This window comes from Coregonus lavaretus (genome assembly GCF_964263955.1).
Source record: "Coregonus lavaretus genome assembly, chromosome: 18".
Classification (NCBI taxonomy): domain Eukaryota; kingdom Metazoa; phylum Chordata; class Actinopteri; order Salmoniformes; family Salmonidae; genus Coregonus; species Coregonus lavaretus.
The window spans coordinates 40,557,679-40,676,268 of NC_140005.1; the positions used below are offsets into that span (position 1 = coordinate 40,557,679).

A 118,590-nucleotide genomic window follows, 5' to 3' on the forward strand; every position below is an offset into this window, starting at 1 on the left:
ATTGAAAAGTCTGACATATCATGTCACTGTTCAATATCATGCCTAACCCAACCTGTGAAAAATGAATATACTACTACAATATCCTACCAACCCCCAATTCAGGAGTGGTCTTCAGTGAGGTACACAGCTGCATGTTTCTGTCCTCCATGACTGGGAAAGGCATAAAAGACCCTACATCCATCGCATTAAATCAGAACAGTATGGATCAACAGTGATTCATATTTATAGTTTACATCCCAAATATATTGTGTTAATTGTTTTCACAGCCCTTTATGTAAAGAGAATAAGGACAGGTGTCACATGATTGATTAAACATGTTTGGAGAATTTGACAGTGGTTCCCAACATGACTTCTTTGACACATGCTATGGCTGGGAGTCTTGCATCGAACATCTCATTCCAAAATCATGGGCATTAATATGGAGTTGGTCCCCCCTTTGCTGCTATAACAGCCTCCACTCTTCTGGGAAGGCTTTCCACTAGATGTTGGAATATTGCTGCGGAAACTTGCTTTCATTCAGCCACAAGCGCTTTAGTGAGGTCGGGCACTTGGGCGATTAGGCTTGGCTCGCAGTCGGCATTCCAATTCATCCCAAAGGTTTTCGATGGGGTTGAGGTCAGGGCTCTGTGCAGGCCAGTCAAGTTCTTCCACACCGATCTCAACAAACCATTTCTGTATGGACCTCGCTTTGTGCATGGGGGCATTGTCATGCTGAAACAGGAAAGGGCCTTCCCCAAACTGTTGCCACAAAGTTGGAAGCACAGAATTGTCTAGAATGTCATTGTATGCTGTAGCGTTAAGATTTCCCTTCACTGGAACTAATGGTCCTAGCCTGAACCATGAAAAACAGCCCCAGACCATTATTCCTCCTCCACCAAACTTTACAGTTGGCACTATGCATTGGGGCAGGTAGCGTTCTCCTGGCATCCACCAAACCCAGATTCGTCCGTCGGACTGCCAGATGGTGAAGCGTGATCCATCACTCCAGAGAACGCGTTTCCACTGCTCCAGAGTCCAATTGCGGCGAGCTTTACACCACTCCAGCCTACGATTAGCTTTGCACATGGTAATCTTAGGCTTGTGTGCGGCTGCTTGGCCATGGAAACCCATTTCATGAAGCTCCCAACCAACAATTCTTGTGCTGACGTTGCTTCCAGAGGCAGTTTGGAACTCGGTAGTTCGTGTTGAAACCGAGGACAGACGATTGTTACACACTACGCGCTTCAGCGGTCCCGTTCTGTGAGTTTGTTTCCACTTACATTTACATTTTTACATTTTAGTCATTTAGCAGACGCTCTTATCCAGAGCGACTTACAGTTAGTGAGTGCATATATTATTATTATTTATTTTTTCATACTGGCCCCCCGTTGGAATCGAACCCACAACGCCATGCTCTACCAACTGAGCTACATCCCTGCCGGCCATTCCCTCCCGTACCCTGGACGACGCTGGGACAATTGTGCGCCGCTTCACAATAACAGCACTTACAGTTGACCGGGGCAGCTCTAGCAGGGCAGAAATTTGACGAACTGACTTGTTGGAAAGGTAGCATCCTATGACGGTGCCAAATTGAAAGTCACTGAGCTCTTCAGTAAGTCCATTCTACTGCCAATGTTTGTCTATGGAGAGTGCATGGCTGTGTGCTTGATTTTTATACACCTGTCAGCAACGGGTGTGGCTGAAATAGCCAAATCCACTAATTTGAAGGGGTGTCCACATGCTTTTGTATATTTAGTGTATATTTTGAAAATAATTTGTGTGGAAGTTTATTCCAGGTGGTATTGGCAGAAGCAGAAGCAGAAGCCCTATGTTGACTTCATGCAGAAGAACTATCCTCCAGACTTCAAGTATCAAGACTTTGCCCCACAGTTTACAGCTGAGTCCTTTGATGCCAAAGAATGGACTGACATCATTGCCTCATCCGGGGCAAAATATATTGTCCTCACCACAAAACACCATGAAGGTGGGCTGTGTGTGTGTGTGTGTGTGTGTGCAATGTGTGCTCCACTAATAAGGTGTAGCCTTCCATTGAATAAAATAATCATTCTAATGATTCCACGTGATTAGGCCAATAAAAATGTATTTGTGGTTCATTGTTATTGTCCTATCTGCAGGCTTCACTCTGTGGGGTTCTGAGAACTCCTGGAACTGGAAAGCAGTGGACGTGGGACCTAAACGTGACCTAGTCGGAGAAGTGGCTGGAGCACTCCGAGCCCACAGCGACCTGCATCTGGGACTGTACCACTTTCTGTTTGAGTGGATTAACCCGCTTTTCACGCAGGACGCTGCCAACCTGTTCACTACCAACCTCTTCCCCACCACTAAGATGCTGCCTGAGCTCTATGAGATCATCAACAAGTACAAGCCGGAGCTGCTGTGGTCCGATGGAGACGGGGATGCTCCTGATAAATACTGGCACAGCACCGGATTCCTGGCTTGGCTGTACAACGAGAGGTACAGTCATAGAGATAATAGGCTGAATCTACCGCACTCCCAAAAACTATTAGTGAAGGTGCTGGAGGCAAAATGCAAAACTGGAGAAAGCAGAAAAAGTCTGCACACTTCCAGTCAGATGCACATTTATTTTAATAGTAACTGAACTTTCAGTCAGTCGACCTCCGTCAGAGCATATCCACAAACAAAAGTGGGAACAGTCATAGAGATAAAATATGATGTAATATGTTTAGGGAAATAATATACAATAAGTGTTCTAAATCCACTTGCCTTTACAATGAGAGGTAGGGACATTATGGGCTAGGACACAGATTAAGTCTGGTCCTGGACTAGAACGCACTTTTAATGGAGATTCTCCATTCAACATGCTTTTTAGTCTAGGACTAGGCTTAATCAGTGTCCAGGGAAACTGGCCCTAAATGTATAGAAATCCACACAGATGTCTTTGCAGTTATACAGTGGCTTGCGAAAGTATTCACCAACCCCCCCCCCCCCCCCCCCCCCCCCTTGGCATTTTTCCTATTTTGTTGCCTTACAACCTGGAATTAAAATTGATTTTGGGGGGGTTTGTATCATTTCATTAACACAACATGCCTACCACTTTGAAGATGCAAAATAGTTTTTCTTGTGAAAAACAAGAAATAAGACAAAATAACAGAAAACTGGAGCGTGCATAACTATCCCCCCCCCCCCCAAAGTCAATACTGTCACGTCTCCTCCCGTTGCTCCCCTCCGGCGCTCTGATTCGCCGGTCTACTGAGCCACCGGTCTAAGCGCACCACCTCGGCAACACCGGAATGGAAACCCAACGCACCCTAATCACCTCCAGCGCACCTGCACCTCATCATCTCATCATCTCATCACCACCCCTATTTAGCCCTGGACTGTTCTGGATGATGTTGTGTGTGATTGTTAAGCTTTGTGTCGTTTACTCTAGCTTTGTTATTTCTCTTTCTCATTGTTAAGTAAACCTTGACCTTGTTAATTTCTGCGTCTGCGTCCTGCCTCTTCGTATACTCAGTACGCGTCACAGAATCACACACCAAACGAAAATGGATGCAGCAGGAGTTTCTCAGTGCCTCGACCAGCACCAGCAGCAGCTTGCCCAGTTGAACGCCACCATGCAGGAAGTGCTCCAAACTCTACATAATCTGCCCAGCGCTCCGGTTCCACCAGGGAGCGGCGAGTGCCCTTAATCCACCTGTTGCCGTGCCATCACCCACTCCTGCGGGAACCCTCGCCCTACTGGAGCGCTATGACGGTAAAACGACTAAATGTAGCGGCTTCCTGCTACAAGTTTCCCTTTCTCTGGCGCGTCAGCCTGGGGTATATCCATCTGACCAAGCCAGGATAGCGCTGGTGATTTCGCTTCTTAAAGGAAAGGCGCTGGATTGGGCCACGGCAGTCTGGGAAGGAGAGGAGGCAGTGGCGCTTCCCTACCCCACCTTCCTCGCTAGGTTCAGGGCGGTGTGTTTGATCATCCCACGGAGGGAAAGGACGGGGGTGAGTGTCTCCTCCATCTACAACAGAGAGAGGGGCCCACGTCCGAGTACGCTCTGAGCTTTCGCACGGTGGCTGCGTCTTCCGGCTGGAATGACCGTGCTCTGTGCACGGCCTTCAGGAGAGGCTTATGGGACATCAAGATGGAACTCGCATGTCAGGATGAAGAAATGAACCTTGATACCCTCATCACCACGCCCTCCGTCTAGACGACATGTTGAGAGAGAGACGGCGTTCCCAACACCTCCCGGAGCCTCTCGTCCTTTCATCCTGGAGGTGGATGCATCAGAGGAGGGCGTGGGTGTGGTCCTCTCCCAGCGGCACGGTAAGCCAGAGAAAATGTATCCCTGTGCCTTTTTCTCTAAAAAGCTTACCCCCACAGAGAGGAACTATGGAGTTGGAGACAGGGAGCTGTTGGCGGTGGTCCTCGCTCTGGAGGAATGGAGACACTGGCTGGAGGGCACAGTCCATCCATTCCGGATTCTTACTGACCACTGGAATTTGGAGCACATACTGGCAATGAAACGGATGAACTCTCGTCAAGCCAGGTGGGCCCAATTTCTCACTCGCTTCCAATTCATTCTATCCTACCGCCCAGGATCCGAGAATGTGAAGGCCGACGCACTCTCCAGGATGCACCATACCGGAGAAAGGAAGGATCTGGGGGGTCCTATCCTGCCCTCGTCTCTCATCGTTGCTCCTGTCGTTTGGGATGTGGACGAAGACATCCGCCTGGCGGCTCAGGAGGACCCAGCGCCAGCCAACGCCCCTCCGGGGCGCGTGAATGTACCCACCAGTGTCCGTGACCGCCTGCTGATCTGATGGCACACCACCCTTAAGGCAGGGCACTCTGGTATTATGCGCGTCCTGCATTCTCTAGCCCAAAAATACTGGTGGCCCACCTTGGCATCTGATGTCTCCCGCTACGTCAACTCCTGTTCTGTATGTGCCCAAAACAAAGACACCTCGGAACGCCGCGGCAGACAAACTAGTTCCTCTCCCAGTGCCTCAGCGACCTTGGTCACACCTGTCCATAGACATGAAGATGGCGGCCTCGCGACTAGCTCTTAGGAAACTTTGCAGTATTTTGTTCTTTATGTATTCTTTTTTACATTATTAGCTCAGAAAGTGTTTTGCATCATTACATACAGCCAGGAAAAACTATTGGATATCAGAGCGGCGGTAACTCACCAGCATTACGACCAGGAATACGACTTTCCCGAAGCAGATCCTTAGTTTGCACTCCCCAGGACAACTGAACTGATTCCAGCGGCTGACCCAAAACATCGCCGGCGGAGGAGAGGGACTCGGAGCGGCCTGCTGGTTCGACTTAGGAGGCGCGCACACCACCCACCACTTCCAAGTATCCTACTCGCTAGTGTTCAATCTTTGGTTAACAAAGTCGACGAACTACGGGCAAGGATTTCTTTCCAGAGAGACATCAAGGCCTGTAACATACTCTGTTTCACGGAAACATGGCTTTCTTGGGATATTCTGTCAAAATCGGTCCAGCCAGATGGGTTCTCAGTTCATCGCGCAGACAGGAATAAATATCTCTCCGGGAAGCAGAAGGGCGGAGGTGTGTTTCATGATTAACGACTCATTATGTAATTGTAGTAACATACAGGAACTCGAGTCGTTCTGTTCACCCGACCTAGAATATCTCACAATCAAATGCCGACCGTATTATCTCCCAAGAGAATTTTCTTTGGTTATAGTCACGGCCGTGTATATCCCACCTCAAGCCGATACCACGACGGCCCTCAAAGAACTTAACTGGACTTTATGAACACTGGAAACCACATATCCTGTGGCTGCATTTATTGTAGACGGGGATTTTAACAAAGCAAATTTGAGGACTATGCTGCCGAAGTTCTATCAACATATCGACTGTTGTACTCGCGCTGCTAAAATCCTCGACCATTGCTATTCAAACTTCCGGGATGGTTATAAGGCCCTCCCCCACCCTCCTTTCGGCAAATCTGACCACGACTTTGCTTCTCCGTTCCTATAGGCAGAAACTCAAACAGGAAGTACCCGTGCTAAGGACTATTCAACGCTGGTCTGACCAATCGGAATCCATGCTTCAAGATTGTTTTGATCACGGGGACTGGGATATGTTCCGGGTAGCTTCCGAAAATAATTTAGACAAATACACTGAAACAGTGACTGAGTTTATCAGGAAGTGTATAGGTGATGTTGTGCACACTGTGACTATTAAAACCTACCCTAACCAGAAACCGTGGATAGACAGCAGCATTCGCGCAAATCTAAAAGCGTGAACCACCGCATTCAACCATGGCAAGGTGACTGGGAATATGGCAGAATGCAAACAGTGTAGCTACTCACTCTGCAAGGCAATTAAACTGGCAAAACGTCAGTATAGAGACAAAGTGGAGTCGCAATTCAATGGCTCAGACACAAGATGTATGTGGCAGGGTCTAGAGACAATCACGGACTACAAAAAGAAAACCTGCCACGTCACCGACACCGACGTCTCACTTCCAGACAAGTTAAACACCTTCGCCCGCTTTGAGGATAACAAAGTGCCACTGATGAGGCCCACTACCAAGGACTGTGGCCTCTCCTTCTCCATGGCCGACGTGATTAATACATTTAAGCATGTTAACCCCTGCAAGGCTGCGGCCCGGACGGCATCCCTAGCCGCGTCCTCAGAGCATGCGCAGACCAGCTGGCTTGTGTGTTTTATGGACATATTCAATCTCTCCCTTTTTCCCAGTCTGCTGTTCCCACATGCTTCAAGATGGCCACCATTGTTCCTGTACCCAAGAAAGCAAAGGTAACTGAACTAAATGACTATCGCCCTGTAGCACTCACCTCTGTCATCATGAAGTGCTTTGAGAGACTAGTCAAGGATCATATCACCTCTACCTTACCTGTCACCCTAGACCCACTTCAATTTGCTTACCGCCCCAATAGATCCACAGACGATGCAATTGCCATCACACTGCACACTGCCCTATCCCATCTGGACAATAGGAATACCTATGTTAGAATGCTGTTCATTGACTATAGCTCAGCATTCAACACCATAGTACCCTCCAAGCTCATCATTAAGCTTGAGGCCCTGGGTCTGAACCCCGCCCTGTGCAACTGGGTCCTGGACTTCCTGACGGGCCGCCCCCAGGTGGTGAAGTTAGGAAACAACATCTCCACTTCGCTGATCCTCAACACTGGGGCCCCACAAGGGTGTGTGCTCAGCCCCCTCCTGTACTCCCTGTTCACCCATGACTGCGTGGCCAAGCACGCCTCCAACTCAATCATCAAGTTTGCAGACGACACAACAGTGGTAAGCTTGATTACCAACAATGACAAGACCGCCTACAGGGAGGAGGTGAGGGTTCTGGGAGTGTGGTGCCAGGAAAATAACCTCTCACTCAACATCAACAAAACAAAGGAGATGATGGTGGACTTCAGGAAACAGCAGAGGGTGCACCCCCCTATCCACATCGACAGGACAGCATGGAGAAGGTGGAAAGCTTCAAGTTCCTTGGCGTACACATCACCGACAAACTGAAATGGTCCACCCACGCAGACAGTGTGGTGAAGAAGGCGCAACAGAGCCTCTTCAACCTCAGGAGGCTGAAGGAATTCGGCTTAGCACCTAAAACCCTCACAAACTTTTACAGATGCACAATTGAGAGCATCCTGTCGGGCTGTATCAACGCCTGGTACGGCAACTGCACCGCCCACAACCACAGGGCTCTCCAGAGGGTGGTGCGGTCTGCCAAACGCATTACCAGGGGTAAACTACCCGTCCTCCAAGACACATACAAACACCCGATGTCACAGGAAGGCCAAAAAGATAATTAAGGACATCAACCACCCGAGCCACTGCCTGTTCACCCCGCTATCATCCAGAAGGCGAGGTCAGTACAGGTGCATCAAAGCTGGGACCGAGTGAATGAAAAACAGCTTCTATCTCAAGGCCATCAGACTGTTAAATAGCCATCACTAGTACATTAGAGGCTGCTGCTGCCTATTGAAATCACTGGCCACTTTAAGAAATGGAACACTAGTCACTTTAATAATGTTTACATATCTTGCACTACTCATCTCATATGTATATACTGCATTCTATTCTATAATATTCTACTGTATCTTAGTCCATGCCGCTCTGTCATTGCTTGTCCATATATGTATATATTCTTAAATTCCATTCCTTACTAGATGTGTGTGTATTGGGTATATGTTGTGAAATTGTTAGATATTACTGCACTGTCGGAGCTAGAAGCACAAGCATTTCGCTACACCTGCTATAACATCTGCTAAACACATGTATGTGACAAATAACATTTGATTAGATTCTGACGGCTTCACCACAGTCATGGTGGTCGTAGATCGGTTCTCCAAATCATGCAGTTTTTTGCCACTAGCTGGTCTTCCTTCTGCTCTCCAGGTCGCTGAGGTCCTGTTCCAACAGGTCTTCCGGCATTATGGACTTCCGGGGGACATAGTCTCTGACCGTGGCCCCCAATTCACATCCAGTGTGTGGAAGGCTATCCTGGAGAAGATCGGGGCCATGGCCTGCCTCACTTCCGGGTATAGGCTTCAGTCGAATGGGCAGGTGGAGCGCATGAACCAGGAGCTGGGGAGGTTTCTTCATTGCCACTGTCAGGACCGTCAGGGTGAGTGGGCAAGGTTTCTTCCCTGGGCAGAATATTCCCAGAACCCCCTCGTTCACTCCTCCACGGGGCTCACTCCCTTCCACTGCGTCCTGGGGTACCAGCCGGCCCTGGCCCCTTTGACACCCAGCCAGACCGATGCGCCCGCTGTCGACGAGTGGTTCCACAAGGCCGGACAGGTCTGGGAAGCCACCCATGTCCATCTCCAGAGGGTACCTGGTGGACTGGGGGGGTATGGTCCTGAGGAGAGGAGCTGGGTTCCGGCTGGGGACGTTCTGGACCCCAACCTAATTCGGGACTTCCACCGTCACCGCCCTGACCGGCCCGCTCCTCGTCCTCGGGGTCGTCCTCCTGGCCGGCGACGTCCAGCAGCTGGAGCCACGTGTCCGGGGGTACTGTCACGTCTCCTCCCATTGCTCCCCTCCGGCCGCTGGTCTACTGAGCCACCGGTCTGAACGCACCACCTCAGCAACACCGGAATGGAAACCCAACGCACCCTAATCACCTCCAGCGCACCTGCACCTCATCATCTCATCACCACCCCTATTTAGCCCTGGACTGTTCTGGATGATGTTGTGTGTGATTGTTAAGCTTCGTGTCGTTTACTCAATCTTTGTTATTTCTCTTGCTCATTGTTAAGTAAACCTTGACCTTGTTAATTCCTGCATCTGCGTCCTGCCTCTTTGTATACTCAGTATGTGTCACAAATACTTTGTAGAACCACCTTTTGCAGCAATTACAGCTGCAAGTCTCTTGGGGTATGTCTCTATAAGCTTGGCACGTCTAGCCACTGGGATTTTTGCCCATTCTTCAAGGCAAAACTGCTCCAGCTCCTTCAAGTTGGATGGGTTCCGCTGGTGTACAGCAAACTTTAAGTCATACCACAGATTCTCAATTGGATTGAGGTCTGGGCTTTGACTAGGCCATTCCAAGACATTTAAATGTTTCCCCTTAAGCCACTCACTCGCTTTAGCACTATGCTTAGGGTCATTGTCCTGCTGGAAGGTGAACCTCCGTCCCAGTCTCAAATCTCTGGAAGACTGAAACAGGTTTCCCTCAAGAATTTCCCTGTATATAGCGCCATCCATCATTCCTTAAATTCTGACCAGTTTCCCAGTCCCTGCCGATGGAAAAACATCCCCACTGCATGATGCTGCCACCACCATGCTTCACTGTGGGGATGGTGTTCTCGGGGTGATGAGAGGTGTTGGGTTTGCGCCAGACATAGCGTTTTCCTTGATGGCCAAAAAGCTCAATTTTAGTCTCTTCTGACCAGAGTACCTTCTTCCATATGTTTGGGGAGTCTCCCACATGCCTTTTGGCGAACACCAAACGTGTTTGCTTATTATTTTCTTTAAGCAATGGCTTTTTTCTGGCCACTCTTCCTTAAAGCCCAGCTCTGTGGAGTGTACGGCTTAAAGTGGTCCTATGGACAGATACTCCAATCTCCGCTGTGGAGCTTTGCAGCTCTTTCATGGTTATCTTTGGTCTCTTCGTTGCCTCTCTGATTAATGCCCTCCTTGCCTGGTCCGTGAGTTTTGGTGGGCGGCCCTCTCTTGGCAGGTTTGTTGTGGTGCCATATTCTTTCAATTTTTTAAATAGTTGATTTAATGGGGCTCCGTGGAATGTTCAAAGTTTCTGATATTTTTTTATAATCCAACCCTGATCTGTACTTCTCCACAACTTTGTCCCTGACCTGTTTGGAGAGCTCCTTGGTCTTCATGGTGCCGCTTGCTTGGTGGTGCCCCTTGCTTAGTGATGTTGCAGACTCTGGGGCCTTTCAGAACAGGTGTATATATACTGAGATCATGTGACAGATCATGTGATACTTAGATTGCACACAGGTGGACTTTATTTAACTAATTATGTGACTTCTGAAGATAATTGGTTGCACCAGATCTTATGTAGGGACTTCATAGCAAAGGGGGTGAATACATATGCTTGCACCACTTTTCTGTTATTTATTTTTTAAATGTTTTTTCTTTCATTTCACTTCACCAATTTGGACTATTTTGTGTATGTCCATTATATGAAATCCAAATAAACATCCATTTAAATTACAGGTTGTAATGCAACAAAATAGGAAAAACGCCAAGGGGGATGAATACTTTTGCAAGGCACTGTAGGTCTATTTAAAGTGTCAGTGCCGTGGAGTATGCTGTATGCACCAACAGTATAAACAGCACATGCTTCATCATTTGCAACACTGGTACAATATTGGCATAGCCTAGTGCGAGAGACTGTGGTGAGACCGTGGTGACCAATGATTGTTGGGGTTACAGCAGTATCTGTACCCATGGAGCCTTCTACACCTGCGCTGATCGCTACCAGCCCGGACACCTGCTCAAACACAAATGGGAGAATGACTTGCTTGGCTTCATTCTTCTCTTCTATACAGAATAATTGTACACTACAGTAGGACATGTATTTGGTATTGGGGAGACTGAAATTTGGTTACTTTTCCAGCCCCACACAATTAAACTATGCAACAAAATTTAGCAGCGCAAGGTCAGCTGCATGCCTACCAATGGAAGATGTTATAATATTTCATATAGCTGTCATAAAGGCTTTATGAATGCATACTTGTGTCCTGAGTGATTCAGACGTTGGTGGAGACAGTGTGGAGGGAACCTGCTGATGAACATCGGACCTACGCACAACGCACATATCGCCCCCATCTTTGAGGAGCGTCTGAGGCAGATGGGTCAGTGGCTGGTGGTCAATGGAGAGGCCATCTACAACACCATCGCATGGAGTGCCCAGAACGACAGCATCACACCTGGCGTCTGGTCAGTTCATATAAATAATAATAATAATAATAACTAGAAAGGGTAATTTTTCGTCTGTGATGAGGTGATGTCGAAGGAGTCAGGCGCAGGAGGGTAAATCACAGAATAACAGGCTTTATTCCGTTAATACAGAGTTACGCAGTAATGCGTCAAAACACTACAGTGCGCAAAACAGGCACACTGGAAAATACACGGCACACAGGGAAATATCCTGGCGATACAAAATACACTGAGCTCCACCGAGCTTCACTATCCTCCACAATAAACAATCATACACAAAGACAAGGGGGCAGAGGGAACACTTATACAGGTACTGATGAGGGGATATGAACCAGGTGTGTGTAATAAACAAGACAAAACCAATGGAATGATGAGATGAGGAGCGGCAGTGGCTAGAAGGCCGGTGACGACGAACGTCAAAGCCTGCCCGAACAAGGAGAGGAGGTAGCTTTGGAGGAAGTTGTGACAGTACCCCCCCCCCCCCCTTGACGCGCAGCTCCAGCAGCGCGCCGACAAAGGCCTCGGGGACATCCAGGAGGACGTGGAGCAGGGCGAGCCAGATGGCTATGGTGGAAATCCCGCAACAGGGAGGGATCGAGGATATCCCCCACCGGGACCCAGCACCGCTCCTCTGGACAGTACCCCTCCCAATCCACGAGGTACTGAAGGCCCCCCATCCGATGCCTCGAATCCAGGATGGAATGGACGGAGTACGCCGGGGCCCCCTCGATGTCCAAAGGGGGCGGAGGGACCTCCTGCACCTCAGACTCCTGGAGCAGACCAGCCACCACCGGCCTGAGGAGAGACACATGAAACTAGGGGTTAATACGGTAATCTGGAGGAGTAGTAACCTATAGGTAACCTTGTTTATTCTCCTCAGGACTTTGAACGGCCCCACAAACCGCAGGCTCAGCTTCCGGCAGGGCAGGCGGAGGGGCAGATTCCGGTCGAGAGCCACACCCGATCACCCGGTACAAAAACTGGGGCCTCACTGCGGTGGCGGTCAACGTTGGCCTTCTGGCGACGCACGTGCGCTGGTGGTGGACGTGAGCAGCGTTCCACATCTCCTCTGCACGCCGAAACCAGTCATACACCGCAGGAGCTTCGGTCTGGCTCTGATGCCACGGTGCCAGAACCGGCTGATAACCTTAAACACATTGAAATGGCGATAGGTTAGTGGAGGAGTGGAGGAGAGAATTATGGGCATATTCGGCCCATGGCAAGAACACCGACCATTCCTCGGCCGGTCCTGGCAGTAGGACCACAGGAACCTACCCACATCCTGATTCACCCGTTCCACCTGCCCATTAGACTCCGGGTGAAACCCAGAGGTCAGGCTGACCAAGACCCCCAGACGTTCCATGGACGCCTTCCAGACCCTAGATGTGAACTGGGGACCCCGGTCAGACACTATGTCCTCTGGCACCCCGTAGTGCCGGAAGATGTGAGTAAACAGGGCCTCTCCAGTCTGCAGGGCCGTGGGGAGACCGGGCAGAGGAAGGAGGTGGCAGGCTTTTGAAAAGCGGTCCACAACGACCAGGATGGTGGTGTTACCCTGAGAGAGGGGAAGATCAGTGAGAAAGTCAACACACAGGTGGGACCATGGCCGTTGTGGAACTGGTAAGGGCTGTAACTTACCCACTGGGAGGTGCCTAGGTGCCTTGCTCTGGGCGCACACCGAGCAGGAGGAGACATACACCCTCACGTCCTTAGCCAAGGTAGGCCACCAGTACTTTCCGGTCAGGCAGCGCACAGTACGGCCGATACCTGGGTGACCAGAGGAGGGGGACGTGTGTGCCCAATAGATTAGATGGTCACGTACAAGAGACGGCACGTACTGCAGCCCAGCTGGGCACTGAGGTGGAGATGGCTCTGTGCATAACGCCCGCTATATGTCTGCGTCCATCGCCCATACTACCGGCGCCACAATGCAGGAGTCCGGGAGTATGGGGGTGTTGTCTATTGGCCTCTCCTCTGTGTCGTACAGCCGTGACAGTGCGTCTGCCTTCACGTTCTTCGTACCCGGGATGTAAGACAGTGTAAAATCAAACCGGGTGAAGAATAGGGCCCACCTGGCCTGGCGAGGGTTCAGCCTCCTCGCTGCCCGGATGTACTCCAGGTTACGGTGGTTCGTCCAGACGAGGAAAGGCTGTTTCGCCCCCTCGAGCCAGTACTGATGAAGATTTTTTTGTAAACTATTGGATAAACAAAGTTAAATCACAGACGTGACGAACATATAGTCAGGATTCTCTGTTGCTAGGCAAGAACTTGAATGGTTCCTTTCACAGGGTTTGCGTGTGTGTGAAGTGGGGATATGACCTAGGGTCGAATTGCTCGCTCTTACCTAATCCATGGCTGTCCTACCTTATCAGAGACTGAAACCAGACTGTTGCCTAATGCATCTCTCCTCAAACAAAGTAGAGAGAGAGCGGCGCCAGAATTGAACAGAGTCTAGACTAATCATGAGTAATTACAGCATGACGGGAGGGAAGAGAGGAATGGGTTTGGGTATGTTTGAAAGATTAGTGTGGACCTGTCATGTCCAACAATCAATCTTCAGATCAAGCCAGGGAGAGCCGGGGTTGAACAGAGTTTAAACTGAACATGAGTGTTTTTGCATGATAAGGGCTGGATTGATTGTATTACTAGGGAAACGAAGAGGGAGGGGCTTTAAACTAAGATGTATGTGAATATGACTATATAAACGGAGAGCTGAGAGGTAGATGGGAGGTGCTCTGCAGACCATCTCGGCTTCCATTACTCTGTGTAATAAAGTCTATCTTGATCTTTGATTTTTAATAAGTATAGTGATGATTTTCCACAACAGTACCTCCACACAGTCAGGGCTCTGACAACAGCCAACAGCTCCCAATCACCAACGTCGTAGTTCTGCTCTGCCAGGCTGAGCTTCTTGGAGAAGAATGCACAGGGGCGGAGCTTGGGTGGCGCGCCCGAGCGTTGAGATAGGACAGCGCCTATTCCTACCTCTATGCATCCACCTCCACTACGAACGGTAGTGACGGATCGGGATGTGCCAGTACCGGGGCTGAGGTGAATAGAACCCTCTGGTTACTGAAGGCCCTGTCAGCCTCAGCAGACCAGCGGAGCCGGGACGGCCCACCCTTCAATAAAGATGTGACGGGAGCTGCGACCTTGCCAAAGCCCCGGATAAACCTCTGATAGTAGTTGGCAAAGCCAATAAAGCACTGCACCTCCTTTACCGTGGTTGGAGTCTGCCAATTACGCACGGCTGTAATGTGATCTCCCTCCATCTCCACACCTGAGGTGGTAATGTGGTAGGAGACAGACTGTTGGAAAAACAGACACTTTTCTGCCTTGGCATAAAGGTCATGTTCCAACAGTTGGCCCAGTATTTTGCGAACCAGGGACACATGCTCGGCGCGCCTAGAGGAATACACCAGAATGTCATCGATGTAGACCACTACACCGTGACCAAGCATGTCCCGAAACACCTCGTTCACAAAGGACGGGAAGACGGATGGAGCATTCATCGAACCGTACGGCATCACCAGGTATTCGTAATGCCCCGTGGTTGTGCTGAATGCTGTCTTCCACTCGTCCCCCTCTCGGGCACGCACCAGGTTGTACGCACTTCAGAGATCAAATTTTGTGAAGAAGCGCGCCCCATGCATTGACTCGAATACCGATGGAATGAGGGGTAGAGGATAACTATAACGTATTGTCCCGTTGTTCAGTGCTCGGTAATCAATGCACGGGCACAGACCACGTCTTTCTTCTTCACAAAAAATAAACTTGAGGAGGCGGGCGAAGTGGAGGGACATATGAATCCCTGGCGCAGGGACTCGGAGACGTACAGTACCGTTCAAAAGTTTGGGGTCACTTAGAAATGTCCTTGTTTTCAAAAGAAAAGCAATTATGTTGTCCATTAAAATAACATCAAATTGATCAGAAATACAGTGTAGACATTGTTAATGTTGTAAAAGGCTATTGTAGCTGAAAACAGCAGATTTTTTATGGAATATCTACATAGGCGTACACAGGCCCATTATCAGCAACCATCAGTCCTGTGTTCCAATGGCACGTTGTGTTTGCTAATCCAAGTTTATCATTTTAAAAAGGTTAATTGATCATTAGAAAACCCTTTTGCAATTATTTTAGCACAGCTGAAAACTGTTGTGCTGATTAAAGAAGCAATAAAACTGGCCTTCTTGAGACTAGTTGAGTATCTAGAGCATCAGCAAATGTGGGTTCGGTAACAGGCTCAAAATGTCCAGAAAGAAATAACTTTCTTCTGAAACTTGTCAGTCTATTCTTGTTCTGAGAAATGAAGGCTATTCCATGCGAGAAATTGCCAAGAAACTGAAGATCTCGTACAACGCTGTGTACTACTCCCTTCACAGAACAGCGCAAACTGGCTCTAACCAGAATAGAAAGAGGAGTGGGAGGCCCCGGTGCACAACTGAGCAAGAGGACAAATACATTAGAGTGTCTAGTTTGAGAAACAGACGCCTCACAGGTCCTCAACTGGCAGCTTCATTAAATAGTACCCGCAAAGCACCAGTCTTAACGTCAACAGTGAAGAGGCGACTCCGGGATGCTGACCTTCTAGGCAGAGTTGCAAAGAAATAGCCATATCTCAGACTGCCCATCTTAATATTTTGTTTTTATTGGCCAGTCTGAGATATGTATTTTTCTTTGCAACTCTGCCTAGAAGGTCAGCATCCCGGAGTCGCCTCTTCACCGTTGACGTTGAGACTGGTGTTTTGCGGGTACTATTTAATGACCTTCACAGCAACTTCACAAAATGTGTGTTTAGTTTATTAGGATTTGAATGCATTTGATAGGTTCTGTTAATTTTGTTGTATGGCTTTAGAAATTACATCAATAAAATAAATTCCAATTTCATTTAATTATCCTTTAACGGTTGTCAAATATTTTGTCCAACATAATTATTTCAATCCATAAATGCCATAGGGACATGTAAAACTGTAATTATGCATAGTCCTTGTTCTCTCCTGAAACGGGAGAGGCTGTACGAACACACCTTGTGCCCAAATTGATGACGTGTAACGCAGCTGAGAGTCGAGTGTGGAGACCAATGGATTCAGTTCATTCAGTCGTCCTGATGAGCCCTTCCCAGCTAGTTTATGCTGGCAACAACAGCAGCATGGCACTAGTTAAAACCTGTCAAATAAATGTATGTTTATTTCAATAGGCGAGGGAGAAATAACTTGTAGTATTGCTCACCATCTGGATTTGGTCACCATCTCCAATTTGTTCCATCCCACTTGATTTTATTTAGAGTAGGAGAGCAGCCTGGCCTCAGAACAGTCTCAAGTTGTCGGGGCATGGACTCTACAAGGTGTCGAAAGCGTTCCACAGGGATACTTGCCCATGTTGACTCCAATGCTTCCAACGGTTGTGTCAAGTTGGCTGGATGTTTTTTGGGTGGTGGACCATTCTTAATACACATGGGAAAAATGTTGAGTGTGAAAAACCTATCAGCGTTGCAGTTGTTGATACCAACCGGTGCGCTTGGCACCTACCACCATACCCTGTTCAAAGGCACTTAAATATTTGGTCTTGCCCATTCACCCTCTGAATGGCACACATACACAATCCATGTCTCAATTGTCTCAAGGCTTAAAAATCGATCTTTAACTTGTCTCCTCCCCTTCATCTGCACTGATTGAAGTGGATTTAACAAGTGACATCAATAAAGGATCATAGCTTTCACCTGGATTCACCTGATCAGTCTGTCATGAAAATAACAGATGTTCGTAATGTTTTGTATGTTGCCTTCTCACACTTTTCAAACCCCACAATCGAATAAACAGCTTATGAAGCTCTCTTACCCTATAGATCACATATTGCAAACAAATAATCAGAACTGAAAACTCCACACATATTTTGGAATTTCTGTGCATCCTTGACAATCGCTAATCAATACACAAAAACAGAACACGTTTTTTTCTTCCAACCTACCTGTACATTATCTACTCTCTTTTGAGGCACCAATGTGCTGGGTTATGTCAGGGGAAACGGTGTTGCAGCAATGTAGTGTGTGTTTCAGGAATAATGACAAGTGAACGGGGGAGCTTTGTGTTCACATTGCCCTAAAAAAGGGAACCGGATCACAGAATTTAAGCAAACCGAACTCAGACCACCTCTCGAGATGGGTCTCGGTTTGCTTCGGGGCTCTTTTGAAGGGTCTGAGCTCTTTTGGAGTGTTCACACTGCACACAAATTGACTGAAAGGGACAAAGTGTGAAAACTCCCTGAAACAAGATCCCCTACATACTTGACGAGAAGAAAAAATAGTGTCTCGGGGGAGGTTCTCTTCTGCACTGTTCAACCAATCCAGTAAATTTGGAGGAGGAGTTAAGATGGAGTGTCGCCTTATTAACGTCCAAAAGTGGAAGTCGAGTCACAGGTTCTCTTTCCATTTCCCCTGAAAACCTGAACATCTGGTTTTTGGGGACTCGGCAGAGGCTATCGCCATACCGTAATACAGTTTACACTGCTCAATTGGGAGAGTTTGCACTGCAAGCTGGCAACACAACAACACGGGACACAGTGTCCTTCGCTCCCGCCTGCGGCAGTAAGGAGAGGGAAGTAGCTAGATAGTTAGCCAGTAATGGTAACACCTCACTGGTCTCAGATATGTGGGCACTGGGCCGCCACTTTTTATCTGTGAAATCATTCATCTTATGACCAATGGACCATTTCACTGATGTTCAGAGGCATGCAGTGGAAGAAAAAAAAAATGTTGTGCAATATGTTCATTGTTACAGATATGTTGATTAAGCACTGTTTCATTCTTATTTGCATTGTTCATATGTATGAAACACTATTTAATATCAAAACAAAGAATTACACACCAAGGAATTCATTAGAGACTTTTTAAATGCATTGGTCAAATATTGCTACTGGAGGTAGCTATTACTTATGAGTTCATAGAGTGTGACAAAGATAACCTGACCCAGATCTGTATGCGCTCTTGCCAACAAATGTTTGGCATGATAGGCTATGAAAAATAGACACTAGATGGCACAGTTTATCAACATTGCTACCCAGCAGCCGCTCTCAGAGCAATCCATTACAAAGGGACAAATCAAATCAAATTGTATTTGTCACATGAGCTGAAAAATGATTGCTTACGAGCCCTACACAACGATGCAGAGTTTAAAAATAGTAATTCAAATAATAACACGAGGAATAAAATACGTAAGAATGAAGCTATATACAGGGAGCGCCAGTACCAGATCAATGTGCAGGGGTACGTGTGTGTTATGTGTATATGCGTATATAGTGTATGTGAATGTGTGGGGGTTTTATGTGAGAGTGTCAGTGTAGTGTGTGTGAATGAGTGTATATATAGTATTGTGAGTATGCATAGAGTCAGTGCAGGATAGGGTCAATATGGATACTCCGGGTAACCATTTCATTAACTATTTAACAGCCTTATGGCTATTTAGCGGCTTGGGGGTAGAAGCAGTCTCGGAGCCTGTTGGTCCGGGAGCCAATGCCCCGGTACCGTTTGCCGTACGGTAGCAGAGTGAACCGTCTTTGACAATTCTTCTGGCCTTCCTCTGACACCGTCTGATTTAGAGGTCCTGGATGGCAGGGAGCTCGGCCCCAGTGATGACATCACTGATGTACTAAATAGAAAATAGAAATATTATAAAATAGAAATAGAAAAACACCAAGAGGAGACATTGATGGGAATTGAAAATATCCATCAGAAATATTGAACATGGTGGTTCAATAGAGTTACAGGTGTATTATGTTAGACAAGTGTTAGAACATGTAATTTACAGTCTCTCCTCCTATCTCCCGTTCTTTCTTTCTTCTTCTTCTTCTTCTTCTTCTTCTTCTTCTTCTTCTTCTTCTTCTTCTTCTTCTTCTTCTTCTTCTTCTTCTTCTTCTTCTTCTTCTTCTTCTTCTTCTTCTTCTTCTTCTTCTTCTTCTTCTTCTTATTATTATTATTATTATTGTTATGTGTTCAATCAATAGGCAGAATAAACAGCATTGGACAAATGACAAATGCTTTGTCAGCGCACGTGCATATCACATGATAATCATTTCATGTACATGCACAGACCTACCAAGTAAAAAATAAATATTATGCTAATTGATTCCACCATTACAAGATGAATTGGAAAATAAATCCAAAATAAAACCCACCCCATCTCATCCCTCCCACTCGAGTGACCCGTTTGATTTAACTCTTCATAGCAGGAGTTCTTACACTTTCAGCTGCATTTGACCACATCGTTAAGCTTCTTTCATTCGCACCATGAGAACGTGCATTGGACAATTTCGAAAGAACAATATCTAAAATCGAGAAGACGCATTGGAGCCACTCTGTATGAGGAGGCTTCCATCTTAAGGCAAGCCATTTTTTGCCTTCTCTCTCCTCCTGAATCCCCAGCCCTCTCTTCTCATCTAACCCTCTCTCCTCATCCCATCCCTCTCTCCTCTTTCCACCCCTCTCTCCTCATCCCACCCCTCTCTCCTCTTTCCACCCCTCTCTCCTCATCCCATCCCTCTCTCCTCTTTCCACCCCTCTCCCCTCTCCCATCCTTCTCTTCTACAGATGACCAGCAGAGCGTTTTAGGTTTGAATCTTTATATAATTCAGCAACATGGACAGCGACATATGCCAGATCAGTTGAGGGTTTCAGTGTCATGCTCTGTAAGAATATAAAAACACTGAAAACCCGTACATAAATTAGTATGGGCCATCAACTTCAGTATCCAAGCTCTCTCTCGATATATATTTTTATTTAAACAGTGTTCATTTGCATGTAAAAGACAGTTTATGAATATGAAACAGCCCCCAATGTGTTGGATAGAAGAGAAGCCATTGGAGGAGTTTTGGCTAAACCCTACTGAATGGTGCACAGGATGCAGTGAGAGAGATAGAAGAGCCAGATAATAGAAAGTGTGGCCGTGTCCCAAATGGCACCCTATTCCCTAGATCAACGATAGGCAACTGGCCCTTTTGTAGGCCCGTGGATCAATTCCCAAAAACAACAAGTATTTTGGTTGTGCATCAGAAGTTTTTATCTTGTTATATCAGTCACTAGCTAGTTGTCCATCCAATTTGCGACAGATTTTCATGCAAATATTCTAAAATGTGCATAAAGAAAATATGCTCATTTTCCCACCGGTAGTGTGTTTCCACCAAACTGACTCGTTGTGGATAAAAGTCAGTGCGTGATGACATGAAAATGTACTTTTTTCACTTAAATTTTAATGTACTGAATAAACATCTTAAATTCAATGTGTTTCCATCGCATTTTCAACGCTACGGATAGTTTTGTCACAAAAACTGTAGCGTTAAATAACAAATGTGCCTACTCTGTTCTTGGCATGTGCACTATAGCGAACAGCTCGCAGATACAGTGCGGGTAGGTTGTGCGGGGGGCTAGTCTACATGATGAGATGATTATGGATAAGAGCAAAAATATGTTTATTTGTCAAACGGCAGTCAAGCATTGATCATCATGTCACCAAAATAAGACCCTATGGTAAATCCACCCTATGGTATCCACCCTATGGCAAAAAGTGTAGAATTGCAGGAAATTAGCTGTAAAACAGCAAATTTTTCTCTCTGCCCCATTGCAAAATGTGTAGAATTGCAACAAACTTGCTTTAAAACTGCAACATTTACTCTATGCCCATGGCAAAATGTGTAGAATTGCAGGAAATGGACTCTAAAATGTACAAAAATATCTCTGCTGTCAACAAATATTTTCTCTCCCTCCAAAGTTTTTTTGCTTAGGGCGCCCAAAAGGCTAGGGCTGGCTCTGACTGTATGTTTGGGTACTTTTTGTGGCCCCCACCCCATCAAAGTTGCCCATCCCTGCCCTAGATAGTGCCCTGGTCAATAGGGGCCCCTATGGGCCCTGGTCAATAGAAGTGGGCTATGTAGGGAATAGGGTGCCATTTGGGACTCAGACCGTGTATCTGCTGCTAGCCTAGCTAGAACTGTCTTTGGTGCCAACTCAATAAACAACATAAAGTAGTATCTGGTGCTAGCTACTTGAACAGCATGCTGTACTAATTCAATAAACAGTTTGGCTCATCAGAATTCTTCATAACACCGTACGTAGCAGTAGTTCCCAGAGAGAGTGAATGAAAATAGGAGAATTTAAAAAGTGTTAGGATGGGTTGAATAAAGGGTCTTTCATTCACAATGTCACATTTATTAGCACGTCTTTAATAATAGATCAGTTATTAATGCGCTATTAATGAGATATTATGTGTTGGTCCAGAATGTAAAAGTATTTGGGGCAACATCTTAGCTTGACTCCTGAATCTAGGTCTCCTGGCTATATCTAGGATGTAATCCATATTTAGAAGTTGTGTTACTTCTCCTCAGTAACTTACTCATAGGAGGTAAACTAACAACACAATGCATGACCATGATCATGACTGTCCTGCTGCACCAAACCTGATCATGGTGAATACATACACACAGTATCAATCATAAGCTATCACGGTGCTGTCAGGTTCACAGTTTTCAAGACGAAGTTACTCTGAACATATAGGGTCGGTTTCCTGGACACAGATTAAGTCTTGGACTACAAAGCATGCTCAATGGTGAATCTTCATTGAAAGTGCTTTTTAGTCCAGAGGTATATTTGTCCGGAAAACCAGCCCATATGTGACACAGACAGAAACCTGAATGTGGCCGAGTGCTATAGAGTGTATAGCACAGCAACCAGTAGAGTATATAGAACAGATCCCTAGACACACAGCGAGGAGTCTGAGGACACTGCAAAGTAAAACTACAGGACAGTAAAGTACAGATGGGATGTAAAAATAACCTGTCACTAATATGCGGCATGTCAGCAAATACAGTATAAGGGTCAAGGTTTCACTTCCAAAGAATAAAGAACTATATTAATAAGCAACAACAAAATACAATGTGTGGCAAAAAAATCATTTCAAATTTGGGAATTGATTACATGACAGGGATAACAACTGTAAAACAGCACACCCTTAAAGAGAGGAGAAGGAAAGTATTCAGACCCCTTGACTTTTTCCACATTTTGTTACGTTACAGCCTTATTCCAAAATGGATTAAATCGTTTTTTCCCCTAATCAATCTACACACAATACCCCAAAAAACAGGTTTTTAGACATTTTTGCAAATTTACATAAAACATATATACATATATATATATATCTCATTTACATAAGTATTCAGACCCTTTACTCAGTACTTTATTGAAGCACCTTTGGCAGCGATTACAGTCTTGAGTCTTCTTGGGTATGACGCTACAAGCTTGGCACACCTGTATTTGGGGAGTTTCTCCCATTCTTCTCTGCAGATCCTCTCAAGCTCTGTCAGGTTGGATGGGGAGCGTCGCTGCACAGCTATTTTCAGCTCTCTCAAGAGATGTTAGATCGGGATCAAGTCTGGGCTCTGGCTGGGCCACTCAAGGACATTCAGAGACTTGTCCCGAAGCCACTCCTGCGTTGTCTTGGCTGTGTGCTTAGGGTCGTTGTCCTGTTGGAAGGTGAACCTTCGCCCCAGTCTGAGGTCCTGAGCACTCTGGAGCAGGTTTTCATCAAGGATCTCTCTGTACTTTGCTCCGTTCATCTTTCCCTAGATCCTGACCAGTCTCCCAGTCCCTGCTGCTGAAAAACATCCACCTTCACTGTAGGGATGGTGCCAGGTTTCCTCCAGACGTGACGCTTGGCATTCAGGCCAAAGAGTTCAATCTTGGTTTCATCAGACCAGAGAATGTTGTTTCTCATGGTCTGAGTCCTTTAGGTGCCTTTTGGCAAACTCCAAAAGGAGCTGTCATGTGCCTTTTTCTGAGGAGTGGCTTCCGTCTGGCCACTCTACCATAAAGCCTGATTGGCGGAGTGCTGCAGAGATGGTTTTCCTTCTGGAAGGTCCTCCCATCTCCACAGAGGAACTCTGGAGCTCTATCAAAGTGACCATCGGGTTCTTGGTCACCTTCCTGATGAAGGCCCTTCCCCCTTGATTGCTCAGTTTGGCCGGGCGGCCAGCTCTAGGAAGAGTCTAGGTGATTCCAAACTTCTTCCATTTAAGAATCATGGCCACTGTGTTCTTGGGGAACTTCAATGCTGCAGAATTTTTTTGGTACCCTTCCCCAGATCTGTGCCTCGACACAATCCTGTCTCTGAACTCTACGGACAATTTCTTCACCTCATGGCTTGGTTTTTGCTCTGACATGCACTGTTAACTGTGGGACCTTATATAGACAGATGTGTGCCTTTCCAAATCATGTCCAATCAATTGAATTTACCACTGGTGGACTCCAATCAAGCTGTAGAAACATTTCAAGGATGATTAATGGAAACAGGATGCACCTGAGCTAAATTTCGAGTCTCATAGCAAAGGGTCTGAATACTTATGTAAATAATGTATTACTGTTTTTTATTTTTAATACATTTGCAAAAAAATTGAAAAACCTTTTTTCGCTTTGTCATTATGGGGTATTGTGTGTAGATTGATGAGGATTTTTATTTATTTAATCCATTTTATAATAAGGCTGTAACGTAACAAAATGTGGAAAAAGTCAAGGGGTCTGAATACCTTTCAAATGCACCGAGTGTTCTAAAAATTAAGGACACCTGCTCTTTCCATGACATAGACTGCCCAGGTGAATCCAGGTGATGTCACTTGTGAATCCTTTATTGATGTCACTTGTTAAATCCACTTCAATCAGTGTAGATGCAGGGGAGAAGACAGGTTAAATAAGGATTATTAAGCGTTGGGACAATTGAGACATGGATTATGTATGTATGCCATTCAGAGGGTGAATGGGCAAGACAAAATATTTAAGTGCCTTTCAACGTGGTATGGTTGTAAGTGCCAGGCACACCGGTTTGTGTCAAGAACTGCAACGCTGCTGAGGTTTTCACGCTCAACAGTTTCCCGTGTATATCAAGAATGGTCCACCACCCAAAGGACATCCAGCCAATTTGACTCAACTGTGGGAAGCATTGGAGTCAACATGGGCCAGAATCCCTGTGGAACGCTTTCAGTCCATGCCCCGACATGGTTAAAACTATAATCTCATGGATGGTCAGTCCTTGCAACCAGAGCTCTGTCTGTGAATTTGAAAGTGGTTACATTTCTAACCCCACTTCCCTTGCTTAGCTGTTTATAAAAACAGTGGTGGGGTGCCCGCCTTGTTGTGGTTTGAACTGCAGATTGCTCCTTTAAACACACGTTCTCCATCTAGAGACTGTGACTGAGACGGGTCCTCTACACTGAATATAGCACACTCCAATATAGAACACATCTCCGGAGGGTGCAGCACTAGCACTAGCATTATGTTGCATTCTCAGATTTTTCTTTAAGAAAGCATGCCAGAAAATGGGTCATGCTGAAAGTTATTTCCTCTATCTACAATAGTGTGGCTGCTATAGTTCACTGAATGAGTGTTTGACAATAATATTGTCTTAGAGATCTCCTCTATCTGGTGAGGGAGTAGGAAATAATGATATCGAAGAGTTTCACAAGGATAAAATTTAATTAAAAAAAGTTGTCAGTCAGTCTTATAAAAGCTAACATAGTTTCGCTTTGATGTTAGTCAGACAGCAAGATTATGTAACCCGTGTGAGCAGCCCCCCCCCCCCCCAAAAAAAAAATATGTATAATTGTAAAGTGGTTATCCCACTGGCTATAGGGTGAATGCACCAATTTGTAGTCGCTCTGGATAAGAGCGTCTGCTAAATGACGTAAATGTGCCCTTGAGCAAGGCACTTAACCCTAATTGCTCCTGTAAGTCGCTCTGGATAAGAGCGTCTGCTAAATGACTAAAATGTAAAATGTAAATGTAAATATAAAGGGAGTGTCACAGCCATAGAATTAATATTCTATTCATTATATTTCTGTAATCATAGCCAGTGTTCTCACAGCAAGCTGCTGTAGCTCAGGAGACTATGTAGCAGTCTGTGAATTCCTTCTAGTCGGTTTATTTGCCTGCTGATTGGATCAGTGGATTACCAGAGGATATGAGCTCAATCATCTCCATAGAGGTGTTTATTACAAACCCCACACATAGATACCCATGTACTGCTGATGGAATGTGTTGAAATCATATGTGAGGGTGTGAAATGAGAATGATATAAACTGACATGCCTGACAACCAGTGGGCAATGCTGGTTGAAATTACATATTTATGTACAAGTATGAGTTTACCCAGCTGTCCTTCCCTGTTCAAGTCCCTCTATCCCTCTGTCCCCTGAGTCCATTGTCTCCATGGTGGTACTAGCAGCATTGAAATGTTTCCTTGGACTGTCTCATGTTGATCCTGTCATTTTTGTTGTCTCTGCTGGATAGCCCTCTGTCAATCCGCAGCATGTTCTCCACTAGGAAGGCTCCTGCCTCGTCAACATTGAGATTGTCCTGAAAGTCAGACACAGGGGAACATGGTACAAGGAACACTTTTTAAATTCCTTCTGAGGTTATTTAAGAATGGTGAAATGCAACCCCTTTTGGTCACAGTCAGAGTCAATATCAGGTTTGTAGCAGTTTTTCATTCAATTACAACAGAGTCATTCCACCTCAAAAAGCACAAGAAAAGGATTTTGAAACCCACCATCTCAGATTGTTCTGAAATCTTTTCTATACTTGGAAACTGATAAGATTGAAATATAATTTGATCTCTGAGAAATTAAGATAATTGATTTCACCCAAACTGGCCATTTTAATTTATAGGATTCATATAATCTTCAATAAATATAGTGCCTAACATCCGATTTGGACCATAATTCTTACTAACAATGAGTAAAACATGAGGAATCCAATGAAATTATGAAAAGCCACCCAGTACACAATATTGGTTCTCTATGTTTGACAAGTAGTATGGAGCTACTGCTTGGAGTATTGCTTCTTCATCCTTTGTAATTTATTGCCTGTGAATCTGGTGATGTTTTTTCCCCCCTGTTCTGAGAAATTAGCCGTTGAAGTCACTTGCATTATATAGTGTGAAAGTACAACATTCTGCCCACTAGATGCCACTGTTCCTGCTACTGTCACCAAACACTTTTATCCATTTTGCTGGTCTCGTGTTTTTTTAAATGGACCACAACATTTTCTTTGCAACTTTGGGTAGAAAACCGTTAGCTTTTGCTCATGATGAAAATAGATTGTATGGTCAACCTCACAATTCAAGTCAGTCTTCCATGAAAGCAATTTAGTTTGTCCTTCTCGGCTTAATTTGTGTCCAGGAAACGGCCCCTCTGTGTGTGGTTTATTCCCTTCAAAAAAAGGTCTGGATTAGTAAAACCATTCCTGTCTACCAGGCAAACCATTAGGCTACAGCAGTTCTAATGGTTTCAATGTTATGGTCTCTAATGGTCTTCAATGGTTAAAGTCCCAAACACACACTGTACAGTGTTTTGCAATGGTAATGGTATTGGGTTGGGTTTAATGGTAAATGTCACTAATCACACTACAATATCATTTTATTGAAAAACATATGACTGCAATGGGCGGCAGGTAGCCTAGTGGTTGAGAGCGTTGGGCAAGTAACCCGAAATGGCGCTGGTTCTAGTCCGAGAGCCAGCAAGGTGGAAAAATCTGCTGTTCTGCCCTTGAGCAAGGCAGTTAACCCCCAACAACAACTGCTCCCCGGGCGCCGATGACACACCTCTTTGATTCAGAGGGGTTGGGTTAAATGCGGAAGACACATTTCGGTTGAATGCATTCAGTTGTGTAACTGACTAGGTATCCCTTTCCCAATGGTTTATAATTTTATTATTGTCACAACATTTTAGTTACTAGCCCATTTCTCCATGAACATTTTGGGCTTGTAGGAAAAGTCTTCATATGAGAATTGCATCATACAGCCCTCAGAGAGCTGCCATTTGTTGGACTATTCAAGGAGAGTTAGGTTTAAGTATTAGGTTGCTAAGAGAAGGACAAACTGAATTGCTTTCATGGAGGACTGGCTTGACCACACAATTGACCACACAATTTATTTTCATCATGAGCAAACACTATTGGCTTTTCGACCCAAAGTTGCAAAGAAACTGTTGTGACTCATTTAATAAAACAGCAAAATTGATAAAAGGGTGTGGTGGCAGTAGCAGGAACAGTGGCGTCTAGTGGGCAAAACCTGATACTTTCACATTAATTTATAGTAAATTATACAAGTGACTTCAATGGCTAATTTCTCTAAACAGAGGGAAAAAGCCATCACCAGACTCACAGGGAATACATTACAAATGGTGAAGAAGCAATACTCCAAGCCACAGCTCCATTCTACTTGTCAAACATAGAGAACTGATGCTGTATACTGGTTGTTGGGGTGGGATTGGCATGGGGTGTGGGGGGTCCGTGGGTGGCTTTTGACAATTTTATTGGATTCCTCATGTCTTACTCAATGGTAGAAAGAAGTCTGGTCCAAATCGGCTGTTAGGTACTATATTTGTTAAATATTATGTGAATCCTATAAATTAAAAGGGCCGATTTGGGTGCAATCAATTAGATTAATTTCTCATAGATCAAATTCAATTTTAACAAAATAATGTTTCAGGAATGTAAAAATCGTATCTGTTTTTGTAACTACAGAAACGATTTCACAACAATCTGAGATGGTGGGTGTAATGAAATGGAATGACCCAATATCCATTAGTCCCCAAACTCTATATGAGGGTGAACAGAGCTTTTACTAACAGATGAGTGAGGGCAAATGGTTGTTGTGCTGACAGCCAATGCACTACATAATGTTTGTCTTGCACAATGCACAGCTTCTTTAAACCACATTAAAGCACTGTAACTACTGTATAGCATGAACTTTAAAGTTAATGTTTACACACCTTAAGCCTTTATGAGTACATTGTTACTGTGTTAAAGTCCAAAAATGTACATCACATGACTTCATTCTATGACTGATATCGCTCTGACTCCCTTACCTTTGCTGATGTCTCAAACCAACCCAGGAAGCCTTTCTCTTTACAGTAGTTGTCCATGAGGGCAGACAGCTCCTTGTTTCCCTCTTTTAGGTCACACTTGTTGGCTAACAGGACAGCAGGGATAGGGCTTCCACTGGCCAGTCTCACTTTGCTATCTAGGTCATGCTTCCACTGTGAGGCAGCCTCTAACGTCTCCATCTTGGTCATGTCAAAGACCACAAACGCCCCCATGGCCTCCTTGTAGTATAGTCTGGTCATGTTCCTAATCCTCTCCTGACCTTCAGGAAATAGAGAAAAACATAGTGTGTCCCTATGGGCACTGGCCAAAAGTAGTGCACTAGAAAGGGAATAGGGTGCCATTTGGGGCACAGCCATACAGTTGTCATCTGCTTTGCTTTCTTAAATCCTCCTTAACTTTGAATGGAAAGCTGTTCACTTACATAAATGTTAATCTGGCTGTGGAAAATGTACAACTTGGAAAGCAAAATGTTGTCTACAATCCATGGAGATAACCTAGCAAGGAGAAAGCTGTAACCCCAGACCCAATAACAAAAGCAGAGAAACACAGAACTGTGACTGTCATCATATTGTCAACCCCACTCCACAATGAAATATATCACTGAAACACAGATCATCAGGATCTAATTTCAGTCCACTTTTTTGACGCCCAATTCTACACTTCTCTATATAGGAATATTGAAATTGTTATTGTTAATAGAGTAAACTTTTCTTTAGCTTTATTGAGTTAGTTGCATAATCTTATTTCTATTTCTAGGCTTTATAGTTTTATGAGTGAGAAAAACATGATTGTGCTAGCTGAAAACATCTGTCCATCCATAGTAAATTGGAAGCCCTCTCTTTATTGTTTCACGTGTTTGTGTGTCTGTGTGCTCAACATATTCGGTTTACCTGCGATGTCCCAAAGCTGAAGTCTCACCACTGTTTTATTGTCCCATTCGATCGTTTTCAACGCGAAGTCAACTCCAATCGATGCCTTGTACTCCTCCTTGAAGCGCATGTTAACGTACCTCGTGATAAAGCTGGTTTTTCCAGCACCTCTCTCTCCAATTACCAAAACTTTAAACAAACACTCTGTGCATACCGATACTGAACCCCCCGCCATGATAAAATATCAACAGCAACATCAGCTTTGTTGTAGGCTAGCGATATAGACCAGAGAGTGGTAGGCTTCACTTTCTTTTTGCTGCAGGTGACCAAGGTACAGACAGTCACCATGAATGAATGACTCAGTACACTTGCAAAAAAAAAAAGATTTTATTCATTCTAACAAAACATATATCTTTCATAATGTGAACGACAAAGACTGTTTGCACTACTGTGTTTGATACATGTTTAAAACAGAAAACATTATTAGACTCTATGAAGGCATATCAATCAAATAGCCTATTCATAATACTATCAATTGTTTATTACATTATATATAGTGAGATCATAACAATTGGTAAAAGTAAGAATTATACTGTACAACCCCAACAGTAACTATAAGCAACACACTTAGAAATTGTAAAATAAACGTAGTAATTCCTTTTAGTAAAACTAATCTGAATCATTACCAAAATAGGATGCATACTACTCACTGTACATTCACAAAAGTAACAAATTACATTTTTGGCAGTCATATTATAATAGACACTGTTGCAAGTATGGATATAGAAGGCTGTTTATAAAATATACAAACTTTCAATAGAAATTAGAGACATTTTAAAATGTTTTTCTATAAATGGAAGCATACCGGATACATTGCACTTGAATCCATCTGGTTTTGTTTGCTACATTCTTACAGTAGTTAGTTATTGTATCTGTATAATATATTCATTCTGAAGTTATCTGATGAAGAAAGTGACTGTGACAATCTCTGTGCTTTTTTCTGAATATAATACATACTTGCTTTGAGCAAAACAACAAAACACATTCATCTAGAATATTTTACATTGTAAGGTTATAATTGTATTAGAAAACATGGGACTACACAGTGCATACATTATTTCTAGACATGTCTGTGAACTACAGGTTGGATAGTCTAGTATTATAATTGATAAACTATCTACTTTCAAGTGGTGGAAGTTTGCCTTAATGAAAACAAGCGACAAACACAATCATTATTGTAATACCTGATGATGGTCAAATTTACACTGCATTGTACCCTTAATAACTGCTACTTATATGACTTCAATAAGCTACATGAAGGAAACTATCTTAGCTTTTTGCTTTCCTAATAAGACACTGAGCAAGTTCAAAGCTTTTCATCTCTTGCATAAACATGGAAATACATTTTGCAACGGGTTAAATCCTTTCTCCATTATATTTATTATACAACAATAAGACCTTTTTAAAAGTGTGTCCTGTGCTTTTTTGCTCACTTTCATCCCTGTAAACACAAACACCTTTGCTCGTAGATTTCATGAGTCAACCCATATAGTCCAGTCAATAACTCAATAACTTATTCAATACATTTTAGTCATTTCTTACTGGTCATTAAATGGAACGTGAACAATATGCTACAAGTCATCAGCTACAAAATGACTCTATATTATTCTACATTTTAGTCATTTAGCAGACGCTCTTATCCAGAGCGACTTACAGTTAGTGAGTGCATACATTTTTATTTTTTTCATACTGGTCCCCCGTGGGAATCGAACCCACAACCCTGGCGTTGCAAGCGCCATGCTCTACCAACTGAGCTACAGTACTCGTTCACAGCGTTGAGGAGCTTTGTTTGTAGTCCTTCAGAATGACGGAGGCGTAGTTTGGAGGGGTGCATAATATGGACTCAGACACGGGTGAGGCGTTATGAAAGGGACTCCCCATGCTCGCTGTATCACGGAATGGGGAGGGGGGCATCAGGGCCATAGAATCCTCCATGGCTAATTTGATCTGAACGAGGTCGTCGTCCTCTTCTTCGTGAATCAGGGCGTTGTCATACATGTATCCATGGAGGAGGCCAAACTGCTCATTCTCCACCTCTACCTCCTCCTCAATCTCCTCCTCCTCCTCCTCCTCCTCCTCCTCCTCTTCCTCCATCTCCAGGTGGGAGGTGGGTTCCTCGTCGTCGAAGGGGCCAAGGTCTAGTTGCAGGGGCAGGACTGCATGCTGCTGGATGAGATGAGCCTGGTGGTACACAGGCCTGCCATGACTGCTCCCAGACCTGCCCCCAAAACCATCACCACCACCCACAGGGCCGGGTAGACTAATCATGTCCATATCATTGAGCTCAGGGATGATGAAATCACTGTTGTACTTGCCCACCACCTCCTGTAGCTGTAGGTGGTCCATGTTGACACTCTGCTGGGGGATCACTCTGCTCTGTGGCAGGTGCAGGGGCATGTGCTCAATGGGGGGGTAATATTCAACCACCTCCTCGTCCACCTCTTTAATCGGCCCACCGGTGGAGGGCATTATCTGCCCGTGGGCCATCATGTGTGGACTAAGGGGAGGATTGTATCGGACTAGGTCGCTCTCGTCCTCCTCAGCTACATTGTACAGAGTCTTGGTGCTGAGGTCAGAGAACTCCATGGCCATGCTGCTGCCTGTGTTATGGTAGGTGTTAGTTAAGGGTCTGATGACGGCCATCTGATTGGAGCATCCTGCTTCCTGTCTCTTCACGTGCACAGACAGTCTGTGCCAATTGTGCTCCCCTTTTGGAGGATGATGTCTTGCACCTGGTTCAGACCATGACACAGACTTTCCATTAGAACTATGAACAGAATAAAGATGGCTGTTAGCTATTTCATAGGAACTCAGAAAGGTGGAGACAACAACTGTGTTTCTGGTTCATGTAATAAAAAAAAATAAAGGAAAGTTAAAATCTCTAACAGATCAATTACAATTCTATGTTGATGGTGACTTTACAAAATGCATCTTCTTGGTTTGAATTACTGAAGATTGTATATATTTATTTATATATTCAGATGAATGTACTATACATCCTAATGCTGTGGTACAGTGTATCCTGATAGTGATCCTTCAGTACTCATGGGTATGCTGGTTTTAATTATATTCAGCAACAGATCAAAGGTGCTTGTTAATTGAACATTGACCTGGATCTGGCATATTATCCTCTAACACTCTCTCTGTGTCCCAAATGGCACCATATTCTATACATAGTGCACTACTTTTGGGCCCTGGTCAAAAGTAGAGAACTAGTCTATATAGGGAATAGGGTGCCATTTGGTACACAGACTCTGCCCTCTGAGTGTGAATTACTTGTAAAGCAAAATCAGCATCCCAGTGGTACCTCAGGAGCACGGCCCATATTCACAAAACGTCTCAGAGTAGGAGTGCTGATCTTGGATCAGGTCCCCCCTTTCCATCTTATCTTATTCATTATGCTCTAAAAGGCTAAACTTATTCTATGTCAGCACTCCGACTCGGAGACTCTTTGAATACAGGCCCAGGACTGATAAGACTAATTTCCATCAACTTACTTCTCAGAGTTCTTCTTCCGTTTGAACATGTTGAGCAGGCTGTTGCTCCGGCAAGCGATCTTGCCGTCGCCGACGTGCATGCGCACTACATCTGAGGTGGTGAACGCGCTGCGTACATTCCGCTCCGGCTTGGCGAGGATGATGTAGATCTTGGGCGAGAACATACAGCCCAACGCCACAGTAACACTCAGGCTCACTGAGAAAGATGTGGTGATGATCTTATAGTTGGAGCCAAAGTAGATGGGCACAAACGCCAGCCAGATGATACATGTTGTATACATAGTGAAGGCAATGTACTTGGCCTCGTTGAAGTTAGCTGGAACGTTGCGCGTCTTGAAGGCGTAGTAGGTACAGCTCATGATCAGCAGGCCGTTGTAGCCCAGTGGCGCCACCATGCCCACCGTGCTGGTGTTGCAGATCAGGAAGACCTCCCTGATGCTGGGGTAGGACTTGACGGGCATAGGTGGCTCCAGGATGATCAGAGTAACCTCCAGGGTGAGCTGGACACTGACTAGGAGGCCGGCGATCACCAGCTGATTATACAAAATAAGAAGAACACACAGGTTTTATATGCCACTTTTCGAGGACCCAAAGACATACTAAAGACAAAACAATAGGTGCGTCTGAAATGGCATCTTATTCCTTATAGTGCACTACTTTTGACCAGAGCCCTATGCAGGCCCTGGTCAAAAGTAGTGCACTATATAGGGAATAGGGTGCCATTTGGGAGGCATCCAATGTCAAAACCAAACAGATGAAAACAAGAACAAAGAGTAAGGAATACGTCTATATAATCACCTGGGCCCAGGCGCTCATAAACCGCGGCTTCCTGGTGCAGATCTTCTTCTTGCTGCCAGCCAGGATGCGTGCAATGCGGTTGGTCTTGGTGACTAATGCTGAGTAGCACATGGCGGCTGAGAGGCCCACCAGGAGGCGCTGCAGGTAGCAGGAGGCCACGGTGGGTCGGGCGATCAGGGTGAAGGGGCAGATGTAGCCCAGAAAGATCCCGGCCAGGATGATGTAGCAGAGCTCGCGGCTGGAGGACTTGACCACGGGCGTGTCTCGGTACAGGACGAAGATGAAGGTGACAAAGGAGGTGACCAGGATGCCCAGGCAGGCAAACACCACCTGGACGATGGACTCTGGATTCCCCCACTCCAGGTACCGCAAGGTGATGGGCTCGCAACCTGGGGAGAAGACACAGATAAAGAGAATAAGTGTGAGACCTTTCTCTGAAGATATTTCATTTGAAACAAAGCACAAAGGCTCTTACTGTATGTAATAGGCTAACTGATTGATGGATTGATTGATTTAACCTAGGTCCCAGACAGTGTATGTCTGACTTCACACTTCTTCATTCCATATTGACGAAACTACCCAAAATCACAAAGGATGAAATAAACAAATAGTGGGTAAAAAATGTCATTCTGCACAGTTGAATATTATGAATTAAATATGGGTAGCCTATTGCATATTTGTTTCTTCAAATCGACCATCTGAGAGCCTGTGTGACCGCTGCCTCCAGTTGGAAAACACACCAAGTATTAAAGTAGGTTTTCAGCTCAACTATAAATAAACCCCTTCTCTACTTAAGGAGGGCCAGTGCACAACACAGCTAGCCATGGGGAGGGGAGGGAGAGGCAGGCTGGAGTACAAAGCATAGCCATTGGAGGCGAGGGAGAACGACAGGACTGCTGCAGGAGTCAGTAAATCACTGCAGCATACCACTGGTCCAAGCATCCAACTTAACCACAGTATACATCCACTGACACACCTAACTAATGCCAAATATTTCACTGACCAATTTTATATTAAAGGCATACTTCGGGATTTTGGCAATGAGGCCCTTTTTCCTTTTCCCCAGAGTCAGATGAACTTGTAGATACCAGTTGTATGTCTTTGTGTCCAGTATGAAGGAAGTTAGAGGTAGTTTCCTGAGCCAATGCTAACTAGCGTTAGCACAATGACTGGAAGTCTATGGGTATCTACTAGCATTGGCTCGCAAAACTACCTCTAACTTCCTTCATACTGGACTCGGAGACATAAAAATGGTATCCACGAGTTCATCTGACTCTGGGGAAGTAGATAAAGGGCCTCATTGCCAAAATCGTGAAGTATCCCTTTAACGTCAAACTGCAAAAACTAAATAATCACATAAGGTCATTAAGTAGTGTGTGTTATGGTTGTTAAAATAATTGCTATCTAAACAAAATGTTCACTTTCACACAGTTGATGACAATTATTTTTTGGTCAGTATTGTTGTTTCATGTCTAATGTCTCTGACGTGAAAGGTAGACATTTCAATTAATTTAAAGGAGAGCATCTTGTCTGTGAAGAGCTTGAAAGCCATAAGCAGTAGCAGTAAGAAAAGTAGGGATGTCTGATACATGTTGAATATGATTCATGGTTCTCCTAGTCATGGGAGCACCTTTGAAAATAGGACAGCAGTACAGGCCAGGTGGGTGAAATAGTGCTGTTACCAATAATCATGGATGAATAAACTCAGTTGAGCTCAAATTAAGTGTTGTGCTGTGAAGGCTTTGAGGAACTGAACTTCAAAATAAGACTGTAGTACCCCTGGGGGGATGGTGACTCCCCTGTGAATAAGATATCTGCTCTGATCTCCTATTAAAGGGATACTTAAAGGGATGGTGATTTCTTCAAAATGTGAGATGAACTCTTGGATAGCATTTTTATGTCTCTGCGTTGGAAGGAAGTTAACTAGCGCTAGCGCAATTGCTAACTAGCGTTAGCACAATGACCAGATACCCATAGACTTCCAGTCAGATACCCATAGACTTCCAGTCATTGCGCTAAAGCTAGTTAGCAATTGCGGTAGCGCTAGTTAGCAACTTCCTTCAAACTGCACGCAGAGATATAAAAATGTTCATCTGATTCTGGGAAAGTAGATAGAGGGCCTTATTGCCAAAATCCCGAAGTATCCCTTCAGCATTATGCAGCTGAACAGAAAGGCAGAGTGCATCACATGATCAAGGAAGTACATTTAAATATTCACTCCAAATTGACAATATGCTTTAGGCCTACTGTAATGTCATTTAATACTATACATGGACATAATAGTATAAGATAGCATATGGTAAAAAATCCTCTGATATACTGTAACCAGGTGTACAGTGCATTCTGAAAGTATTCAGACCCCTTTACTTTTTTCCACATTTTGTTACCTTACAGCCTTATTCTAAAAGGGATCAAATTGTTTTTTTACCCTCATCAATATACACACAATACCCCATAATGACAAAGCAAAAACAGTTTTTTTATAAATTTTTGCAAATTTATTACAAATAAAAAACTGAAATATCACATTTAAATACATATTCGGACCCTTTACTTAGTACTTTGTCGAAGCACCTTTGGCAGCGATTACAGCCTTGAGTCTTCTTAGGTATGACGCTACAAGCTTGGCACACCTGTATTTAGGGACTTTCTCCCATTCTTCTCTGCAGATCCTCTCAAGCTCTGTCTGGTTGGAATGGGAGTGTCGCTGCACAGCTATTTTCAGGTCTCTCCAGAGATGTTAGATCGGGTTCAAGTCTGAGCTCTGGCTGGGCCACTCAAGGACATTCAGAGACTTGTCCAAAGCCACTCCTGCGTTGTCTTGGCTGTGTGCTTAGGGTCGTTTGGAGCAGGTTTTCATCAAGGATCTCTCTGTACTTTGCTCCATTAATCTTTCCCTCGATCCTGACTAGTCTCCACGTCACTGCCGCTGAAAAACATCCCCACAGCATGATGCTGCCACCACCATGCTTCACTGTAGGGATGGTGCCATGTTTCCTCCAGACATGACGCTTGGCATTCAGGCCAAAGAGTTCAATCTTGGTTTCATCAGACCAGAGAATCTTGTTTCTCATGGTCTGAGAGTCCTTTAGGTGCCTTTTGGCAAACTCCAAGTGGACTATCATGTGCCTTTTATTGACCACTCCGGTCTGGCCACTTCCGTTTGGCCTGATTGGTGGAGTGCTCCAGAGATGGTTGTCCTTCTGGAAGGTTCTCCCATCACCACAGAGGAACTCTGGAGCTCTGTCAGAGTGACCATCAGGTTCTTGGTCACCTCCCTGAACAAGGCCCTTCTCCCCCGATTGCTCAGCTTGGCCGGGCGGACAACTCTAGGAAGAGTCTTGGTGGTTACAAACTTCTTCCATTTAAGAATGATGGAGGCCACTGTGTTCTTGGGGACCTTTAATGTTGCAGAAATGTTTTAGTACCCTTCCCCAGATCTGTGCCTCGACATAATCCTGTCTCGGAGCTCTACGGACAATTCCTTGGACCTCATGGCTTGGTTTTGCTCTGACATGCACTGTCAACTGTGTGACCTTATATAGACATGTGTGCCTTTCCAAATCATGTCCAATCAATTGAATTTACCACAGGTGGACTCCAAACAAGTTGTAGAAACATCTCAAAGATGATCAATGGAAACATGATGCTCCTGAGCTCAATTTCGAGTTTCATAGCAAACGGTCTGAATACTTATGTAAATAAGGTATTTCTGTTTTTTATTTTTAATGAATTAGCAACATTTTCTAAAAACCTATTTTCGCTTTGTCATTAGGGGGTATTGTGTGTAGATTGATGAGAAAAACATATTTAATCAATTTTAGAATAAGGCTGTAACATAACAAAATGTGGAAACAGTCAATGGGTCTGAATACTTTCCGAATGCACTGTATTTTGGCCTTCATTAGCTTTGTGTATATGTTGCTGTAGGCACCTCTACAAAGACAAAAAAAATCTAAAAACAAACAGCATACACTCCTACAAAACCTAACAACTTGATGGTACTGTTTTGTACCAATTTATGCACAATTCTGTAGATATGAAAGAGGGAAGGGAAGGGTACCTTCCAGTTCGGGGTCCGGCCACCAGCCCAGGTCGCAAGCCTTACAGGTGAACTCATCCTGAACAATCTCGTTGTCTTTACAGGCTGTACAGATCCAGCAGCAGCTCACCTCTCCCTTCCTGATCACCTGTATTGATCAAACACATAGACAGGATGAGATTACACTGTTGGTTGAGTCTCTCTACTCACTCATTTTACCCATACAGCCGGTCACAGTTCTCTCCCTAGTCCCTACTCCTTCCCCTTGGCCTTAACCCTTCATTTGCAGATCTGCAGCATCTGAATAAGTATAATCAGGGTAGAGGTGGAGTGTCCACCATATTGCTTACACCTTACAGATCTGCAAACTGGAAGGTTTTGCAGATTGCTGATGTGAAAATTGGGTTAACACAAGTTATAGAAAGGGAAGGAGGAGGAGCTTTTACAATGGCATGCAGATTTATTTTAATTAGAAAATCAAGCACCAGTGGGTGTCCTAGTGTTAATGAAAGTCAATGGATAAATAAATAATATTGTTCAGTAGCATCAGACCAGCTGGGACGTTGACCCCCACCTTGATCTCTCCCTTGGAGCAGGGCTCGCTGCAGACGGAGCGGACCATGTCACTGCGGTTTATCTGCATCATGTAGTCATCAATGCTGAGCTGACCCTCGTGCCACGAACCCACATTGATGTAGTCGAACGCACCAGGCTCCACATACTGTAGGTTCATTATTTCATACCTAAGAGTGAAGGGAAAGTTGCTCTGATGAAGATCGATTGTATCTGATTCAAGTGTACAGAGACTTATTTTCATAGTGAAAGAGAAAGCAACAGATTAAATTATATTCATCATGGGCAGGGGGCTTTGGTATACATAGATATATGAAGGAACTTTTCTTCATTCAAAGTTGACAAGTACATGTATTTGTTATGTTTCAGTAGGATTGGTTGTGATCTTCTGGGCACATCTTCCTAATAATTTGGAAACAGTATTGTCACTGTCAGGGGATTTTTGTTGAGTACAAAGAGTAGATGCTGTACTGGTCGGATTCATACCGCAGTCACCTCACTCAGGAAACCACCGTCTTAACCTTTAGTTTTAGAGGAAATTCCCTCTTGGGCTGAGGGTGACACTGGTTTTATGTCTCATGGCAGGGCTATCTCATCATGAGAGTGTGACTCTAAATCACCTGGGCTACACCTACCTGCCAGGTGTGTCTCCGTTCTCATCAAACCACACATCTTCTCCAGACACCCCAGTGAAGGAGGTCCTCATGAGGAACTCCAACAGCTGGCTTCCATCGATGGGGTCCATGGCCTCACATAGTCCCACATGGCCGGGGCAGAGGTGGCTGTACATGTCATGCAGACCCTGAGCCATGGCGTATATAGCATTGATGACGAATCCCATCTTACTGTCCTGGACATAGTTGTCCTCTAGACTTTCGTAACCTGCCAAATACAATTAAAACATGAAATTAAGATTAGGGATGCATTGTTTCCTCAAAGTAATAAAAAAAAGAAAGTGCTTCATGTTTCAGTTCTGCAAGCATTATACAAGGATTATACACTGCTATGCAATACAAAGTGCAATAGTTAGTCACAGCTGAATATGAAAGAAACTATTCAATTTTTCTATTATCAAACGTCTTTTGCAGTATAATATACACTGAAATATAACAAAGGAATGATAGGGTGTCCAAAAACACATGGTTATTATTATTCTTGGGTTTTGGGCATCAGAAGGACACACTGTTCTGTTCTTTTCTGTGTCTGGGAGCATCAAAGGGCAGGCATCATTATATTATGGCATCAAAGAAATGCGTGTTACCATGGAGCCACCAACTATTTTGTATTCGCAACTCACAATTCAATGAGATATAAATAATGTGGTAATATTATAATTAATTGACAGAGGAAGAAAATCTATTATTCTCATTTATTCCTTCCTCCCTCGATCCATTTGCATCCTTGTTTGCCAGAAATACAGGTCTCGTGAATACAACTGTTTGATACATTGTGCAGTATGTTAAAAGAAAGAGACAGTAGAGTAACACTTTGATGATTTACAATTTGAAGAGAACAATATAGAACTAAGTCCAGAGACACCCTATCGATTAACAAGCGTGAAGCAAGCTAGAAGCAATATAAGTAGCACATACTGTAGCAGATCTTGATCTTATACTAATATCACAATATTAAAGGGCAACTCTGCCACTTTTCAACCTCATATTCATTATCTCCAGCACTAAACCAGTGTCTACATAATATGTGAAAACAGCGAGTTTCTATGATCTGTGGTTAAAAAGATAAGAAGAAAGGTCCTGAGAAATGCTTCTCTGTGATATCACAGGGTAGGATTCAAAGTAAGAAAAAACATGATTTTCAAAACCTGCAGCGAGTTTCTAGTCAGAGGGAGGGTATGTTCTTGTTCCCCACATCACCGCGAATCTTGTAGTTTACAAAACGTAGAAATGCGCAGTTTTCACAAATGCAGACACTGGTTTGGTGCTGGAGATAATGAATATGAGGTTGAAAAGTGGCCCTTTAATAATAGTATCCGGTACAGAAAGAATCAACTATTTGATTCATATCAATTTGTGAATCAAACGGTTCGGGTACAATGATTGCTCAGGTTTCAGATGTGTTTGTTTGTAGGCAGGTAAAAAAAATATATTTGACCCCCTTTTTCTCCCAAATGTCAATCTTGTCTCATTGCTGCAACTCCCCAACAGGCGTCCTCCAAAACATAACCCACCAAACCGCGCCTCTTAACACCCACCCGCTTAACCAGCCGCACCAATGTGTCAGAGTGAACACATCAACTGACGACTGAGGTCACCCTGCAGGTGCCCAGCCTGCCACATGGAGTCGCTAGAGCGCGATGAGCCAAGTAAAGCCCACCCGGCCAAGCCCGGATGACACTGGGCCAATTGTGCGCCGCCCTATGGGACTCCCGATTACGGCCGTTTGTGATTCAGCCCGGGATTGAACCCGGGTCTGTAGTGACGCCTCTAGCACTGTGATGCAGTGCCTTAGACCGCTGCGCCACTCAGGAGGCCCTGCTTGCTTTTTATTTTTTTTTTATTTTTTTTTTTATGTATCAACTTACTGAGTAATACAAGTACAAACAAACACATCAACAATCGATTGGATAGGGTTGTGGATAGTGACATGAAGAGTGAGAGTTATACACCTTCCTAATATTGAGCCCTCAGAACAGCCTCAATTCGTCAGGGCATGGACTCTACAAGGTGTTGAAAGCGTTCCACAGGGATGCTGGACTCCAATGCTTCCCACAGCTGCGTCAAGTTGGCTGGATGTCCTTTGGGAGAGGTCCATTCTAACCCCATGGTGTCTTAACGTATTGGGCCAAGGTCCATATAGGAACATGCAGCATGTGGTTCTACAAGGCAGAGCAGCCAGTTGGCATCTCATCTAATGCTTTCAAATGTTATTGGGCTATGTTTTATACAGCAATCTCAAAACTAGGAGGATGTGAGAATACACAGTGTGTGAGGGAAACCAGCTGTTGTGCTCTCACTGCAATGCATAAAAACACCCCAATAGCTTTATATAGTAGGGGTCAACAGATATACATCGATAGCATTGAATTTCAGGGTTGATATGACTCTGGTTTGGTCTCTATGCAGCTTAGGAAAAACCATCTCAACCACAAAGGGGGATAACTTCCCATCAAACAAATCATAGAGTTTTCTATTGATGATACACTATATCAGTCGACCTCTATGTATATTGCCAGAGTGACGTGCTTGAAGAGTTCATTCAGAAAAATACACACTCACCGTTTTGGAGCTCTTTACAAAGAAACAATAGAAGTGACAGAACAGCAGACTATGACTCTATCTCTGATTATCACAAATGATCAATATCCCTGTTATACATAGTACAGAAAGTAAGAGAAACTTAGTGCTTGATTTTTTAAATGAGGAGGTGGGTATACATTAAAAAAGATAAAACTAGTCTTTGAAAAGGAGATGTAAAAGAGAAACGTAAATTCATGCTAAATATTAAAAAATGTTTTTCCATACTGTTGCATGCATTGTTTAGATTTACGTTTACCTGTAACACATTGTTTAAAAAAAAGAAAACATCACTAATTTTTATAGAATTCATCACTGGATTTGCTAAGCAATGGTAACCAACTCGTAAGTTTAGTTTGAAAACGTATATAACGCAAAAAGAATATAAAAGTGCAAGGTGGGGAAAATAACTTTTTGAAAACATGCTTTTTGAGCATTGTTTCAAGTGATCAATATACTGTAGCTATGGCTAATCAATGAATCTGATTATTCATTTTTTTGTGAGATCCAATGTGCCTTGCTAATTCAATTTACCTAGATCATCTTTGGTTGGCCAGGAGAATGTTTTAGAAATAAAATAAAACAAAAAACAAAACATTATTGTATGGCTAGATGCACAGAAACTATTTATTTGTTCCAGTTTAATGAAATGTCTAGCCATTTGAGACAAAAATACAAAAACATTTAAACATCTACAAATCTAAATGTAAATGTATAGTTGAGACAACATCAAGTATACCATATGCTAGTTTACAATGTATGTCAGCAACCCTTCTGAAGAAACCATTATCATTCTCTATCATATCCTTTTCTCCCCATATCTACCTGAGCAGTTTTTCCTGTAGTTCATGTTCTCCAGCGGGTGCCCTGGGATGCGACACTGGAACTTGTGCTGCCAGAACTCAGGGAACCATGGGTTCCTGGTGTTGGTGTTGAGGCGGAGCTTCAGGAAGTAGTCATCAAAGGACGAGACCTCCTCCGACTGCAGCTTCACAGTGATACCGCCCACAGCCTCCTGTTCATAACCCTCAACCACCTCATCTCTGTCTGCCCAGCCATCACTGTGGGGAGAGACACAGTAACATTCACGTTAGAACTACTCCTTACCACCCCCAAATGGATGGTCTTTTAGAACTTTTCAATGGTCCCCTGAAACAGATGTTGAGAAAGTTTGTAGATGACTCTGGTAGGGACTGGGACAAATGGTTACCTTTTCTTTTGTTTGTCTACATCATGTAGATGCCAGACAAGTTGGACAGTCTGAGGGAGATGGCAAAGCAGCATCTTCAAGAGTCACAACAAAAGCATAAGGTATGGTGCAACAAAAATGCAAGAGAAAGTGAAATGAAGTCTGAGCAGAAGGTGTTACTACTCTTACCTTCTGATTCAGGTAAACTCCTTGCCAATTGGCAGGGGCCATAAATAATGGTCAGGAAGACAGAGTCTATGTAACCTATGAGATTCTCTTTCCAGGAAAGCTGCTTCCCAACCAGAGAATATCAGAAATAAAGTTGATGGGGTGTTGCATGTACTCATTTCATAGCTTAGGGAAGAGTAATGAGCGTGTGCTCCATGATACAGTAACACCACAGTAACCTCATCACAGCCTCCTGCTCATATCCCTCCACCACCCCATCTCTGTTTGCCCAGCCATCACTATAGGGGACAGGACAGTTCATCAGTAACATAATACATAGAACTACACACCTTGCCACTTGCCATATTATATTTTTGTGTAGCACACAAAACATTAACAATTGACTGATGAATGCCCTCCTCCCTCCTCCAGCATGGCAACATCACCAGTATCTAGCCATCTGTTTCACAGCACTACACACACACTATGTTCCAAGAACCTGCTTCTCTGACGTCAGCACATAGCAGTCATCATTCATACCATGGTATGAACAAAACATACGCAACCAAGCCATACCACCTCCATGTGGGATACTGGGTATAATTGTTGCATTGTCTAACCTTTACATATAATGAAGCCTATAGCCTATATTAAAAAATCAAAGACAATGGCAAATGTAATGTCAGCGTTTAACAAAAAAGAGCTCTGCTATTTAGAAAAAGCCTCTTGTTTCCTACAGGAATCACATACACACGGGCGGCAGGTAGCTTAGTGGGTAAGAGCGTTGTGCCAGTAACCAAAAGGTCGCTGGTTCTAAACCCCTAGGTGAAAAATCTATCGATGTGCCCTTAAGCAAGGCACTTAACCCTAATTGCTCCCGTAAGTCGCTCTGGATAAGAGCATCTGCTAAAATGTAAATGTGTGCACTCTACTGTAAGTAACCTTGTACTTTACAAACTACTGTCCTGTATTTTGGATAAAAGCATCTGCAACAGTAAGTGGATATATACTGAATGAATAAGGTCCACCCTGCCAACAAGGCTTTCCTCTCATCCTCCACACAGCCCAGGATAGATGGATGGTCATCCCCAGCCTCCTCTATCATAGATGGACCCAATGCAATGGGCTGGCTGTCTTCACTTACTGCACTGCTCTACAAAACAGTATTTTTTTTCAGTCGCTAGTCTCCTTGACCCAGAAAGAAACAGCCGCACCAATCCCATGTCCTATTTACCATCCACGAAGACGTCACAAGCTGCATAACTCAACTGCAGAGAGTTCTATGTCCATTTTTTTATATATTTGTGTTTTATCATCAGTGTTTCAGACTGTATCCTCACTATCACCATATATCAGTGTTACATGACTTACTTAGTTTGTATATACAACATGTTTTTGTCTTTTGATGAGGAATCGTCCAAACTGTTATCCAGGGCTAGCCTGCATGGTCCAACTGTATTGTTATTGTGTGAAAGGAAACAATAAAAGCTACAATTGAAAGAATACCAGGCTAATTTAGGACAGTCTTAGCTGTAGCTCGAGCTTCACTACACCCGTCAGGTCTTAATGCTAGCTAGCTCCATCCTCACTGCATAGCTACGGCCTTACTACAGTGAGGGAATGTCTATAAGCTGATCTGTGCTTTGATGCTCAGTAGTCCTCACCACTGAGCTCTGTGCTGGAGGTGCTGTCCTATATTAGCCTAGTCTCCCACTGAGTCTGTGATCTGACAGGGGAGAAAGAGAAAGAGAGAGATCGGTAGAGATAGAGAGAGAGCGAGAGAGAGCTGTCTAACCATGCATTATTCATGAGTGTGAGTGTGATTAAAAGCTTCTTTCTGCTTTCAGAAGGAACTCCACTACTGCTAGAATAATGATTATTATCGTGTTCAAGTTTAAACTGAGTAAACCATAGGGGGCCTTGGTATGATATATCAAAGGGAGAAACAGCAGCATATTATTTTGGACAACGCTCAATGGTCATGGCAATAATTTCGTTATACTATATGATAATAATGAGGTCAATCACTCCACAAAATGGAGTAAGGCAAGAACAGCAAATTTGCCATTCTATGTTCAGATTGATCTGATCTGGGGCCTAATGTAGGAGTGCTGATCTAGGATCAGGTCCCCCTGTCCATGTAATCTTATTAATTGTGATCTAAGCTGATACTAAATCAACACTCTTACTCTGAGATACTTGATACATAAGGCCCCAGGTTGATATGACTCCCTTTAACCCATTGCTAAGACTGATTATGAACATATACAATGATCTAACTTTACCTGCCAATGAGAAGGAACTCCCCTGCCACCCCAAGTCGTCTCATAGCCATGAGCAGTCCACGGACCGTCATACCCTCGCAGAAGCAGACGACCACCCGGGCCTTGGGCAGGCGTTCTCTCAGCTTTCTCAGCAGCCTGTCAAAGTGCTTCTCCCCAGCGTTGCTGTAGATCTTGTCTGAATGGGCGATACACAGCCCCTCCTGAGAGGCCAGCTCCTTAAAAGCTTCCATGCCACTTTCTCCGTAATTACCTGGGAAAATAAACAGCATTAACAAACAAAAAACAACACTATATCATGGTCTTTAAAGGTAAATATATATTTGAACACAATATTATTTAAAAGGTCAATACAGTATTCTACATTCTGAAGAAGTTTAAGACATTTTGTATTATAACTTCCCCTGTAAGTATTGCCAACAAGCCAAACGCAACAGTACTGCAACCCATAACTAGTGATTGCATTTCAAACTTTCAGTCTGTTTGTTAGCACTCTATTTCAGAGATGAAAGTGCCATGTGATGTCACTGTAACTCATATCACTTGTTTATCTAATAAAAACACACATAATTCTACTCATCGGTCTGGTATATAACGAAGGTGCAACAGAACAGAAATGTCATTGGGTTTTAATCAGTTCATCACCAACTCTCTGCCTGAGTCCCCTGAGTCCCTCACTGCAGGTAGATCAAAGGGCGCGTCCCAAATGGCACCCTATTCCCTTTATAGTGCACTACTTTTGACCAGGGCCTATAGGGCTCTGTTCAAAAGTAGTGCACTATATAGGGAGGGAATATGACGCCATAGGACGCTATGAACCTTATATCATTCAGACATCTCATCATCGGGGAATGGTATCTTAATTATTGTATAATAATCTATCCTACATCCTAGCTCTTCTTCCTGTACTGCAGAACAGAACTGTAGCTACTAAAGACGAGAATTGTCTTGTTTTCTCAGTCTCATATGCTGTAGTTGTTCAATACTCAAAAGGTGGATTTTTTTTTAAATCGTATTACCGGTAGTTTATAACATTGTAGTGAATTCATCAAAAAATATCGAAAAATCTTGACTGAATTACATCATGCTGCAGAGAGTTTGTGGATAAGGACAGCATATCTATTTCTATCTAACCTCTTAAATGCGGTTATTTACCAACAGTCGTCTCACCAGAATACTTTCTGACAGCTGGATACCTGCTGGATTACCTGCCATCACCTCCACAGTAAGATTTAGTAGGAGAGACATTTCTGAAGGACTTGGTTCACGAAATCCTTCAAAGTTTCAATTCATATAACTCAAGAATTTTGTGGAGTTGAGGTAGTGAGTAGTCAGTTGTGGTAGTATGTGGCGCACATTAATTTCTAAACAGAGGTCAGAAGCAAGTTGTAAGTATTTGATGCTATTGGCATGATAAACCAACAAAACAAGATTATATCTTTGGGAACATCAACACAAATCATTGCAAGGGATGCCGTCATGTAAAAGCTTCTATTGTAGTACCTTTATGTTTTTTGGGAGATGAAGTACTCTTTTTGGTTTCAGGCAGAACCCTTTTGGGTTCCATGTAGAACCCTCTGTAGAAAGGGTTTTACATGGAACCCAAAAGGGTTCTACCTGGAACCAAAAGTGTTCTACCTGGAACCAAAAAGGGTTCATCAAAGGGTTATTCTACGGGGACAGCTGACGAACCCTTTTAGGTTCCAGACAGCACCTTTTTTTCTAAGAACGTAGTCATGATTGCTATTTGTGCCAACTTCAAACTATAGATAGACTATTCCCTCCTCCCTAACCTACAGCTGAATCCAAACACTGCCCTGTCTTCACTGGTCTGACACTTCTCTCCACACCCAATTAAACCCTTCAAAAGCTATAGACAGTGACTTACCCTCTGTATGGACTGCTGACACATAGGTCCAGTTATAGCGTTTGACTATGTCCAGGATGGCTCTGGCTTGGAGAGTGTCAGAGGGCACAACCCTAAGGAAATACTTGAAGAGTGTTTTGTCACTCAGATCTATGCTGGTCGCAGAATATGCTATCTGGGGGATGTTGAACAGCTGCAGGAGGTTCTGAACTTGAATAGCCACTGAGCTTGACCCAGGTCCGATGACTCCGGCTATGGGTCTCTTGGTGGCGGGTGGCTGACTCGCAGGCGTCCCTTCAATGCACCACTGTCTGGAGGTACCATCTTTGTTGTCATCATCCCGGATCGAGATGAGAGAGTCTCTAATGAACTCAATACTCTGCTCCAGAGCCACTGAGGAGTGCCAACAGGAGTCCCTGATCTCGCACCCCAGAGTGATGTTGGGTAGAAGATTCGGGTTGGAGTTTATTCGGTCCAAGGTGTGGAACATCGCTTCTACTCGTTGGATTCCATACTGTTCCCGAACCTCACCGCATTTCCTCTCCGCTACCTGCTCTGTTGACGGTTGGTGGTGGACCGAGAACAGGGCACCGATGATTACGTCCCCGTCCATTCTGGCCACCAAGCGGGACGAACCAGCTTTAGGAACCACTGACCTCTCAAATATGTTACTGGGGGAGACGAATGCATCATACAGTAAAATAGGGAAATACAAAAACCTAATGGCATTCAAGTACATCATATTCCACATAGTGTAAACGGTCTTGGTGATGGAATCATGTCCGCTTGGCCATTGGGAAGAGCTGTGGGTCCAAGTTTAATCGAAGACCCATCATCTCCTTACCATCCCTCTTTCACTGATGTCTTTTCTGCAGATGAGATACATATATTAATTCAAGTTTTCTTTAGAAACAAGTGATGATAAACAGCTGTCTGTTGCCAATATATTTTAGGCAACTCTTTATACCCCTTTGAAACGCAACATAACTTCTCAATTAACCAAAGGAAAATATCCCACTGGGTACAGACGTCAATTCAACGTCTATTTCACGTTGGTTCAATGTAATTTCATTGAAATTAAGTGGAAACAATGTTGATTCAACCAGTGTGTGCCCAGTGGGATAGCTATAATGCAGAAGCGAACTAGACATTCAATCTTGAATAATCAAAGTAATAATAGCCTAGGCTACTGTAATTTATAACCATATAACGACTTTGAATGCCTTTCATAACATGTTCAGCAAAGACAGCTTGCCAGAGGCTGATTAAAAGTTGATTGGTCTGATGGTTGGTTTGCATGGCTGGTTTCAGCACCTAGTCATTGGACAGCACTCAGTGCTAACTTGCCTGTTGGGCGTACAGTCATTTACCCACGCTGAGATTGTTTTAGGCTACATAAATTGCTACTTAAAATATTGCTAAAATGACTCATTGAAATTATGAATCAGATCTCATATAATTTCCTATGCCATTAGGCCTATGTATATAGCCTATTGAGATTTTCAACGTCAAATGGACATTCAAATTGACATTCACTTACAAACGGTTTAGGTAAAATAGGCTATTTTACAGTTTTTCATTTATTCAAATGTTTCAGACATGTGCGAATGAATTGCCATATTATTCATATAGGGTGAAGTCAGCATTAGTGGGACATTTGTGTTTGAGAGTACTGTACTATGCTAATTTTGCAAACCAATCACAACAAATGTTATTGGGGTTGTTGCTGCATGTGTTCTGTGCATGAAAAAATGGTTTTGGTTAGTGTGACATTGCATCATTGATGAGTGTGGTCAGGTTTCTTAGATGGGGTGACCCGTTGAAAATCATGAAAAACCGCTGTACTATGAAACCTTGCACTAGAATGACAAGGCTGTCATTCTGTCAATTATAATTTCATAATCTAGTATTTTGGTGTTAAAATTAATAGTTATTGATAGTGTTTTGAAATATAATAAACATTCATGTAAACAGCTTGTATATTTAATGAAAATCTGATTTATAGTATTGTCCCATATCTAATGAAGGAAATTACTGACAGGGACCTTTCAGCTATAAAAATGCACAAAATAAACCTTTAATCAATGTATCTGTAATTTCCTTCATTATATATTCTGGAGTGCATTGTAATATGTTGTTGTAGTTGTTCATAACATCTCAAAATCAAGTCTATACGCTATATAGCACATAAACAACATAGGATGACAGTGAAAGGAATTAAAGGGAAATAACAAGGGTAGGTAAGGAAAGGAAGGACAATGACATGTAAGAAACGTAGGATAGAAGAGAGCCTCAATTTATGAAAGGGGACAGCCTTTAGGGAATAATAGAGGTGATTCAGGATCAAGTAAAAGCTGAGCAGACTCCTTTAGATAGATTTCCACCAAGAGTTTGGAATGTCCCCAAATCAATTTCCCAATAGCATAGAGAGGTTCTAATAGAAGATCATTGAAAGTAAAACAGAGAGTGTGTTATCTATAAGCCTCTACAAAGTATTATTGATGATTTCATAACAAGTGCCAGGTAAAGTGGGACACTAATGTATTTCTAATGAGAAAATGGTGCCCCACATCATCTACTTAAGTGTCCCACTAAAACTTAAAGCCAGGCTCTAGCAAAAGTAGGGGTCTGATGTTCTTTTAGGGGTAGTAGCATCCACGGAATAATACATTATCAACTTGTTTCATCATAACAATTTAGATAAGACCTTAATTAATTGAAATGAACATCATTTGAGTAGGGGTGGACTTATTTTGATTGTGTACATAGCCATCTACCAAAAAGTGTCCCACTCATGCATATATCACCCTAACTAAACAAAATGCTACCATCATTGCTATTCACATGAAGGGCAGTCTCCTCCATTCATGTTACATTGCACCGTTTGAAAGCATTAGCATAAAACACCTTAGATATCATAACGTTAGAGTGTGGACATACCTGCACCTCCTGCCTCGGAACATTGCGTACCTCCTTGTCCCCTGAACCTCTCAGTTTGGAGCCCAAGTTAAGCCTTTGCCGCGCCAATACCGGGTTTCTCTTTTTTCCTGCCTCTCTCTCGCTCCCTCTCTCTATCTCTCTTTTTGAAATGCAGCATGGGTGCCCCCCTCTATTCCTCTTGATCATTGCATGCATCTTTAAAACCGGGTCACACAAATTGCATCATATGGCCCTGATAAAAGACAGTATGCAGAGAGAGATAGACATTTAGTATGCATTTGCATGGTGGAGTATTTTAAGCTAAATAAAAACGTTAATTGCGTGTACAAGCTTGCTTTATTTATTTTTCAGAATAAAGGTATAATCATAGAGGCCTACAAAAGGTCAGTATTGTCAGTATGAAATGAGGCTATAGGCTTCTGCAGCTATTGGCTAATAGTAGTAGGCTAGGCTAGCCAGTGGCATAAGCCGAAATGTAACATATCTAAATAGACAACACTAGCCTAAATTTGTTTGGCGGCGCATCAATGGCTGCACATCCAAGTTAAGCTTCCCCTAAAGTAAATTGAATTGAACTTGCCATAATTATATACTTACTGCTGTCTATACACAAATAAATGAAATCCTTCAAAACAGCACACCAGAGAGCATGATTTAGCCACAGAGGATCAATAGCTTCTTTTAAAAAATATATGTGGATTGATTGTCTTAAACCTCTACGTTATCGGTGTCCCGTATACGGGACGGTTGAGCTAACGTGCACTAATGTGATTAGCATGACTGTTGTAAGTAACAGCAAACTTTCCAGGACATAGACATGTCTTATATGGGCAGAAAGCTTATATTATTGTTAATCTAACTGCACTGTCCAATTTACAGTAGCTATTACAGTGAAAAAATACCATGCTATTGTTTGAGGAGAGTGCACAACAACAAAAAACGTATCACGACAACTGGTTTGATACATTCACCTCTGAAGGTAAATAATGTACGTACATTCAGTAATCTTGCTCTGATTTGTCATCCTAAGAGTCCCAGAGATAAAATGTAGCATACTTTTGTTTGATAAAATCCATTTTTATATTCAAATGTAGGAACTGGGTTGTACAGTTTGAACCCCTGCTGTCTCTGGCTCCACACCCACCCCGCCCGGCCATCTAGATGTGTGAAACTTAGTGTATAAGCTAATGATCCATCATGTATGACATTCCTGGGAGTGTGTTAATTTACAATTTGTATTACCATATCATTTTTGTATGTTCTCTATAGTCATGTACTTGAAAATGTATCAATTGACCAATTCGGCACATTTGGGCACAATTGATACAAAATAGTCCAGTATTGCAATGCGTCACTGGATCAATCTGAAACTTTGCACACACACTGCTGCCATCTAGTGGCCAACATTTAAATTGCGCCTAAACTGCAATATCATATTGTGACCTTTCTCTTGCATTTCAAAGATGATGGAACCAAAGAAAAAATAGAAAACGCATGTTTTTTTGTTTGTACTATCTTTTACCAGATCTAATGTGTTGTATTCTCCTACATTAATTTCACATTTCCACAAACTTCAAAGTGTTTCCTTTCAAATGGTATCAAGAATATGCATATCCTTGCTTCAGGTCCTGAGCTACAGGCAGTTAGATTTGGGTATGTCATTTTAGGCGAAAATTGGAAAAAAAAGGGTCCGATCCTTAAGAGGTTTTAAATCCCAGTGCAGAGCACAACCTAGACTCCGGAAGCGTGCAATTTGGGCAGCGTGTAGCAAATATCAAATAGCTGATTGTTGATTTGCAGCTGTCAGTGTAAAGCATCTAAAATCCTAAGCCTATCACAATGTTTCAAAATTCAATTGCGGGAAAAAGCACAAACGAGAGGAGACAAAAACAAATCTCTAACCTGTCTGTCTTTAGTTAAGCTAACAAAATTCTCAACTCCCACTATAGCAGAGAGCGCCGGTGAGTGCGCATATTCACTGTCTTTATCAGTGAGTGAGTCCGCGCCACTGGTAGGTTTTTTAGGACAATAATATCCTCCTCTTGGCTAGATGGACGTCATAGCCTACACCATGTCTCCCCTTTTCATAGACCTCGATTAGATGGTTGCATTCAAGACATGGTCGTTTTATTGATCTCATATTTTGATCTCAGTATTTTTGTGATATTAAAGATTCGGCCATGGAGAGTAAAGTGTCGTAGATTTGCATGAAATGTGTTTGTAAAAGGCCACATTTTTCTCGGATCCTACAAAAAGAAATCCTAATCTAGCTCGGGTTGAGCTCTGGATGTGTGCAAAGAAAGCAGAACGGTCTTTTTCGCAAAGTTAGTTAGCCTTATTTATGGCTATCCAATCTACTCATCACATTATAGGAATTGTAGGCTATTTTACATCAGTCTGCAAATGCGATGATAGTTGCATGCAATGCTTTATCATTAAGGTTTTTCGTGAAAAATATACCTTCCCCAAACTTGAAAGTCACGCGCCGCCTACGATTTGACTGAATTATTGTAATGATTTTTTTGGGGGTGAGAAGTGACTGGGGCAAATTGAAGGCGACCAGAAAGAGAGCAAACGCCATATTTATTTTACTCTTTACAGATAGAGAGCAATGCTGCGACCTAGTGGTTATGGCTGGACGGTTCTGGTTCAACGTTGTTGTGACGCTACCTCACTTCCGTCCTGTGTTATGAAAACATGGCGCACCGCAGCAGCGGAGGAGCAGGCTGTTCAAGAAGACTGTAAAGTCTATACTTGACTGATTTTGATAAACCAGACCAGTCTATTATTTCGTCTGCAGGGACCAGGAACAGATTCGACGCTTTGTGAGCAATAAAAAGTAAATGTTCAATGTTTGTTAGAGCCAGACAGTAGACATATTTGCTATCAAAGCCAGACAACAATCACAATGCACCTAGAAGCGGCACTGTGGTGTAGCCTACTCGTTACATTGTTGGAAGCTCGTCATGTAGCAAAATGTTGCAGTATGGGATTTGTACATTGCAGAGCCATTGTTGACACTTAGAAGTTAGATAATCATTCAGTGACCAGTTGTCATAATGTGAAGACAGGAATTTACACCAAGGATTTAGAACGACAGGATAACGAAATTGCCTGACCACGACGTTTTATGGTAATCTGGTATAGACCTCAATGGTATAAGTAGAACCGACAGGTGTTTAAAAAAAATTCCATGCGTGTCCATAACGTGGGTTTTTGCTTTGATTAACTAACCTCTCATAACTTTTATTGCATGGTTCTGCATAACTCAGTTCCCTCCAAAAATTGTGCAAACTTTAATGTGGCCATGCTTTACTTATCATAAGCGTTACAGCAGTGAGCGACTTTCCTGACATCCTATGCTCTCCTAGGCTGTCATCATGAGCAACAGAAGGAAGCGTGCCCCACCGGTGAGGGTAGATGAGGAGGCCAAGAAGAAGCTGAACTGGAACATGCACGAGGACCGCAGGAATGAGACTCTACTCCAAGAAGAGGAAGACCAGATTCCAACCAGCTCTTTTCTGTCCACCGGCCACCACATCCCAACTGCTTCCCTTCTCTTCACCAGCGACCAGATTTCAACCAGTACCCTTCTTTCAACCACCCAGCAGATCCCAACTGGTTCTCTTCTCTCAAGCGTCCAGGAGGACTGTGAGGCAAGCTGCTCCAGCTCAGGAGCTCTGTTGTCAGACCTAGGACTAGGAGAGGACCCCCAGCTCCCTGCTTCATCCTCCACAGACACTTCATCCTCCACCTTCCTCTCCCTCACTGTGCTGCCTCTTTCTGACCTGGCTCACGTCTGGAAGTCTCTGATCGGGGAGTTCAGCCTCCGTCCTCCCCCTCTGTGGGTTAATCCCCCAGGCTGTGACCAGAGGGCCTTCACCCTCCGTAGGACAGGAGATCAGTTGTGCCTCAGTTTGACCAGCATCAGCGACGAGAGTAGTACTAGTACAGGAGGACTGGAGCTGAGGCCTCTGGATAAGACCTGCCCAGTGGAGTGTTTCCTGGCTGGAGGGATACTATTGGAGGAGCTGGACTGGCTGCAGAAGAGAAGAGTTGTGCAGCTGTGTCATCAGCCAGGAAAGGAGGATATTAAGGTGTGCAGTTTCACTTCACTGTGATCATTTAGAGAGTAGTGTCAATGTTGTATTATTCTTTTTGTTCTTCACAAGTGCTTCAATTAAATGTGTAGTTTATTCAGCATGGTGGCTGATGTAGTCACCCATCAATTGTGTTTGGCTGTTAGGGTTATGAATATGGAATGAGTTATTATATTGCCTTTTATTTTGCTGTTTATATTTTTCTGAAGAAGTGCAGTCTAAAGTGGTGTTTTTTTCTCCTGTGTTTGTTGGCTTTTTTTTGGCAGGTGGGGATATATGTACTGGAATCGGGATTGGGAAAGCCTGAATTCCTCAGTGAGGGAAACGGACGGCTCAGAAAAGCAAATCAACTGATGCAGAAGTTAATGGAGTTTTACTATGACTTTATCATCCCTGGTAAGTAACTTGTATCTCTCTTCTTCCTCCTCCTCCTCCTCCTCCTCTCCTCCTGGGTCGTTCCACCAATTCAGTGCCTTTCGAGAAGTGCAACTTGGTCAGATATCTTTTTTATTTCAACTAATTTGAACATTCTGTTCTAAATAGCACATGTTCAACTTAAAAAACAAACAAGTGTTCCCATCTCAAAAAAATACTATAGTAAATGTCTATTAAGTGCCAAATAAAGTAACAGGGTTGACCGTAACGGGGTTGATAATTTCATCTAAATCCGCCAGAAATCCCCTTGTGACAGGGGGAATGGAAGCTTGTTGTGTGCAACAGGGAGTGGCAATTTAATGCAAGTTTCACAATAACAAATAAAAAACATTTCTAGCCTGTCTATCTATGGGTAACAGGGTTGATTTGTTATGCTCGACCAGCTCCGTTTTCCACCACCAAACACCAGAAAAAAAGAGTAGAACCAGCTCACCTGCTTTTAAACTATGATTTGACTATTAAAATATTTAACAAGGAATTGTTTCACCATATTAAATTGAGAGTTCAGTTCACGTGACAGGGCTGACCTTTAAATGAGGGATAGATGTAAATGAATGACTAATCACATGAAATAAATCATCTTCAGAAATGACTTTGTCAAAGCAACAAAATAACTAGGGCTTTACAATGATGGTGAAAACTTGGATGCATTTTGGGGTTAAGTGGGTTAAAATCTTCCTTGAAGTCATAGAGGGTGCATGGAGGGATCGTATAAAAATGCTGGATTTTGGCGGCAGGTAGCCTAGCGGTTAAGAGCGTTGGGCCAGTAACCAAAAGGTCGAATCCCAGAGGCGACTAGGTGAAAAATCTGTCTGTGCCCTTGAGCAAGGCACTTAACCCTAATTGCTCCTGTAAGTCGCTCTGGATAAGAGCGTCTGCTAAATGACTAAAATGTTTTTTTTTTTTTTTATTGCACTTTGGCAAGTCTTTATTCACAATAAAAATCTGATTTATTGAATTCTCCATGTGGTCTATATTAAAGGGCACTTCATTTAATATAACAGGCTTTTAAAATTCAATATTGTTGCACAATTTCTACTTAATATATCAAATGGATGCAAAACGTACTGATTTGGTGGAACAACCCTCCTTACTTCTCCTCCTCCTCCATTGACCCTGTGTACCATTTCTCTGTTCCCATGTTAGAAGTGGTGGAGACCGAGGAGGAGGAGTGTGACACTGACTTGGAGAGGCAGAATGTGGAGGAGCTGTATGATTACGTCAGACACCTCCACCAGAGAGAGAACCAGGACGTGAACATAGATGTACAGCACAAGGCTCTTATCCCGGTCCTCAGACCCTACCAGAGTCAGGCTGTTAACTGGATGCTGAGGAGAGAGAAGTACAGGAGCAGTAGCTCTTCTCAAGGTATACATTCTCCAAGCTGGCAAAATTGGTTGAAATGAATACATTTTGCCTGCCAGGTTGTATGTTATGGAACTAATTCCAAATGGGAAAGTGTGTTTTATTTTGATTATACTGGACAACAATAATAATATGTAATTTCGCTTCCCAGAACAATCTCTAAATTTCCTATGGAGGGAGCTTGTCACGTTGTGTGGGAAGAAGCTATTCTACAACCCATATACAGGCTGGTAAGACCTTATCTACAAATATCTTCATTATCAGACACTGGCAGATAACATCAATCATAAACATAAAGAAATTGAATAAATCAGCATCTGAACTGTAGTTATTACATTGTTATTACATGGATATCACATTCTATTACATTATAATAATAATAATATAATATGCCATTTAGCAGACGCTTTTATCCAAAGCGACTTACAGTCATGCGTGCATACATTTTTTGTGTATGGGTGGTCCCGGGGATCGAACCCACTACCTTGGCGTTACAAGCGCCGTGCTCTACCAGCTGAGCTACAGAGGACCACATTATTACAGTTTATCTTGGCAATGTCATGACCCTATCTCCCTGCTGCAGGCTGATAGTAGTTATTACAGTGTTATTACTGTTTATCTTGGCAATGTCATGACCCTATCTCCCTGCTGCAGCCTGATAGTAGTTATTACAGTGTTATTACTGTTTATCTTGGCAATGTCATGACCCTATCTCCCTGCTGCAGCCTGATAGTAGTTATTACAGTGTTATTACTGTTTATCTTGGCAATGTCATGACCCTATCTCCCTGCTGCAGCCTGATAGTAGTTATTACAGTGTTATTACTGTTTATCTTGGCAATGTCATGACCCTATCTCCCTGCTGCAGCCTGATAGTAGTTATTACAGTGTTATTACTGTTTATCTTGGCAATGTCATGACCCTATCTCCCTGCTGCAGCCTGATAGTAGTTATTACAGTGTTATTACTGTTTTTACATACCAACATGCATACATGGACCGTTTCATGTCTATTGCTCTAATTACCCCATCTCCCTCCTCCCTGCAGCCTGATTCTGGAGTTCCCCCTGGCTGGGTTGGAGTGGCCTGGGGGGATCCTGGCTGATGAAATGGGGCTGGGGAAGACTGTGGAGGTCCTGGCTCTTATACTGAACAATAGCAGACAGGGCCTGAAGCAGGAGGCCCTCACCCTGCCTCTGGTGAGAACCATGGGACTCAGGGGCATCAAATGGCACTTTGACTTTCTCTCCTGTCTTTATCAGAGATGGGATGATTCTTTTTCTGTATTCTGTGGCAAAGATACTCCCATTGGAAGATGAACTCATAGGGTTGTCTCTCTTGTGATTTTCAGGGAAAGTCAGTGAATTATTTTGTCCCACCTCCACCACCAGAAGAAGAGGAAAATATAATTCACTGCAAGTCAGAGGCTCAACCGAAAGTTAAAATATCCTACCCAAGTAAGTCACTGTTGTTGGCTACATCCTTTCAAATGAGCGTTTTGATGTTTTTTACAACTTGTTGTGTGTTATCTCTGTGCAGCTGTGCGTGTGATGCTGCTCACAGCAATAAAAGAGATGAGGGTTGGTAAAGGAGCGTCGGTCAACGCCATCTTTGCGTACATTCGCACCACATACCGGTACGACCTCTTGAAGAACCGTAACCACATCAAGAGGGCCCTGGGCAAGCTGCTGGATGAGGAACTAGTAGAGAGGGTCAAAGGTCGCGGTCTGGCCGGATCCTTTAAACTGGGGAAGAAATACAAGGAAACCAAGAAGAAGACCACCACGGCCAAGTCTGTACGTATTGGAGTCCTTGCAGAAATACATATAGTCTTCTCAGTTACGCTATCTTCCATAAGATATAGAGAGTTCGATAAAGTTATAATTGTGAAATACCCTCACTTTGTAAGCATCACAATTGTTTTTCTGTTCTTCTAATGGCATGCATTGTATTCAGATTACTGCTGTTAAACCCAGCTTTTCATTGATGGTCTTTGATTGTATTTGGTTTGGTTTTGCAGCAGAGTCCCTCCAGAGACAGTGGGCCCAGGAGAACTTCCCTAAGGCGAGCAGGGAAGAAGAGGAAGACCTCTTATAAAGACCCTGATACCCCAGACCTCTCTCCTTCAGAGGATATTAGCCAGAGCTGCCTGTCTCCTGACCGTCCTGCTACTGTAGAGGACAGTAAAGAGGAACAGCAGGAGGGACGTCTTGAGAAAGGAAAACGCAGCGACACGCTAAGCGCCTCACAGGATCTGTCAGCTGTTGCGAAGGCAGACCGCCCTGAGGAGGATGACAAAGAGACACTCCACAACTCCCAGGACAGGAGGGAGTCCGAGGAACAGGAGACGGTGAGAGGGGATAAAGGGGAAGATGTCCCTGAAGAGAGTAAGCAGCAACCAGGTCCACCTGCCACTCCTGAGATGCCGCCCGCCACCCGGGTGTCGTTCACCCCCTTCAACACCCCAGACTACCGCTTTGAGTGTATCTGTGGCGAGCTGGGTCTCATCGACTACAAGGCCCGGGTGCAGTGTCTCAACTGCCAGCTGTGGCAGCATGCAGAGTGTGTGAACTACAAGGAGGAAAGCCTAGACACCACACCGTTCTACTGTCCTCACTGCCTGGTGGCCATGACACCTGTCCCTACAGGAGCAACTCTCATCATATCCCCCTCCTCCATCTGTCATCAGTGGGTTGAGGAGATCAACAAACACATCAGCTCCTCATCACTACGAGTACTGGTAAGGACCTTTATAAATCTGTGCTAAACAGTTATATTACAGTTGAACTTTTATAAATAGTTTGGAATCTTAATTGTTAGTTTATACTCGTTTATAAATCTGTAATAAACTGTTATATACCTAGATGTAAAGTGCTGCCAACACTGTTTGTAGTAGCTGACATTGACATGAGTTGGTCCACCCATCCATTCATCCTTCCATCCTCCCTCTATCCCTCCCACCATCCCCAGGTGTACCAGGGGGTGAAGAAGCATGGTTTCATCCAGCCTCACATGCTGGCTGAGCAGGACGTGGTCATCACCACCTATGACGTGCTGCGCTCGGAGCTCAACTACGTAGACATCCCCCACAGCAACAGTAAGGACGGCCGGCGCTTTCGCAACCAGAAGCGCTACATGGCTGTTCCCAGTCCCCTAGTGGCCGTGGAGTGGTGGCGCATCTGTCTGGACGAGGCCCAGATGGTGGAATGCACCACTGCCAAGGTGAGATGCCTGGAAAGAGAAGAATAATTATGGGCGGGGTTAGCCTGGAGGTTAGAGAGAGGGGTCGGAAACTGGAGTGCTCTTGTAATTCGGATGCCATAAATGTAATAGCAACAAGCAAGATTGTAGCAACCCCCGAACTACCTCTGAACTCTCCTATTGCTGTTTACCGGACCTTATGATAACTCAGCTATACAGCTGATGCCTGCTGGACTGTTCCTTTATACGGTACCGCATCCTGTTTATGTTTAGCCTCAGCCCAAACTTTGTCGCCATTACCAGCTGTTGTCTTAGCTCTCTCGAATAACACCTGTGATTTCTTTATGCCTATCTCCCATGTCAATATGCCTTGTTTTATGTTTCGGTTAGTTGTTATTGTACTATTTCACTGTAGATCCCCCAGCCCAGCTCAACCTGCCTTAGATAGCTCCTTTGTCCCACCCCCCATACACGCAGAGACCGACTCAATCGGTGCCTCCAGTGATGCTATCTCTTTCATCGTTACCCAACGCTTAGGTTTACCTCCACTCTACTCATATCCTTCCATATCCTTGTCTGTACATAATGCCCTGAATCTATTCTACAACGCACGGAAATCCGCCCCTTTTTTTCTCTGTAGCCAACGCACTAGAAGACCAGTACTTAAAGCCTTTAGCCGTATCCTTATTCTAGTCCGCCTCTGTTCCTCTGGTGATGTAGAGGTTAACCCAGGCCCTGCAGCCCCCAGTATCACTCCTACTCCCCAGGAGTTATCATTTGTTGACTTATGTAACCGTAAAAGCCTTGGCTTCTTGCACGTTAACATCCGAAGCCTCCTCCCTAAGTTTGAGTTATTCACTGCGTTAGCACACTCCGCCAACCCTGATGTTCTAGCAGTGTCTGAATCCTGGCTTAGGAAGGCCACCAAAAATGCAGAAATGTCTATCCCCAACTACAACATTTTCTGTCTCGATAGAACTGCCAAAGGGGGTGGGGTTGCAATCTACTGTAGAGAGAGCCTGCAGAGCTCTATCGTACTATCCAGGTCTGTGCCCAAACAGTTTGATCTTCTACTTCTAAAAATCCACCTTTCCAGAAATAAGTCTCTCACTGTTGCCACTTGCTACAGACCCCCCTCAGCCCCGAGCTGTGCCCTGGACACCATATGTGAACTGATCGCCCCCCATCTATCCTCAGAGTTCGTACTGCTTGGTGACCTAAACTGGGATATGCTTAACACCCCGGCCAACCTACAATCTAAACTAGATGCCCTCAATCTCACACAAATTATCAACGAACCTACCAGGTACAACCCTAAATCTGTAAACATGGGCACCCTCATAGATATCATCCTGACAAATTTACCCTCTAAATACACCTCCGCTGTCTTCAACCAGGATCTCAGCGATCACTGCCTTATTGCCTGCGTCCGTAATGGGGCCCCATCCATCCTCCCCTCAATACGGTGCAGTCGTCCTGTCCCCTTTGCAGAAAAGCATCCCCAAAGAATGATGTTTCCACCTCCATGCTTCACGGTTGGGATGGTGTTCTTGGGGTTGTACTCATCCTTCTTCTTCCTCCAAACACGGCGAGTGGAGTTTAGACCAAAAAGCTCTATTTTTGTCTCATCAGACCACATGACCTTCTCCCATTCCTCCTCTGGATCATCCAGATGGTCATTGGCAAACTTCAGACGGGCCTGGACATGCGCTGGCTTGAGCAGGGGGACCTTGCGTGCGCTGCAGGATTTTAATCCATGACGGCGTAGTGTGTTACTAATGGTTTTCTTTGAGACTGTGGTCCCAGCTCTCTTCAGGTCATTGACCAGGTCCTGCCGTGTAGTTCTGGGCTGATCCCTCACCTTCCTCATGATCATTGATGCCCCACGAGGTGAGATCTTGCATGGAGCCCCCAGACCGAGAATGATTGACCGTCATCTTGAACTTCTTCCATTTTCTAATAATTGCGCCAACAGTTGTTGCCTTCTCACCAAGCTGCTTGCCTATTGTCCTGTAGCCCATCCCAGCCTTGTGCAGGTCTACAATTTTATCCCTGATGTCCTTACACAGCTCTCTGGTCTTGGCCATTGTGGAGAGGTTGGAGTCTGTTTGATTGAGTGTGTGGACAGGTGTCTTTTATACAGGTAATGAGTTCAAACAGGTGCAGTTAATACAGGTAATGAGTGGAGAACAGGAGGGCTTCTTAAAGAAAAACTAACAGGTCTGTGAGAGCCGGAATTCTTACTGGTTGGTAGGTGATAAAATACTTATGTCATGCAATAAAATGCAAATGAATTACTTAAAAATCATACAATGTGATTATCTGGATTTTTGTTTTAGATTCCGTCTCTCACAGTTGAAGTGTACCTAAGATAAAAATTACAGACCTCTACATGCTTTGTAAGTAGGAAAACCTGCAAAATCGGCAGTGTATCAAATACTTGTTCTCCCCACTGTATATCCATCCTGCCCTGCCTTTAGAAAGTATTTGAAAGCCAAGTTAACAAACAGATCACCGACCATTTCGAATCCCACCGTACCTTCTCCGCTATGCAATCCGGTTTCCGAGCTGGTCATGGGTGCACCTCAGCCACGCTCAAGGTCCTAAATGATATTATAACCGCGATCGATAAAAGACAGTACTGCGCAGCCGTCTTCATCGACCTGGCCAAGGCTTTCGACTCTGTCAACCACCGCATTCTTATTGGCAGACTAAATAGCCTTGGTTTCTCTAATGACTGCCTCGCCTGGTTCACCAACTACTTCTCAGATAGAGTTCAATGTGTCAAATCAGAGGGCCTGTTGTCTGGACCTCTAGCCGTCTCTATGGGGGTGCCACAGGGTTCAATTCTTGGGCCGACTCTATTCTCTGTGTATATCAATGATGTCGCTCTTGCTGCTGGTGACGCTCGGATCCACCTCTATGCAGACGACACCATTTTGTATACATCTGGCCCTTCATTGGACACTGTGTTAACAAACCTCCAGACAAGCTTCAACGCCATACAACACTCCTTCCGTAGCCTCCAACTGCTCTTAAACACTAGTAAAACTAAATGCATGCTCTTCAACCGAACGCTGCTTGCACCCGCCCACCCGACTAGAATGACTACTCTCGGTGGGTCTGACCTAGAGTATGTGGACAACTACAAATACCTAGGTGTCTGGTTAGACTGTAAACTCTCCTTCCAGACTCACATTAAGCATCTCCAATCAAAAGTTAGATCTAGAATCGGCTTCCTATTTCGCATCAAAGCCTCCTTCACTCATGCTGCCAAACATGCCCTCGTAAAACGGACTATCCTACCGATCCTTGACTTCGGCGATGTCATTTTCAAAATAGCCTCCAACACTCTACTCAGCAAATTGGATGTAGTCTATCACTGTGCCATCCGTTTTGTCACCAAAGCCCCATATACTACCCACCATTGTGACCTGTACGCTCTTGCTGGCTGGCCCTCACTACATTTTCGTCGCCAAACCCACTGGCTCCAGGTCATCTATAAATCACTGCTAGGCAAATCCCTGTCTTATCTTAGCTCACTGGTCACCATAGCAACACCCACCCGTAGTCTGCGCTCCAGCAGGTATATCTCACTGGTCATCCCCAAAGCCAACACCTCCTTTGGCCGCCGTTCCTTCCAGTTCTCTGCTGCCAATGACTGTAACGAACTGCAAAAATCTCTGAAGCTGGAGACTCTTATCTCCCTCACTAACTTTAAGCGTCAGTTGTCAGAGCAGCTTACCGATCACTGCACCTGTACACAGCCATTCTGAAATTAGCCCACCCAACTACCTCATCCCCATATTGTTATTTATTTTGCTAATTTGCACCCCAGTATCTCTATTTGCACATCATCTTTTGCACATCTATCATTCCAGAGTTAATACAAAATTGTAACTATTTTGCACTATGGCGTATTTATTGCCTTACCTCCATAACTTACTACATTCACACACACTGTATATATATTTTCTGTTGTATTTTTGACTTTATGTTTTGTTTACCCCATATGTAACTCTGTGTTGTCGTTTTTATCGCACTGCTTTGCTTTATCTTGGCCAGGTCGCAGTTGTAAATGAGAACTTGTTCTCAACTGGCTTACCTGGTTAAATGAAGGTGAAATAAAAAAAATAAAAAAAAGATGGTATTCCTACCATCTCCCTCATCATCACCCTTGTGCTTTTTGCATCTGTGCTATTGTTTCCATCGTTACAGACTGTTCAGTGTTGTTTTTCTTCATCAGGCTGCAGAAATGGCTCTGCGTCTCTCATCAGTCAACCGTTGGTGTGTCAGTGGAACTCCTGTGCAGAGAGGCCTGGAAGGTAAATTCTAATTTATAATTCATTGATACCTACAGTAGTTTTCAATAGTTATCATACCATGCTTCTCCGGTCTTCACTTGACTGATCTATCTCTGTTCTGTCCAGATCCGTCTTGCCTTGTCCTTTTCCGAACCCTAACCTGACAGAACTCTCTGTTCCTAACAGATCTGTATGGTCTGGTTCTGTTCTTGGGGGTCGACCCCTACTGGGTCAAGTACTGGTGGGACCAGCTGCTCTACCGACCCTATCGCCGCGGAAACACAGAGCCACTCTACAACCTGATTGGTCAGCTGCTGTGGCGATCGGCCAAGAAAGATGTCATTGATCAGGTAGGTTGGATAGTAACAAATGTTGTATGATACAAATATCATCGTAACATATCAAGTACCTAGTCTTTTCAGGTCATTATTGTAAAAGACAATGTGTTTTCAGTAACTTACCTGGTTTAATGTGGTAAAGTAAGTGTTGCCTTTTTAGATTCACTAGTATCACTTTTCACTGTTTTCCAGATTCAGATTCCCCCTCAGACAGAAGAGGTCCACTGGCTGCAGTTCTCTCCAGTGGAGGGTCACTTCTACCACCGGCAGCACGAGGTGTGTTCCCAGGACGCCCTGGTTAAGCTGAGGAAGATCCAGGACTGGAGCCTGAAGCTGGGCAGCCTGGACAGACGCACGGTCAACACCATCCTGTACCCCCTGCTCAGACTCCGTCAAGCCTGCTGCCACCCACAGGCTGTCAGGGGAGAGTTCCTGCCCTTCCAGAAGAGGTAAAGGTTTAAAGAAATACAAAATCTTCCAGAAGATGTAGGTATGATGAGCTTGACAGATGAGCCTGACACTGTTGCTGTTCTAGTAGAAAAAGAGAAGAAGTGTAAATGTTTGGGCTCTGGACTTAATAGCGTAGTTTCTTTTTTTTGGACCTTACTTTACTGTGTTACAAGGCCCCATTCACTGTGTAAAGCAGGGTGGGTTGGGGGGGCACTAGAAAGGCTCTTGTCTGGTCATGCTGTCTTTGGCGACTGAATTGTTCTTTCTTATGTATCAGTTGATTCGTAAGAGCCCAAATTACTAGCTGCTAATTGGATGGCCTCACACATAGAGATAAATGGTATCTATGGCCGCACGTTTGTTTGTTGGTTGATAGATAAAGCCCTACAGTTTGTTTGGGTCGCTGGTGCGGATTTGTTTTGTTTAGTTCTGTTTGTCAGTTGGTGAGGTCTTACCTACTATGTGTTTCAGTGGCGCTGTTTGGTTTGTTGGTTAATAAAGGAAGCCTAAAGTGGGTTTCAGTCTCTGGTGCTGCGGTTTGGTTTTGTTTAGTTTGCGATGACGTTAGTGACTAATGAATCCTATGAACTAATGCCCCTAAAACAGCACCATGACAATGGAGGAGCTGCTCAAGTCCCTGCAGAAGAAATGTCGAGTGGAGTGTGAAGAGGTTCACAGGCAATTGGTGTGCGCCCTCAACGGCCTGGCAGGCATCCACATCATCAGAGGTAGACAACAAAAATCCTCCTCTCCTCTACCTCTCCAGGGGTTCTGTCTTCTCATCTCTTTCCCATGGGAAACTGACCTGGTAGACTGTGACATCATTGATCTGTGATTGTCCCTATAGTAATGAGCATCCTTTATCCTAGTGCTATGTGTAGTAGTATATAGCATGACGCATGAAACTGCTGGAAACACATAGAGCAGTGGAGCTTTAATGGGGGGTGTTGTTGTTGTCGTCGTCATTGCCACCTGTAGACGAGTTTGGTGAGGCAGTGGAAATGTACAGAGAAGTCCTGAGGTCTTCAGAGGAACACAAAGGACGACTGAAGACTGATTCATTGCAGGTATACGCTACAATCACTCAGCCAACATCTAAAGGCCTGTTTTAGACTATCAAAACCTATTCAATAGCCGATTTGCATCCTTTCGGCTCATATTAACTCTCTTTTGTATGTGTCTTCTGGTTTATGCTGATTAGCATGGAAGGAAACCCCTCTGAAGTCCTGAATGTTTCTATTTCATCTTTCTGTTTCTGTGTCTTTATAAACAGAGGCTTCATGCCACACACAATCTAATGGAGCTGCTCAATGCAAAGCACCCTGGGATACCGCCCACTCTGAGAGACGACCGGCTGAAAGAAGAGGTGAAACACCTGCTGATGATGGTGTCATGTGTTTGGTTCCTCCCTGACCCCGATCTCTGCTTTGTGTTGTTTCTGTGATGTGGCCAAAGAAATCTAAATTAAAATTTATTTCACTTTCCTAGGATTTGGCCTACCTGTGTACTATCATGTCTTTCCATTTGTACAGTGTGGGGAAAAAAGTATTTGATCCCCTGCTGATTTTGTACCTTTGCCCACTGACAAAGAAATGATCAGTCTATAATTTTAATGGTAGGTTTATTTGAACAGTGAGAGACAGAATAACAACAAAAAAATCAAGAAAAACGCATGTCAAAAATGTTATAAATTGATTTTCATTTTAATGAGGGAAATAAGTATTTGACCCCCTCTCAATCAGAAAGATTTCTGGCTCCCAGGTGTCTTTTATACAGGTAACAAGCTGAGATTAGGAGCACTCCCTTTAAGAGTGTGCTCCAAATCTCAGCTCGTTACCTGTATAAAAGACACCTGTCCACAGAATCAATCAATCAATCAGATTCCAAACTTTCCACAATGGCCAAGACCAAAGAGCTCTCCAAGGATGTCAGGGACAAGATTGTAGACCTACACAAGGCTGGAATGGTCTACAAGACCATCGCCAAGCAGCTTGGTGAGAAGGTGACAACAGTTGGTGCGATTATTCGCAAATGGAAGAAACACAAAATAACTGTCAATCTCCCTCGGCCTGGGGCTCCATGCAAGATCTCACCTCGTGGAGTTGCAATGATCATGAGAACGGTGAGGAATCAGCCCAGAACTACACAGGAGGATCTTGTCAATGATCTCAAGGCAGCTGGGACCATAGTCACCAAGAAAACAATTGGTAACACACTACGCCGTGAAGGACTGAAATTCTGCAGCGCCCGCAAGGTCCCCCTGCTCAAGAAAACACATATACAGGCCCGTCTGAAGTTTGCCAATGAACATCTGAATGATTCAGAGGAGAACTGGGTGAAAGTGTTGTGGTCAGATGAGACCAAAATGGAGCTCTTTGGCATCAACTCAACTCGCCGTGTTTGGAGGAGGAGGAATGCTGCATATGATCCCAAGAACACCATCCCCACCGTCAAATATGGAGGTGGAAACATTATGCTTTGGGGGTGTTTTTCTGCTAAGGGGACATGACAACTTCACCGCATCAAAGGGACGATGGACGGGGCCATGTACCGTCAAATCTTGGGTGAGAACCTCCTTCCCTCAGCCAGGGCATTGAAAATGGGTCGTGGATGGGTATTCCAGCATGACAATGACCCAAAACACACGGCCAAGGCAACAAAGGAGTGGCTCAAGAAGAAGCACATTAAGGTCCTGGAGTGGCCTAGCCAGTCTCCAGACCTTAATCCCATAGAAAATCTGTGGAGGGAGCTGAAGGTTCGAGTTGCCAAACGTCAGCCTCAAAACCTTAATGACTTGGAGAAGATCTGCAAAGAGATGTGTGACAAAATCCCTCCTGAGATGTGTGTAAACCTGGTGGCCAACTACAAGAAAGGTCTGACCTCTGTGATTGCCAACAAGGGTTTTGCCACCAAGTACTAAGTCATGTTTTGCAGAGGGGTCAAATACTTACTTCCCTCATTAAAATGCAAATATATTTATAACATTTTTGACATGCGTTTTTCTGGATTTTTTTGTTGTTATTCTGTCTCTCACTGTTCAAATAAACCTACCATTAAAATTATAGACTGATCATGTCTTTGTCAGTGGGCAAACGTACAAATACTTAATTCCCTCACTGTATATCTGTCCCTCTGTTATGTGTGTTATCTATACAGGCAGAGCAGCTGAGGCAGCACTACATGACCAAACACAACGCTGAGGTGTCTGAGGCCTACCAGTCTCTACAGCCTGTACTGCAGAACATCAAGGAGCTCAAACGCAAAGTAAGAGACCTACCCGTGCACAGTGCCACTGATTGTTTTGACAAATCAAGGTAGTGCTTGAAGTGGAGGTTGGGATTTTAACCAGAAGATTCTTAGTGGTTCTGTACTGGGGAGGGGTCGAATCTGCTCTTTCCATTTCCAGCTGTGTCGGTCTCCAGATTCAAATCAAATAGCTAGCTAGTGTACGCAAGATTTGGTTCTGGGTTCCAAGATGAATAGCCCGTTAACCTACACATTACCCAACTGTTGCATTATCCTATATGCACATGTGTCTGTGTCTGTATTTGCCCCCTGTATGACTGTCTCCTCTCATCGCTGTTCTCAATGCCAGGTCAATCTGCGATCACCCTGGTGGCTGGACGTGGTACAGCGGGCCATACAGCACAACGTCGATGATGACCTGGTTTCCCGGATCCAGAACGAACTGACCTGCAGCTACAAACAGCAGGCCAACAAGCTCTCCATGGCTGACAAGTAATAGCTGGTTTTGGATTTGAATTGACTATATTTATTTAAAAAAATAATTGATATACAGTGTTAGTTTTGGCAGCTACAGTATTTTAGATGTAGTTTTAGTCTTAAAATACCTTTTAGTCTTAGTCACATTTTAGTCATTTCATCTTTCGTTAGTTTTAGTTATTATCAGTCGACTAAAACTCTGGACAATTTTTATCTAGTTTTAGTCACAGACATTATAGTCTCATAATAGTCAGTACATTTTATTGTATTAAATAATGAATATTTATGCTACGTCTTAACTTTCATCATGTGCACATTCAGATAGCCTTGTCCAGCTAGGATGACTATCCCCTCATATTCCTTAGCTGACAACATTGATATTGTGGCAGATTGTAACCAATTGAAGAAAGGAAAAACCAGCACTCACTGAAATATTCTTTAAGTTTTAATGTCTTATGTTTTAGCAGCAGAGGTCAAAACAAACAGGCGCGTTTCGGTGGCAGCCTTTGTCAGCGTTAGGAGAACAATAGACATCCACCTAGATTGTAGGACTGCTTCTTTCTTTTTTCACATTCATTATTTACATTCATTATTTTCATACATTATTTACATACATTTTCTACAGTTTTTCACAAGAGCTGTTAATCACAGGCAGCAACCTAACAGGAGTTCTTCATTAAGGCCTCTAGGTCTCTCTGTTTGTAAAGCATGGATATAATATGCCTCTCTGTAACAGCAATATTTTCTCAATCACCGCCTCTCTTAAGTATCTGTACAACTTCTAAGCCCTGGAACTTGGCACACATCATGTCCGACCGTATTAAAGTGTCTGGCTACAGGGGACTTCTCATCAACAATTCTGATGTTTCTCTTATGCTCTGTAATATGAACTTTACATTTTTCTGTTAGATTTTACAACATAATAATAGCCACTTAAGTAAACAGACCACACATTTCATTTTCCAGGAAATTCTACCCCTGACATACATTTTCTTTCCCGTATGAGGATGAAGAAAGAAATTACCCTTGATCATCGCATTACAGTTCACTCAATTATGACATGGAAAATTGCCTGAGGGGAGGGTAGAAAATACTGAAGGGGTACATATTCATCTGCTCATACCAGTCTGTCCCTTAGGTTTCTAGCACAGTTAAAAGCGAATCGAGGGATATTTTGAAAAGCCCGGTCTACAGAGGGGTCCGTAGACAGAACATGCCAATGCTTTTTAATAGAATATTTAACAGCCTGAGAGATAGAGGAGTTCGTAGACACACACAGCAGGAAATTGTTTCTATCTGTCTTCTTGCGAGACACACTGGTCTGAAGTCCATTGTCTTTGTGAACCAGTACATCCAAAAAAGAAAGAGTTTCCTCACTGGATTCGAGAGTGAATTTCATAGTAGGCAAAGTGGAATTAATGTACAGTCTGAACTCTTCCAATTGCTCATGCCACACTCCAAATGAAAAATAAACATCATCAATATAACTGAACCAATATTTCAAAAGGGGGAAAAACGAATTACCATTATAAACAAAATCTTCATCAAACTTCCCTATGAATACATTTGCGTAATTCGGTGCGAATGGGGACCCCATCGCAGTGCCCTGTGACTGGATGTAGAAATCATTCTCAAACTTAAAGTCGTTTTTGGTTAACACCACTTGAGCCAGTTCACATAAAAAGTCAGTGAGGGGCACCTGTTCTTCGTCTCTCTTGTACAAAAAATAACTAAAAGCATCAAACCCATGGGGGGGATATTAGTATATAAACTGGTCACATCCATTGATAAGATATGCTTTATTAGTCCATACAAGATGGAAAATTGTCTTCTGCTTGTTATCCAACCGCCCCAATATACACACATTTGGTTGGATAGGCTGGAGAAGAGGGCAGCCGCAGTGCAATGAGCAGATTAGGGGGTAAAGTCTCTCTCTCAAGGGGATATCGGCGGTAAGTGGCACCTGAGACATTGATGCCAGCAACCCTCTGGTTGCCGCCTCACTCCGGACAGATTTTTGCCCTCTTCAGTAGTGGGATTCAAACAGGCAACCGTCCGGATGCTGGCCCGCTTCTCTAACCTCGAAGCTACCACCGCCCATTGTCTGTCAGCAATACCAAGGCATTGTGCATATAGCGTCTGAGTCAGCGATGCCTTGTATAGAGTTCAGTTTGTTAAGGAAGTCAGTTGTATCCCTTGAATATGAAGGTAACAGCAGGCTTGATGCAGGCTTCAGTGCCAGCAACAATGTGACATCTGGGAACAGGTTCTTGGCAACTCTTGTGAATTTTTTGAATTGTTTAAAACGGAGGTCGGAGAACGTGTTCCTGTAACATAAAGTTATACTCATTTTTTGTTAAAGTGTGATTGCTGATAGCATTGTCCAAAATAACTTTGATTTCACCCATAAACTTGGCGGTAGGATCACAACTCAAGGGGGAACTCAAGTCTCTGTTGCTCAATTGATTCAGTATTTTTCTTCTATATGACTCCTTGTTTTGACGAACAATTGCGCCCCCTTTATCTGCAGGTTTGATAACCACACTGTAATCTTTGGATAGGGAGCGTAAAGCTTGCCTCTCACCAAATGACAGGTTCAAATGAAAATTCTGAAACTCATCAGGAACAAAAAGAGATGACACATCCTGGTCAACTAGACGGCAAAAAGTATAAACAGAAGCATTCAGAGCAGGGGGGATGAAAGTGCTCTTCGGTTTAAACCGAATCGTTGTCTTAGGACTAGTGACGAGAAGTCCCCTGTAGCCAGACACTTTAATGCAGTCGGACATGATGTGTGCCAACTGAGGTTCCAGGGCTTAGAAGTTCTACAGCCACTTAAGAGAGGAAGTAATAGAGACACATTGCTGTTACAGAGAGAGGCATATTATAGCCATGCCTTACGAACAGAGAGCCCTAGAGTCCTTAATGAAGAACTCCTGTTAGGCTGCTTCCTGTGAGCAAAGGGTGCGCTTTTTATTTGATTTATTTTTGGATTTTGAAGCTCTTGTGAAAAACAGTAGAAAATGTATAAAAATAATGAATGTGAAAAAAGGAGGCAGTACTACAATGTGACATCATCTATGCATATGTGTGTTTGTCTGTTGTTCTCCAAACTCTGACGAAGGCTCCCGCTGAAACACGTCCGTTTGTTTTGACCTCTGCTGCTAAAGAATAAGACATTCAAATGTAAAGAATATTTCAGTGAGTGCAGGTTTTTTCCTTTCTTTCCGGTATATGCCTTTTGATCCCAGCACCCAAAGCTGAGCACACCATTTTCTCTTTTTAATATTGTAACCAATGCCAGACATAATTAACCATATAGGCTATAAAGCAGGGGTCGGCAACAGAGTGATTTTTTTTGTGGGCCACCCAAAGTTTTTTGTAAAGAAAGGAATCCATCCCAAAAAATATTTAGGAAATCTGTTCCCAAGTATTCCCACAAATATAAAAAGAGAGATGATTGTGTCTCAATGTAATCAAGGTATGAAATGATTGTATTTTGAAAATAACAATCTCTTTTGGGGTAGTGGTCAATTTGCAGTGTACAAATTATTATTATTATTCAACAAAATAAAACCAATATTTAAAAATGCTAAATCTATTATTTAATTTAGAAACAAAACATTAAATGATTGTCTTCCTGGCTGCAGGTTAAACAATTTACAGCTGATTAACCGTCAAGGGGGTAAATAACAGTGGTTTCCTTGAAAAAGGGAGGATGTGAGCTTTACAACAATGCCAGAAGTATTACTGTACTCCTAATATTCACCAAATAGCTGGGGGGGTTTTTATTGTAAAAAAGCAACTGCAATTCACATCTGCGGACCGTGGCGCGAGAGGGGCAAGACCGATAAATGAATAAAAGTGGGCATGGGGACAATAGAGCTTCTGATGTGCTCAGAGCAAAAATAGCCTACATGAAGGTAAGAGAGAGAGTAAACATAGTTTCTAGTTGAGGTTAGTTACAAGTCAAGTGTCCTGGCTTCGCATCAGTTAAAAAGATTAACGAGTGACTGAAGTGACCGCCTGGGAGCTGTGTGGGAGAGCCGGGCAGATCAGCTCAATCAGACCGCGCAACTCAAAGATGTCAATTCTGCCATGAGAGGATTGCATGAAATGGTCTTAATGCATGTTTAGGATTGGAAAAAACAGATGAAAATGAGCTTCATGTCAAAGTCTATGTCAATTAGTCTCACGTGGAATTCTTATATACTATATATTATTATTTAATTTTAATTGAAAACAAATTTTGGTTGAGGGAATCTCGCTATTGTTATAGTTTGTTGACAAGTATGTTTACGTCATAGTTAATGTTGACAAAATGAACACCGCGACTTACAGTACAGCTTTGGTATATGTAGGTGATCCCTGCAGGAATTGAACCCCCGACCATCAGGGTGAATGTGTGCACTCAACCATTATGACTCCTGTAGGTTCCGAGATGGGCGTGGCCTGCAGTTCCTGCTCAGCACTCAGATGGAGAATCTGACGAAGTCCCAGAAGTCTGTGCAGGACGCGGTGAAGAGGCTGGAAGGCACGCCCTCGGAGGCTGTCATAGAGGAGACTGTTCTCTGTCACCTCAGACCTGTCCGCCTGCCACTCAATAAGTAAGCCTTAGACCCGCTCTCATATGCAAAAAAAAAAGTGTACATTTTTTGAATAATGCATGGTAATTTGACTCTTGTGACTCTTGTATCTTTCCAGCTGTGTGTTTTGCAAAGCGGATGAGCTCTTCACTGATTATGAGTCCAAGCTCTTTTCACACACGTAAGTAAAATAAACACAGATTTACAATAAATGTACAATAAATCAGCGAATCTGAACCAACCTCGTTGCTCTCCTATATCTCTATATCTCTGATATCTCCCCCTGTCAGGGTAAAGGGTCAGACGGCCATCTTTGAGGAGATGATTGAGGATGAGGAGGGGCTGGTTGACGACCGTCTCCCCACCACCAGTAGAGGGTTGTGGGCTGCCAGTGAGACAGAGCGGGCCCTGAAGGCCATTCTCTCCTTCTCCAAGGCCCGGCGCATGGACCACGACCTGGTGGAAGAAGGAAATACCTTCATGGAGCTTTTCGAGAACTGGAAGAAAGAGTACAAGGTATCCTGACTGACTTACTGTATGTCTGTATACAGTGCATTCGGAAAGTATTCAGACCCCTTTACTTTTTCCACATTTTGTTACGTTCCAGCCTTATTCAAAAATAACTATCCTCATCAATCTACACACAATACCCCATAATGACAAAGCGAAAACAGGTTTTTAGAAATTTTTGCAAATGTATTAAAAAGAAAAAACTGAAATTCCTTATTTACATAAGTATTGCTATGAGACTCGAAATTGAGCTGAGGTGCATCCTGTTTCCATTGATCATCCTTGAGATGTTTCTACAACTTGATTGGATTCCACCTGTGGTAAATTCAATTGATTAGACATGATTTGGAAAGGCACACACCTGTCTAGATAAGGTCCCACAGTTGACAGTGCATGTCAGAACAAAAACCAAGCCATGAGGTCGAAGGAATAGAGCTCCGAGACAGGATTGGGTCGAGGCACAAATCTGGGGAAGGGTACCAAAAAATTTCAGCAGCATTGAAGGTCCCCAAGAACACAGTGGCCTCCATCATTCTTAAATGGAAGAAGTTTGGAACCACCAAGACTCTTCCTAGAGCTGGCCACCCGGCCAAACTGAGTAATCGGGGGAGAAGGGCCTTGGTCAGGGAGGTGACCAAGAACCCGATGGTCTCTCCGACAGAGCTCCAGATTTCCTCTGTGGAGATGGTAAAACCTTCCAGAAGGACAACCATCTCTGCAGCACTCCACCTATCAGGCCTTTATGGTAGAGTGGCCAGACAGAAGCCACTCCTCAGTAAAAGGCACATGACAGCCCGCTTGGAGTTTGCCAAAAGGCACCTAAAGGACTCTCAGACCATGAGAAACAAGATTCTCTGGTCTGATGAAACCAAGATTTAACTCTTTGGCCTAAATGACAAGCGTCAAGTCTGGAGGAAACCTGGCACGGTACCTACGGTGAGGCATGATGGTGGCAGCATCATGCTGTGGGGATGTTTTTCAGTGGCAGGGACTGGGAGACTAGTCAGATCGAGGGAAAGCTGAAAATAGCAAAGTACAGAGAGATCCTTGATGAAAACCTGCTCCAGAGCGCTCAGGACTTCAGACTGGGGTGAAGGTTCACCTTCCAACAGGACAACGACCCTAAGCACACAGCCAAGACAACACAGGAGTGGCTTCGGGACAAGTCTCTGAATGTCCTTGAGTGGCCCAGCCAGAGCCCGGACTTGAACCCAATCGAACATCTCTGGAGACATCTCATACCCCAGAAGACTCGAGACTGTAATCGCTGCCAAAGGTGCTTCAACAAAGTACTGAGTAAAGGGTCTGATTACTTATGTAAATGTTATATTTAAAAAATATATATTTGATACATTTCCCCCCCCCCAAAAAAACCTGTTTTTGCTTTGTCATTATGGAGTATTGTGTTTAGATTGATGAGGGGGAGGAAACAATTTAGTCCATTTTAGAATAAGGCTGTAATGTAATCAAATGTGGAAAAAGTCACAAAATGTGGAAAAGTCAAGGGGTCGAATAGTTTCCGAATGCACTGTAGATTAAGTCTAGATAGTACTTATGCTATTAAGAACAACTCAAGACTTTACTTCCACAATTAGTTTCCTATACTTCCACAAATGCGATTCAGGTTACCACAAAAATACAAAAAAGTATTTAGTCAGCCACCAATTGTGCAAGTTCTCCCACTTAAAAAGATGAGAGAGGCCTGTAATTTTCATCATAGGTACACGTCAACTATGACAGACAAAATGCGAGAAAAAAAATCCAGAAAATCACATTGTAGGATTTTTAATGAATTTATTTGCATATTATGGTGGAAAATAAGTATTTGGTCAATAACAAAAGTTTCTCAATACTTTGTTATATACCCTTTGTTGGCAATGACACAGGTCAAACGTTTTCTGTAAGTCTTCACAAGGTTTTCACACACTGTTGCTGGTATTTTGGCCCATTCCTCCATGCAGATCTCCTCTAGAGCAGTGATGTTTTGGGGCTGTCGCTGGGCAACACAGACTTTCAACTCCCTCCAAAGATTTTCTATGGGGTTGAGATCTGGAGACTGGCTAGGCCACTCCAGGACCTTGAAATGCTTCTTACGAAGCCACTCCTTCGTTGCACGGGCGGTGTGTTTGGGATCATTGTCATGCTGAAAGACCCAGCCACGTTTCATCTTCAATGCCCTTGCTGATGGAAGGAGGTTTTCACTCAAAATCTCACGATACATGGCCCCATTCATTCTTTCCTTTACACGGATCAGTCGTCCTGGTCCCTTTGCAGAAAAACAGCCCCAAAGCATGATGTTTCCACCCCCATGCTTCACAGTAGGTATGGTGTTCTTTGGATGCAACTCAGCATTCTTTGTCCTCCAAACACGACTAGTTGAGTTTTTACCAAAAAGTTCTATTTTGGTTTCATCTGACCATATGACATTCTCCCAATCGTCTTCTGGATCATCCAAATGCACTCTAGCAAACTTCAGACGGGCCTGGACATGTACTGGCTTAAGCAGGGGAACACGTCTCGCACTGCAGGATTTGAGTCCCTGGCGGCGTAGTGTGTTACTGATGGTAGGCTTTGTTACTTTGGTCCCAGCTCTCTGCAGGTCATTCACTAGGTCCCCCCGTGTGGTTCTGGGATTTTTGCTCACCGTTCTTGTGATCATTTTGACCCCACGGGGTGAGATCTTGCGTGGAGCCCCAGATCGAGGGAGATTATCAGTGGTCTTGTATGTCTTCCATTTCCTAATAATTGCTCCCACAGTTGATTTCTTCAAACCAAGCTGCTTACCTATTGCAGATTCAGTCTTCCCAGCCTGGTGCAGGTCTACAATTTTGTTTCTGGTGTCCTTTGACAGCTCTTTGGTCTTGGCCATAGTGGAGTTTGGAGTGTGACTGTTTGAGGTTGTGGACAGGTGTCTTTTATACTGATAAGTTCAAACAGGTGCCATTAATACAGGTAAAGAGTGGAGGACAGAGGAGCCTCTTAAAGAAGAAGTTACAGGTCTGTGAGAGCCAGAAATCTTGCTTGTTTGTAGGTGACCAAATACTTATTTTCCACCATAATATGCAAATAAATTCATTAAAAATCCTACAATGAGATTTTCTGGAAATTTTTTCTCAATTTGTCTGTCATAGTTGACGTGTACCTATGATGAAAATTACAGGCCTCTCTCATCTTTTTAAGTGGGAGAACTTGCACAATTGGTGGCTGACTAAATACTTTTTTCCCCCACTGTATACTATGAGTCTTGTATTTCATAAATGCGTAATCCAAATCATATTGCATATCCCCCCTTTGTTTGTCCTCAGGTGTTGCATGAGTACTGGATGGTACTTAGGAACAATGTGTCAGCCATTGATGAGCTGGGGATGGCCACAGAGAGGCTGCGTGTGAGGCTGCCTGATGAACCCAAACCCAAAGTACCAGTACTGCACATCATAGAGCCACACGAGGTGAGATAGCTACACCAGGGGACGAGGTGGGGACTGGGGCTGCAGGTTAAAGGACTGCTGGTTCAAGTTCTATTTGACATCCTTTTTACCTTTTTTAGTTTTTATGCATGACATATGATGTAATTAAAGATTGAAAGACTGTGATTCAGTGTAATTTCATTTAATTAAAAATGTGCGATTTACTCTGTATAAGGACAAAGTTATTACTGCTGTTATCGCAGTGCCTATTTCACTAACTGCTGTTTTCTGGTCATTCTGGGTGTAGGTGGATCAGAACAGAGTGAAGCTGTTAAACGATAGAGCAGTGGCAAAGTCTCAGCTCCAGAAGAAGCTGGGCCAATTCCTTTATCTCTCAAATCTAGAGAAGGTAAGCCTGCCATTCGCCTGTGGCCATTTTAGGGTTTCTGGTCAATACCAGAGTTTCTCTTCCTATGCTTTAAAATGTAATAGCAGTGGTTTGTTTTTGTCGATTGGTTTTGTCTTGTCTTCTTTGATTTAGATGTCAAACTAATTTTGCCCCGGGGGCCGCATTCGGTCTTCAAGAGGTCTGGAGGGCCGCACTGAAAATGTGTTATATTTCCTCTCCATCAAAATGTGCAAAAGATAGTCCTCTATCCATAGTTTTTAGAATTTTCTGATACTCCCTGACTGTCTAGCTTTAATTTAGGTGATTATTAGCGAGCTGGACACAGTCAAGATACTGTATAAATGTAGGACCATTATCATTTCTACACAGATTTGGTTTTAGTAATTTTAAAGTACTGAGTTCGTTTCCACCACAATTTCTGTTGTTTTGTTTTTATATTTTACTCAAACCACCCGCGGGCCGAATTGTTGCCCCTCACAGGCCGGATCCGGACCACAGGCTTTATGTTTGTCACCCCTGATTTAGAAGAAGTGTGCTACATGCTGTAATGAAACAAAGCTAAAGGTAAATGTTTGTGTTCTTGTGTTGTTTCAGTCCCAGGACAAGGCGACAGGAGGACTAAACCCAGAACCATGTCCTATCTGTGCCCGTCCTCTAGGTCAGGAGGTGAGACGTTATAATCTGCCCGTTTACAACCCTGGTCTGTTCAATCTGATTCCCCTTTAGACACGTGTTTCTATCTGTGTCTGTCCCCCCCATTCTACCTCTTCATCTTACCACTCTTTGAAATATAAAATGTTCTGAACTGTGATGCTTGGTAAGTATGTGTAATACATACTGTACCTTATCATGGTTGATTCATGCCGTGTGTGTGTCTCTCTCTGAATCCCTCTGCTCCAGTGGGCGGTGCTGACCTGCGGTCACTGTTTCTGTAACGAGTGCATCGCCATCATCGTAGAGCAGTACAGCGTGGGGTCGGGCACGCGGCGGAGGGCCATCAAGTGTGCCATCTGCAGACAGACCACGTCCCACGCAGAGATCTCCTATGTCTTCACCACCCAGACAGACAACCAGGGGACAGACATCCCTGTCAAGGTACACAGACAGACGCACACCTTTGCCAAGCATGTATATGAACAATAAGTTAACTTCCTGTATCTGTTCTATTAGGGAAGCCACTCTACCAAGGTGGAGGCGGTAGTCAGGACTCTGAAGAAGATCCAGCTAACTGACCCAGGAGCCAAGTGTCTCGTCTTCTCCACGGTAACGCATGTGTATAGAGTAAACAAACTGCCATCATTGCACTTATTGTGACGGTCATTTATTGTGATACAAATCATGACAATGCTGTTTAAAACATCACATTAGGATGATGTTGATGATGTGTGTGTTCCTTTTCTCCAGTGGCAGTGTGTGTTGGACATCATTGCCAAGGCTCTGTTTGACAACAACATGGAGTTCTCTCAAATCAACGGCATTCACAAATTCCAGGTTTATGTTGCATGTCACTCCAATCATAGTTTCCGTACAACTTCTCAATGGCACAATCGCAATGCTTTTCTCCTAAATTAAGTATATATTTTTTACTTGCAGAGCGAGAGCTGCCACTGAGAAGCTTTTTTCCCCTAACTGTCGCAGCATCTCTCATTTCCAAATTCAAATTTGCTCCAATTATTAAGTCCACCCTGCTTGCTTGCTGTTACTGTACGCCTTCTTCTCCGCGTCTTTAACCTGTGAATTGGTCGTTGGTGTTTCAGGAGAATCTGTGTTCGTTTAAATACGAGGAGAAGATCAACATCTTGCTCCTTCCTCTCCACACGGGCTCCAATGGGCTCAACATCATTGAGGCTACGCACGTCCTATTGGTGGAGCCCATCCTCAACCCCGCCCACGAGCTGCAGGCCATTGGCCGGGTGCACCGCATTGGACAGACCAAGTGAGAACACTGGGGTTGCTTTATTACTTGTTATAAGTGTGTATAGGCCATTATGTCTCATTATAAGGTTTATAACATGTTATTTCTCTGTTCTCTAGACCCACCTATGTCCATAGATTCCTCATCAAGTCCACTATTGAGGAGAGAATGCAGGCGATGTTGAAGACTGCAGAGAAATGGTGAGGGCCTTTTCTTGTACTGAAAACAGAGGCCAGTGTTCAAAAAATGATTTTAAACATTGTTGTCCTAACACCACAGTCACAGTGTGACTAAGTTAGTTCTGAACATTGTAAATGTTGTCATACCACCACAGCAGCCACAGTGCGACTGCCATGAAGCACTCGGAGGCTGCAGTCCTGATGGTAGCTGATCTGGCTGATCTCTTCACCGAGGACAGCGAGACTCTGGAGTAAACCATGCCACTACCGCACCAGGCCCTGGAGTGAAGCTGAACCTGTCCACCAAGCCACTACAATACTAATCCTAACCCCATCGGGCTACAGCCACAGACGAGGCTGTCGTACAGATAAACAGGCTCAAAGCTAAGCGCACTGCATCCAGCACACAGTTTTGATAGTAGACCAAGCAAGTCTTTCATTGATAGTAGACGAACAATGATATTACACTTAGACCCAATGGAATCGTTGTTTTGCATATTCCACTTTTTATGTAGCTGTTCCAATGGCGTCACATAGTTATATGGATTAAAAAGAAAACGTAGAAAAAGGAAGCTGTAAGTAAAGTACCAAATATCACTTTGTGTCTTTTAAACTATTTAAAGTGACAGTTTAATGGTCTTGTTAGATCTCTCTCTCTGGTACAGTATATTTAGTTCTCTTGTTGCCACAGATTGGAAAACTGTGAGGTTTTTAATGGGTGTATATATGTCTCCCATCAACACACTCAGATTCCACCTCATTCTGATGAGTAACTGCTTTTATGATTCCATTTGAGTAGATTTCACTGAAATGTTGTGATGTCGTACCTCTCTGTATTCCCCTCTGCTCACAATGCATCTAACAGTAGGTAATATATTATGTTAATAGACATCAAACATGCTCCTTCTCCACATGTTGATATTCTGATGAGGGAAAAACATTCCAGATGATGTAATCACTGTGGTGATTGGTTGAGGTATTCCATCCCTTTTTAAAGAATAAAAGGCTGACATAGGACAGTTGTTTATTAATCTGTTTTGAACCTGCTTCTTTTGTATTGTAAGACATTCATGTCAAACTCAGACAAGGTTGTTAATGTCCATGTTGTAAAAGTTTGCAGGGAGGAAGGAAGCTGTTGTCATTTACAACATGAGTGGATTTTGTACGTTTTGGGGGAATCTCTTCCGTTGAGAGGATCAATTGAAGCTGGTTGTCTGTTGGGATAATGACAGACAATCACAGTCTAACTGTTCAGGTAGTCTTATTTGCAAGACAAAAAAGCACATGATTCCATGTCCGTAAAACTTTGACTGTAAAGTCAACTCGTAAAAATGCCAAATATATCTTTTTAGATTTTCATCAAATGTTCCTCATGTTCTAGCTACATGCTTTGCGGTGCTCCTTGTCTGTCACACACACACACACACACAACACACACACAACACACACACACACACAACATTAGACCATTGGCAGTGTCAGTGAACTGCCCTTGACTCATCGGCAGGCCTTATTTTCCTCTTATCCCAAATGGCACCCTATTCCCTATGCGGGCCCTGGTCAAAAGTGGTGCACTATAGGGAATAGGGTGCCATTTGGGACACAACCATTGACTGGGGTTCCCGCAGCAATAAATATTTCACCATGGTCTTTAAAAACGTATGGACAAAAGACAGCAGATAAAAGAAGCAGTACCACCCCTGTACTATTGTCTCTGTTTACATGTTAATGAGCCTGCTTGTTGATATGTGTAGTATGACGATGTAGTTGCGTAGTAAAATGTTTACTACGAGGGCATCGCCGGCAACGGCCCAGTTGTATGGCTACGTCCCCAATGGCACCCTATTCCCTACATAGTGCACTACTTTTGACAAGAGCCCATAGTAGCGCACTATATAGGGAATAGGGTGCCATTTGGGATGCAAACCAATGTGTGTTACCTCGGACTCCCCTCGGCTCCCCCTATTCATGTCTGGAATCTCATTGTTGGTGGGGACATCATTCAGGCTAGTGTTTTAAGGTCTGGAGAAAGGGAGGGAGGGAGGGAGGGACGCTGGTTCCCGGTCCTAGTTCATTAGAGCTGTGTTTGGAGGACTGCACTGAGAGTGGGCACTACGTCTGGACCTGACAGCTGCACTTTGGTGAATAGGTTAGAAGATTCACAGATCTGTGGGAAAGGGCCAAGAAGACAGTAGTCTGAGGTTTGGAGTGTCTGACCGTAGAGAAGCCAGAGAGAGAGAGATTCCCTTTGAAGATGACACCTGCCAATTTGGTCTTAGCCTGGTTCCTGCTCGCTGTGAGGACAGTCACCTCTGCTGTCTATCTGGAGCCTGAGGGTGAGTTCAGTTCAGTTCAACTACTTCATGAGCAGGGTTGAAAACATCCCCCAAATTCACTGTTTTATTTCTTCAGAAATCCCAGTTGCAGGATTTCTGGAATCAGCAGGGAATACACTGAAAGAATCCTCCAAGCTAGAATCCCATCAACTAGAATTTTAGAAAAAACGGAATTTTGGCAACGTTTTATGTGTTTTGCAACCCTATTTGTAAGCAAATCTCAAGTTTAAATCTAGAATCCTTAATTGAAACAATAACAAAGGGACACCCCGCTTCTGTTTTGGTAAAAAGCTGAGGGATGGGCCTGGAGAAATGTACCCACTCTCAAATTCATAGCCAGAGATATGGATACAAGAACTGATCATTCATGATTATAGTTTTAACCATGTTTTGAGGCTGTTCACTGTTTGTTTACATTTGCATTGTTTACAAACATTGGAGTAAAACAAGCTTATATGTTGGGTTCTGATGTGGTATGACAATCGAACTAAGCTCATGAGTCATAAGTTATATTCTTCAAGAATCAATGGGTATATATCATTAATTTATAAGTCCATAAATTGATGTAATATGTTTTTTTGGATCTGTTTCTTGATGTGGTCTTAATGTTGATGGGTCTTTTTCAACAATAAGCGCCTGTTAAAATCTAGAGACCACATATATTAGACCAGAATCATGTTTTCACTGGGGAAACTGTTTGGAGTCTGATGGAACATGTAGGAGAATGGAATCTATAGTTGTCCTTTTTTTTGTGACCATATTGATGTCACAACTGCCCTTCATAATAACTGGGCTAAATATATTTAGTAAATAACTCTTGAACTGTATACTTGCACAAATGGATTAACAATGGAATACATTTAAAATGTGTGATATATTTCATATGATCTGATTTCATGTCAGGGGACAGGATTTTTTCAACGTTGTCCAGCTGACCCCTTCCTCTCTCCTAGAGCTCAATGAAACTGTCCTCTGCACCAATGACCAGATGGAAGTGGTCATTCCCAGTGCCTTCTTCTTCAACAAAGTGCCACCCATTTATGTAAGTTCAGTGTCAACCAGAATTAATATTACTTTATATTACAGCTTACTTACCATGAACTCACTGTTAAGTTTGATATAATAGATTACTCCCTGTGTGTTGTGCTGTGCTATGCCATATTGTGCTGTATTGTTCTCTAGTAATCTCAACACCCAGAACCAAATCAACATTTTAATATTAAGGCTGTCAGGAAGGTCTACTGTAGCTCTCTAGTGAAGTCCCTTCCTCTCTTTCTTAGGTCTGGGATTTGCACCTAAATGACCCAGAGTGCCGTGGTGTTGAGATTGAAGATGACTATGTCTTTAGCATCAAGACCAATCTCTCTGACTGTGGGACAATCGTGGTAAGACTTTGAGCTTTTCTCCCCTAGAAATGCCCTTTCATATTAGGGGCATTTCATTGCCATTCTCTGATGATTGCTTTGGGAGATTAAGATTTACTTGTCTACGCCAACTATGAAGGATTTAACCTCGTAAAGTAAACAAAGTAGTAACCTTTGTCGTTCAGAGCAACCCTGACAAAGAAGAAAAACATTAGCACCAGTAACATAGAGACAAACTACAGTTTGGATCCCTTTTACTAGCCACATAAAATCCCCATCACAGTAAATTATCTAATTTTACGATGCACCTCTGTTATTCTGAGCTCTGGCCTAATGTCTGGTGTAGTATTGTAGAACTTCCCTGCACTGGTTTGTGCCAGAAAAGAACTTAAAGGGACACTTCAGGATTTTGGCAATGCCCTTTTTCTACTTCCCCACAGTCAGATGAACTAGTAGAGACCATTTTTATGTCTGTGTGTCCAGTATGAAGGAAGTTCGAGGTAGTTTCGCAAGCCAATGCTACCCATAGACTTCCAAGTATCCTTTAATTGGGTGAGCTAACTGGGAGTTTGGATACACACTATGCTCAAAATAGCTAGCATGAATAACACCTCTTTTCATTTATACATTACATACATGGACCTCCGCTGTCAGTTTCCTGCAATGAAATTATCTCATAATCTGTAAAAAGCGTGAGGGACCCAGAGAGACAGAAAGAGAGAGGGGAGGAATAAGTAGCCTATATTTAAAAGAAAATGGGAGTGTTGTTCCTTTGCCCTCCCAAGAGCCACTGGACTTTATTCAAAGCAGCGAGGAGTGGGTGGGAGCTCTAAATTATCAGGACTTACATGGAAATGAGCATGTTTTCAGACCTGCTGAATAGCCAGGCTATAATTCAGTGGCCCACTTTGTGGTCGCCCCTTTTTGGTGGCAGTAGCACAGCTCAGAGGACAATTTTAACTTTGGCGTGGTATAAATCTGTACTCAAGACCATGAGTGTCATTGAAACGCTTGCTTAGAATGCACAGAGGCATTTCTTGTAAAGCAAGCAAAAGGTTAACACAGCTTTGTGGGGGGAGAAAATCTCCCTCTTTCTCTACCCTCTGAGGTTTTACAAGGCTTTAGCTTCAGCATACCAGACCTAGTGAAAGTAGTAAGCCTGCTTTGCTTTTGGGATTAGACACTGTTGGGAAAAGAAGGGAATGCCATAGTTACCAAACACTCCTCCTTTTCACCTTGAGAGGTAGAAGTAGACCCTCGTAAAGCTATTGAACCCCACAGACAGGACCGGAGCGACTAGCAAGTGGGAATGTAATGACTCTCCACACTTGAAAAGTGAAATGATCTAAACAACTAGAAATAAATTGGACTTGAAGATTTTGTCGCCCATTGCTATAATCATTGTGGTCTCTCTGTTTGTCAAATTGCATGAGTTTGTTAATTAACCATTCATAAGAACCCAAGGTCAGTGAGCAGAGCATTATTCCTACAGAGTAATGAAGACGTTAGTGCACTATAGAGGGAATAGGCTGCTATTTAAGACGCGTTCTCTGTGGGACAGACCGTGAGTGGTAGGCCCAGTGGGGGGCTGTGTATTTACCCTGGGGTAATAAAGCAGTACTAGACAGTAAGGGCAAGGGGCAATTCATCCTTCTCAATGGCCATGGGACCAGTCCTCCATTTGCTCTCAACAGGGATCCGGACACAACCCGGTCACAACCTTTTCATCCAACCCCTCTTTATGGTTTCTGCCTACGTCAGTAGTCTGCTACTAAACATTTGAACTGTATTACTCACACATTTTATTTATTTTATTATTTAACCTTTATTAACGCTGGGCCAATTGTGCGCCGCCCTATGGGACTCCCAATCACGGCCGGATTGTGATACAGACTGGAATCGAACCAGGGTCTGTAGTGAAACCTCTAGCACTGAGATGCAGTGCCTTAGATCGCTGCGCCACTCGGGAGCACATTCTATAATGACAGAAAATTACAGTGCTACTGTACGTAGGCGCTCTGGTTGGGGAAAGAGTCATCTTGGAACCCAGAACCAAATCTTGCATGGGCTAGCCAGCTACTCAATTTGATATTTATGTTAACAGTATGTCACATGAAATTAAGGAAAGCGTTTTGGTGAATGTAGCAGGGTTTGTGACATGTAGTTTGCGCTAGGTCACCCTTTCATGGTTATCAATCTGCAGTTACAGCACTTCCAAAGTGACAAATTTAGTTACTTCCAAAGTTGCACCATAATGGAATAACGATTCATACTTCTCTTTCTAGGCATCGGATGATACACATATTATGTTCATTAACACCATACGCAACAACGATTCGGATGTCGTCACAAGGAACTACATAAACATCACGTTTGTCTGCCGCTACCCAATAAACTACATGGTCCAGCAACCTAATGGGGAAAACATGATCAGGGTGGATGTCAAGTAAGATATCTAGTTATGGCTATTAAAAATGGTCATAGATTTTCATTACGAGTTCATTAATACCTGGTTTAAACTTTCATTAACATTATTCACACAGTCTTAATTGGCCAAAGAAGCTGATCTAAAAGAGGACATTTTATGTTCTATGTAGTGCTTGTAGTTTGTAGAATACATCAATCCAATCACTTCTAAGCTCTCTGTGGGGCGACCAGAACTGCCACTTAAATCGAATTTTGGACTTGTAACTGTAACTCAAGCACTGCATCTATACAATCTATACTATTCTCTCCAGGACAATCACTCTGAACACAGAAGATGGGAACTTCTCTGTGTCCATGTTGCTGTATAAAGACGAGGACTTTGAGGACAAGTGGACCACTGTGCCCTCACTGACACTGGATGACAACATCTACGTTAAAGTTTTCATGGTAAAGGTCATCATGTGATTTCATTCTGTTTGATATCTGTTGTATTTTTTTCCAACCTGGACTCAGGGGTAGACGTAACATAGTAAAATATGTATGATATGTTGTGTTTTGCGTAGTATGTATTAATTTGTGGATGTCTATCATCCATTTCGTATGATATGTTACAAATTACAATTCGTACAATATGTTACAAATTGCAATTCGTACAATATGTTACTAATTTGCCAAACGTATGATATGTTATGAATTCCAATTTGTTGTGCCTAATGTTAGCTAGGTGGCTAACGTTAGCTAGTGTTAAGGTTAGGAGTTAGGGTAGGGGAAGGGTTAGCTAACATGCTAAGTAGTTGCAAAGTAGCCAAAAAATTGTAAGTAGTTGCAAAGCTGCTAAAATGTTAAAGTTGTCCGTGATGAGATTTGAACACGCAACCTTTGCGTCCAGCACTCCACCCCGACCAACCACCCTACTTTAGTTTTTGCCTTAAGTAACCTTCTGTCTTACGTAACCATACCAAACGTAACATATCATACTAATTTGAGTGCCCCAGATTTACACTTACTGTGTTACGTCTAGTCTGAGACCAGGCTGATTTATTTTTCTTATTGTCATTGCAACCACACTTGACACCATCAGTCTTCTAGGAGTTGTGTTGTTGAAATATGAAATCAGAGCTGATCATGTGATCATGACCAGCAGATATTTAGTTAGGCTAGTTAACTGAAGTACCAACCAATGTGGTGTAACTTACTGTGCAGCTTTTGAACGTTAGAATAGACCCAATTCTGTGTAAGCTTACCGTGGTTGAGCCGTTTCTCCCTCTTGCTAGATAAAGATGAGCACCTTTAGTGAGTGTTGAGCTGAAGACCAGTCTTTGGCCCTGGCCATAGACATACGGTAAATGTCAAGTATATTGGCTCTGATCCAATGTGATTGTCTGTTGCTCCATCTTTGGCTTCCAGGAAACCCTAGTTCCCACTGTTGTTTACTCTCTCTTTCATTGTACATCTGTTGACCTGCTGACTTGGTCAAAATATTTACTGAGTGCAGTGCAGGCCAGAGACACCTCTCTCTCTGTCTCGCTCTCTCTCTCTATCTGTGTGTGGGTGTGGGTCACTGACTGTAGTACCGGTTTGTCTCTCTCTCTCTTAGATACCGGCTCATCTTTTGCTGCGTGTGGAGAGGTGCTGGGCTACCCCAACCAATGACCCGTACAGCAACATCCAGTACACCTTCATCAAGGACAGGTCTTTTCAAAGAAAAGTTTAACATTATATCACTGTGTATTATAAGCCCTCTCATCACATATTGCTCTTCATTCTGTTTATTAGAATTCAAAAATGTGTTATGGAGGCCTATCTAAATGTACAGTGCATTCGGAAAGTATTCAGACCCCTTGACTTTTTCCACATTTTGTTACGTTACAGCCTTATTCTAAAATGGATTAAATAAATAAAAATCCTCATCAATCTACACACAATACCCCATAATGATTAAGTGAAAACAGGTTTTTAGAAAAAACAGAAATACCTTATTTACATAAGTATTCAGACCCTTTGCTATGAGACTCGAAATTGAGCTCAGGTGCATCCTGTTTCCATTGATCATCCTTGATGTTTCTACAACTTGATTGGAGTCCACCTGTGGTAAATTCAATTGATTGGATATGATTTGGAAAGGCACACACCTGTCTATATAAGGTCCCACAGTTGACAGTGCATGTCAGAGCAAAAACCAAGCCATGAGGTCGAAGGAATTGTCCGTAGAGCTCCGAGTCAGGATTTTATCGAGGCACAGATCTGGGGAAGGGCACCAAAACATTTCTGCAGCATTGAAGGTCCCCAAGAACACAATGACATCCATCATTCTTAAATGGAAGAAGTTTGGAGACCGATGGCCACTCTGATAGAGCTCCAGAGTTCCTCTATAGAGATGGGAGAACCTTCCAGAAGGACAAACATCTCTGCAGCACTCCACCAATCAGGCCTTTATGGTGGAAAACACTCCTCAGTAAAAGGCACATGACACCCGCTTGGAGTTTGCCAAAAGGCACCTTAAGGACTCTCAGACCATGAGAAACAAGATTCTCTGGTCTGATGAAACCAAGATTGAACTCTTTGGCTTGAATGCCAAGCATCACGTCTGGAGGAAACCTGGCACCATCCCTACGGTGAAGCATGGTGGTGGCAGCATCATGCTGTGGGGATGTTTTCCAGCGGCAGGGACTGGGAGACTATTCAGGATCGAGGGCAAGATGAACGGAGCAAAGTACAGAGAGATCCTTGATGAAAGCCTGCTCCAGAGCGCTCAGGACCTCAGAATGATGCGAAGGTTCACCATCCAACAGGACAACGACCCTAAGTACACAGCCAAGACAACGCAGGAGTGGCTTCGGGACAAGTCTCTGAATGTCCTTGAGTGGCCCAGCCAGAGCCTGGACTTGAACCCGATCTAACATCTCTGGAGAGACCTGAAAATAGTTGTGCAGCGATGCTCCCCAACCAACCTGACAGAGCTTGAGAGGATCTGCAGAGAAGAATGCGAGAAACTCCCCAAATACAGGTGTGCCAAGCTTGTAGCGTCATACCCAAGAAGACTCGATGCTGTAGTCGCTGCCAAAGGTGCTTCAACAAAGTACTGAGTGAAGGGTCTGAAAACTTTTGTAAATGTGATATTCAAGTTTTTTTTTTTTTTATAAATGTGCAAAAGTTTATAAAAAACGGTGTTTGCTTTGTCATTATGGGGTATTGTGTGTAGATTGAGGGGGGAAAAAACAATTTCATCCATTTTAGAATAAGGCTGTAACGTAACAAAATGTGGAAAATGTCAAGGGGTCTGAATACTTTCCGAATGCACTGTATATTTTTGTAGTGTCACACTTTCAACCACACTTGACACCAGCACATATTCCTCTGGGAATGGCGTTGTTGAAATATGAAATAAGAGTTGTTGAATTGCTTAGACTTAAGAGTTGGGGGTAACACAACAACTTCAGACCCCTGTCACGTGACCCAGGACCCAGATCAACAGCTGTGCATGTCCTTGACAACCAGGACATATGTTGTACTGTTAGCAACAGCACAGCAATGACTTGCACAAGTACTTCTGTTTACTATGTCTGAGAAGAAAACACTTAAAATGATCTGCCTTGTCATTCCCAGAATCCCATTATGAAAGATGGGAATATCACAATCACAAAGTGCTCTGCTCTTACATGGCATGTGTTCAGTGTAAACAAGTGAATGTAGATTATTTGTCTGGGTTTTGTATCAGGTGTTAGTATAGCATACCAGGAATGATTTCATTAACCAACACATTCTAAAATGTATGATATCTTATTCAACGGTTGCACATGCTGCCTCTGATACTGATGCGATCCACTGCCTGTTCTATCTCTCTCGCTCTCTCTCTTGCTCTTTCGCTCACTCTCTCTCTTGCTCTCTCTCTATCTCTCGCTCTCTCGTGTGTGTTTCAGCTGCCCCGTGTTGTCAAACGAACAGACGTTGACAGTGCTGAAGAATGGACAGGGGCCAGAGGCTATGTTCAGGATACAAATGTTCAAGTTTGTGGGCAGCTCTTACAAGGATGTGTTTCTCCACTGCAATGTTCAGATCTGTCACAACACACCTGGGGTCTGTCAGCCTGTGAGTGATCCCTCCCCCTTTCTTCATTCTGATGATGCTCACTGGCTCATTCAAACCCTAGTTTATAACAAGGGCCTACTGCTGTCATAAATGAAGACAATGAAAAAACTTGATTTATTTGCAACTGGTGTTAATTAAAGAAATATGTGATCATTTTGGAAATGTAAAAGGAAAAGTAAATATGGTAATAATGCTGTGATAATACTTTAATGAAGCTATATAAATGCTTGTTGTACCTTAATATTAATATTTCCATGTAACAGAACTGTTCTGGTGAGGATAGCTCCAGGCGGATGAGAAGAGATGTTGCCATGTCCCATACAGTATCTTATGGACCAATCAGGCGACGTCTGCCTGAGAGTGACCAACCCAGCCTGAGTAAGTCTCACAATAAAGGCTCTTTATTTATTATCACCAACATACTGTACTGGGTTGTGTTCAGTAGAGATACAACTTTTGTATTAGAGTGAAACAGGGAGATACTACCTGAGCTTGTCCAATAAGAACATAGCCAAATTCAGTAGCCAAATATTGTCGAACATTGTAGATAGAAATGCCATGATAGAGCCAACATGATGCCATGATAGAGCCAACATGATTCCTTATTCTACATGGCAGAGACAGACCTGGGTTCAAATACATGTGTATTTGATTATTTGTTCTTTAAAAACGTATTTTCTGTGTATTTGAGTATTTGCACAAAATCAAAAATCAACTACTTCTATTGGAAGCATTTGAAAGTATTTCAAATTCATTTCCTATAAATAGTCCACTATTTGAAAGTATTTTCTAATACCTGGGTTAAATGCATGGAAGTGTATTTGAGTCAGTGTATTTCAAATGCATGCCAATACTTTCCAAGTATATTTCCAAATACATTTCAATATTCAACTACTTGTCTTAAAAATAAAAATAAATCGGAATACTTACTTCTAAATGTATGTGAACATAATTGAGAGACTTGAAATAGTATTTGAACCCAGGTCTTGTCAGAGAGGCATGTTTGTTCTACATAACATATACTGAACAAAAATATAAATGCAACATGCAACAATTTCAAAGATTTTACTGAGTTTACAGTTCGGAAATCAGTAAATTTAAATAAATGGATAGATTTCACATGACTGGGAATACAGATATGCATCTGTTGGTCACAGATACCCCCCCAAAAAAATGTAGGAGCAGAAAACCAGTCAGTATCTGGTGTGACCACCATTTGCCTCATGCAGGGTGACACATTTCCTTTGCATAGAGTTGATCAGGCTGTTGATTGTGGCCTGTGGAATGTTGTCCCACTCCTCTTCAATGGCTGTGCGAAGTTGCTGGATTATCTTGGCAAAGGAGAAATGATCACTAACAGGGATGTAAACACATTTGTGCACAAAATTAGAGAGAAATAAGCTTTTTGTGTGTATGAAACATGGGACCAACACTTTACATGTAGCGTTTATATTTTTGTTCAGTGTATTTCTATCTGAACGTTCCAAAATGTTGAACGCACCCCAGCTTATTTGTTTTCCATTTCAAAATGTTTTCCTACTTCTGTGTTTTGCTAACGTTGTGCCCTACTGAACACGTCCCTGCATCTCTGACTTGCCAATCACTTTCCCTGCAGACTCTGGAGGTGTGCTTTCGGTGGAGACGTTTGTCCTGGGAGGCCTGCTGGTGGTCCTGCTGCTGATCATTGGAGTGTTCGGGAGGCTGTGGCTGAGAACCAGACACTCCTACCCAGCACAGGAGGCCGCACAGCTCACTCTGTCCAATATACACCACATCTCAGAGGTGGCCTCCTAAAATAGCTGAGCAGACCAGAAGTCCAAGCTATGAGAACTGATGTCAAACGGTGCATGCATACATACATCTACAAAAGCAGACACACAAATGCAAGCATGCACAGGCAATGGTGTAGTGGAGGGAATACGCAGGTATACGCCGTATACACACTTATTTTTCAGAGGGCATTGCGTATGCTCACTTCTTAATCCCCTTGATGCGTATCAAAGTAGTGTAGTGGATGTATACGGCGGATCAATTAGTAAGGCTGATGGAACAGATCAGAATGTTTAGCTTAAAATGTTGATAAACTATTATTTCTTAATATTTTAGGCGCAGCAATGTGCACAAGGCTGTAAAATACGCACAAATGTTCCAAAATGGAATTTGCGGGAAAACTCTGTTCTAAAATGCGCACCCGGATTCGTGGAAATATCAGTTAGACATTTTTAAAGGGGCAAGATCTTATGATGCAACAACTATCATGGGTTGATAATATGACTAGGATAATGCCTTTGACTGCTAGACAATTAACCGAAAACCAATAGAACAGGAGAACACATATGAGGAAGTCTTTATAAAATAATTGCCTCCACATTTCTATGATTTCAAACAATTAAGGAACAGTAAAAATATAGTGATGGTAATGATAGGCCTAACCGTCTTCTGGTAGATGGAAAGGCTTTCCCAAAAAGCTTCCCAATGAAATGTTAACAAAGTAGCCTATGCCTACCTGGTAGAATGATATCATGATTATTTGCATCAATCCTGTGCCATTTGTTTTGCAACGCCATCTCATGTGCTACAGAAACACTGCTAACAAAGCAACAGTGCTAGGTGCCTGTGCACTTGAATTAAAGGATAACTACACTCAAAAATAGAAATGTCTTAGATTTTTCCAAGATCTCAAAAAGTGGTCTCCTGGTGTGGTTTAAGCATTGTTATGGACTTGGGACATCCAATTCTATATCAAAATGTTTACTTTGAGAGCAAAAACCTTTATTTTTATTTTTTATGGAAGAATCTGAAACCTGTGTATTTCTGTGGTCCTCTGTAGCTCAGCTGGTAGAGCACGGCGCTTGTAACGCCAAGGTAGTGGGTTCGATCCCCGGGACCACCCATACACAAAAATGTATGCACGCATGACTGTAAGTCGCTTTGGATAAAAGCGTCTGCTAAATGGCATATTATTTATTATTTGACACCTACTATTAGCCTATTTGCACAGTACAGCTTGGGTTGGCCTGATTGTGAAAGACCAATATGGGATTTATCATATTAGGTCATTCAGAGTGTATGTCACTTGTTTCTCATATAATTTTTCACACAGGGCGCCTTTCCTTCACTGGGTGGGCCTTTTGGGAAATTTCTGGCAAAATTAAGAGTATACCCACTTCTCCAGGCACAACTACACTCACTGCATGCATGCACGTGCACCCACACACACACAAATTAAAATGTTGCATAAGGAAAGAGGAAACCATGAATTTACTGTACTTTTGGGTGTATATAAACTATCAGTGTAGAAATGAGGGATTTTTAAGATGTGGTATGAAAATGAAAACATCTCTTGTAACATATGGGTTTTCAGTGTTTTTTTGTAAAGAAAAAAATACATGTATTTCAAAAAGCTGTTGTGTTTAATTGAACTATTTCTGACCTTTTCAATGTCTAAAACAACATATTTCTTTGAGCTGTAGCTAGCTAAGTATTCTCGGGGTATTCCCCATCTATTTCAGGCGCACATCTCTAGCAAAACTTGGCTGTGGTCCGGGTCCGCTGCGTGATGACGCAATCAACTTGCGCCATTTGTAGATATTAGCAGCTAGCCACAGATGAGCTAGCTAGCATTTTACAGCAGAAGTCACAATAGCGACTCGAGGCGAAAGAGACGACGTGAATATTTGTAGCTGACTAGCTAGCTGCTACAACATTACCTACATTTTAGTTAATTGTGTGTGGCTAGTGTCACTGCCGAATATAAGGACAAGACTCGGAAAACAACGATTTGCTGTATCGTTATTTAATACGGGTAAGCCGACTTTGCTAATTAGCTAAATGGAATTGTGACTGTTTTTTGTTAACTTGCTAACGTTAGCTAGCTACCAAGCTAACGTTAGCTAGCTCAGTGGCTGGCTAAAATGGGACATTTGGAGAGCCACCGTATCCAACCTCCATCTCCTTTTCACCCGTTATTCAATAAGGGTTTTGTTAGCCGCTAGCTAGCACAGCTACGGCTGAAGAAGGTGGTTGGTGTTGCTAGCTAGCTAACAATGTTAGAGAGTCTTGATAATTGTTTTTCCCTTTTGAAACCGCACTAAGTAAGCCGGACATTCCACTTGCCAATGGCAAACTTAACTAGCTAACGTTAGCTGGCTATCTTTTTAAACTGTATTCATATTGTGTTAATCTAAATAGCCAGTTAGCTTGTTAATACTATGTGTTGTGTTATATTTAAATATGTGTTCGTTAGTTACAAGTCATTTGTTTTTGTTTATCTTGCGCAATCTGGCACGAGGCCTGTGAAGCCAGACAACTCAGTCATGCCCTGTCAAGACCGGCAGTACAACGTTTCCCCTTACAGCCACTATCATGGTTGGCTGACAGTTGTTTAGAAAAGTCTCAAGGTTTTGTTGTCATCACGCTATGAGCAGGCCAGTAAGTCCACTGAACTGTCCTCTGCTTCATCAAAGATTGTGGATATACTGACAAGATACACTGAGTGTACAAAACCTTAAGGACACCTGCTCTTTCCATGACAGACTGACCAGGTGAAAGCTATGATCCTTTGATGTCACTTGTTAAATCCACTTCAATCGGTGTAGATTTAGGGGAAGAGACTTTTAAGCCTTGAGACAATTTTGACATGGATTGTGTATGTGTGCCATTCAGAGTGTGAATGGACAAAATATTTAAGTGCCTTTCAACAGGGTATGGTAGTAAGTGCCAGGCGCACCAGTTTGTGTCAAGAACTGCAACGCTGCTGGGGTTTTCACATTCAACAGTTTCCCGTGTATATCAAGAATGGTCCAAAAACCTGAGGACATCTAGCCAACTTGACACAACTGTGGGAAGCATTGGCGTCAACATGGGCCAGCATCCATGTGAAACGCTTTCGACACCTTGTGGAGTCCGTGCCACAACGAATTGAGGCTGTTCTGAGGGCAAAAGGGCCGGGGGTGCAACTCAATATTAGGAAGGTGTTCTTATTATTTTGTACACAGTGTAGCTGTCCGCCCTAACAATGGGAGTCGTTGTCCACAAAGCGGCATGGCAGGCTGTCTAGCTCCCGCCTGTCCTTTCTTTGGATTGGTGGATAAATCTTATTATTGTAATCCTTTTTTGAATATTCGATGAGGGTTTGTGACATCAACTGCCTGTATTCAATGGAGAGAGATGCTATGCTACTAGCCTAATTTCATGAATATGCATAGCCATCTCGAGATGACTCCGATAGTGTTTTTTCTCAGTTGCCGGGATGTTACGTGTCCTACTTATATCCGTACACTCGTAACAACTTAAGTATTACGAAACTTCTCTTCTGTTTTTTTGTTGACCAAATTCGACACTCATTGACCGCCATACAAAAAACCCTTTGTTTGGTGGGTGAAAGAACGCCACCTGCTGGAGGGAGACATTTTCCGCTGAGTTGGGCCTCTCTCTTCCTCCCTGGCTTCATACAACCTCCGCAAGGGGTTAAAGGTCATGGTCCTTTAGGCTAGATTCTAGAACTGGCGTGTTGTGTGATCATGCACTGTAACCCAAGAAGAGTGTTGTGAAATGTCATGTGGCAGTTTAAGATTTAGTAAACAAACACTGAGATGGGAGCAGGTGCTAAGTTATAGAATGTGACGCTGGCCATTTAAAGGCACGAGACTCCATTGCCACGTTTGGTAGCTAGAGAGCCGGCCCTAGAACTATGTCAGTGGGATAATTTAACACGACAGGATGTTTTTAGAAACTGGGACATGGCCTGGTTGCTTTTTCTATTCATTAACTGACTATGGTTCCACATCTAATTAGTTAAAAATCCTAATGTTTTTAGAAATGTTTTTTTCTCTCACATTAATTCAGGGCAGACCACTTCACCCCTTCCTCCTTGTAAATCCAGAATATCAACACAACAAAGATGGAGGCGCTCCATGCTCACTGCCTGAACTGTGTGAACAGGAGGTGTATGATCCGCCCAGAGACTGGTGTGTCCTGTGATCTCATTTGCTGCCCTCTCGTCTGTGGAGCTGTCTTCCACTCCTGCAAAGTGGAGGAGCATCATTTACTATGCCCGTTTGAAAGAGTGCCTTGCCTCAACACTGGATTCGGGTGCCCATTCACTATTGCTCGGATCAAGATGGCTGAACACCTAGAGACGTGCCCAGCCAGTGTGGTGTGTTGCACCATGGAGTGGAACCGTTGGCCTGTGAGCTATTCAGACAGGAAGTCCTATGAGCACCTGAGCAATGTTGAAGTGGTGGAGCAGCTAGACATGGCCCTGGCTCTGCAAGATCAGAGGATGCTACTGGAGTCCCTCCGAGTCACCACCAACACATCAAAGAATGGGTATAATAAACCAGCTGTGGAAACGAGTGAAAAGATGGCTGATGTAGTGTCAAGTGTTCCAGACACTGCAGTAAGTAATGGGATCGTTGAAATAGATGAGGCTGCTGCTTTGACTAATGGAGTGATTGAAATGGATGATGAGGATTCCTATATTGCAGTACACAAAAAAAACTTAGCCGCAACCTTGGACGTTCTCAGAAGTGCAAAGGACATTAACTTGATCAATGGAATTATAAATGGGGAAAAGACTGAGAGAAATGGGGTTCTCCATAATGGAGAGAACAGTGATGGTGGTAATCATGATGACTTGAAGAATGTAGAGATGAAGGAGAGTGACACAGAGTTGGACTGTGACCTCGGAGCAGTGGGCGGCGTGTCCGTGGACTGTGGAGTCGGAACCGACAGACGGGGAGACGATGAGAGCTACTGGATAGAGCTCAATGAACTAATCAAGTCTTCAGAGGAAACGGAGAAGGACGGCATGATGGGTCTAGCAGAGGTGGGTCCTCCTCCCCTCAGTAACGGTTTCCACCATACAGGAGACGGCCACGATCGCTTGAGACGACGTGAGCGGATGGATCTGAGCAGATCTCCACCCAGACGCTCTGAAGTCAACAGGTCTTCAGACTTCAGGCCGGTGATGCCTTATCTCTCCATGCCTAATATAGTAACACCACGGGAGCCCTCTGGCCCCCACCCTCCACCACTTCCCATCCACCTGCCTCTTCCCATGCCTCTCCCTAATCTGGAACCCTACAATGTGCTTCAGCACCTGCCCTTAGAGATCGAAGACAGGTGGCTGGAGAGGAAACTACAGAACCTCCAGGTGCTCAGAGGGATGAGTGTGTTTACGTTTAACGGGCGCAGGGCTATGATGTCTGACCCCTATCTGTTCAGAGCTAAAATGGAGGACAAGTCAGTGGACACCTCAGACCTGGAGGTAACTGACGATCCATTGGGGCTCCATGGGATCGACCTGATCACGGCAGCGCTGCTCTTCTGTCTGGGGGACTCCCCTGGGGGCCGCAGCATCTCAGACAGCAGATTTGTAGACGGTTACCGCGTCGACTTTGGTACCCAGACCTTCTCCTTCCCCTCGGCAATACTGGCCACTAACACCATGGTGGGGGACATCGCCTCAGCGTCGGCCTGTGATCACGCCAGCCCACAGCTCTCCAACCCCAGCCCCTTCCACACCCTCAGACTGGACCTGGTTCTGGAGTGCGTGGCCCGCTACCAAACAAAGCAGCGCACCATGTTCACCTTTGTGTGTGGACAGCTGTTCCGCAGAGACGAATTCTCCTCGCATTTCAAAAATGTTCACGGTGACATCCACGCCGGGTTGAACGGCTGGCTAGAGCACCGCTGTCCTCTGGCCTACTACGGCTGCACCTACTCCCAGAGACGCTTCTGTCCCTCCGTGCATGGCTCCAGGATCATCCACGATAGACACCTGGGCTCGTTCGGGGTGCAGCCGGGTATGCCTCCCCAGTTCGGAGATAAAACTCTCCCCAGGAATGCCTGTCGGTTCGGCTCCACCTGCGACCACCTGAGCTCCTTGCCCTTCGAGGTGCAACAGTATGTGGCCAGTTTCCTGGATGGCTTCAGCCTGTGCCAGCTGTCCAGGGTCTCCCGGACCATGAGGGATGTGTGCGCCAGCTTACTGCAGTCCAGAGGCATGGTGGTGCTTCTCTGGGAGAACACAAGACGGGCAGATGGGTCCTCCTCATGGCAGATCCAAAACAAGGTTAGTCACTCACTGCATTTTAAACATGTGCATTAACATCTGTATTGAATTTAATTTTATTGCATTTTCCCATAAATCTATGATCAATAGGAAATGTCAGATTTGTATGACAGTTTGAGATGTGCATGGGGATCTCAAGTTAGAATTCATTTCCTGACCACTGAATGCATGCTGTCCTGTATTAACACAGTAATCAATTAGATTAAAGGCTTTGCATTGTAAAAGGACATACACAAGCAGGCATACCATATTACATATATAAACATCTTTATCATTAGAACTAATTCATTTATATGATTCTGTTTTGTGAACCAGGTGTGGCGATTCAGTACGGCCTTCGGTACGGTGAACGAGTGGAAGTTTGCCAACATCGCCAATATGGCCGAACATCTGAAGAAGTGCAAGTTTAACACCATCACCCGTCGGGACGAGGCTATCCCTCTGCCCTGCATGTGCTTCACCAGAGAGCTCACCAAAGAGGGACGCTCACTGCGCTCAGTCCTCAAGCCAGTATTATGAGTTACCCTATAACAGGGTTGGAGTCCATGGTTACGTCTGAATTGGCAGCCTATTCCCTATATAGTGCACTACTTTTGACCAGGGCCCATAGATATAGAGCGGCAGGTAGCCTAGCGGTTAAGAGTAACTGAAAGGTCGCTGGTTCGAATCCCTGAGCCAACTAGGTGGACAATCTGTCGATGTGCCCTTGAGCAAGGCACTTAACCCTAATTGCTCCTATAAGTCGCTCTGGATAAGATCGTCTGCTAAATTACTAAAATTGAGATGTAGGAATTAGGGTGCTATTTCGGACTATTTTCATTTAAATCAATTCAGGAAGTTCTTCTTACTGAATTGAAATGGACTCTAACCCTGCTCTATAATAAGCACATACAAAATGCTGCTTTCTTCCAGTCTTGACAGAAAGATGCTGAATTGTTTTCAATGGAACTTTGTAATTTCATATTGTTACCAATGTACTGAAGCGATTATTTAACTTTTACATACTCTGTCAATGTGTAAATAAAACAAATGTTACTTTATTTTTATATGAATAACTAGCAAAGTCAGTACTGTGCCACGTTGACAACGAAAGAAAGTGGAGCCTTAACTTATGATAAACACTTGATTTCTGGTCATAAGAGGGTTCTGACGAAGATCTTTAATAAAGCGATTTCTCATTGACACCCGGCTAGAGCGATTTACAATATCTTATTGTCGTGCACGGTTTTACATACTTAGGGTGATCATGGTTTCAGTTAGCGGATAATGTAATTTACCTTATCTGAATTTTAAGATTCAGACCAAACTTAAAATGTCCACACTACAGGCCATTATCAGAATGGAACATTTACTATGTAGCTATTTAACTTCACAACCAGTATCAGACCGGACAACAATGTTGGCTGGTTAAATGAAGGGTGATTTGGTTGTCTTTATCTACTTTCCTCATTTGAGAAAAATGGTACTTCTGTGAAAAACATTTGTGTGAATTCTAGTTATTGATCTGTTCAAGTCCAGTGAATCCTGCAGGTCAGGGAACGTGGGCATACCGTAGCTTCTGGGGATGAGGGTTGATATGTTGAAACTGATCATGTCAACTAATGATCAACCATGGTCCTGTCTATAAGTTGTCATATTAGTGTTTCTCTTTATTTTCCTCTTGGCACTACGTAGACACTGCTCATAAGTTGCCTGCTGTGTCTCAGGGTTTGTAAAACATTTCTGCCTCCAAAATAACACCCTATTCCCCTATATAGTGCACTACTTTTGACAAGGGCCCATTTAGGGCACTATAAAGGGAATAGGGTGCCATTTGGGATGCAGCGGTGAAGCTGAATCAGTAAGTGCTGGCCATTACTTGTACTGTATTTCCTGCTTTACAAACCATACTGTACAGCTCTGCTTGGTTTTTGGTTCGGCTCTATAGTGTGAATCAGGCTCATGTGTAAAAGATACACTAATCTACCAGTCGTCACTTTAAAGTCGTGGTTATAGAGTGTGGTTAGTCATAGGACTGATATACCGTTCAGTATTATTGATGTTCTATGGCAGTGTTGGTACTGACACATTAACTTCCATGTCCTCAATAGATCTTATAATTATCAATAACCTACCTATCGTTTGACTTGATTTTCTCTGATTTGAATATTAGTTGAAAATCTGTTTGGATTTGGAAGTGTGTAGAACAAGATTTAATTATTCGGTCTAAGATTGTGCTGTAGAACTTAAGGCTGGGGTTCAATCCGATCACAAGTTGTAGACAATGCGGCTTTTAAAGGCAATGTTTGGCGCTCGTATTCCTGGTAAACGCTGCATATGTCGGCTCAATTAAATGGCACATTGTGGACAAAGTGTAATCGGATTGGAGTCCAGCCTTAATTCATGGGTCTAAGATTCTGTTGTAGAAATTGAGGGCCAGACTTGGGTCTTAAGGGCACTGTTTGCATCTGTTATAAAAATAAAAAAAGTAAAAGACAAACCATTTCTTTATTTTACCTTAAGTTCTCTTCCTCTGAATCACTGTACAGTTTGTTCTACAGTTTTATTCCATTTTGGGGGGAAAGACCGGTGCAAACTTTGCATTATTGAAAACATGATTAGCACCCCGGATGAATAGTTTGAAACATTTTTGATATGGTGAAATAATCCATGTGTGTGTTAGGTTTGATGCATATTTTGGAAGTTAACTGAGTGTGTTTTATGATCTTTTATTTGTATTGTCAGAACTCTCAACTTTCATCTGTTTTTTTTGTATTCTTCCATGCAATCCTTTTTTTTATAGAATTGTTTTTCTATTATCTGGTGTAGTTTCTGATGTGATGAACATGCCACAAATATTACAGACTGCTCAGAGGATGCTATGATTTAACCTATTGATCATCCCCACATTATAGCCTGGTCCCAGATAAGTTTGTGCTTTTTAGCCAAGTCTGATGGTTGTTAAATACCGATGACTGTAGGAGTTGGCAAAACAGCATAAACAGATCTGAGACCAGACTAGCCATGTTTCTGCTCGAGTCAGATTTATTTTCAAAAATGTTTTCCTGCATGTGAGTGAAGAGATTAACGGTCATTATTAAAAACCTAATTTATCCATAAAATGTAAGGTTATGTTTCCTCTACAATAACCTTTCTAAAGGTTGTGTGTGTATTGAGCCTGGATACACTGGGCCTATGTAGTTCCGTCACAACTCTTTATATTTGGTTTGTATTACTACATTTGTATGGTAGTATCTGCAACAATGAGATCACACCAAGTTATAGCTTTAAACAAGGTGTCTTACAACTGTTTTACAATGTTTTTGTTTCTTGTTTTAGCGGCCCAAGTGTATAAAGGTCCTTCACATACTGTGTATCATCTAGATCATTTTCATTACCAATAAACGTTTGTTTTCATTACTTGCTACAACATGGTTGACATTTTTCTACAAGAACAGCATCATTTCTACTGATGGTTGAGTCTCAGCTGCTGAAGGTGTGTGAGGAGACTGGAGGAGGCTGGGCCTCCATCAGTGAGGTTTGGTAGCAGGGCCTCAGGGGTGAGGATACGCAGGCGAGATGGGTCCTGACAACACACACACACCACAAATGATACATTTCTATTAGAAAATGAAGCAACTCAAAGTTCACTAGGCTGTAATATGGCAAGAAGAGATACTCACTGTTTTGGGTCTCTCCAGCTGGGTGGTAGAATCCCTCTTGCTATCGTCCTGCTGTGGGCCAGCGTGTTCTGGATTTCTGATGCTGGATCTGTTGTGAAGGAAAGTGTAACAGGATGTCTTGCTTCGCCCTGTGAGAGAGCACAGGCAAAACAGGCTGAATCATAGTGAGTTATGAATTAAACTGTTACTTTTTGTACCCTACACCTGCAAGTTACTTGGCGCATACACTACTCCAGAACTGCATAGTGAGTTACTGCTGTATGGAAAGGGAGTGGAACAGAGTGAAGCTTAGCCATTACCTGGTGTGGAGGTACACCTGGAGAGAGCCGTCTCAACGTCCTCCACCTGGCTCTGCAGCTTGTCCACCCTCTGGAAAGCCTTCTGTTTGAGGCTGCGTTCCTGATGAAGCTGGCCCTTCACCTAAAACCACAGTGGGTGCCTGGGTTAATGTCCATTACTGTTACACCAAGGATCTAAACTTGCTCTGTCTGTAATATAGAGATACATGTGCACCCTTCATCAGAGAAGATGCACATTTAGATAAGTTATTCCCCGGGCCAGGAGTTTGTCCTGACCATATGATCTGACCAGGAAAGGCTGGGCCCTAAGTTTATACCTACTGGACACATACAATATAATTATTATCCAACTCTGTTTTATGGTCCTTCAAGCTGGATGATGTCTGTTTTAGTAATACTACATAATGTTATATTTTGTGTTGGTGTGTTTGTACTGCAGGGATGAGAATGAGTGCCACCTGTCTGATGTCTTTGGCACTGCGTTGTCTCAGTAGCTGTCTCTCTCTGCTGCTCCTGTCCAGCTGAATACTGAGATCTCGGAGCTGTCTGTCTCTGTCCCCCACACCCTCTTTCAGCTGCTCCAGTTTCTGCAGGCGGTAGCTGTCCAGCTCCTGTCTGCTCTGGGCCTCCTGAGCAGAGCGATGCCTCACCTCATGGAGCTCTGCGCTCTGTGGACATAATGTCATGGAATAAAAATCACTCTACTGTCAGACCAGACAGGCAAATATCTTTAGATGTGGTTATTAAATCAGATATGACAGAAAATATCACACTATTTACAATTACATAAAATTAGAAGAAAATGTAAAGATTAATTTACACTGATTTCTTTCTGTAACGTTGCAAAAATAATTTGTTATGAATGATTCAGGGTGAGGATATAGCTAGCTACCTGTTTGGTGAGCAGTCTCTTGGTGCGGTTGTAATCCATCTGACACTGTGTCATGGCCCTCTGAGTGACCTCCAGTTCCTGCTTCAGTACGATCACTTCATCCTCTGACATCATCTTCATTCTCAGGGCCTCCCTCTGACAGGACATCTCCCTCTAGACACAAGTCACAGTCGCACAAAACGTCAGCAAGAAACATGAAAAGCTACAGCCAATCTGGTGCAATCCATATGACTGTGTACATTTGTATTTATATTTGAGTAATTTAGATTAACATCTGTGCATTCAACTTAAGTAGGTACAATAATAAAAGAACCGCATGTCACGGTCCTTGCAAGTCAATACACTTGTGTGATTTTGGGGACACTCCTTTCCGATCATCCTAACCGTACCTGCTGGCTGTGGAGCAATCTACGGTGCAGCTTGCCCTGTCCAACCACCTGTCTCCAGTGGCCCAGTGCCTTCACCTTAGCCAGCAGGCCAGTCAGCTGACTGTTCTCCACGCTCAGGTCATGGAGCTCCTGCTTCTGATGGAGGAAGGAGGAGGAGCAGAAGAAGAAGAAGAAAGATTATGGAAGAGAATAACTGTTAGTCATGAATGCAATATGCAAACAGCTGAGTCACAATTCAGTCACTTGCTTTGAAAACAACTTTGGCCCAATCATCTCACCTCCGACTGTGTCGTAAGAAGAGCTTCATTGCCTTTAGTGGAGCCAAACTTCTTCAGCTTGATGATGTTATCCACTCCCTCTCTCCTCACTTTGCTCACCAGCTGAGTAACATCCTGGTCCATTCGCACATGGTACTCATCAATCCTGGCCTGTGATCCATACAAGTAAAAAGACGAGAGTTATGGTGCTTTTAGCATGGCAGTAATGTGGTCAAAAGTACTTCCACATTAACCAGTGTTGTTATTGTGGAACAAAGTTAGTCAGGATCATTATGAGATGATACTAAGACACTATAAGTGGCTCATACATGCTTATGACAAGTCTTATAACGCATTCTAACCACATCATAATGCATTATACCTTCAGGCTTTAGATAGTTACCGTTATGTTAAAAAGAGAGGTTTTAAAAGCGTTTCGTACCTTCAGTTGAATGCAGGTGGAGAAAAGATGTCGGACCAGGGAGTCATAGCATTGTCTGTATTTGAGGCTGATCTGCTGCTCCAGACCTCTCTGTTCCTCCTCCAGTTGGGTGATCCGGGTATGCAGGGCTGTGGTCTGCAACATCATCCCACGACAGAGCCCACTGACCTCGCTGTAAGGGTTGATGGTCTGGGACTGGGACTCCTCAAGGTTCTTCACATCCTGCAGGACAAATATTGTACACAGAAATGTCAAGAGCAAGAACTTAAAGATACGTTTGTGTGCTGTTTAGCAAATACATGGTATAAAGCCCCAGAATCAAATGGTTTGGAACCCTGCTCACGTGATAACTAACCTTGCCTGACACCGGAAGAATAGCGTTAGCTCCCAGATGTTCTAATCCCAGTCATTCACACATATACTGTATTACCAATGAAAAAAGGTATTGCATATCTTGACACACATCTTATGCGCTTTGAAGAGGTGCTGAAGTACAGTAGAGTAGGATACCTGTTCTCTGCGGTAGAGCAGCTGGCTCTCCTGCTGTAGGATCTGTTCATAGAACTGGGAGTAGAGGAGGAAGCTACTGCGTTCTCTCTCCATCACAGAACAGCCCAGAGTGGACAGACACCGCTGGAGGTGGGCCGTGGGGAAGGTCAGCTGGCAGAAGATGTATAACATATATATTGTCATTAAACTGTTCTCATGTTCTTTGTGCTTGAAACCTACACACCTGTGACTGACACTTTTTTATTACTGAGAAAAAGGACCAGACTGCTACCCACTGTTTTAGGGCTATTGTCTTGCCTGTCCATCCATTCTGTGTTGGGTTTCTCACCTGTCCCTCCTCTGTCTGCTCAGCACACTCCATTAGCTGCTGGGTGAAGTTCTCCACTATCTGAGGTCTCTCTGGGGACAGACTGTGCTTCATGGGGCCTTGCTTCCACAACTCTGGAGAACAGTCATAACAGTGATAAGTCAACAATTACAGCTAGAGTCTGTTGACTCATACTCGTAGGTGTTAAATCTGTTTATGATGTAACAGTAAAATGTTAGAAATGTAAAATGTAAACATATTCCAATTTTTAAATGAACAACAACAGAAATCCAGGTCCAACATTGGTTACTGTCTTTGTGAGAGGTGAGTAGTGTACCTGTGGGGAGGCCTGTGTCTTGGCGTGCCCGCTCTGAAGTCACCAGGGTCAGCTCTCTGGTGATCCTCCTCTGTACCGCTCGGATCATATCACACTCTGTACTCTCCAGCAGCCTGAGCAACTGAGACACCATGCACAGATCCAAAGAGATGTTCCTCATCATCTTGTCCACCATATTACAGATAGAACCTATTGCTCAGTCTGTAGAAACGGATTGAGCCACTATGCATAGAGTCAACAGAGAAACCAATGTTCATGTTAATCCTCATCTTCATTACACAATTTATAACCTATTCCTCAGTCTGTAGCACTACTCGACTAGTCTGGGCTCCAACCTTTTATTTATATATTTTTTATTTAACCTTTATTTAACAAGGGAAGTTAAATAAGAACCAATAGTTATTTACAATGACAGCCTACCAAGAGGCAAAAGGCCTCCTGTGGGGAAGGGGGCTGGGATTCCAAGTACAAATGTAGGACCTAACACACATCACGACAAGAGAGACACCACAACACGACATAAAGAGAGACCTAAGACAACAACACAACATGGTAGCAACACAACATGACAACAACACAACATGGCAGCAACACAACATGACAACACAACATGGTAGCAACGCAACATGGCAGCAGCACAACATGGTAGCAGCACAAGCATGGTACAAACATGGTTAGGCACAGACAACATCACGAACGACAAAAAGGTAGAATCAACCTGAATCAAGGCTTTATTTCTTGAAGTGAAACGAAGCGTGGATTCAGTTTGGATCCCAGGCTACTACGGTATATGGGTTGTTTCACGAATACAGTGCCTTTTATGTCCCTCAGACATTATGTGTGTACATTTATAAAACACTCAAGTTAACAGTTGGATCACATACACTGAGTGTACAAAACATTAGGAATACCTGCTCTTTCTATGACAGACTGACCAGGTGAATCCAGGTGAAAGCTATGATCCCTTATTGATGTCACCTGTTAAATCCACTTCAATCAGTGTAGATGAAGGGAGGAGACAGGTTAAAGAAGGATTTGTAAGCCTTGAGACATGGATTGTTTATGTGTGCCATTCAGAAAGTGAATGGGCAAGACAAATGATTTAAGTGCCTTCGAACGGGGTATGATAGTAGGTGCCAGGCGCACCAGTTTGTGTCAAGAACTGCAATGCCGCTGGGTTCTTCACATTCAACAGTTTTCCCATATGTGTATCAAGAATGGACCACCACCCATTTTTACATTTTAGTCATTTAGCAGACGCTCTTATCCAGAGCGACTTACAGAAGTGAGTTCATACATTTTCATACTTCTTTCATACTGGTCCCCGTGGGAATCGAACCCACAACCCTGGCTTTACAAGCGCCATGCTCTACCAACTGAGCCAGACGAGACCACCCAAAGGACATCCAGCCAACTTGACACAACTGTGGAGAGCATTGGAGTCAACATGGGCCAGCATCCCTGTGGAACGCTTTCGACACCTTGTAGAGTCCATGCCCTGACAAATTGAGGCTGTTCTGAGGCCAAAAGAGGGGGCCGCAACTCAATATTAGGAAGGTGTTCTTAATGTTTTGTACACTCAGTGTACATCTACGCTCTACCTAAACTAAACTGTGTTAAAAAATTCCAATAGAGGTCAGGTGTGTGAGTGAGCTATCATGGTGTGCTGCAGTAGTACAGTACTTGGCATGTCTTGATGTGAACTTCGGAGGCTCCTGCAGGAGGCAGTAGAGGCTGGTTGTCAGACAGCAGAGCCTCAAAGTCCTTCTGTTTACCCATCTGTTGAGCCAGGGCTCTCATACTGGGGTACTCGATGTCTGCTCTGAAATGTAGAAGCATGAGAACCACTGAGATATATATTAACGATGAGACCACATAATCTTACAGTCAGGATTAAAATGACTTGATTTTGATAAACAATCAAGGAACAATCAATTATATATGAAACCTTGTTAATGTCTCTGTTGTTTGCCCATCACTATTCACAAACCTTGATATCACCCCCCCCCCCCCTCCCCGTATTCAAATCAAATCACATTTTATTGGTCACATACACATATTTAGCAGATGTTTTTGCGGGTGTAGCGAAATGCTTGTGTTCCTAGCTCCAACAGTGCAGTAGTATCTAACAATCCGCAACAATACACACAAATCTAAAAGTAAAATAATGGAATTAAGAAATATGCAAGAAATATGTATTGCATGGTATGTCAGAATATTACATAAAGTAAAAACTTGTTCATGGGCAATAAATACTAACTAACCTGTAGAGTCTTGAGAAGTGCCTGTGGATCTTCATGGTATTGATCTGTTCCACCCCTAGCTGTCTCCTTCCCCAGCTCTCCTTAAACACCTCCAGCTGTTTGGTTAGAAGCAGGAACCCCTTCAACACAGACAGCACCTGGAGAGGGTCCTGGAGGGGACCAGAGGAGAACCCCTTCTCTTCTTCATCACCTTCGTCATCAACACTGTCATCCATACTGCTACCATCCTCCTGGTATTAAGACACAATGCTGTAAGCCAGTGCAAAAAACGTGTTTTTCTGGTGGTAAATATATGTTTACATAAATCTTTAGGCCTACATGTGTTTTGAATGCAATTATGTAAACCTAGTACCCATATATTTTAACACACCCCAATAAAATATATTATAACACGTATGTAAACATACTTCCTCAGGCTTTCCACGTGAGACCTCCACCTTGTTGTCATGGAGACGTAGCGGTGCTGCCCCCCTCCCTCCGCTGTTCAGGACATCCTCCATTAGTAGAGACATGCCCAGGATCGCTCCATTGGCCTCCATCCTGCTGTGGTCACCCAGCCCACTCAGACACAGCTGGATACAAGCAGCATAAGACCATTAACATCCTCAATATAGTAATTTAGCATCGTAGATACTCTTATCCACAGCAGCTTATAATGCATTCAACCAAAATAGATAAAACAATCACTATCATTTCTAGTAGCCTCTATCTGCAAAATCAGTTGCTGGTAAGAAAAGAAAAACAATAAATATCATAAAGGAGAGTAGAGGTCTACCTGCATGCAGTACTCAATGGGTGGGATGCCCCAAATGTCTACAGGGTGCAATCCATGACACGCCAGAAAACTTCTCCATGGGTACATCCTTTGAGCCTAGAGAGCACAAATACATGATGACCTCACAATTGTCTAAGAGTACAACCCTGCCTGAGCAGTGGAAAACTATTAAAAGTAGAATTAACTATACTGTGTTTCCCATTTACTCTGGATAGTAACACAAACACTGTCTGGGCTTTATAAATGTAAACTTTATTACCAACCCGGGGGCAGTGAGGCTCCATTGGTTCTGGTAAAGACAGTAGAGAACTGTGATTGGTTCTGACGCTGTCACTCAGCGCAGGGAGGGCGTGTCCCATGTTGTCACTCACGCTCTGATAGGCTACGATGTTACCAGAGGAGAGAAACGCCTCTCTGAGAGAAAGAGAGAGAGAGAGAGAGAGAGAGAGAGAGAGAGACAGAGACAGAGAGAGAGAGAGAGAGAGAGAGAGAGAGAGAGAGACAGAGAGAGAGAGAGAGAGAGAGAGAGAGAGAGAGAGAGAGAGAGAGAGAGAGAGATAGAGAGAGAGAGAGAGAGAGAGAGAGAGAGAGAGAGAGAGAGAGAGAGATGGGTCAAATCCATATCAAATCCTTTGTGTTTTCACTTTTGGTCTCCATTGGTCCCATTGAACTGATTAAGCTAAATCAAGCTCAAGCATTTGAAAGCTGTTGACACATAATGTATTTGACCAAGGTCTGGTTCTTATGCTAGGAACCCTCATACTCCATTACATTTATCTAAACCTACTCACTGATGGCATATATCAACCCCTTCTACCTCTCTCCACTCACCTGATGAGGTGCCTCACAGCGGTGTCATACTGCAAGAAGAGCACGTGTCTCCGTAGTTGCAGCAGCCGACCCACAGCCTCAGGGCTACCAGGGTCACACAGAGAGTCGACCTGTCTCTGGACCTCCCACAGCTCCGCACCTTAACAATAATAACATGGTCATTTAGCAGATGCTTTCATCCAACGGGACTTACAGAACTGTCAACATTGACAGTGACACAGATAGTATATGTGTTCCAATGCGGAAAACAAACTCACAATCCTGCACCATGATTTAACCCACTGAGCCATTGGAACCACAGGTCTCTTATAACTGATGCATACCGATGCCTTCAGTGCCGCCCCAGTCAGCTGTAAGCTCTCCTCCTCCTGCTCCTCCTCCTCTCCTGGAGCTGAAGACTCCTGGGTTCCCAAGTCGAGCGAAACTGACCAGGTAATAGATGATGTCATGCAGGGCAGACACTATCTCCAGACTATGGTGAAGAGCCCGGCTACATGCCTGTAATACAACAAAAGTAAACAAAATCAAAATAAAGATAGCTATCAACATGCTCTATACAGGGATCATCAACTACATTCAGCCAAAGGCCGATTTCTTTTTTTGTCGATGGTAGGGGGGCCGGAACATAAGTACAAATAATTTGTAGACCGCAAATTGACCGCAAGAAGCCGCCCAAACAGATATAATATTTAACTAAAAGATAATAATTTCAAACCGTGCTTACATTTGTATTCGATCACGTCTCTCTATTATGAGTGGGAATACTTGGGAATAGATTTCCTAAATTAAAATCACTTGGAGTTGATTTCCTGGTGTTTTTACAGCCTTTTATGTCCAACGAAAAAAAAGTCAAATAAAAAAATAAAAAATCCTCAGAAAACTTGGGGGGCCAAATAAAACTGCCAGTTAGGAAACCCTGCTCTAGAGTCCTAGAAACATTCTGTTGTTCTGGATTTAGTTTGCATTTGCATACAGGAAAGATAGACACAGACGTAGCAAGGTCATGGTTTTGTTTTTTACTGATATCACAAAATCAAATTTCGATCCACTACTCCATGCATGAGTCTGCGTCTGTGTCCATCTGTAGGGTGATATAATGTAAAACAGGTTAGAACCTCTCACCGAGTCCTCCAGGGTTCTGAACATGAGGAGAACCTCTGTGTAGTGGGGGATGAACCACAGGTTGAGGAACATTCTGCCGTCAGCTGACAGCAGGCGCCTGGGACGACGCTGGAACTTCCTGTCCAACCAAGTGGAACAAAAATAACCTTTGACCTCCAACAGCAGAGTCACTCAGCAAATACACTACCACAGGGTGTCTTTACACTCCTCAAATATTCTTTCTGTCAGCATATGCAAGGTTTTCTAAAGTAAGTATTCTTATATGATCATTGATGTAGTGGATGTTTACCCACCTATTTACCACTACATCCCCAAATGTGATGCTATTAAATGCTCTCTCACACTGGTCTTACCTGGGGTCAGGGCGAACGCCTAGTCCTGAGTCCATATCGCTTTTCAACTCATGGTCCTGGCCAATCAGGAAGTGGGACTGGCGGATGTCTGGCAGCTCGTCCAATAATGTGGTCAAGCTGTGGTACAGGCCTATAATCTGCCCTCTCACAAAACACTGGGACATACGCACACTGAATCTAGGAAAAGGTTGACAGACAGACACAGAAAACATGTTACAGGTACACCTGGAGGAAAGCTTGTTTGACTACAGGTAAATAAGTCCCCAAAATGTGATGAAACAATCGGGTCTCCTGTGAATAAACACTTCCAAATGTGTCATGCTAGGAAGCTTCACTTTAGCATGTCTGAACATGGCGATCATGATCGTCAACTTCTACTAAAGATGATGTACATACTTTCGACAGAACTCAATAATCAGCCCCCTCTTGATTTTCGCTACTTCATCCTGCGGTGAAAGAGAAGTGTCATGAAGGTAAACAATCAAACAAGCAAACAGTAATATCTGAGATCCAACATAGCCCCTGCCCCCTCTGACCTCTATGACATTTCACTTACAGGGTTCATCATCACAACACCCATGATCTGTCTCCTCTTTATGAAAGAGTTCAACATCTCATCTCGTGGACCCACTTTCTCCAGCTGGATGGAGACAAACGCCTCAGTCAGCCTGAATAAACACAACAGTCAAATCAAATAACATAATAATTATATTTAACTGTAATAATATTGATATTTATAAAACATGGCCATCATTGACCCTCCAACTCACCTCTCCTTGGTTCCTGCACCAGTTCTCTTTGGTTCACTTGTATCTTTGTGAACTTTGTGACCCTGCTTAGCTAAGGAGTTTGCGTCGCCACTAGAACTAAGATCCTCCTAAATCAAAGAGAGAGAGAGCGAGAGAGGTCATTTGATCCCAGCAAACCGGCCACTGGATTAAAGTATGTGTATTGATGTACGGTACCTCTGGAGAGCCTGTGAAAGTCTCTGACCAATAACATAGACACGCCTGCTTCACTGCACCAATCAGAGCGTTCTTCTGAGTCACCTGACAGGCTAGTGTCACCTGTAGGTTTTCTATGGCTGACCTGTTCATGAGCTGGGGAGAGGTAGAGAGAAGACAGGGACTGAGGTGACACCTATAAGATCAAGTGTGAATCATAATGGGTAATAGCTATAATATCTCTTCATAAAGGGCAGGATTCTGTCTTGACATTGATTTACACAAAAGTTGTGCCCTCTTATCTCAACTCTGAATCAGGCCCAAAGTCTCAGTTGACCTTACATCCACTACTGCCTCTTCAGAGTAGAAGCTGAATTTTCCAATCTGGTTCTCATCAAGCTCCTGGATGCTCAGTGGAAACTTAGATGGAGTGTACCTACAGGAGTAGGGAATAACAAACATATGAATATAGCTGCGAGCAGCAATGAACGGGGTTCACAGGATGACAGAAAGGACACAAGATCAGTTGGATAACACAGCAAGCACTCTATCATGTAGAAACTCATGAGTCTAAATACAATATCTGGAGTGAATTTTAATACCTCAGCCATCTTTTGACCAATCCCTTAGCTTTTCTCTAACTAAGTTAAGACATGTACCATTGCCTACATTCAGAATGTGGTGTCATTTGGTCTATGGTTCATGAGAAGAAGAATTTTGAAGTATTAAGTATTTGACCACTATGCAAATCATGACTTAGTACTTGGTGGCAAAACCCTTGTTGGCAATCACAGAGGTCAGACATTTCTTGTAGTTGGCCACCAGGTTTGCACACATCCCAGGAGGGATTTTGTCCCACTCCTCTTTGCAGATCTTCTCCAAGTCATTAAGGTTTCGAGGCTGACGTTTGGCAACTCGAACCTTCAGCTCCCTCCACAGATTTTCTATGGGATTAAGGTCTGGAGACTGGCTAGGCCACTCCAGGACCTTAATGTGCTTCTTCTTGAGCCACTCCTTTGTTACCTTGGCCGTGTGTTTTGGGTCATTGTCATGCTGGAATACCCATCCACAACCCATTTTCAATGCCCTGGCTGAGGGAAGGAGGTTCTCACCCAAGATTTGACGGTACATGGCCCTGTCCATCGTCCCTTTGATGCAGTGAAGTTGTCCTGTCCCCTTAGCAGAAAAACACCCCCAAAGCATAATGTTTCCACCTCCATGTTTGACGGTGGGGATGGTGTTCTTGGGGTCATATGCAGCATTCCTCCTCCTCCAAACACGGCGAGTTGAGTTGATGCCAAATAACTCAATTTTGGTCTCATCTGACCACAACACTTTTACCCAGTTCTCCTCTGAATCATTCAGATGTTCATTGGCAAACTTCAGACGGGCATGTATATGTGCTTTCTTGAGCAGGGGGACCTTGCGGGCGCTGCAGGATTTCAGTCCTTCACGGCGTAGTGTGTTACCAATTGTTTTCTTGGTGACTTTGGTCCCAGCTGCCTTGAGATCATTGACAAGATCCTCCCGTGTAGTTCTGGGCTGATTCCTCACCGTTCTCATGATCATTACAACTCTACGAGGTGAGATCTTGCATGGAGCCCCAGTCCGAGGGAGATTGACAGTTCTTTTCTGTTTCTTCCATTTGCGAATAATCACACCAACTGTTGTCACCGTCTCACCAAGCTGCTTGGCGATGGTCTGGTAGCCCATTCCAGCTTTGTGTAGGTCTACAATCTTGTCCCTGACATCCTTGGAGAGCTCTTTGATCTTGGCCATGGTGGAGAGTTTGGAATCTGATTGATTGATTGCTTCTGTGGACAGGTGTCTTTTATACAGGTAACAAGCTGAGCTTAGGAGCACTCCCTTTAAGAGTGTGCTCCTAATCAAATCAAATCAAATCAAATTTTATTGGTCACATGCGCCGAATACAACAGGTGCAGACATTACAGTGAAATGCTTACTTACAGCCCTTAACCAACAGTGCATTTATTTTAAACAAAAAAAGTAAGAATAAAACAACAACAAAAAAAGTGTTGAGAAAAAAAGAGCAGAAGTAAAATAAAGTGACAGTAGGGAGGCTATATATACAGGGGGGTACCGTTGCAGAGTCAATGTGCGGGGGCACCGGCTAGTTGAGGTAGTTGAGGTAATATGTACATGTGGGTAGAGTTAAAGTGACTATGCATAAATACTTAACAGAGTAGCAGCAGCGTAAAAAGGATGGGGTGGGGGGGCAGTGCAAATAGTCCGGGTAGCCATGATTAGCTGTTCAGGAGTCTTATGGCTTGGGGGTAGAAGCTGTTGAGAAGTCTTTTGGACCTAGACTTGGCACTCCGGTACCGCTTGCCGTGCGGTAGCAGAGAGAACAGTCTATGACTAGGGTGGCTGGAGTCTTTGACAATTTTGAGGGCCTTCCTCTGACACCGCCTGGTATAGAGGTCCTGGATGGCAGGAAGCTTTGCCCCAGTGATGTACTGGGCCGTACGCACTACCCTCTGTAGTGCCTTGCGGTCAGAGGCCAAGCAGTTGCCATACCAGGCGGTGATGCAACCAGTCAGGATGCTCTCGATGGTGCAGCTGTAGAATTTTTTGAGGCTCTGAGGACCCATGCCAAATCTTTTTAGTCTCCTGAGGGGGAATAGGCTTTGTCGTGCCCTCTTCACGACTGTCTTGGTGTGTTTGGACCATGATAGTTCGTTGGTGATGTGGACACCAAGGAACTTGAAGCTCTCAACCTGTTCCACTACAGCCCCGTCGATGAGAATGGGGGCGTGCTCAGTCCTCTTTTTTTCCCTGTAGTCCACAATCATCTCCTTTGTCTTGGTCACGTTGAGGGAGAGGTTGTTGTCCTGGCACCACACGGCCAGATCTCTGACCTCCTCCCTATAGGCTGTCTCATCGTTGTCGGTGATCAGGCCTACCACTGTTGTGTCGTCGGCAAACTTAATGATGGTGTTGGAGTCGTGCCTGGCCATGCAGTCATGGGTGAACAGAGAGTACAGGAGGGGACTGAGCACGCACCCCTGAGGGGCCCCCGTGTTGAGGATCAGTGTGGCAGATGTGTTGTTACCTACCCTTACCACCTGGGGGCGGCCCGTCAGGAAGTCCAGGATCCAGTTGCAGAGGGAGGTGTTTAGTCCCAGGATCCTTAGCTTAGTGATGAGCTTAGAGGGCACTATGGTGTTGAATGCTGAGCTGTAGTCAATGAATAGCATTCTCACGTAGGTGTTCCTCTTGTCCAGGTGGGAAAGGGCAGTGTGGAGTGCGATAGAGATTGCATCATCTGTGGATCTGTTGGGGCGGTATGCAAATTGGAGTGGGTCTAGGGTTTCTGGGATTATGCTGTTGATGTGAGCCATGACCAGTCTTTCAAAGCACTTCATGGCTACAGACGTCAGTGCTACGGGTCGGTAGTCATTTAGGCAGGTTATCTTAGAGTTCTTGGGCACGGGGACTATGGTGGTCTGCTTGAAACATGTTGGTATTACAGACTCAGTCAGGGACATGTTGAAAATGTCAGTGAAGACACTTGCCAGTTGGTCAGCACATGCTCGGAGTACACGTCCTGGTAATCCGTCTGGCCCTGCGGCCTTGTGAATGTTGACCTGCTTAAAAGTCTTACTCACATCGGCTACGGAGAGCGTGATCACATAGTCATCCGGAACAGCTGGTGAAGGCTTCTAAATAATGGGGAAACGCAACGTATTCCCCAATCCAACTCTACTCCCCCACCCCCTTCTCATTTCTCATTTCATTCCTCCCACATCCTCTTCCTCTCTCCCTCTCCACATCGGGTTCTTCCTCCGGTGCTCTCATGCATGCTTCAGTGTTGCTTGCCTCGAAGCGAGCATAGAAGTGGTTTAGCTCGTCTGGTAGGCTCGTTACCTGTATAAAAAGACACCTGGGAGCCAGAAATCCTTCTGATTGAGAGGGGGTCAAATACTTATTTCCCTCATTAAAATGCAAATCAATTTATAAAATTTTTGACATGTGTTTTTCTGGATTTTTTTGTTGTTATTCTGTCTCTCACTGTTCAAATAAACCTACCATTCAAATTATAGACTGATCATTTATTTGTCAGTGGGCAAATGTACAAAATCAGCAGGGGATCAAATACTTTTTTCCCTCACTGTATCTGAATACATCAGCGTTATTTTCTCAAACTCTTTAGGGACTATTGTGATGAGTCCAAAGACCAAATTTGGAGTGAATATGACTTTTAGTCCATGAGAATAATATTTTTTATGATTATTTTAAGCATTAGCGTTACATTGTAAAAAAGAAAGTGAATTGTTAATAGTTTCCTTATTTTTTAAGATATCAATGGCAAACTTAACATGGTTCATCATGGTAATGTCTTTGATGACCCTAAAAAGTTTCAAGTTGATAGGCCATTGTCAAGTGGATTTACAAAGTATTTAAATGGACACGTAACTCAGCCATCTCTTAACCAATCCCTTAGCTTTTCTCAAACTAAGTTAATGTACCATGGGCCTTCATAGCGAATTTGGTGTTATTTGGACTTATTTGACCATGTCAAGGGAATAAAATAATAAATAAGAATAGCAATAGATTTCACAGCTTCGCTTGAACCCCTAAATATGATTTACTGTAGATATCATACAATTTACTTAGAAAGAAAAATAATGTAGCTGCACATCTATCTATGTTAGTAGAGTAACAGGTGTCGTGGATAATTATCACTATACTTATTAAAAATCTAAGTTCTTCCAGAGTTTTTGTAGAATCAAGATAAACTTTATTACATAGAGCAACAAACGCCGAGCTGGTCTGCAGAGCAACTAACTCACAACACTTGGCCCTCAGTTTACATACAATGTCCATTCCTGCTCATTTTACATACTTTTAGCTTAAAACACACCCAGATCAGTTTCTCCACCATTGTCTCCAAACTTTCATATTTTGACCGCTCCGCCCACTAATTTATGATAGTGGCGAAATCTGACTTCTCCTCCTATATTTATTTAGCTTGGATACAATGGTGGCCAAACCAAACTTTCTCATGTAAAAAATAACAGAGCCACCACCTGGCTCTGCTCCGTTTATTCCAAAACATATCAATCGATACTTAAATATGGTTTAAACATAGCAGATCCATAACCCATTCTAAACCACATACATTTAAGACTTTCCTAATGCATTACCTCATACATAACAGTATAATCAATCAAGAGCCATCTCCTGACTCTGGCTTAGACTCCCTCCTTGTGTATCACTCGGTACCACACTCCACACCACTTAGTCCTATTGCCTCATCCTCCGTACCATTCCGTACCACACTCTGTCTTTATAATTAACTATATTTTAATCTTTATAGTCTAGAAAGATTTACCACGTCTTTATAATTGGCTATATTCTAATCTTTATAGTCTAGAAAGATTTACTATTTTAACCTATGGTCTGATCTTGGGGACCACTCGGTACCATAGCTCCGTATGGTCCACTGAAAAAATACCCACCCCTACTGAAAAAAGACCCAACACAGGGTAGGGAGGGTACCTGTCCATCAAGCTGTCGTCCTGCAGTAGCGCCGTAACAAACAGAGGTCTATGATCTGCCGTGTCTCTCTGGACAGCAAACTCAAACTGCACCGGACGCACATACAGGTGGAAATCATCAAAGCCCAGCTCCAGAGCTTGTGTTTTGTATAACCTAGGAGAGCCAGACCATAATATGAACACTACAGAAGGGACATTTAATGTTTTATATCATATAAACACATTTAGTAACACTTAACTCAAAGCCTGCAAATACAGTGATGGTGATCTCAGCGTAATGTAGTTTTAAAGCAAATTTCCTGCAATTCTTTGCATTTTGCCATGGCTAATGCAGTGTTTCTCTGCTCAAACGTTATAACAAAATCAATGGGCATGTTGCTTTAATACCCTCTTTTTTTATGTTATTCTCCATGACTGTCTAGCTTTTCTTTGGTTGTTAGTTCTCAAAGATCGTATTATTTAAAATATATATATAGTTCAATATCTTTTCTGCATGCTTTCTGGTCATTTAAGTTGACACTGAAACAGTTTTTCCATCCCGAAAGTGACCACTTAGATGGCTCACCTAAGAATTTTAAATACAGAAAAAAAAACTTTAATTAGTTCTAATGACTAATTTCCTCCATATTAAAGGGATAGTTTCAGATTTGGGCAATGAAGCCCTTTATCTACTTCCCCAAAGTCAGATGAACAAGAATATCTAGCATGCTAACTGTTCCTGTAGTCTTCCAGTCATTGCACTAAAGCTAGTTAGCATTGGCTCATGAAACTACCTTTAACTTCCTTCATACTGGACGCAGATACATAAAAATGGTATCCACGATGGTATTCATAAAATAATAATAATAAAATACAAATCGCAGACCCCCTGAAGTACCTCCGCGGACCACTGGGGGGGGAGGACACAGACCCCAGTTTGAAAACCCCTGAAATAGGTAAACAACTACAATAAATATAGAAATAATCAACTCAACTGTGCCAGATGTGCAGTCTCTGCTGCTGACTCCATGAGGCGATGGCGGATGGTGACTATCTCCAGCAGCTTGGAGAAAGTTTCCACAGCAAAGAACTGTTTCTCCTTTCCCTGCTTCATGCCATGCTCCTCAGCCGACCTGATCAGAGAAACCCCCACCGCTCGGACCAGGGATGGGTCCTCCATGAACACATCTGAAAACAACTGGAGCGAAAGAGATGAAGAGAAAAAAAAATTAAGAGAAAAAAAATGAATGCTGATTGGGGCTTGTCATTGCACAGAACAATATTGATTGAGAGTAAAAAAAAAAAAATTCAGCTTTATTTACACAGTTGAGTCAATTAAGAACAGATACTTTTTTACAATGACAGCTTCTCAAGTGGCAGGTGCAGCATATCAGCAGAATGTGAGGGAGATACTCAACTCACATCCTTTTGAATTTGAGAGCTATAGTAGGCCCCGGGAGGATCCAGGGAGTGCCAGTGCTGCAGAGCCTGCTGTAGGAGCCTCTGTTCCAGGGTGACTCTCTCAGTCACCCCCCTGGCACGGTGGAGCTGGCAGAGCTCAGTGTGAGCCTTGGTCAGGACCTGGTACATTTCAGAGGCCAGGCTTAGGGAGTGGTGCACCTCCAAAAGGAACACATTCATCAGGGCAGGACTGGTAACAGAGGACAGACAGGCAGGGGTGTGAGCACACATATTTATATTAACTATTTATTTATACTGCTTAACATGTTAGTCTGTTTTGAGGTGATATCACATTACACTGTAATTAGTCTATAATTTATGGGTAGAACTAGGACTTGCCTGCCACCACCGAGGGACACCAGATGTTTGGCCGCATAGTTAGGAGGAAGACCATAGTCACAAGGAGTAGCTCCCTGTCCCTGACCTCCTCTCCACACCCGATGGAGGTACTCCCGCTGACGATCTATCTAATAGTCAACATAACACAGTTAGAGAGACCTTTAGAACGCATGGAATGAGAAAGTGAATACATCTTCGACTTCAAAACCTATAGCTTTTATTAGCTTTACTAACGGGCTAAACTATAGCCAATCGTTTTTTCATGGTCCGTCAAGCCAGATACACCTGTGGTGATTCAACTATCTACACTGGCATCAATAGCTCTCTAGGCTGTGCCCCAATTTTTCACAAACAATGACCTGGTTGTCCAGCACGGTTCTGACGAGTTGCTGGTGTGTCTGCATACAGACCATCTCTGCCCGGTAGGCCTGAACAAAGTACTCTGCTCCCATGTCCAGGTGTAGCCGAGGCCTTCTGTGCATGATGTCTGTGATGACCTGAGCCAAGGAGAACCTCTCCTCTGGTCCTGTCACATGCTGGTAGGCGTCAATGTAGCAGTTCAACAGCTGGAAATTAACAGAGGGGGCATGATTCAAGTAATGACACGCAATATACTGGACTTGAAAAGCAACTGATTATCACCTGGGTCGTGTTCATTAGGCATCAAGGAGAAGAAAACAGACTGAAACAGGGAGGGACTACATGTACTTGTCCAATGAGAAATGTGAATTTTTGTTTTCCGTTTCAGAACATTTTAATATGTTTTCTGTTTCGTGCCCTAATGAACACGGCCCTGTTCAGCATATTTACTAACCTGCACTTTACTCTCCAAAAAAGCAGCTTCACA

At 43.5% G+C, this 118,590-nt stretch overlaps 6 protein-coding genes across 7 annotated transcripts; 3 read left to right on the forward strand and 3 right to left on the reverse strand.

Annotated features, from left to right (window-relative positions):
* Window positions 1–25,636: 25,636 nt before the first annotated feature.
* On the reverse strand, window positions 25,637–29,410 carry rab32b (RAB32b, member RAS oncogene family; the record flags this gene model as incomplete). Its single annotated transcript, XM_084181921.1, has 3 exons — window positions 25,637–25,774; window positions 28,288–28,565; window positions 29,197–29,410. 3 exons carry the CDS (start codon window positions 29,408–29,410, stop codon window positions 25,637–25,639), a joined length of 630 nt encoding a protein of 209 aa, XP_084038047.1.
* Window positions 29,411–31,002: 1,592 nt separating this feature from the next.
* LOC311145447 (metabotropic glutamate receptor 1-like) lies at window positions 31,003–47,656 on the reverse strand (the record flags this gene model as incomplete). Its single annotated transcript, XM_084181690.1, has 9 exons — window positions 31,003–32,002; window positions 32,733–33,265; window positions 33,531–33,919; window positions 37,594–37,720; window positions 38,147–38,315; window positions 38,781–39,027; window positions 42,225–42,460; window positions 45,042–45,291; window positions 46,927–47,656. 9 exons carry the CDS (start codon window positions 47,654–47,656, stop codon window positions 31,003–31,005), a joined length of 3,681 nt encoding a protein of 1,226 aa, XP_084037816.1.
* Window positions 47,657–52,559: 4,903 nt separating this feature from the next.
* Window positions 52,560–79,780, forward strand: shprh (SNF2 histone linker PHD RING helicase). Its single transcript, XM_084182612.1, has 30 exons — window positions 52,560–52,684; window positions 53,217–53,942; window positions 54,212–54,341; window positions 55,527–55,748; window positions 55,897–55,975; window positions 56,792–56,942; window positions 57,095–57,200; window positions 57,283–57,539; window positions 57,764–58,483; window positions 58,714–58,965; window positions 63,191–63,269; window positions 63,435–63,598; window positions 63,779–64,035; window positions 64,643–64,764; window positions 65,015–65,103; window positions 65,310–65,402; window positions 67,193–67,300; window positions 67,632–67,774; window positions 72,193–72,366; window positions 72,464–72,526; window positions 72,636–72,861; window positions 76,161–76,304; window positions 76,570–76,671; window positions 77,266–77,337; window positions 77,572–77,766; window positions 77,842–77,934; window positions 78,076–78,162; window positions 78,429–78,607; window positions 78,706–78,786; window positions 78,921–79,780. Exons 2-30 carry the CDS (start codon window positions 53,226–53,228, stop codon window positions 79,018–79,020), a joined length of 5,205 nt encoding a protein of 1,734 aa, XP_084038738.1. The 5' UTR covers window positions 52,560–52,684; window positions 53,217–53,225; the 3' UTR covers window positions 79,021–79,780.
* A 5,521-nt stretch (window positions 79,781–85,301) lies between these two features.
* On the forward strand, window positions 85,302–92,379 carry LOC311146137 (pancreatic secretory granule membrane major glycoprotein GP2). Its single transcript, XM_084182613.1, has 5 exons — window positions 85,302–85,339; window positions 86,490–86,584; window positions 88,813–88,981; window positions 89,245–89,359; window positions 90,597–92,379. The coding sequence occupies exons 1-5, from the start codon at window positions 85,337–85,339 to the stop codon at window positions 90,773–90,775; spliced, it is 561 nt and encodes a 186-aa protein (XP_084038739.1). The 5' UTR covers window positions 85,302–85,336; the 3' UTR covers window positions 90,776–92,379.
* Window positions 92,380–92,617: 238 nt separating this feature from the next.
* fbxo30a (F-box protein 30a) lies at window positions 92,618–100,457 on the forward strand. Of its 2 annotated transcripts, XM_084181469.1 has the most exons (3): window positions 92,618–92,786; window positions 94,829–97,058; window positions 97,374–100,457. In XM_084181469.1, the coding sequence occupies exons 2-3, from the start codon at window positions 94,884–94,886 to the stop codon at window positions 97,575–97,577; spliced, it is 2,379 nt and encodes a 792-aa protein (XP_084037595.1). In that variant the 5' UTR covers window positions 92,618–92,786; window positions 94,829–94,883; the 3' UTR covers window positions 97,578–100,457. The 2 variants fall into 2 exon arrangements, with proteins under 2 accessions (XP_084037595.1, XP_084037596.1); XM_084181470.1 differs by lacking the exon at window positions 92,618–92,786 and having other exon boundaries at window positions 92,797–97,058.
* A 19-nt stretch (window positions 100,458–100,476) lies between these two features.
* LOC311145655 (coiled-coil domain-containing protein 162) lies at window positions 100,477–106,632 on the reverse strand (the record flags this gene model as incomplete). Its single annotated transcript, XM_084181922.1, has 13 exons — window positions 100,477–100,623; window positions 100,721–100,848; window positions 101,020–101,140; window positions 101,454–101,687; window positions 101,912–102,064; window positions 102,301–102,435; window positions 102,579–102,728; window positions 103,000–103,221; window positions 103,510–103,659; window positions 103,838–103,950; window positions 104,154–104,274; window positions 105,837–105,975; window positions 106,418–106,632. 13 exons carry the CDS (start codon window positions 106,630–106,632, stop codon window positions 100,504–100,506), a joined length of 2,001 nt encoding a protein of 666 aa, XP_084038048.1. The 3' UTR covers window positions 100,477–100,503.
* Window positions 106,633–118,590: the final 11,958 nt, after the last annotated feature.

What these genes read in the sequence shown, in the direction of transcription:
- shprh (XM_084182612.1), top strand. Translation starts at nt 53,226, where the DNA reads ATGAGCAACAGAAGGAAGCGTGCCCCACCGGTGAGGGTAGATGAGGAG. An exon ending in ATCTCTCAAATCTAGAGAAG is followed by an intron (nt 76,672 to 77,265) that starts GTAAGCCTGCCA and finishes GTGTTGTTTCAG; the next exon opens with TCCCAGGACAAGGCGACAGG. An exon ending in GGACAGACATCCCTGTCAAG is followed by an intron (nt 77,767 to 77,841) that starts GTACACAGACAG and finishes CTGTTCTATTAG; the next exon opens with GGAAGCCACTCTACCAAGGT.
- LOC311146137 (XM_084182613.1), top strand. An exon ending in TACACCTTCATCAAGGACAG is followed by an intron (nt 86,585 to 88,812) that starts GTCTTTTCAAAG and finishes TGTGTGTTTCAG; the next exon opens with CTGCCCCGTGTTGTCAAACG. An exon ending in GAGTGACCAACCCAGCCTGA is followed by an intron (nt 89,360 to 90,596) that starts GTAAGTCTCACA and finishes CTTTCCCTGCAG; the next exon opens with ACTCTGGAGGTGTGCTTTCG.
- fbxo30a (XM_084181469.1), top strand. Translation starts at nt 94,884, where the DNA reads ATGGAGGCGCTCCATGCTCACTGCCTGAACTGTGTGAACAGGAGGTGT. An exon ending in CATGGCAGATCCAAAACAAG is followed by an intron (nt 97,059 to 97,373) that starts GTTAGTCACTCA and finishes TTTGTGAACCAG; the next exon opens with GTGTGGCGATTCAGTACGGC.